Source organism: Cannabis sativa, chromosome 1 (assembly GCF_029168945.1).
Source record: "Cannabis sativa cultivar Pink pepper isolate KNU-18-1 chromosome 1, ASM2916894v1, whole genome shotgun sequence".
NCBI lineage: Eukaryota > Viridiplantae > Streptophyta > Magnoliopsida > Rosales > Cannabaceae > Cannabis > Cannabis sativa.
Window position 1 is genome coordinate 21,287,532 of NC_083601.1, and position 143,635 is coordinate 21,431,166.

General features: G+C 33.8%; 14 protein-coding genes across 19 annotated transcripts; 5 read left to right on the forward strand and 9 right to left on the reverse strand.

Moving 5' to 3' along the window:
• Positions 1-24,451: 24,451 nt before the first annotated feature.
• On the reverse strand, positions 24,452-27,684 carry LOC133031871 (uncharacterized). Its single transcript, XM_061105623.1, has 5 exons — positions 26,380-27,684; positions 25,388-26,267; positions 25,048-25,276; positions 24,857-24,922; positions 24,452-24,704 (listed from the first exon to the last, which is right to left on the reverse strand). The coding sequence occupies exons 2-3, from the start codon at positions 25,939-25,941 to the stop codon at positions 25,213-25,215; spliced, it is 618 nt and encodes a 205-aa protein (XP_060961606.1). The 5' UTR covers positions 25,942-26,267; positions 26,380-27,684; the 3' UTR covers positions 24,452-24,704; positions 24,857-24,922; positions 25,048-25,212.
• A 15,369-nt stretch (positions 27,685-43,053) lies between these two features.
• Positions 43,054-45,153, forward strand: LOC115705405 (sm-like protein LSM1B). 2 transcript variants are annotated; one of them, XM_030632740.2, is made up of 5 exons: positions 43,054-43,422; positions 44,005-44,073; positions 44,160-44,275; positions 44,370-44,432; positions 44,569-45,153. In XM_030632740.2, exons 1-5 carry the CDS (start codon positions 43,308-43,310, stop codon positions 44,644-44,646), a joined length of 441 nt encoding a protein of 146 aa, XP_030488600.2. In that variant the 5' UTR covers positions 43,054-43,307; the 3' UTR covers positions 44,647-45,153. The 2 variants fall into 2 exon arrangements, with proteins under 2 accessions (XP_030488600.2, XP_060961609.1); XM_061105626.1 differs by lacking the exon at positions 43,054-43,422 and having other exon boundaries at positions 43,772-44,073.
• An 84-nt stretch (positions 45,154-45,237) lies between these two features.
• Positions 45,238-46,557, reverse strand: LOC115705403 (uncharacterized). The gene is made up of 3 exons (XM_030632738.2): positions 46,300-46,557; positions 45,894-46,015; positions 45,238-45,798 (listed from the first exon to the last, which is right to left on the reverse strand). Exons 1-3 carry the CDS (start codon positions 46,424-46,426, stop codon positions 45,475-45,477), a joined length of 573 nt encoding a protein of 190 aa, XP_030488598.2. The 5' UTR covers positions 46,427-46,557; the 3' UTR covers positions 45,238-45,474.
• Positions 46,558-50,690: 4,133 nt separating this feature from the next.
• On the reverse strand, positions 50,691-52,247 carry LOC115704780 (uncharacterized). The gene is made up of 3 exons (XM_030631986.2): positions 51,882-52,247; positions 51,412-51,533; positions 50,691-51,291 (listed from the first exon to the last, which is right to left on the reverse strand). The coding sequence occupies exons 1-3, from the start codon at positions 52,003-52,005 to the stop codon at positions 50,968-50,970; spliced, it is 570 nt and encodes a 189-aa protein (XP_030487846.2). The 5' UTR covers positions 52,006-52,247; the 3' UTR covers positions 50,691-50,967.
• A 641-nt stretch (positions 52,248-52,888) lies between these two features.
• LOC115705402 (uncharacterized) lies at positions 52,889-55,628 on the reverse strand. 3 transcript variants are annotated; one of them, XM_061105639.1, is made up of 7 exons: positions 55,160-55,628; positions 54,923-55,052; positions 54,024-54,185; positions 53,706-53,877; positions 53,509-53,582; positions 53,324-53,417; positions 52,889-53,159 (listed from the first exon to the last, which is right to left on the reverse strand). In XM_061105639.1, the coding sequence occupies exons 1-6, from the start codon at positions 55,243-55,245 to the stop codon at positions 53,337-53,339; spliced, it is 705 nt and encodes a 234-aa protein (XP_060961622.1). In that variant the 5' UTR covers positions 55,246-55,628; the 3' UTR covers positions 52,889-53,159; positions 53,324-53,336. The 3 variants fall into 3 exon arrangements, with proteins under 3 accessions (XP_060961622.1, XP_030488597.1, XP_060961618.1); XM_030632737.2 differs by having other exon boundaries at positions 54,923-55,030; positions 55,160-55,627; XM_061105635.1 differs by having other exon boundaries at positions 52,889-53,417; positions 55,160-55,627.
• A 417-nt stretch (positions 55,629-56,045) lies between these two features.
• On the reverse strand, positions 56,046-59,881 carry LOC115707656 (pollen receptor-like kinase 3). 2 transcript variants are annotated; one of them, XM_030635681.2, is made up of 2 exons: positions 58,198-59,881; positions 56,046-57,212 (listed from the first exon to the last, which is right to left on the reverse strand). In XM_030635681.2, exons 1-2 carry the CDS (start codon positions 59,513-59,515, stop codon positions 56,632-56,634), a joined length of 1,899 nt encoding a protein of 632 aa, XP_030491541.1. In that variant the 5' UTR covers positions 59,516-59,881; the 3' UTR covers positions 56,046-56,631. The 2 variants fall into 2 exon arrangements, with proteins under 2 accessions (XP_030491541.1, XP_030491540.1); XM_030635680.2 differs by having other exon boundaries at positions 56,046-57,215.
• Positions 59,882-60,027: 146 nt separating this feature from the next.
• On the reverse strand, positions 60,028-61,471 carry LOC115707657 (photosystem I chlorophyll a/b-binding protein 6, chloroplastic). 2 transcript variants are annotated; one of them, XM_030635682.2, is made up of 5 exons: positions 61,314-61,471; positions 61,056-61,220; positions 60,922-60,959; positions 60,303-60,817; positions 60,028-60,223 (listed from the first exon to the last, which is right to left on the reverse strand). In XM_030635682.2, exons 1-5 carry the CDS (start codon positions 61,358-61,360, stop codon positions 60,206-60,208), a joined length of 783 nt encoding a protein of 260 aa, XP_030491542.2. In that variant the 5' UTR covers positions 61,361-61,471; the 3' UTR covers positions 60,028-60,205. The 2 variants fall into 2 exon arrangements, with proteins under 2 accessions (XP_030491542.2, XP_060961642.1); XM_061105659.1 differs by having other exon boundaries at positions 60,028-60,817.
• A 4,488-nt stretch (positions 61,472-65,959) lies between these two features.
• Positions 65,960-70,838, forward strand: LOC115705394 (probable polygalacturonase). Its single transcript, XM_030632729.2, has 5 exons — positions 65,960-66,798; positions 67,356-67,476; positions 68,616-68,864; positions 69,089-69,242; positions 70,064-70,838. Exons 1-5 carry the CDS (start codon positions 66,373-66,375, stop codon positions 70,587-70,589), a joined length of 1,476 nt encoding a protein of 491 aa, XP_030488589.2. The 5' UTR covers positions 65,960-66,372; the 3' UTR covers positions 70,590-70,838.
• A 3,349-nt stretch (positions 70,839-74,187) lies between these two features.
• LOC133031145 (uncharacterized) lies at positions 74,188-75,888 on the forward strand. Its single transcript, XM_061104556.1, has 5 exons — positions 74,188-74,332; positions 74,449-74,563; positions 74,871-74,999; positions 75,153-75,369; positions 75,463-75,888. Exons 1-5 carry the CDS (start codon positions 74,188-74,190, stop codon positions 75,886-75,888), a joined length of 1,032 nt encoding a protein of 343 aa, XP_060960539.1.
• Positions 75,889-76,241: 353 nt separating this feature from the next.
• On the reverse strand, positions 76,242-78,319 carry LOC133031896 (uncharacterized). The gene is made up of 2 exons (XM_061105663.1): positions 76,680-78,319; positions 76,242-76,581 (listed from the first exon to the last, which is right to left on the reverse strand). The coding sequence occupies exons 1-2, from the start codon at positions 76,973-76,975 to the stop codon at positions 76,386-76,388; spliced, it is 492 nt and encodes a 163-aa protein (XP_060961646.1). The 5' UTR covers positions 76,976-78,319; the 3' UTR covers positions 76,242-76,385.
• Positions 78,320-78,417: 98 nt separating this feature from the next.
• Positions 78,418-79,148, reverse strand: LOC133031902 (uncharacterized). Its single transcript, XM_061105668.1, has 2 exons — positions 78,870-79,148; positions 78,418-78,790 (listed from the first exon to the last, which is right to left on the reverse strand). Exons 1-2 carry the CDS (start codon positions 78,921-78,923, stop codon positions 78,548-78,550), a joined length of 297 nt encoding a protein of 98 aa, XP_060961651.1. The 5' UTR covers positions 78,924-79,148; the 3' UTR covers positions 78,418-78,547.
• A 1,056-nt stretch (positions 79,149-80,204) lies between these two features.
• On the reverse strand, positions 80,205-81,778 carry LOC133029107 (uncharacterized). The gene is made up of 3 exons (XM_061101588.1): positions 81,182-81,778; positions 81,006-81,074; positions 80,205-80,339 (listed from the first exon to the last, which is right to left on the reverse strand). The coding sequence occupies exons 1-3, from the start codon at positions 81,416-81,418 to the stop codon at positions 80,262-80,264; spliced, it is 384 nt and encodes a 127-aa protein (XP_060957571.1). The 5' UTR covers positions 81,419-81,778; the 3' UTR covers positions 80,205-80,261.
• A 23,489-nt stretch (positions 81,779-105,267) lies between these two features.
• On the forward strand, positions 105,268-107,875 carry LOC133031908 (uncharacterized). Its single transcript, XM_061105676.1, has 5 exons — positions 105,268-105,794; positions 105,892-106,068; positions 106,178-106,869; positions 106,969-107,573; positions 107,653-107,875. The coding sequence occupies exons 1-3, from the start codon at positions 105,540-105,542 to the stop codon at positions 106,742-106,744; spliced, it is 999 nt and encodes a 332-aa protein (XP_060961659.1). The 5' UTR covers positions 105,268-105,539; the 3' UTR covers positions 106,745-106,869; positions 106,969-107,573; positions 107,653-107,875.
• Positions 107,876-127,020: 19,145 nt separating this feature from the next.
• On the forward strand, positions 127,021-129,478 carry LOC115706226 (protein TIFY 10A). The gene is made up of 5 exons (XM_030633804.2): positions 127,021-127,483; positions 128,136-128,283; positions 128,393-128,709; positions 128,802-128,859; positions 129,122-129,478. The coding sequence occupies exons 1-5, from the start codon at positions 127,318-127,320 to the stop codon at positions 129,219-129,221; spliced, it is 789 nt and encodes a 262-aa protein (XP_030489664.2). The 5' UTR covers positions 127,021-127,317; the 3' UTR covers positions 129,222-129,478.
• Positions 129,479-143,635: the final 14,157 nt, after the last annotated feature.

A 143,635-nucleotide genomic window follows, 5' to 3' on the forward strand; every position in this document is an offset into this window, starting at 1 on the left:
AACAGAATGTCATACAATGACATTTTTAATATCTTTTCTTTTTTATTTTTTTTTAATTATTTTGTCTTAAAGTGAAAATTTAATTATTTAATATATATTAAATAATAATATAATATTATTTTAATAATTTTTAGAGTTGCTTATCATTAGAATATTTTAAAACAAAAAGCGCTAAAAATAATGCAAAAAATACATAAAATAAAATATTATATTTTAGGTCATACATTAAAAATACTTAAAGTAGATGCAAAATAAATTCCTTTTTACTTTAATGATTAAAAAATAAAATATAAATATAAATTATTATATAAAAAAAAAAAAGACTTTTCTTCTATTGTTCATTAATATAGAAGGGATGAAGGGTATTTACTTTGTATTAATTTATCAATAATCATTCACCACTTTACTTATTCATAATAAAATTAAATAAAATGTGATGGAAAAACTATATTACTGTAAAAAGTTATATTTTGATGGATATTATTAACAAGACGTATACTATATGAGCACAACTTAGTAGTGTAAAAAATTAAAAAAATTAAAATACTAATTATTCTTTTTTTTGCTAAACAACTATATCATTAAGTTAGGCCATCTCCAATAAGAGATGTAAAGATTTTGTTATATTTGACAAAAAATAATTTTATGATATATTTGCATCAATTTTTAACATTATACTTTAATATACAATTACAAAACTTGATGCAAAATTTAATACTTTTATTAAAAGTATAAAAAAATGGATTTTTTTACACCACATACTAAAATTTTAACTTTTTTACCGTGGGGCAGAATTTTTTTTAAAAATATTGTATTTTTTTTTTCAAAAATAAGTTTTATAATGTGTACTGCGTTAAGTTTTCACGATTATTTTTTAGTTGTTCCACTGTTATTTTAATTGTTTTGTTTTGTTATTTTACGATTATTTTATAAAAAGATAATATTTTTGTAAAAATCCTTAAACAAATAATAACTCTATAATTAGTTTTATTATTATATTATATAAAACAATAAAGAAATAAATATAAAAGATTTATAATATAATGTAATAATTAAATTTAATAATAAAATATAAAAAAATAGTATAAAAATAAATATAAAAGTACTACATTTATTTTGATATAAATTTTACATATTGTCATATTGTGATCTAAATTAGATCAAATTTTACTATATGACAAATTTAAATCACATTTTACAATATTATTGGATTAAATTTTTTACAAGATGAATTATATTTTAGCAATTGATTAACAATTTAAATTTCTAATGGAGATGCTCTATGTTGCTAGAATTGTATAAAGTGAGTGTATAGTAAATCTGAGACCATAGAATTGAGCGTGATATTTAAAAAAAAAACTCACAAAGTTCAATCGAAAAATTTGTGAATAGTAGAAACTGATAAACAATGGCTGAAAGGTTCTAAATGGAAGCTAAAGGTAAAGATAACACTTTTAATTTCTCTAATACCATATTAGAATTATAATATAAGAGTGTATGATAAATTGTATATCTCAAAATCATGAAAGAATCGCTCTTAAATCTAATATACTATATGGCAGCCGATTTTGTGCCCATATGTGCAAAACACGGATTGGAATCCGTTGTACGGCAGGGGGGTCCCACCGTACTTTTAAATGTTTTTTAATTTTTGAAATTTTGGTGGTAACCGGTTGTTGTAGGTGTGGTTACCGGTTGGGAGTTTATTTTTTTAATTAAAAAATAATTAGGTACGAAAAAAGTACAAAATGGTACTGTTTGTGTTAGTTAGAGTACAAAAAGGTACAACAGTCTTCACTGTTCCTGGCAGTTGATGGTACGAAAACACTGTAGGCAGTGGGTCCATGTTGTCGGATTGAGGCTATTTTGGTATTTTCCTTCATTCATAGGATCATATGTATTTGTGGGATGGTAATTAAGTACATTATATCGAGTACCGTGTACATTACTTGTTTCTGCGTGATGTTTAGTAAAATTAGTGTACATAATATCACGTACCGAGTACAAAATTTCACGTATCGAGTACGTTCATTTACGTTTCGTAGTATATTGTTTAGAAATTTTTTTTTAAGTGATGAAATTATTTGTTGTTATACATTGAGTTTTTAGTTGGTGTAATTTTTTAATTGTAAATATTTCGTATATTAAAAATTACCACAAAAATATATTTTTTCACCTTATAAGATTGAGTTTTTTTTCCTAGGCATAATTTAGTTGTTCGTCAATAATAATTTTGAGATTTGGTGAAGATGAGAAAATTACCTTAAACACGCCAAACATAACAAGAAGTATATAAATGTAGAATTTTTGAAGCAATAAGTAGAGTCATAAACGTTAAAACAACAATGGCTAAAAGTAGCTAGTTATAAGAATGACCATAGTAAGACTCTTGTGTGGAGGAAGGCGGTCCCGGGAAATACGCGTTGGAGTGGTCATTGAATGAGTCAGATGTTGGTTGATTGTTTGGAGGTTGTCGCCCCTGAGATCCAGTGTTATGTTGACGATTTGGGCACCGTCGATAATCATGGTCTGATGAGCGACAAATGCGACAATGTCTTGAGTTTCTTGGGATCTGCTCCCTGTTTGGTCCTTCCCTTGTATTTCCCGTACCCTTTGTTCTCACAACTTCGGGGTCTTTAATAATGTTGGGGTTGCTACGATATCTTCCAAGTTGTGGCGTCTCTCCTTCCGGATTGGAATTCAAGTCAAATTCTTCAACAGGCATCAGGCGGAGTGGGGACTAGCTCAAACACGTGGAGCTCTTAAAAAGCTTCAACAGTTGTGTCAGGCAAGTGGAAAAATCCTGGAGGAAGTGGCTTCATGAGCTACACGCTGGAAAGATATATGTATATCAATTCAGTTGTTGTTGTGATTTGGACTGAGGCATGGGCCTTTTGCATTGAGTGAAGCCCAATATATATTAAAATCATAGCTAGTGAATGTTGGTTGGCCGTACATAACGAAAACATGTTCCATTGACATGATAAATGATAAATGCAAAATGGTGGTGGGCTTGTTTATGACTTTTATGTCATTCCTTTTTGGTCTTCCATGTTGAGCTTTTTCTCTTTTGTGATTCACTTTGAGCCACTAGATTTTAACCTTATTTTCTTTTCCTTTTCTTTGCAAGAATACCACTTTTCAAGAATTCTAATATTTTATCATTTTGCTCAAATTTGAAAAATAACACAAAAATTAAAATAAATTAAATATTTCAAACTAAAATAAATTTATTATTAAAACCATGGAATACTTAATTTATATTAATTGCATATGCATAAATAAAGGCTTAAAATGTACAAATTTGAGTTTTAATCACAACCCCCAACCAGCTTATTGCTAGTCTCTAGAAATTTAAGCGAAAGAATAATAATGTCAACATAATATTTTTTAGGTCAAAATTTCTAAAAATGACACAAATATTCAAGCAAAATATTAGTAACAAACCAATAAGAACTATAAAATTACTTTGAATAAATCTAGAGTTGTGAGCGTGTGCACCAAACTTAAACCTTCTTACCGCAAAACCATAGCGCATAAAAACTTTTGAAATAGTATACCAAGTAAAAGTCTCAACTCCATTAGCCTCACAGGTTAAAAATATTTATTCATGGCTAAGGATTTCACTCATGGAGTTAGAAAATGAAAAGTGAGCACTCGGAATGGATAAATCAATTTAGGACAAACATTTGAATAAATATTGAAACGAAGATAGGTTATGAATTATTTAGACAAACCACCATAAGAGTACCACAAACCAGCTTTTCGGGATTTTTTTGAACGAAAATAGACAATCTTTTACATTTATTTTAGGAGCCATAACAAATGAAAAATTAAATGCAAACTTTTTTCTTCTTCATTTTTTCATTTTTTCTTTTCTTTCTTTCTATTTTTTTTTTGAACAAGAGGCAACATATTAGATATAATGATGGAAATGTCGCTCTTTTTTTTTTTTTTTGACTAAGAGGCAACATATAATAGTAGAAATGTTGCTCTTGTATCATTTTTTTTTTTTCAACAAGAAAATAATTACAAAAAGGCTCCCTAATAAGATTTGTCTATAAAAATTATCCCTTAAAGCAAAATCCAATCAAACCCTAGTACCATTTCCAAAATAATTATAACCATTTCTAAGAATCAATAAAAATTCAAAAATTATTTTCTCAAATCTCGCCACTCACAAAAACATAAACACTTAAACTTGGTAGCTTTTCTAAGCAAATATGTGCTAACAACCATCTTACCACAAAGTTTGGCATGTGCTTTGTATAACTCTAGAAAAATTCTAAGTAACAAAGATAGCAAATATTGACTTGAAAATAATATTTTAAAAGAATAAATGAGTAATTTGTGAAAAATTTGACCATGAAAATATTAATATGACAAAATTTAATAAGCATGCTTGAATATGCTCACCACCCCCAACTAAAATCAGACAATGTCCTCATTGTTTAAAGATATATACATGAAATCCATGATGAGAACACTTATGAGAGTGAGCTGATGCAAAATGACATGATATTGATTCTTAGAAAAATAAAACTGAAGGAAGAAATAAACAAACAAAACAAAAGTGAAAACATACCGAAAAATAAAAGAAAGCAAGGAAAGATAGAACCTGATTAGTCTTGGCAAACCAGAGACAAGTCTCCTCAGGTGGGCTTACCAACTCAATATTCTTGACTATCCAGTATCAAAAATGAATTTTCTTTTATCCTGTGTCTCAAAAATAGAAGCATTAGTTACATTTTCAGGAAAAAGAAAATGGTCATTGTCTAAGTCACAGAGGAAATAGTGTAAATGACTAGGTAAAAATAATTTTATAATTTCCTTAACGACTTTGTCTATCACATCAATATGATAGCATTTCTTTTCATCCAGAATTAGGGGAAGAATGGTAGAATGAGAAAAAGCTTCATTTCAGATAGTGGTGATATCATCCTCCTTTACGAATAATGTGGGTACCACATCAGTATGGTAACCCTCATATGTACTCAGTAGAATGGATTCTTCAAAAATTTCATCACTAGAGGTAGAGGTGACACTTACCTCGTCAAAATTGTGAAAGTTGGCACTTGAGATTAGTGCTTTACTCACTGGTGGTGGAGGAAAACCATTAACATGTGAACTTACCAGGTGATCAGAAAATTTGCTCAATTCCTGCTTTATTTGTTTCAACTCAGCAAGTAAGTCTTTCATCATCTCACAATTTTTCACCATAGATGCTTGTAACTCAACAATAGTGTCACTGAGGGAACTATTGTATGGATGTTGGGAGTTATAAGAATACGAAAGATCTTCCTTTTCACAATTCCACTCATATAATGGATTATAGTTGTACTCAGGCTTCCAACTATAATCATCAAGACTATTCTGATAGAAAGAGTTGTAGGATTGTTCTTCCATGTCATCATAAAGATGTGCAAAAGATGGCGTATGTTCACAAGGACGTAGTCGATGAGACTCGTACCAAGCCTTCCACGTTTTGGAACTATCACTCTTATAAAAAGAATAGTATTGGAAAGCTTCCTCCCCGTCACTAAATTCTAGTTCGATAAAATTACTAGTACCTTCAGTAGCACTAGAATTTTCATTTAATGAAGCAAGATATAATGGATACAAATATTCAAATCGGCGATGATCTTCTTCATTCATATTTTTTTTAATTAGTATAAAGTTCAAATATGTAATAATTTAAGGGTATATACATGAGATATGAAATTCCGTATTTTAATATTCCCAGTTTGATTATTTAATTAAATGATTAATTAAATGCGGAATAATAAAACTGGTACTGAAAACAGTTTTCTGTAGTTACAGAATGCAACTCTGTAACTCCGCAGAAACCTTAAAAACAAACAGTGCATAAAAGTAAAAACACACAAGATTTTTGTACGTGGTTTCAACAATCCTTTCAGATTGTTACTAGTCCACGGGGCCACGCCCAGAGATAAGATTCATTAGATCGGTATCAAAAATACAAAGTAATTGACTTATGCATAAATAGACTCCCTCTTATTGTATGCCGCAAGCTTGATGTATTCCACCTACTAACCGAATCTTGATAAAACTCCAAGATCTCGAACTCCCTTCGATCACCTTGAAGAGTGCTTGAATCCTCCCGATTCAAGGCTTAAAGGCTATCTCCCGAAAGCCTATACAACCATCTCCCGAAGGTTGTGTGCTTGTATCCTCCCGATGCAAGACTTCAAAAGCAATCTCCCGAAAGCTTGTAAATACCCTTCTCCCGAAGGTGCACTGATGTTCTTCTTCGTTGTAGACTTGAATACAGACTCAAGACAATACAAACAACAAATAAACAGAGTAAGAGTAGAACGACTCTTCTCTACAAATCAAAGACTCTCTTTTCTAAAGATATGAATGGAATTCAAAGATACAAGAGAGGTACCAAGAGAGGTACTAAACAAAGACACTCTTTCCTTAAGATATGAAAGCAATTCTAAGTGTATGAAAGAGATACAAAACCTAGCAGCTATAAGATGTATTTATAATGAATATACATCTCATAGACAGCTTACATTCGGTCTGAACAAGACCTCAACCCACTAGAAACTTCCCTAAAATAATTCTTCAATCAGTCCAGGAATTTCCGTTTCTGTACCTACAGAATCGTGGGCAGTAACTACAACTTTCCTTTTATAGAAAAGGAAAGTTTAGCTCCGGTTTTCTCTTCAAGAAACCTGATCTAAGAAAATGGGAAACTCAACACAAGATCAGATTACACAGCTGGTTAGATAAAAACGAAATGGGTAACCAAACTTACCATTTTTACCTTTTTTCCAAAAATAGGAAAGCTAGAAAACTTTCCTTTCAAGTTTGAATACACCAAATAGGAAACCATATTAATGTATACCAGCCGAAAATATACAATAAATAATAAAATATTTTTGTCAATTAAATATGCCAAAAATGGAATTAACAATCTCCCCCTTTGGCACTTTGATTGACAAAACATTTTATTATGAGAAAACCTGCATCAAGTGTTAGAAACCAAAGCAAATAGCTTTTTAAAGATACAAGAGTATAAAAAATACTCCCCCTGCATGAAAGCTCTCTAACACATAAAACAAAGAACTTTTTTTGGACGGAAAAGCTTGCAAAGCGAAGAACACAACTTTTTAAATGGAAAAGTGTTAAACCACAAACAACTTTTTAAACGGAAAAGTGTTAAACCACAAACAAGCAACTCCCCCTAAAACCAAGGGTCCAGAGTTGTAACAAAGAGTTCAATGAATCCAAAAAAAATATGACTACTCCCCCTTTTTGTCTATCAAGGAGCCAAAGATAACAAAAACAAACATGAACAAAGTCATAAATTCAAATAAACATTAATAAAAAGCAAAAGATAAAAGATTGAACCACTTATTCATCATCATTGGGTCGGAAGTATTTCATGATGCTGTCCATCTTCCTAAGAAGCAAGGCCTAACTTGTCTCCATTCTTCCCAAACGCAAGTTGAATTCTGCCATTTCTGTAGGAGCAGAAGTGGAAGCAGATCCAGCAGCAGGATCAGTTGTAAGACCAGGGGAAGCAGACCGAGCCTTTCTTTGAGCAACTTTTCCTTGAGGAGGCTTCTCAGGAATTTTGAAAGTGGTTCCAACAGCAGGCATCTCAATTGATTCATTCTCAAGAATCAATTCCTCTTGATCAGATAAAATTTTATAGATTAAGTGAGGAAAAATGAGATTGAGCCTAGGTTTCTTACCCTTTCGAAGAGAGACAATTTGCTCCCAAATCATGTCAGCCAAATCAATTTTAGCACCAATTGAAACTTTATACAAAAAGAAAGCAAGTTCATTTGAAACATTTACCGGATTGGAGCAAAGAAACCAATTGGATAGGGCAAACCTCATGAGAGCAGCATGTTGATAGGTGAGTTGAGACATATGCATGGTGTCGGAGAGTTTAATTTCATTATCACCAGAGAGATAACCGAACACCTTTTGACGATCAAACTCCTCATCAGTTGGCTCAATTCCCATAGGCAAATTGAGAGCCTCAGCAACATCCTTCACAGTAAAGGAATACCAGTGTCCTCTGACAAAAACTTTGCCAAACATGAAAGAGTCCTCATCGAGAAACTCATCAGTGATGTTAGCATAAAATTCCTTCACAATTCTATCCACATACCCATCAAAACCGATCAAGGTATCTACCCATTGTCTTTCTTTCAACATGTTATACACTCCAAAAGGCTTATGAGCAATAACATTACAATTTTTCTCCACAGTAAAATTCCTATTCTCATAGAATTTCATATCTCTAGCATGATCATTATAACAAAAATAATGAGAGTGGGGCTTGAAGTTATCAAGAGAAATACCAGAGGGCCTCTTTCTTTTCTGTGGAAGAATAGGATTTGTAGAGACAATGGGCCTTTTTCCTTTGTCCTTCTTTGGAACAGCAGGAGGGACTGGAACAGATTCTGTAGTGACAGGCTCAGTTTCTGGTTCTTCACTCTCGGATCCAGAATCATCAATAACAGGAAGATCTTTGGGCACAAATTCTTCACTTGAATCGGACAAGCCCTCTGAATCATGATCCTCCTCACTTTCTTCTGGTTCAGAATCTGAGGAAGAGACCGAAGGGGGATTCTCCTTGAGATTTTTGCCCTTTGAAGATGAAGAAACCACCTTTTTCCCTTTGGATGCAATTTTAGGTTTAACCACTTCAAGCTTTTTAGGAGTGGAAACCTTGGACCTAGTTCGAGAACTCACCGTGGGCAAAGTCACCAAAGTTTGGTCGACATTAGGAGCACCATTCGAAGAAGAGGACTTCGACAATGTGTGATCGGATGAATGGGATTCATCATGATCACCCAACCCAGGTGTTGGAGAGGCAATAGGTGAGGCACCAACAAGAGGAGATGAGAAATTTGCCACTGATTTTCGAGCTTGGGTCTTCGATTTCTTGGCAAACTTCGTCGGAGCAGAAGACGAACCAGAAGCTCCAGTTGCTGGTGCAGGCGGCGCAGGCGGAGTCACCGGTGAAGCAGAAGCAGATCCACGAGTGGGCTTCTTGGATGGTTGGGCATTCTTAGTTTTGGCCATTTTTTCTTTGAAACCCTAGAACACAAACCCTCTTACACTTTGAACAATGTTAGACCTTTGAGAAAAAAAAAAGAAGGAGAAGAGAGAGTGGTGATCGTGGGTTTATGGGTAGTTGAGAATATATAACTTTCAATTTTAAATACCCAATTAAAGAAAAAAAACTTAAAAGGAAGGTAACTTCCTTACCTTTGACCCACGTGTGGAGAGGAAAAAGGAAACCAAAAAAGGTTTTTCAAAATTTTGGTCAATGTTTCCTTAAATGGAAAAAGGAAACCTACAATCCCCACAAAATCTAAGAATTTAAAAACTCTTACCAAAACCGAAATTGCCACCAAAAAGGAAACAAAAAAATAATTAATTATTTAATTACAAGTTTCCTATACACACCAAAAAGACCCAATCTCCACAAATAAAGGAAACATTCTAAAATAAATACAATTAAAACATGTTTCCATAAAATGAAAAAATAAAAGAAAAAAATATTTACAAGGATTCGAAAATGAATTCGACAAAGAAAAAAAATATGCCCCCCTTTTTCTTTTATTTTTTCAAGCAATGCCCCCCAAAGAAAAATTGCACATAAAGAACAAGAGAACACACCAAGACACAAAAAGCACTAATCACCACTTAAGAGCAAAAATTGTGTCTAAGAACATGATGAAACATAACAAAAAATAACAAAATTTTTAACAAAGCTCACTTGACAACTCGATCACGAACCTTTTTTTTATTTTTTTTATTATTATTTATTATTTATTTATTTTTTTGAATAAAAGACAGAAAAATAAAATAACCTTGATATTTTTGCAACTAGAATTCACAATGTCCATTTGTCTTTGTCCCTGATGAAAAAATCAAACTCATAAGAATAATCAGAAATTATTTTATCAAACTAATGAAGTAATAGAATGAGGTCATACCGGTTCACAGGAAAAATTGACTCCATCACCAAGAATATTAAAGCACATCAAACAGTATGTAATAGCTTTATAACACCATTTTCGAGAATAAACAAATTTTACCACAAACTGTGTCAAGCATTAGTGTGTGAAAGTGTAAGCAGGGAACATTGCCCAATTTGTCAAAAAGACTTTTTCTGATAAATTGTACCCATAGGAGACGCTGTCACACTACCTCAATGGTAGCCCTTTTCAATGGTAGCGTATCTTCTACATAACTCCTAATTACATAGTTCCAACTTACTCAGAGATGGCTTTCACACATTGAGATAGGTAGCTCTATTCATCCAATGGAGCTTGAACACACAGTTTTTGAACAACATTATTCGAAAATGGTAGCTTACATAACACTGTTTGATGAACCTGAATATTCCTGTGAGGAGTGGACAATTTTCCTGACAAACCTGTATGACATCATAATATTACAACATTAGCAATAAAATAATGACTGAAATTCTTATAAGGTTGAAATTTTCTTCTAGGACAAAGACAAGACATTATGAACTCTAAGACAACTCAAATATCAAGGACTATGAAAAAATAAAAGCATTAAACAGTACAAACCCCTAAGGACTTCCTTAGAGACATAAATCGGACCGAGTCAAGAGCTTTAGTAAAAATATCTGCAATTTGTTTGCTAGTTTCAACATATTCTAAGACAAGAATTTTATTTTCCACAAGCTCTCTAATAAAGTGATGACGAATGTCTATGTGCTTTGTGCGAGAGTGTTGAACAGGATTCTTCGAAATGTTTATAGCACTAGTGTTATCACAAAAGATGGTTAAAGTTTTCAAATCAAACCCATAATCAGCCATCATTTGTTTCATCCATAACAATTGGGTACAACAACTACCCGCAGCAATGTACTCAGCCTCTGCTGTGGACAGAGAGATTGAGTTTTGCTTCTTGCTATGCCATGAAACCAAATTGTTTCCAAGATAGAAACATCCACCACCAGTACTTTTTCTATCATCAGCATTACCTGCCCAATCAGCATCACTAAAGCAAACAAGGTTAGAATTAGTGTCTTTTGAAAACCAAATCCCAAAATCAATAGTGCTATTTACATAGCGAATGATTCTTTTCACAGTAGAAAGATGGGATTCCATGGGATTTGCCTGATAACGTGCACAAACACCAACACTATAACAAATGTCAGGACGACTAGCAGTAAGATAAAGCAAACTTCCTATCATACTTCGATACAAAGTTTGATCTACCTTTACTCCTTGTTCATCTTTGCTTAATTTCAAAGTTGTGCTCATGGGAGTGTTGGTATGTTTGGCTTTCTCAAGACCAAACTTTTTCACCAAGTTCTTTGCATACTTGCTTTGAGGGACAAAAGTTCCCTCATCTGATTGCTTTACTTGAAGACCGAGAAAATAAGTGAGTTCACCTACCATACTCATTTCGAACTCCTTTTGCATTTGGGAAACAAAAACCTGCACTTCAGAGTTAGAGGTAGAGCCAAACACAATATCATCAACATATATTTGAGCAACAATCACATCAGAATTAATGTTTTTGATGAAAAGTGTTTTATCAACATTTCCTCTCTTGTAATCATGAGAAAGCAAGAATTCAGTTAGACGCTCATACCAAGCACGTGGTGCTTGTTTTAGACCATACAATGCCTTGTCTAACTTATAAACATGATTAGGAAAATGTGGATCCTCAAACCCTTTAGGTTGTTCCACATACACTTCTTCTTTTAACAGTCCATTCAAAAAAGCGGATTTGACATCCATTTGATACAATTTAATACCAAGAATGCAAGCTATGGAAAGAAGTAACCTGATCGATTCCAGTCTAGCTACTGGAGCAAATGTTTCATCAAAGTCAATACCCTCAACTTGAGTGTATCCTTGGGCAACCAACCTTGCCTTGTTTTGAATGATAGTGTCAAACTCATCACTCTTATTTTTGAAGATCCACTTGGTTCCAATGATGTTCACAAACGGTGGTCTTGGAATCATTTTCCAGACTTTGTTTCGAACAAACTGATGAAGCTCATCCTGCATAGCTAAAAACCAATCTTCATCCATTAAAGCTTCTTTTACAGATTTAGGTTCTAAAGAAGAAATAAAACATAAAAATTGAATTATATTGGCATATTTTCTTCTTGTAACCATGCTCTCATCCAAGTTTCTGAGGATGAGATCTGAAGGATGATTCTTTTTAACCCTGGAGGATGGTTCCTTCTGTATTGGATCAGTGATTGAATTTAAAGGATACTCGGATTCTTTTGTTGTTGGATTTTCTGTAGCAATGCATTCTCGCACAAGAACCTCGACGATCGCTTCGAAGCTTCGTCAGTTCCTTTTCCTCGACAAAGAGCTTTTCAAGCAAATCTTCAATCTGTTCTTCTGTGGAAAACTCAGAAAAATATTTTAGATCATCAACAACAACATTAGCAGATTCCATAAAAGTTTGGGTTCTCATGTTATACACACGATATGCCCTACTATTTGTGGAATATCCTAAGAAAACACCTTCATCACTTTTGGAATCAAATTTACCAATGTAATCACGATCTCGTAAAATATAACACTTACATCCGAACACATGAAAGTGACTTACATTTGGTTTCTTACATTTCCAGATTTCATATGGTGTTTTGTGAGTACCTGGACGCAAGAATACTCTGTTGATGGTATAGCAAGCAGTGTTAATGGCTTCGGCCCAAAGGCGCTTTGTGAGCTTCTTGTTATTCAACATTACTCTAGCCATTTCTGTTAGAGTACGATTCTTTCTTTCAACCACTCCATTTTGTGGAGGAGTTTTAGGAGCAGAAAATTCATGAGAAATACCGTTAGCTTTACAAAATTAATCATATACGGTTTTTTCAAATTCCTTACCATGATCACTCCTAATCCAAACAATTTTGCCAATGTTACAATCTTTTTCAACTCGTAATTTCAAACACAGAGATTGGAAAGCTTCAAAAGTATCAGATTTTTCTCTCAAAAAATCCACCCATGAGAATCGAGAAAAATCATCAACACAAACAAAAATATACCTTTTACCATTTAAGCTTTCTACCTGGATTGGACCCATTAAGTCCATGTGCAAGAGTTCGAGAACTCTAGAAGTATTCACATCTGGGACACTCTTGTGAGAAATTTTCAGTTGCTTACCTAACTGGCATGGACCACATTTTCCCAATGACGCTTTACCTAATTTAGGTAATCCTCGAACAATCCCTGAAACAGATAATTTTTTCAGATTTTTAAAGTGAATGTGACCAAGTTTTTCATGCCATAGGTCAGTAACATTTTCAATGACAGAATGACAAGTGGCATGCGTAGTGAGTGTATAACAATTATCACTAGATCGCAGCCCTTGTAACACAATTTCATCAAGAATATTGTATACATAGCAATGATTGCTATCAAAGCTCACAGTATAACCCTGATCACAAATCTGACTAATGCTAAGTAGATTAGCTTTTAGTCCTTCAACCAACATGACATTTTTTAGTTTAGGAAGCCCTTCGAACTTGAGAGTTCCCATTCCTATGACTTTACCAGTAAGACCGTTACCAAATGTAACTTCTCCACAGTGCATTGGTCTTATGTTCACAAGAAATTCTTTTTCACCTGTCATGTGTTTGGAACAACCACTATCAAAATACCACATGTTAGAAGCAACAGTTTTAAAACAAGTAGAACCTACCAAGCATTTGTTTTTGACAACCCATTTTTGTTTTTGTAAAACATGTTTATTTCCAATGTAATTAGATTTAAACATGTTATGCATGATTATGCATTTAGGTCGAATGTGACCTTTTACTCCACAAAAATGGCAAATAGGAATGAAACGTCTTCCTTTCCCTTTGAAATTGTCAAACTTACCGTGCTGCTTCTTTTCTGTAACAACAGAGTGCTTTGCTGTCGAGACAGAAACCTGCGAGGTAGAAACAGTTCTTCCAGAAACAAAACTATTAGTGGTATTAGACACAGGTTGATTTGGAACATAACCCAGCCCAGCATGATTGGTTTGGCCAGATTTTTGAATTTTTTTAAAGATGGTGGAACCTGGATTTAACATTTTAACATTCTTTTTAATGTTATCAATTTCCTTGGTTAAAGAAATAATTTTTGACTCTTTTAAAGACAATTCAGATTCACAACATTTGAGTTTATCTTCCAACTCATTAATGTTGTTACACAAAATTTTATTATCTTTAACCAGGGAGCGATTTTCAGCACTAGTTTCCAACCACTTACCAAACATTACCTTGTAGGATTCAACCATGGACTCCTCATCAATTTCTGACTCATCTGATTCTGCTCTGGCTTCGTCCGTGTTGTCATTGATCAGGATATTGTTCAAGCAAATGCTTTTTCCTTTTTCCTGCAAATTTCTTGACAAAATACTTGTTAGGACAACTTTTTCTTTTTCATCCTCACTACTCTCAGAATCATCACTCTAAGTAACATTCAATCCCTTTTTATTTTTCTTTAAGGTATTAGCACATTCGGATTGAGTGTGACCAAAACCTTCACATTCTCTGCATTTAATACCTTTTTTATTGTTAGATGAAAAAGGTTTAGAGGGAATGTTACCAGAAATGTTACCTTTTGGGTTCTTTGAAAAGAACTTTTTATTTCCACCAGATTTCATGAATTTTTGGAAATTTTTTGCCAATAGAACCATTTCATCATCATTTTCATCATCAGAAACAATATTTTCAGAAGCATTAAAGGCAATACCTTTGCTTTTCTCATTCGAGAGATTTTGCTTACTCTTTTTCTTGATTTGTTGATTCAACTCAAAGGTTCTTAAAGATCCCATGAGTTCCTCAACCTTCATCTTGCCAAAATCTTTTGCCTCTTCCATTGCAAGCAATTTTGTATCAAACCTGTCAGGAAGAACTCGAACAATTTTTCGAACCAAGACAGATTCATCTAGTTTTTCTCCCAAGGCAAAAAACTCATTAGAAATATCAGATAATCTTTCATAGAAATCATTTAAAGTTTCAGTATCTGACATTCTCAATTCATCAAATCTAGTTTGTAGCATGGTAAATCGTGATCTCTTTACATCAGCAGTACCTTCAAATTGAATTTGAAGGATTTCCCATGCTTCTTTTGCAGATTCACAAGATGAGATTAATTTAATAAAACCTTCACCAACACCATTAAAAATAGCATGTAAAGCCTTATTATTATAACTGCGATGCTTTTCATCTTCGGTGGTCCAACCGAGTTCGCATTTTACCCGAGTATTACCTTTTTCATCATTTTCAGTAGGTTGAGACCAACCTGTAAGAATAGCTCTCCATGCTTTCTCATCTTGCGATTTGATGAAAGCTCTCATCCTGACCTTCCAATAAGGATAATTCGACTCATTCAATAGAGGAGGTCTAGAGATGGAACTTCCTTTGCAAACAAAGACATCTCACACAAAACAAGTTAAACTAATAACCTCAAGATCTCACTAAGAATTTAGTGACTTGCTCGATACCAATTGAAATTCCGTATTTTAATATTCCTAGTTTGATTATTTAATTAAATGATTAATTAAATGCGGAATAATAAAACTGGTACTGAAAACAGTTTTCTGTAGTTACAGAATGCAACTCTGTAACTCCAGAGAAACCCGTAAAAACAAACGATGCATAAAAGTAAAAACACACAAGATTTTTGTACGTGGTTTCAACAATCCTTTCGCATTGTTACTAGTCCACGGGGCCACGCCCAGAGATAAGATTCATTAGATCGGTATCAAAAATACAAAGTAATTGACTTATGCATAAATAGACTCCCTCTTATTGTATGCCGCAAGCTTGATGTATTCCACCTACTAACCGAATCTTGATAAAACTCCAAGATCTCGAACTCCCTTCGATCACCTTGAAGAGTGCTTGAATCCTCCCGATTCAAGGCTTAAAGGCTATCTCCCGAAAGCCTATACAACCATCTCCCGAAGGTTGTGTGCTTGTATCCTCCCGATGCAAGACTTCAAAAGCAATCTCCCGAAAGCTTGTAAATACCCTTCTCCCGAAGGTGCACTGATGTTCTTCTTCGTTGTAGACTTGAATACAGACTCAAGACAATACAAACAACAAATAAACAGAGTAAGAGTAGAACGACTCTTCTCTACAAATCAAAGACTCTCTTTTCTAAAGATATGAATGGAATTCAAAGATACAAGAGAGGTACCAAGAGAGGTACTAAACAAAGACACTCTTTCCTTAAGATATGAAAGCAATTCTAAGTGTATGAAAGAGATACAAAACTTCCATGCCTATAAGATGTATTTATAATGAATATACATCTCATAGACGGCTTACATTCGGTACGAACAAGACCTCAACCCACTAGAAACTTCCCTAAAATAATTCTTCAATCAGTCCAGAATTTCCGTTTCGTACCTACGAATCGTGCGTAACTACAACTTTCCTTTTATAGAAAAGGAAAGTTTAGCTCCGGTTTTCTCTTCAAGAAACCTGATCTAAGAAAATGGGAAACTCAACACAAGATCAGATTACACAGCTGGTTAGATAAAAACGAAATGGGTAACCAAACTTACCATTTTTACCTTTTTTCCAAAAATAGGAAAGTTAGACAACTTTCCTTTCAAGTTTGAATACACCAAATAGGAAACCATATTAATGTATACCAGCCGAAAATATACAATAAATAATAAAATATTTTTGTCAATTAAATATGCCAAAAATGGAATTAACAAGATATTCCTAGGCCGATTGGGAAGGTTGCCAAGGTACCGCTTCGTCCCACACTTTACTAGAACTCCCCGGGGTTGCTAGAAAGTGTAGAGGGTACTCTACCACAAACCTTTAAAGTCAATCTTTCTTAGACAGAATATTCTCAATTTTACCACTTTTATCATTACACATTTGTTTTCAACACTAATTTTTTTATTTTAATTTTTTTTTAAGAAAGGAAATAAATAAAATAAATAAATAAATCTAAACTAAGAAATTAATTCTAAACTTTAAAAATAATTTACTTAAGAATAAAAAAAAACTAACACAAACTAACGTTTATTTTTTTTTCATTTTTTTTAACTATAATAAATGTATTAAACAAAAAGAAATAAACTAATTTATAATGTGTACAATCTAAACTTTAAAAAAAAAAAATAGAACAAGGTTTTTTTTTTTTTTAAGGAAACAAAAGGAAAAAAACTATATATTCTAAAAAAAACTATGAACAGGATAAAAGATTGGTTTTTTTTTAATATATATTTTTTTTAAAAAAAATAAATAAACAAAGTAACAAATCAATTATAAAAAAAACTACTTTACTAACCTCTTGGAGCGCAGAAACCTCCCCGGCAACGGCGCCAAAAATTGATGTCGCCCAATTAGTTACACTGCGGTCGCGGTAGTAAACGGGCTATATGTCGTATCCACAGGGAGGTAAATTACCACTAAAGATTAGTATAAATAGAAAATGATAGAAATGTGAATGACGTAAAAATAATAAAATGATGAGTGAAAGAGTGTGATCAGATAAAGAGTTTGGTAAGGTAGAAATATAGTTATGCAAATCCTATTCTAATACCGATATTAATTCAAAATACAGTTGTAATTCTACACCATTAATTACAACCGGAAGATATATATGTTATGAGCACAAATTAAATAATCTTGAATAAATTGAATCTCACCTCTAACTTAACAGCTTATCATATTATATATCAAAAATCGACAAAATACCACTATTGGCAGAATGCAGTAAACGACATAAAATATAATAAATATACCAAAATATTAATAGCCTAACTTACATAAGAAAAACATGACTGAACTTATATAAAAGATACTATTAACTTTGGAAGAAAAATTAGAAGATGAAGAACAATTTAATTAAAATGGGATATGGAGATGAAACACAAAAGAATCAATATCAATAATAGAAATGAGAATTACAAAAGCTACACTCTAACCTCACCAATATTTCTAAAATAGTTCACTCATTTTTGTCACTAAAATAAGTAAAATAAAATAATAATAAGAGAGAACAAGATGAAAAAGTGTATTTCTCCTCTAAAATCTGATGCCTTTTACACTCTTATGGACTCTTATTTATAGAGAAACTTTACTCCAAGATCCATATATTTCGTGTATAAAAAAAGGTGGAGAAAGTGGCATGAAAAGTTGATGAAATGGTGTTATAGGCATCAGGCGGAGTGGGGACTAGCTCAAACACGTGGAGCTCTTAAAAAGCTTCAACAGTTGTGTCAGGCAAGTGGAAAAATGCTGGAGGAAGTGGCTTCATGAGCTACACGCTGGAAAGATATATGTATATCAATTCAGTTGTTGTTATGATTTGGACTGAGGCATGGGCCTTTTGCATTGAGTGAAGCCCAAAATATATTAAAATCATAGCTAGTGAATGTTGGTTGGCCGTACATAACGAAAACATGTTCCATTGACATGATAAATGATAAATGAAAGATGGTGGTGGGCTTGTTTATGACTTTTATGTCATTCCTTTTTGGTCTTCCATGTTGGGCTTTTTCTCTTTTGTGATTCACTTTGAGCCACTAGATTTTAACCTTATTTTCTTTTCTTTTTCTTTGCAAGAATACCACTTTTCAAGAATTCCAATATTTTATCATTTTGCTCAAATCTGAAAAATAACACAAAAATTAAAATAAATTAAATATTTCAAACTAAAATAAATTTATTATTAAAACCATGGAATACTTAATTTATATTAATTGCATATGCATAAATAAATGCTTAAAATGTACAAATTTGAGCTTTAATCAATGTGACATATATATATATTTAAAACTCAGCCAAGTACGGTTTTATAATAAAATAATAATTTGAACACTTAAAGTAAATAACAAATCCTTCAAAACCCTAAAGAACCATTTTAAATAATTTTTATTAGTTTGTATTGGAATACTAATTTCCAACAATCAGTTGACATCTGTAGGATGTACTACCTTCTTTAAAAACATAAAAAATACAAATTTAGGGATATTATTATAACACAAACCTTTGAAGTCAATATGAAAGAAAATAATGTTTTAATTTAAATATACATTTTGACTGGGTTAATATCAATAAAACTTAAATTACCTTTGTTTAATTTTTGTCTTTTGTTAATAAAAACTCCTACAGTACGTATGATGTGACATATATATATTTAAAACTCAGCCAAGTACGGTTTTATAATAAAATAATAATTTGAACACTTAAAGTAAATAACAAATCTTTCAAAACCCTAAAGAACGATTTTAAATAATTGTTATTAGTTTGTATTGGAATACTAATTTCCAATAATCAGTTGACATCTGTAGGATGTACTACCTTCTTTAAAAACATAAAAAATACAAATTTAGGGATATTATTATAACACGAACCTTTGAAGTCAATATGAAAGAAAATAATGTTTTAATTTAAATATACATTTTGACTGGGTTAATATCAATAAAACTTAAATTACCTTTGTTTAATTTTTGTCTTTTGTTAATAAAAACTCCTACAGTACGTATGATGTGACATATATATATATTTAAAACTCAGCCAAGTACGGTTTTATAATAGAATAATAATTTGAACACTTAAAGTAAATAACAAATCCTTCAAAACCCTAAGGAACGATTTTAAATAAATGAGGAGGATTTTTTTTTGTATTTTAAAATAATAAATATTTTAGTAATATTTTTCCATCAATCCATATACGGTCAAATCAGTAGGTTGTACTATCTACTTGGCTATATATAGTACTTGTGGATGTGATTGTGTTGTGTAGTCTTTTCAAAAATTAAGAAATAATAATTAATACAAACTGGTACAGCTAAAGATGGGGTGATATAACACCAATATAAATCTGATTTTGTCAATGCATTGAAAACCGTAAGTTCAACATACCCAACCAACTAATAAATTTTCCTTGAAAGACGTAATTTGAACCAACCTAATAACCGGTTTTGTTATGGTTTGGTTGAGTTTGGTTAGAAAAATCAAATATTTAAATAAGTGAAATGTTGTCCCATCCCTAAAATTGTCACATGTAGCAACAAATATGCCCATATTATGTCCAAATAAACATGTGTGGCCAAATGAATAAGAAATTAAATTATGATGTTTACTAATAATCAAAACTCAATTTGTGAGTACTACAAACCAGCTCAGTTAATAATGGGTACGTGTAAGAAATTAGTACAATTTGTGAGAAAAATAATTGTTATTAGTTTGTATTGGAATACTAATTTCAAATAATCAGTTGACATCTGTAGGATGTACTACCTTCTTTAAAAAACATAAAAAATACAAATTTAGGGATATTATTATAACACAAACCTTTGTAGTAAATATGAAAGAAAATAATATTTTAATTTAAATATACATTTTGACTGGGTTAATATCAATAAAACTTAAATTACCTTTGTTTAATTTTTGTCTTTTGTTAATAAAAACTCCTACAGTACATATGATGTGACACATATATATATATATTTAAAACTCAACCAAGTACGGTTTTATAATAAAATAATAATTTGAACACTTAAAGTAAATAACAAATCCTTCAAAACCCTAAAGAACGATTTTAAATAAATGAGGAGGACCTTTTTTGTATTTTAAAATAATAAATATTTTAGTAATATTTTCCCATCAATCCATATACGGTCAAATCAGTAGGTTGTACTATCTACTTGAATAACTTAAAAAAAATAATTACGTAGAAATATGTTATTACTATAAAGATACCTTCATTATTTGTTAATTAATTATGATAAACTATTTTTTAAATGATACATGTATATTTTTTGTGTACCGAAGGGTGCAAAGTTAGTTAATATTTTTTTCATCTCATTTTATTTTTATCTGTTTTTGTCAAATTAAATAGATTATTTAACTTATTCTGCTAATTTTGTTCTTAATAAAAGTGCAGAATTTATTAAAAAGAAAATCAAGTAATATAGTAGTATTATGGAACCAATTAATTATTATTATTATTTTAGTACGTAAATTGATTAATTATCATTATTATTTGATACTGTAAATATACATTGTATTGAGATGAATTTGTACATATACTATAACATCGGGACTCTTATTACATGAGGAAGCAATTTGACCTAAGAATGTAAAAAATGCTGACATTTGCCTCCCGCGTATCATTTTGTTCGAGAGTCTGGCGCACCGTTGTGTCAAATATGATAACACTCATTCCAAAGTGGCCTTGTCGACTCGGGAGGTTGAGGTTCGGTAGGATGACATCTTTGGGTGGCCGTATTGGAAGTAGTTCCGTCCACCCTACTCCACCCATCCGAAACCTTCGTCAACCGTAGTGACTCCGGTACCCCAAAGCTAACTTGACTACATAGTGTGTATTACTGGGCCCGTAAACACCGCAAGTCACAGTGTGAGTAGTACGAATGGTTGAGTGTCACTCTGTACAACCCTAGGTTGAACTGGATTAGGTGAGTTCGTTGGAAGAGTAGTGAGTCCAGTACCCCACATCTAACTTGACTACATACTGTGTGTCACCAGGCCCGTAAACACCGCAAGTCACAGTGTGAGTAGTACGAATGGTTGAGTGTCACTCTGTACAACCCTAGGTCGAACTGGATTCGGTGAGTTCGTTGGGAGAGTAGTGAGTCCGGTACCCCAAAGCTAACTTCACTACATACTGTGTGTCACCGGGCCCGTAAACACCGCAAGTCACAGTGTGAGTAGTACGAATGGTCGAGTGTCACTCCGTACCACCCTAGGTCGAACTGGATTCGGTGAGTTCGTTAGGAGAGTAGTGACTCTGGTACCCTAAAGATGAGTTGACTACATTCTCTGTGTCAACGGGCCCGTAAACACCGCAAGTCACAGCGTCAGTACTACGAATGGTTGAGTGTCACTCCGGTCAACCCTAGGTTGAACTGGATTCGGTGAGTTCCGCTCAGTAGAACCCTAGCCGGAGAGGATGTTCAGTGAGTTCGTGAGGAGGATAGTGACTCCGGTACACCAATGGTAACCTGAGTACTTACTGTGTGTCACATTAACCAAAAAACACCGCCAGTAATAGTGTGAGTACTATGAACGGTTGACTGCCGCTCAGTAGAACCCTAGCCGGAGATGATGTTCAGTGAGTTCGTGAGGAGGATAGTGACTCCGGTAGACCAATGGTAACCTGAGTACTTACTGTGTGTCACATTAACCAAAAAACACCGCCAGTAATAATGTGAGTACTATGAACGGTTGACTGCCGCTCAGTAGAACCCTAGCCGGAGAGGATGTTCAGTGAGTTCGTGAGGAGGATAGTGACTCCGGTACACCAATGGTAACCTGAGTACTTACTGTGTGTCACATTAACCAAAAAACACCGCCAGTAATAGTGTGAGTACTATGAACGGTTGACTGCCGCTCAGTAGAACCCTAGCCGGAGAGGATGTTCAGTGAGTTCGTGAGGAGGATAGTGATTCCGGTACACCAATGGTAACCTGAGTACTTACTGTGTGTCAGAGATACAGATAGTAATAGGATGTTCATTGTTACCTGTTCGAATATTTTTGAAACAAGGATGACATTGTTACCATAACGAACCCCTCGTGAAAAATTGTAATTTTTAAAAAAATATTCTGACATGTAATTTTCGGCTTCACGATGGAGACAGAGATAGAAACAGGATGTTCACTGTATCAGTCCCACAGAGACAAGTGTATCCCAGTGTAAGGCCATCTCCAATGGGCCTGCATAAACCAAAAAATAGGGTGATATTACACTAAAAGCATGTCCAACCGGACGGCATTTGCAACATCAATTTTGGGTTTGTCTACAGTGTCCCACCATATTTAGGTTGGCACTGTAGACAACACTAAACGTTTTTTTTTTACTTTTTAATAATTATATAATATTAAAAAAAAACTAAATAATTATCAAGAAATATTAATCAAAACTTTTATAAATGTATTTGTTTATATTTTTATATTTTTAAGTGTGCTAAAAATATATTAGGGTGTTTGCAGTGTGGGTAGTGTAGTTTTTAACCTTTTTTTTTAAACCAATCCATACATGCGGTTTTTCCAATTTCTCAAACCGCACTCGCACCGCGAAACTAAAATCGCAGAAATCGCACCGCGAAAATGGGTGCGATGCGGTACAGTTTTTACGATTTGGACTATTACCAATAATTAAAGTATCACAAATACAACAAAACTTGAACAACATTTGTCAAAAATACCATAAGGATTGAAAATAAATATAAAAAAAAATTCAATAAATGTAAATTAAAATATTTAATATTTACTAATATTATTTAATGGATTTAACAAATATTTAGTATTAAAATATTCTTATTATATTAATAAAATAATAGAATAATAAAGAATATAATATTTGGTGTAATTTTTAGTGTTGTGGTTGGAATTGAAAAAAAAAAAATTAGTGTTGAAATATTAGATTTTTGGTGTTAATATGGGACGTACACTGTTCACTCGAGGGACCTTGTCAATTCACACAACACTAAAATATTATTTTAAAAGAAAGGACTGCTTGTGACATGACATGATACGCTTCCCAACGAAACAATCAGCCATGCCCTATTATGTTGTACGAATTAGGTTTCGAAATTGGGGTTTATTTTGGCACCAAGATTGATCAAGTTAAAGGTGAATGTGAGAAAGTTTTAAAAAATATATTCATTTTCCCACCACTAACTCATTTAGAATGTAATTTCCCATATATAAACAGGTGCCCCCTTTCCTTGTGAGTAACACACATTATCTCCACCATAGTTAGAACAAAAAAAAAATTTGTATACCTCACAAATTATAATACATCGAACATGGTGGCTGGTGGTGGAGAAGAATCATGCGGGTTCGATGGGGGTGGTCCGCCTTAGAGAAATTCACTTCAGGGACACCCCATTGCTACTGTGGTGATCTAGCTTATGTTTGGACTTCTAGTAGTAGAGCAAATCCTGGTCGTCGATTCTTCGGATGTCCACACTATGTAAGAGTTTTGTCTTTTTAGATTCAAAAGTACTTCTCATTTATGTTTTCTGTACTTAGGCAGCCATGATAAACTAATAGGGTTATTTTCAACTCAGGAGAACGAAAAGTCGAGGATGTGATTACTTTTGTTGGATCGATAAATCACATGTTAAGAGAAGTACAGATGCTACACCTGGATTGCGAAACCAAATCAAGATTTTGGAAGAAGATAAGAAACGCAATGAGAATGTTATTAGAAAATTAATTTTTATCATTTTTATTTGCCTTTTCATCATTTTCCAACTTATATTGCGTTAAAGATATGAGTTGTCGCAAAATGAGTATGTTTTGTATATCTTATGTTCTCAAAACTAATGTTTAACTTAATTGTGTAGAACTTAATAGATACGTGTGGATGATGACGAAAATTACATTTGGTATGAAGTACCCGCGATCTTTCCTATCAATTCCGAAATCCACGAAAGTCACATTCTTCGACCTATTCTCCTCAAACAAAAGGTCCAACGTCGACAACTGCAAACATATACAATTAGTTAGATTCAATGAAGAATGAGTTCACATCAAACAATGAAACTTTGCAACTTTACCATTTCTTTCGTAGCGTCCACACGATACTTCTCATCCATTGCGGTGTGTAGGGAGTCCAGAAATGAGACAACCTTGGACTTCATATTAACTTCGGCATCAAACCAATGTGGTGCACCTTCTAGAGTCAACACCGGCACAAACATCTACAATTGAATAGAGGAACAATAAAGTCAAAAATAAATTGAAATTACAGACCATATAGATATTCGACACTACAATGACCAATATGCATCGCTAACATATCTCAGTTTTCAAAATTACAATTAAGAACGACCATGTGTATATGATGAAGTACCTTGACGCATTTTTAGAAGTTGTCTTCGTAAAACAGTTTTGACCATTCCCGGTCTTTCGCAATCCTCTTCACATTAAACGAACCGAGAGTTTTTTGCTGCAAAAGCATTGTTCATCTTGTCAAGTAACAGAAATTACAACCAAACTGAAGAATTACAAAATTTAAAATAAGTTGTACAGCAAAGCAATTACCGAGATGCGAGTGGGCATGTACCAAACACGAGGTTGGTCAGCTAATCGACTATCACGTTCGTACTTGTTCATTAGTATAGAAAAACAGTCAATGATCTGCAACAAAATGAAATATGATTTACACATGTACAATAAATGATACATATTTAGTAACTACTTTGACACTTACGAATCCCTCAACTTCTTGCAAGGGTCGCAACGATGCCATGCACCTCCTATCCACTTCAAACTTTTGAAATTTTGCAAGCACATATTTGATTCAATTGTAATCAATGTAACTGTTATTAAAAATTTCTACAAGTATATGATAATGAGAGATACGAAAATAACATTTACTTACCCCGGATCTAATGTGTTGCTAAAAACAAACTTGTAAAACCCATATTGGTTACGGGGGATCGCTTCCTTCGTCTTGAAAGGCCCGACAACAGTTCTGCCCGACTCAATAAATTGCTCGTAGGCCTTATCGTTGAAGTCATCCTCAATTAAAGGCACATTCTCCGAATGTGTCTTCTTTGATTTGACGAGGGCTTTGCCTTTATTCCAGAAAGACGCCACTTCGACTATATCAAAGTCCTCATCGTCGAAGGTCTTATGTGCAGCACCTTCATCTTCAACAGATTTTGTAGCAGATAGTGAAGGCGTACTTACAGATTCCACCACATTTTCCTCGGATAGACCAACAACATTAGTCTTCGAACGGACAGGGGACTTCAACGGGGACTCCTCCACGGCCTGGCTGCACTCTGCCTTCTTCCACACTTCCGCAGCAGCATCCTCCTCCAACTCTCGGTCAATACCACCTACACCTTCTCCTTTGTCCATAAATTTCAAAGAAAATGATCTCAACTGAGACTTTAACTCATTGGAGAAGTACTCCTTCAACTCGTTCATAGAGCTGACAAAGTGGTCACTGCTCTTTCTTCCTTCCGAGTCGGAGTAGTAGTTGGGCAGTATTACGGGATTCGAAGTGAGCGTTATCTGTTAAACATAACAAATTAAACAAATTTAATTTTTCAAACCCAAAATAATTAATATCAACTGAAATCACATTACCACATTATAACCAAAATTCGATGTACCTTGTCGTTGTTGGGACCCCCATTGTCTTTCACAAATTTGTAAGCGGACTTACATTGTTTACTATCCCGAAAATCAACGGGGAGCACTGTTCGGTCGACATATCCAAAGTTCCACTCCACGTGAGTCAAGTACACCAACTGTGACAAACAAACAATGTATTAGGAATACATTCGACTAATAAATTACAATATTATATTATAAACTTAATAAACACATTTACATAAATGAAAGATAACAAAATCAATGTACCTGGAGGAATAAGGTGCAGCCAGACACATTCTTCGTGGCCTTATTTCGGAATCTGAAAATTGAGTTCATCAGATACCTGAACTCGGCAGTTGCCCAGTTCTTGTGGCGAATGTCCCTGGTAACCTTAAGGGAGTGCAAGTACCCCGAAGTGATATCGCAGCCCGTTTTTGGTGCAAGGACTGTACCTATGACCACCAAAGAAAATTTAATCAGAAATAGGCTGTCTGCCTCAACGCACTCCAACAAAGATTTCTCCAACCCTGTCAACGACACGGTGTACTCGACAACGTTCAATATCTCCTACAGATATCGAGTGTCACAATCACCCTCGGTGACTACAGGATCCCCTCCGTCGTCCACCCCATAACATCTCCGAACATCGCGGTAGATAAGTGAATTTTCCTCCCATACAAATCCAGTATGCTACTAGTTGGTTCAACATGTTTGATTAACCAACTCACTAGTCGGGTGTCAATGTATGGTGCATCCTCTCTGATGAATGATCCAAATCCAGCATTTTGGATCACATCTTTCTGCTCCAGGTTCAGGTTCTTGCAAATCCTAATTAAACGGTTGAAGGAGCATCGACCGTACACAGATGCTTCTTCACTTTCAGGAGCAACCTCTTCCTCATCCACCTGCACTTTCTTCCCCTTGCCATCAGCTGCCTTTGGTTTCCTCCCCCTTGTTGGCACTGCCTTCTTAGCGGGAGTAGGGTTAGGGTCATAGCTTCTCCACTCAGACTTCTCCTCGTTGGTGAAACCTTTATATTGCACTTTCAATTTGTCGGTATCCTGTAATATGAGGCAAACTTACATCAACTACAGAGTACATGGAAAGAATCTTAAAGTATGTCAAACAATTACGATGAATTACGGACAATTGACATAAAAAAATTGAGTGACATCAAACCTCTTTCTCAGTTAATCCCTTCTCAGCTACTCGAAGGGCTTTGTAGTTCGCATTGCTACATATGGACATAATTTCAATCAAATATATAATAAAATAAATGTTAAACATCATTCACACGAGTAAACAACTATCCATCATTCAAAACTTAGAAGAAATTTCTCCAAGCAACCGCATTATCGTTCGGCTCGGGAGTGACATCCTTCTTTACGGGTTCATTTCCCCATTTCCTTTTGCGTTTCCCAGCCATGTATGATGAACCTAACCAAATTAAAGATAAACAAATTTAAACGTTAAGGACTACATATTTCAGCAAATACACTATATAAAAAAAAAATAATTGACCAAAACACAATGAAAATCGTGCATTGTAATCACCTAAAATCACATAAAATCAACTTAACCATTTGGCATTGAAAAAATTCAGATTTCAAACACACATTTCATGCTTCTTGCATGTTACACATTAAAGTACATTAAAATGATGTGAAACTCTTTTTAACTAAATGATTTCCAATACTTAAAAATTATACGAAACAAAAAGCATTCCCAGAATTCAGACTTCAAACACACCATGCACATCAGATAAAAACATATGATGTTTGACACACAAAAAAGTTTGCTTCCAAGCAATTGATGAACTACTCCAAAGAATCTACACCTTGCACAACCAAAACAATGAACAAAATAAAACTTAACCAACAACTGCCATACACAATAATGAACAGAACCATATTTGTGAAATAGGTCTAAACGGGCTTATAAAAAAAATTCTCAAACAAGAATTAAATGAGGTAAAATCCAAGTTTTTTTACACACAAAATGGACTGAATTGAACAACAATTACTAAATCCATGAAATTGTAATACTTAATTGGCCATGAATTAAACCTTTTTGGCTAACACTTAAATCATCAAGATCAGAGCCAAGAGGGGTCAATGACATGTACTATGAATATAATCACGGGTTTCCCTCTCTTTGTACGACCAAAGCCAAAAAAAAAAAACTCAACAATGCTTAACCAATCTCGGTACCTTGTACCTCTTAATTCATAATGAACAGAGAACAAAACAAGTTCGAAAACATTTAATATCAGAATTAACAAAACAATGCTTAACTACTAACTGTCATAACCAATTTCAATAAATTCTCCGATAATTGATTTACACAAAAAAAATCAAAACTGTCATATTTTTTATCAATACTGTATCTCATTAACTCATGAATCTTATGTCTAAACAATCAAATTTTTCAAAACGAATTTATGACAATAGGAAAATCCAAACTAAAACTTGTAATTACATTACAACAATCACTCACTACCCAACAGATAACAAAAAAAATCACATTCCATTGTTTCTTTACCTAACTCAACACATGACAACCATCACCATTCCATTGTTTTCCTTACTTTCAAAAAAAAAAAAAAAATTGGGTCAATATAGGGCAGCCGAGGGTAAAACATTTGGGTAAAATAAATACACACCAAAATGACCAAACACGTGAATCCAAAATACTTTCACAATAAAATTACCAAATTACCAAACAAAATTGATTTTCGAAAACAATTATATTTCAGCAACACTGTACATACCAATGTTTACATAGCTTTTCTTTCTTTCATTACATTCTTTTGTTAAAATTGTTTCACTGTATTAGGATTGTTAATCCTTCTGTTCATGATTCAAGAATCATGGCAGTGACAATGGTGAAAACAGAGAATGAAATCCAATCTTCAATAACTGAATATATTGAGTATTATTGCATATATTCAGAGTACAATAGAAGAGTACTTTATATAATGACTACACACCATAACCAAAAAAAATTAAATGCAATCTTCACTAACTGAAAAATAACAACCACTTACAGTGATGAACTAACTCTAACACACTCTGAACAAAGACCCCTAAATACACAGGGTATAAATTAATCCAAAACACTTTCACAATAAAAAAACAAACAAAAAGGGTACACACATGTACCTTCGATTTTCAGAAATCTGAGAATCAAACCTTGTTCACGAAGCAGATTTAATGCATGTACAAAGGATTAAAATTACTCAATAAACCAAAAATGGAACACAAAAACAAAATTAAATGCACATACACGGTTGAAGAACAACACTTCTCTTTACAAAAGTTTAAATCTTTCTTTAACAATGTTAGACAATTTTTCACATCCCCAAACTAAAGAACGAACAAACATGCAAAAGAAGAATAAAATTGCTACATTCGGAGAAACTTACTTGTACACCGAGGTCGGAGACGGAGCCGGAGAACCAGAAAACGAAGTACAGTAACTCCGAACGTACTGCAGTTTCCCCCCCAAACTTTAAAATAATTTTAATCACTACAACAAAATGTGAAGAAGAAGAAGGAACTGTGAAGAAGAAGAAGAAGGAAATGTGAAGAAGAAGACGAAGAAGGCAATGTGAAGAAGAAGAAGAACGAAATGTGCCCTAATAACCCATGAACCCACTATTTAGAGTATTTTCAAAATTGGTAACTGTCACCCGTACATCAAACGTCAAACGTCAAATGTCAATCGGTGTCAGTTTTTAAAAAATTAATTAATTAAAATTAAAAAAAAAAAAACAAACCGGTTACCATTTTCCCCCCTAAATACCCCTACTTTAACCCCAGCCATTAGATCATGCCCCAATTCAATCCAACGGCTACAGTACAATCAGGGATTGTATTCCTTATTTTGGCATAACGGGACCAAATCCTATCCCTATATTATATATGCATTTAGTTTGCACACAAAACTATGGAACTATTCCTAATATAAATTTGTATGAAACAATTAAAATCGTAAAAGTAAAAAATACAACAAAAATCCCAATCAATTACTAAAATTCATATTTTAGTAAAATGTATATAAATACACATTTTTAAAAAAATAAAATGTATATTTTACTAGAAGTCTCTTTTCTTTCTTCTTTTCCTTTTGTTTTGAAAGAGCCTCTCTTATCTTAACTTTTTTATTTTTAGAAGTGTCAACTAATGATATGAAATTATGTGACTTTAAAATGTTCCCAAAAGGAAAATAAGAAATAATGTGAGGAGAAGTGCACTTGGAGTTGGAGTGGTGTTTATTTGTGATTGAAATTAAGATGGTAAATCGGTTGGAGTTGGAGTTGGAGTGGTGTTTAATTGTTAACTCATTTATTGGTTTGGTTGAGTTAACCCTCTTTTTTAACGCATATATATTGCATATACATTTATGAAAGCATATGTAAAAAATGAAATAATAAAAAATTTAATTTTTAATGAAAAAAATAAAAGTAAAGAAAAGCTAAAAAGAACAGAGAAAATAAAATTATACATAGTGTGATCTAGTTATTTTTCTTCTCTTTCAAGGTTTTTTTTTTTTTTACAAACTTCCCATGAGCAACCCAACACGTTAATAGAGAGAATGGTCATCTACTACTCTCTCATAGCTATCTTCCTTATCCCTTCTTTCTTTTCTTCCTATTTCTTTTCAGAGTTGGTGGTTGTGTAAGTGTCTTTGGGGTTTGGTTGTGTCGTTGACTTCCCTTGGTATTGTGTGTTTGTGTCTAATTCTGCCCTGGGTCTTAGGTTCTCTGCCCTTTTCTTTGGTTTATTTTTCATTTGTTTCCTTCTTGTTGTCGTGGTTGTGGGGTATCCCTGGTTTGTGGGGTAGGGGTTGGTAAGGGTGTGAGGGAGTTGGTGAGGTTGGTTGTTTGGTGGCTTGTCTTTCATTGTTTGCTTTCAATGGCTTTAGTTAATGCCACCAACATTTCTACTAATGGAAGGTGTTATTCCTTTGAGGAAGCTTCAGTCAAGATCAGTCCGTGTGCCTCTTCTCAGCAAGCTTTATCCACCTTTTGTCTTCTTGGGAAAGTTGTGGCCCCAATGGTAATTAATGAGGCCACTATCATTGACTTTGTGGAAAAGGTTTGGAAGTTTAATGTGACTGTTGTAGCTTTGAATGATGGTGCTAACAACCATAACTGTTTTGAGTTAGGTTTTTTAAGCACTGAAAATCGCTCATGGGCACTTGAACGTGGTCCTTGGTGTATACGTGGATACACTTTTATCTTGAAAGCTTGGGCACCTAAGAAGGAACATTTTGACATGTTTGAAAATGTTAGAATTTGGTTACACATTTTTAATCTCCCGAGAGACTATTTCTCCATTGATAATGGTAAAATCTTGGGGACTAAAGCCGGTTCAGTGATTAAGGTCGATTTAGACAAAGGCAATCCGGCCCTATGGAGCAAGTCTCTCAGAGTTTTGATTAACCTCAATGTTAACCTACCCTTGTTTTCAGGTTGTTATTTTGATCTGGAATCGGGCATCCAAAGGTGGGTTCAATTCAAGTATGAGAGATTGGGGATCTTTTGTTATAACTGTGGCAAGTTAGGTCATCAAAGAAGAGGTTGTCACCTTGCTTCTCCAGTTACGGTTTCAAGCCTGAAGGGGGTTCCTTTCCCTTTGTTTGGGCCATGGCTGTCTATGGATTCTTCTTACCTGGATGTCTTTTCGGGTGCAAAGTCCTTCAATCCAGCTTCGTCGTCGTCGGCACAGGTGGCTTCTGGTTCGGTTCGTGGGGGAAGTCGACCGTTGGCCTTGGTCTCTGGTGCGAAGGGAGCGGTTCGACGGACCCCTGTTTCTCGGTTAGCGAGTCGCACAGTGATGGCGGCGGGTCGGAGCTCGCTGGGCGAGGGGAAGGCTCGATACAAGATGTGGGTTCCCAAAGCTGGCTCTGCCTCGTGCATGCCAGAATTTGCCATTACGGGTAATATGGCTTCTGGTCGTACTCTGCGTGATGGAAAGTCGACTGAAATGTTGCCTTTTATTAATTCAAAATCAGTTGACCTAAGGAAGATGAGTGGGAAAGAGAAAGACTTTCTAAAGGGAGCTATTGGGCCGGCTTTCTCTTCTATTGGGACGGGTTCAAAAGTGGATCATTTTAGAGATGGAGCTTTTTCTGGTGGGCCTATTAATAGGTGCAATGAGTCCATTTTAGCTCTTAATGGAGCCGAGCCCACTATGGAGAACCAAAAATCACCTTTGCCTTTGCTAAAGGCTCAGAGGCCGTGTATTACCTATGGGCCGGGTGGGCTCCCTGATTTTAAAAATAATATTAATTTTGCTAGTTGTGAAACACCAAACAAGACCATTTCCATTGAGAGTTCTACTTGTGGCCAAGAAGTTAATTTTCATAATGATGAAACTCTTGCCTTATCCTATTTTTTTCAAGCTCAAGAAACGCTTCTTCATGACCTCAAGAAGTTTGGAAACCTGGACTTATATGAGATTAAAACCATAGGTGGTGACATTGGGGTCCCTACTCCTTCGGAGGTTAATGAAAGAACCACTCCTTTCAAAAAGAGAAAGTTTGACGGGGCGTCGGCGTCTCTTTGTTCTCGGCCATGGAAGATCCCTCGCCACCATCCAGGGGTTGTCAGGGACTTTCCCTGGGACTCAGACGTCAAGGCTATTGCTACTAATGATGTGGAGGAGGAGCCAACGGAGGATGCCTCCTTATCCAACAGTGACTTCTTGGGATCGGATGAGTGGTGCTCAAAAGGAAAAAATGTGATCTCAGCTAGGCCGATGGTCGGTACTTTTGTGGTTGATGATTCTGGATCATTTGGGTCTGCCCATTCTCATACCCCTGTGGAGGAGGCTCCTACTCCTCCACAGGAGCCATGAGAGGAATCGCTTGGAACTGTAGAGGGTTAGGGCAGACCTCTACAGTTCGGGAGTTGAAGTCCCTGATTCGGTTGCGCTCCCCAGATTTCATCTTTCTGACCGAACTCAAAGTAGATGCTACTTCTTTGGTACGTACACTTCACTCGCTACATTTTTACTTTCATATTGCTGTTCCAGCTATTGGTAGTGCGGGAGGTATTATTTTGGCCTGGAAAATAGGGTTTGAGTTTGAATGTATTGCCTACTCCCAAAATCATATTTCGGGTATTGTCTATTCGGATCCCCCAGCTCATCCATGGCTTCTGTCATGTGTTTATGGTCCCCCTTACTTCCATGCTAAGAAATCCTTTTGGGAGAGCTGTATGAAAATAGGGGACAGATTTGGTGGTCCTTGGCTCATATTGGGTGATACGAACTTTGTCCTGAGTGAATATGAACGAGTTGGATCTAAAGGAAGAGACCAATTCATTCCGGTTATTTCCAGCTTGGTGAATTCCAGGGGTCTGGTCAATATGGCTATCCAGGGAGACTGTCTGACCTGGGATAACCACCGCTCCGGATCCAACCATGTCAAATCGGCCCTGGATAAAGGGCTTGCGAATGGAGCGTGGATTAGTCTTTTCCCAAAGGCGGCTCTCTGCTCTTACCAGACCTCAAATTCAGATCACCGTCCTCTGTGCCTACTCTCTGGGGGTTTGGAGGACAAAATCCGAAGGAGTTTTAAGTTTGAGGAAGCCTGGACTAGGGACGAAAGGAGTCGGCTAGTGGTGGACTCCGCTTGGAAGTCGGTTAGTTACAACTGGGCACCGGCCCGGATCTTCAAGAAAATTGGGGCTACTAGAGTCGCTCTCTTACACTGGAACAGGTCCCAATTTGGAAAAATTGACACTATGATTCGTGATCTGGAAAGGAGACTGGATCATATTCAAAAGCTCCCGGTGGGCTCTAGAGATTGGGAGACTGAAAGAAATCTCAGGAGCTCTCTTAATGAGGCCCGTGTTCGGAAGGACCTAACTGGAAGCAAAGGGCCAGGGTCTCTTGGCTGAAAGAAGGTGATAAGTGTTCTAAGTTCTTCTTTCTTTCTGCCTCTATCAGAGGGAGAAGGAATGCCATTGAGTGCATTCTCAACAAAAACAATATGTGGATCAATAAGAGATTGGATATAGGCAATGAATTCATGGAATTTTTCCAAGGAATTTTCACGGGGTTGGAAACTAACATTGAGATGAATTGCACTGACTTAATCCACGATAGACTTTCTTTGGAAGACCATTCTGAGCTCATTAGACAACCCTCTCGCGAGGAAATTAAGGCCACTCTGTTTTCCATGAGTAATAACAAAGCCCCGGGACCAGATGGAATGTCTGTATTGTTCTTCAAACACTATTGGGGATCTGTTGAGAATGATTTCTATGAAGCGGTCTTGGATTTCTTCCATTCAGGACGTATGCATAAAGGTGTTAATGCTACCAATATTGTCCTTATCCCTAAGGTTCAGAACCCGAAGAGACCAAGCCAGTATCGTCCAATCTCTCTCTGCAATGTGGTTTACAAGGTAATATCCAAGATTATTGCTAACAGAATCAAACCAGTGTTACCTAAACTCATCTGCCCTACTCAAGCAGCTTTTGTTCCTGGGAGGAATATCCAAGATAATAATGTGATTGCCCAGGAAATTATTCACTCATTTAATAGGAAGAGAGGAAGAGAAGGTCTGTTTGCTATTAAGATTGACCTTATGAAAGCCTATGATAAGATGAGTTGGAGATTTATTGATCATGTTATAGACTGTTTTGGGGTGCCATCGGAATTTCGGAATTGGGTTTCTCAGTGTATATCTACCACCACTCTCAACATTTGCATTAATGGAGGCCAATTTGGAAAGATTATCCCCTCGCGTGGTCTTCGCCAAGGGGACCCCCTTTCTCCCTACCTCTTTATTTGGGCGGCGGACATATTATCTAGGCTTCTGGAAGATGCCCAAGCTAAGAAATCTATTAGTGGCATCAGGCTGAGTAGGGGAGGCCCTTTGATATCTCATATTTTCTTCGCTGATGACCTCATTCTGGTTGGTAAAGCCAATCTTGAGGAGGCCAAAGGATACTGGGATTGTCTTGAGAAGTTTTGCTCCTGGTCTGGTCAGAAGGTGAATAAAATGAAGACTTCCATTTTCTTGAGTAAGAATACCCCCAATAACATGAAGCAAGGGATCAAGGCTATGCTGGGTATTGGATCTCCGGAAGGAAATGTCAGGTATTTAGGCCTCCCTCTTTTCAGATCGAGACAAAAGGATGCTGATTTTAACTTCATACTAGATAACCTGACTTCAAAATTACACGGTTGGAAAGCTAAGACTCTTTCAAAAGCGGGAAGAGCGACGCTTATCAAATCCGTAGGCCTTTCTCTACCTATGTATGCAATGCAAACTACTAAGCTTTCCAACCGTCTAGCTACGAAGATTGACAGTTTGGTCCGTGACTTCTGGTGGGGCTCTGAGAAGGGTAATCATGGGCTATACCTGAAAGCTTGGGACAAACTGTGCCTCCCCAAGTCTTTAGGGGGGCTGGGGTTCCGGAAATCAAAAGAAATGAACCAGGCTTTCCTGGCTAAATGGGGGTGGAACCTTCTGACAGGAAACCAATCCTTATGTTGTCGGATTTTGGAAGCCAAATATCTTAAGGGCCGACACTTTTTGGACTGTAAGCCGAAAGCTTCGGACTCGTGGTTTTGGAAGAATGTGACTAAAGCAAGATCTATTATTCGCAAAGGGGCCTGTAAGCGAATAAAGGATGGCAAGGATACTAAGGTTTGGCATGACCCTTGGATAGGCCATTTGAAAGGCTTTTTACCCCGGCCAAGAGGCCCCTTACTGAAGGAGGATTTAAGAGTCGCTGATCTCCTGCTACCGGATGGGGGTTGGGATATCCAAAAGCTTAACAGCTTATTTGATAATGAGATTATTTCGGCTATCTTGAAAGAAGGTAGTCCTTCAGGCATAGGAGAGAACAATTGGTGCTGGACCTTAGAATCTAATGGCTACTTTTCTAGCAAATCAGTCTATAGGGCCCAAGCTGCAGATCGCGCGAGTTCTTGTGAGGTTGCCCCAGCCTTATGGAACAAACTGTGGAATAGTAAAATCCCTGAGCGGCTCAAGGTTCTTTGGTGGTGTATCCTCTCTAAGGCTCTCCCTGTCCGTGAGATCATAGCAAGAAAATTTCCTATTGAGGATGACAGATGCCCGTTGTGTGGAGCAACAATCGAAACCATGGAGCATCTTTTCCTGTCTTGTGACTTTGCCTCCCGTTTATGGAGGTCAACCCCTTGGGGTATCTATTAGAATGTGGGATTGGGTCAAGTTTTTATGGGACCTAAAAAGCAAAGGCGTTAATGCTGACGAGGCTTTCCTGTATGCTTCAATAATAATTGATAAGATTTGGCAAACGCGGAATGATAAGGTACACAACAATAGCTCTGTTGATATTTTTAAATGCATTGACTCTATCCGTTTTTCCTTTGCAGATCACCAAGCTTACTTACTCCCTTGCCCCAAGTTGTGACCGTCCGATGTTTGGTGTCCTCCCCCTCAGGATTGGTTGAAGTTGAACTGTGACATCAGAGTAGGAATGGATAGCATGTGTGCAGCTGTGGTTGCAAGGGATCATGTTGGCAAGGTGATCGAGGTGACTACTTCTAAGTTGGAGTTTGCTGATGCTCTCTGCGGGGAAGCTGCGGCGTGCTGCTTGGCCTTAGAGGCGGCTAGGACTCTTGGTTTCCATTATATTATTGTTGAGAGTGATTCGAGGGTAGTGATCAACGCCCTCAATGGGAAAGATTCCCCTTGGGAGCTTGAGAACTACGTCTCCTTTTGTAATAGAATTGCTCCCTCCTTTATCGGTTGTAGTTATGAACATGTGAGTAGACTTTGTAATTTTGCGGCCCATAATGTGGCCAAGTGGGCTTTTTCCCTTCAGAGGTTTGGTACTTTGCTGCCGACCTCCTTGCCCGACTATATTTTCTGTAATGACCGACAGGTCTAACTGTTTTATGCTTATATATTGCACGCTTTTCTTCAAAAAAAAAAAAAAAAGTGATCTAGTTATTTTTCTTCTCTTTCAAGTTTTTTTTTTTTTTTGACAGAAAGTTTAAATATAATATAATTTCTTTATAAAATAAAAATATGATTTATGTTATAAATATTAATAATTATGTGGATGTCCAAATCTTTTATTTATTACCATTAATTGTAATCAACATTCATCTTTTTCTTAGTTTCCCTTTTCCTTAGTTTCTTAATATCTCACTCTTGTATTTGTATAAATAGGGGTTCACCCCATTGGAATAAACAACTCAGAAATTCTCATTCACTTTCTCTTTCTCTCTTCATCTTCTTCTTCTTTCTTCTCATCTACTTTATATTATTTTATATTATTTTATATTATTTCATAACACGTTATCAGCACGAGTCTCTGCCCAAGCTTCAAGCATGAATCTCTGCCTAAGACCCAATGTAAGTATTTTGTTAAAGTTCTTGAATTATTTCAAAGTCACGATACACTAAATATATATTTATATATATACTCATCTGACTGAAACAATTTCAAGAATCATTTGGTTTCCTTTTTCTTTTTTATCTATATATCTATATATTATATATGTATGTATATGTTTTTATATATTTATTATTAATTTCATATATATATATTATGTTCTTACCATTCATAATATTTACAATATATGTGTGCCTATGATATGATAGAGAAAATCTATATAAATTATACATATATCCAAAAGATTATGTATTATCGATAAAATATTGCATATATCCTAAAGATTATGCATCATCGATAAAATATTGCATATATCCTAAAGATTATGCATCATCGATAAAATATTGCATATATCCTGAAGATTATGCATCATCGATAAAATATTGCATATATCCTGAAGATTATGCATCATCGATAAAAAAAAATTGTATATATCCTGAAGATTATGCATCCTCGATAAAATATTGCATATATCTTGATGATTATGCGTCCTCAATAAAATCTTGCATATATTCTGAAGATTATGCAAACGTAATATTCATTATATAGTTGATGGATATATAATGAAAGAGATGAATACATATTTATATATATGTTCTTGTATTCTTTGAGGACAATGAAAAGTAATCTAATATCGATATAGATTTTGACAAACATTTCCTGAAGTAAATGTTTTATATTTGTCAAAAAAAAATGATTGTATTTATGTAAATACAACTAAAGAATCATTAAAAATGATTATTATTGATGCAATTTTATAGTGGGTTTTGAATACCTAAAAAGAATGTTAAGAAAATTGCATTGAAACATCAAAGTATAAGAATAACAATGAGCATGACTAATGTTATTTAAATACATGAGACATGTATTTATTGTTCATCATTCCCTGCAGAGAATGATACGAATTGAATTCAATTACTTTTAAAGGTTACTCGTATTAGTCATGTTATTATACATTGTTATTACTTGCAATGTTGGAAATTATTGAATCTGACATATATTAAAGATTAAATTTTGCATACATCTTGGAGACTATGTAAAAATTGCATTCATATATTCTTTGAAATATTGTTAAAGAAATTGCTGAGTAATTTCTTTTTATATATGAACAAGTAATAAATTTTTAAGAAATTTATAATAATGTTCTACTTGTTCAACGTCATTCCCCGAAGTGAATGTAATGATTTTAAATAATCAATGACATTGTTTGCTACTCAAATATTTCCAGAAGAAATTGGAAACAACCAAAAGATGAACTACCACACACAATCAAAGTGCATAAAATCTATATATCATGTGTGGAATTGAATAATAGTAGTCGCGTACCTGTAGTACGGACACACTTATAATCAAGATAAAAGTATACTTGATTATTTAATAGAATGTGAATTGTACAAACTTATTGTACATTTAGAATATTTAAATATCATTACCTAAAGAGAATGAATAGGCATGAAATTCTATTTCAAAGAATATAGATTTCACATATATTGGTAATGCCAGAAGCAAATTAATATATACATATTTTATTATTTCTTAAAATCAATAGTTTCAAACTATTGTTGGTACAGAATATGTATATATAGTTACTATTTAATTCAGTTTGCATATTCCCAAAAGTGGATATATAATTTACTAATATTCGTTAGTGATTTAATATAATCAAAGTGATAAAGAATCACAAAATGATTATTTGAAAAGCTTCCTGAAGAAGTCTTACATACAATTGCTACTTGGAGTAGTAAAATATATTTGTACGTACCTGATGTATAACTTTTATCTAGTTATGAAAGTAATAAGAAATAGCTTATTGTATGTACTGGTTGTACATTTAAATATATAATATACCAAGTCATGATAATTAGACTGATGAATAGTCTATTAATAAATTAGACGACTTGTTAAAAAGATACCAGGAAAAATGAATGATATATTATGGTTATATCTATTTAACCATTACAATAACATGATGAAGTTGTCATGTATCTTTAAATTATACACATCATTGAATTGATGATAGTGATTCCTGAAGAAATATAAAGTTTGATAAACATAATAGTGACTCCTGAAGAGTGTATATGTTTTGGAGAATAATATAATTATATTATTCGTGTATATAAAAATGAAACTTGTAATGATTATGTTGTAATGAATTTACATTACCTTTTGAAAGTTTCATTGAAATACAAATTATAGTGAACTTGAAGTTCATGAATTGAATTTTTTGACATGATCAATCATATGCAATAAATTGTCAAAGAATTTGACTAAATTTTGTTGAAGAACCAGAAGATTCTTCTCATTGTTAATTTATAAGGCTCAAAAGAAGAATGTGCATATATTTGCACATAGAAAATATTTAAATTATATTTCTTTAACAGTCTTAAGCCATTATTAGATTTTTATTGCATAGTTTCTTATCGATGTGATAAGATTATATGATCATGCATTTACAAAATGTGTAATTTATGTATTTCTAATTATACACGTATGACTCATTCTTAGAAATGAATTAAGTTCATAAGTATTGAACTTGAAACTGAAGTTATTGAACCTGAAGTTCAATGTCATATAATATATATGAGTTTAAATAGATATTGATTCATTGTGATATATTGAAATCCCTACAGGTGTATTAATATTATTAGATATCACAATTTCTTAAAATTCTCTCGATCAGGGGGAGAGAAGCAGTTGGGATCGATGATAATTTTTGAAAAATGATCCTTGCACAAAGTTATAAGAACGATATAGTTCAAAATGATATATACCAACTGCAAATCAATATTACTCAAAGTTGAGATAGAATGAGTTGAAAACGCCTGAAGCGTAAATGAACAATATAGAAATTATTAGTAAATGTTCATTTGATTTGCCCTGAAGTTGTTAAATCTAGAGGTACTCATGGAGATACCTTAATGTTATAAAGCATTAAAATGATAACCGTGATGAAAACGGTACTCGAAAAGACTCCCAAGAGAAGTTAGACATAACACATTTGATCATAATTGAATCCCTGAAGTGATTCTATATAGGTACCTATAAATGATAAACATATTTGAAAAATATGTAATTTAAAGAGATCTCTATAAGTTATGTCAATATGGGAGGAAATTATCATTTATTAAAAATTTTGTCGACAATAAATATTGAATGTTTGCATATGCAATAAACTAACATGAGATAGCAAGGATCATGGTATTAGATTTGTCGAGAATCATCGACATACATTTTGATTTTTGGCCAAAATATTATGACGCAATCCAGGCAAATTTACTCACATAAAGTGAAGTAAGACCTGTAGGGTGTGCAAATAAATATTTCTAATGAGAAATTTGCATATATGTATTTGTACATAATGAATTGTTGTACAAAGTTTGCATAGACATGAGATTGATTGAAGTAAGGCTTAAATATTGAGAAAATATAATCATGATTTGATTATAGCCTGGAATATATTTTATGAGGATTTATAAGCGTCACATAAATGTTGCAACAAAAGGTTATTTATTTGGAGCTCCTAATATAGTGAGAATGTGAAATAAGCCTTATCTAAAAATTCTAGAAGAATTTAATACATGTCTTAAGTGATATAAATTCAAAGTCGCGCGCACTATATGACAAAGATCTTTGTATGAAATAAAGACATGTAAGTAAATTATTATTTGAAAAATACCTATGGTTGTCTATGCAATATAAATACGTAAATTATACGTTGTGATAGACTCTTTAAGAGTTTTTGATTAATTGAAGAACAAACTTTTATTTCTTTTGTATTTCGAGAAATATTAATGTATAAAGTTTGTTCATTAGTATTGAAGTCCTGAAGTACTTCATATGTATTAAGAATTATAGATATATGATCATTTGATATGGAAATTAAGATCATAAAACAAGATGGAATAAATATATGGTCTTGGAGTACCATCATTGTCACAAATGAAAATTTGTAGTACCATTAATGTGTTATGTTCATATCTACTTAAAATTTTAAATTTTCGTATGAACAAAGTTGTGTACACACATGAATGATACAATTAGTTGGATAAAGACTAATGTTCCACGAACCCCTCATCTATAATTTAGAAGTCCATGCATACTCTGGAAGAGTTATAAAAAAATATATGATCAAAGATTGTATATGGTGATATTTTAAAAGTGATAACAATAATCTTATGAGATCTATTATCACCAAAAGAATTATGGATCATATGTGCATGAGGGGGAGACATATTCATGTTGCACTCTTTTTCCCTTAGCTTAGGTTTTGTCCCAATGGGTTTTCCTGGCAAGGTTTTTAACGAGGCAACTTGCAAATAATTATGAATATGAAATATATATTGTACTCTTTTCCCTAGCTCAGATTTTATCCCACTGGGTTTTTCTGGCAAGGTTTTTAACGAGGCAACTATAAATCATGTTAACATACTTGCATTTTATGAAGCAAGTAGAGAATGTGTGTGAGTGAGAACATTGACATAGCATATTCGGGAAACATATGGATTGCACTCAATAAAGAAGTATCTACCCAAGCAATTCTCTATGGATAATACTGCTTGCATCGTTCAACTAAAAGGAGGTACATTGAAGGAGATAGAGTTAGAACACATTTCACGAAATTCTTCTTTATACGCTTCAAGAAAATGCATATTGGTGTTCAGCATATTCAATCAAGTGTCAATCTTACAAACTTATTCACAAAGTTATTACCAACATCAACATTTGAGAAGACGGCAGACAAGATCGAAATTCGTCGATTAGAAGATCTCCACAAATGCCTAAATAAGGGGGAGGGAGTTAGTTTACACTATACTCTTTTTCCTTTGACCAAGTTTTCAGCAAGATTTTTAATAAGGCAGCTATTATGGACATCCAAGGGGGAGTGTTATAAATATTAATAATTATGTGAATGTCCAAATCTTTTATTTATTACCATTAATTGTAATCAACATTCATCTTTTTCTTAGTTTCCCTTTTCCTTAGTTTCTTAATATCTCACTCTTGTATTTGTATAAATAGGGGTTCACCCCATTGGAATAAACAACTCAGAAATTCTCATTCACTTTCTCTTTCTCTCTTCATCTTCTTCTTCTTTCTTCTCATCTACTTTATATTATTTTATATTATTTTATATTATTTCATAACAATTTAAAAATATTGGTCGATTTAATTCAGCGGTTTAATTTTATTTTTAACCGATCCAATATATAAATTTGACGAGTTATATTTTTATGAAGTTTTTCAACTGTTTAGTTAGAACAGCTTATTCGAGTTAACAGTTTACGAAAATTTATATACTAAATCAAACCAAACAAATCCTAAATATTCTTCACATAAAAATAAACTTGAGAAATAATAAGTACAAAAGCAACCCAAAAATAAACCACACGTTATTCCCCATATTAACCCTGCATTCCCTACTTTCTTTCTCTTTGTCTTTACAAAAAGTCAAAGGGATGGCAAAGTGGGACCCAATGCTTCCATTTAGGTTCTTACAAATGTCATCGTCACACAACACACTCAGAAAGAGTTGAGGATTTTACATCATTATTGTACATTCTACATTTTTATTTGGTACATTTTTTAAATGAAAAATGCAATAAATATATTTTGTTGAGCAAATAACAAGTCTCAATCTTTCTTTCAAAAAAAAAAATAAATAACAAGTCTCAATCTGAGTCTTTGCTTTCATATTTCATTTTTTTTCTTCTTTCTGTGGATTGTAGTAAAATTTGTGTTAGAGAGAAAAGCCGGCAAATGCTTATGCCATTGGAGGTGGTTTTGGATGGTTTTTGGTGGCTTTTTTCAGTACCTAAATAGAAAGATTATAGCTCCATCCATGTCTTTGGCTGCCTCCGACGACATTTTCCTTTCCACTTCACTCGCAAGCTATCTTGATAGTACTCTCTCTCTCTCTCTCTCTCTCTCTCTCTCTCTCTCTCTCTCTCTCTCTCTCTCTCTCTCCAGTTATTTGCCCATGTTATTGATCTGTGTGTTAGATGAGAGGTTTAGAACTACAAACAATGCAAAAGGGTATTTTTTTTCAAAAACAGAAACTAAAAGTAATACGTTTTAATTAATTAATTTTTTTGGTACAATTGCTTTAAGGATGGTTTATTTAGATGTTAGATTTAAAATGAACTAGTTAAACCAATTAAGGGATAGGATGAAGCTATGCCACTTGTTGGTTGATTATTACAAAATCTTTGATTTGGTGTTTCTGAACTGATTTGAGTGTCAAAATTTGAGTCTTTTGTTTTTTACGTTGCCCAGTTGTGGAAATGGATTTAGGAGAATGGGAATGGAGTTAGTGGCAGGGCTTTTTTGGTGTTTGCATTTTGTTTTTGGGGCCTCAAATACAAACACCAAAACAATCAAAATGACAACATTAGAAGAGTACCTAGAGTTGTATGTGAACAGTGAACTAGTAGATCTTAGTGTTTTAGTTTTGCTTTATGACAATACTGTTCTACTTCTTGCAGAGAAACTTCTTGTGTTGTTGAGAGATGGGAGAAAGCTTTTGGGTTTACTGAGATCTTTTGATCAGTTTGGTAATGTATTCATCCCACATTGTCATGCTTTCTTTTGTTATTCTTTACTTATTTGCTGATTTTGCAGTTTTCTTCTTCATGGACAGCTAATGTAATTCTTGAAGGTGCTTGTGAACGAGCTATTGTGGGTGATATTTACTGTGATATCCCATTAGGTCTATATGTAATTCGAGGTGAAAATGTGGTGTTGATTGGAGAGCTGGTATGGGCAATTTATCTTTCTTTCTTACTTTTTTTTAATCAGTTTTAGAAACTTTTAAACCTTGTCAATAGTTAAGTTAGTATCCTATTCACAGGACTTGGATAGGGAGGAGCTTCCTCCACATATGACTCAGGTCTCAGAAGAAGAGATAAAAAGGGTAAGATTCACTGTACATTTAAGCTTGAATGTCCCATTGATATTCATGGAATGTGCTCTTTTAGAATATGAGCAGTCTTTCTTGCTACTTTTGTTTTCAAACTCTTAAGTGCAATATTTTGTTTCTCCTCAATCAGGCTCAGAAAGTAGAAAAGGATGCTAGTGATCTTAAGGGTACCATGAGAAAGAGAATGGAGTTTCTTGATTTTGATTAATTCTATTATGGGTAACTATTGTATTTTTCATACATGGGTGAAATGGTCAGTGAGAGTCTGAGACTAAGCAGATCAATTTCACTTCAAGAGGAGGGGTTTCAGAACAAAGCTGCAACAGCATTGGGGACTCGATTTACAGATGATGGGGAAAAGTATGCAAATTTTGTACCTCTTGGAGGCAATTTGTGGTGTCTATTTCCTCTATTGCATGTTATTTTTTACTTGATACATGCCATTCATGTAATTGGGTCTAAATGCTCTGTTTTATTTCTTTTTCTTTCTGTTTGTATTGTTTGAATTGTCCAGCTTACCTTGATGGGGTTGTGGGATGGTTTTATTTCTGGCACTCAACCCAGAGTTGTTATGGGAACTTAAATTTTACTACTATGTAGCCAGATCTTTTACGCCAGACTCAGATACCAACCCATTTATGTTTTGTGATCTGGGTTTTATTTCCACGGAGATGACAAGCTTCTGAAATGGATGGTTCCCTCTTTGGGTTTAGAATTGTTTTCGTTTGCAAGTTATGAACTGCCCTCGTCTCCTAATTAAAGTACAGTAAACAAATATATTAACTTCAAGTAATGATTGTCACCAAGGAATGCAACGCATCAAACTCTAATACAACTTTCTTAACATTTCAATCAATAATTCACTTGTCACAACAATTGAGCAATATGTATATTGTATATTTTATATTGGTACAATAGTTCAGATAGGTTTTATTCCTCTTGGGACATACCACCAAGGAAGCATAGCGTAGCATCACCCAATGCAACCCAACAAAGAGAGGTGCTGGTGCATTCTTCAATGAAGAAAAACTTCAGCTCATTCAGGAAAGGTAAGCAAAGAAATGAGAGGCTCACTCTTGGGAAAGCGCGCCACAAGCTCGGAACGTTTGGCTAGCTCAAAATCATCAAACTGGAAGGCAGGTGCGCAGGTGCAGCCCACGAGAGAGTAGTGGCTCTCCCCATCTCTTGTAGCAGCTTTGAGCAGAGTTCCATCTGTACCAATGCTAAAGTCTTTAGTTGGAAATGCACCAAACCACACATTAGGAGGCACTGTACACTGAGGTTGCTGATTATCTCCAATCAAATCTGGTCCAAGGCAAGTTAATTTGACCTCTCCATCTTCCTCATTCATTTCCACTATCTGAAACCAAATCATCATGGGTGTTAAAGAAGTTCATAGTCTCTAAATGCTTAGATGCATAAGTTATGGAGAAGCAAGTATGCCACTTTACTAACCGTAATAGGCTCTCCCAAGTAGAAATGCCAAGTTTCTGCACATGGGATTCGATGAAGTTTTGACACATTCCCAGATGGTAATAAGAAGTAAATGCATGAGTTCACAGCCCGTTCTACCTTATCTATTAATAGACATTAAGATACTATCCATAACACATTCATAGTTCATACTACTAAGAAAACTGAAGACCAACAAATAAGACAAATGGATTATGTGATTGTCAATAACATTAATAAACTATCGAATAAAAAACTATACGTAACAAAAACACAACTTAAAGCAGAATCATAAGAATCAATTTTATAAAAATAAATGAAAACCAACATAAGAAATTGTGGAAATAAATTCAAAACGATTTAGTTAGATGGTAAAGATGAATACAAGAAAGAGAGAAGAGTGACTAACATTGGGGTGGGAGTTGAGACTTTGAGAGCATAACAGAATTGTCTCTGAAAGTTTCGAAGTAGAATCCACCTTCTTCTGGGTGTGGAGCCAGATTCAATTTGGCCATAATTTGTGAAGCAGTAGCCATCGATATTCTCTCTAATTTCTAGGAATGAAAATATTCTGTCACTAATATTATGCCTACCTAACACACCCTCTCTTCTTTCTGTCTTTTTTTTTTTTTCTTTTTGAAAATTGACTTCATCAAGTTAACGTCCAAGCCTGCAAGGAAGAAATCCACGTGTTAACGCTATATATCCTAATCCACGTGGCTTCACTACAGTACCCTTGTATAATTGAAAAAGAAACTTTTTTTTAGTGCTAGTATTGACCTGTCAAGATATGCTAGTGGAAGCATCTCTAATTCATGTGTCAAGATATAGACTATGAAGGATTATAAAATATTATGTATTACATAAAAATTACAAAATAATTAGAGAAGAACAAGAACAAAAACACTTAATAACACACAATGAAATCTTTTTCCTAATAATCATATAAACCTTAGGGAAATTTTAGATATGCTCTTAAAATTTGTGAAGCTTCATACATTTAATCTAGTGTCTAAAAATAAATATATCCTCGGATTTTTATGTTTCAACATTATATTGTAACTAGTATGTTTTCAACTTGTCTGCTAAGTGAATAATATAACTTTAATTTATTAATAAGATTTTCACACTTATATAAACATGAATAAAGTGTTTAACTGTTATCAATGTTAAATTGCATTTAATGATCACCAATACAAAGGATTTATTTATTCATACATTTGTAATTTTATATTTGTCTTTTATAATTTAACGAATTTACACTAAATTATTTATGATTTAAAATTATATTATAAAAATCACACATTCCATTTAAGACTAATTTTAACAGCATAACAATAAATAGTCTTAAAAGCTATTCAAATCTAGTCTTATCTATGCTAACATTTTGGTACATTCAAAATCTTATTAGATAATTTCCTAATGAAAAATTTCGACAATAATTCAGTCATCAAGATTCATTATTTTTTAATTACAAAACTCAAAAAATATACCAAAAATCTTAATTAAAATCTATTATATATACAGTATACTCGAAACTACGATAGAGATGATGATTAATACTTTATATACGGACTTTCAAATTCTAAGAAAGAGAATCTTTCGAAGACAACGTTGTATTAAACTTTAACAACAAAACTTTTCAAATTGTATTTCTGAAAATTTATTACTTTACGATCAAAAGTGTTATTATATATTTTATTACATATAAAAGAAACTTAATTATTTAAAATATATTTTATATTTCTCACCTATCCATTATAATCGTTTTTTGATAACCTTAATGTCATAATCATGCAAAAATTCTTTTGAAAAAAATAGAAAGCTCATGCAAACTTTTTTTTTTCTTTTTAAGAAATTCACTATATATGATGGTAGTTGATAAAACTATATATTCCAAAATCTCAATCAAAAGCACATCAAATTAAAAGTACATTAGGAACACATCTAAAAGCAATTAAACATATGGAACTCCCACACTAGGCTTCCTTTTATTGTACGTCGTTATCGTTTGTATGGGTTCGATTCAAATAGAGTTTTCAATACCACTCTCAATTGCTTTTATTATTTCCTTGAAGTTTTCTTCGAAACTAAAATCAAATGTAAATGCCCGCTAGATTTTTAATGCTCGCTTGCAACTGGTTTGGAAGAAAACTGGTAACCGATATATATATATTTATTTTATATGTACGTTTTATGTACGTTTTTCACATGCCACATTTTTAATTCTTTGTGTATTAATGTGTTATTATGATTTACAGTTGCTTGCTATAGCTGCAGCTAAAAATATCGTTGGATGGTGTATTATCTCACTGTTTGATCGTAAAGTAATAAATTTTTAGAAATACATTTATAACATACATAGATAACACCTTAGGTATTTTTAAACCATGTGGGACTTTAAGTTTATATTTGTAGTAGTTTATTTCTAAAAATATGAAAATGACACAAAATTTTAAAAATACAATGAAAAAATATTGATATCACCTAAATTTTTTTGTGTTTTTCTTTATATTTATACAGAGATAATATACTCGTGCACATGAATTAGAGATTCTTAAACTTAAACTGGATGAAAAATTAGTTTAAATGGATGATTTATCATTTTTTTTCTATAATTAATTAAACTCTAATTATTTTTAATGAATAATCATTGTTAAAATAACACATGAAAAAATTGAAGAACACTAATTACAAATAAAATCTAAAAACTTTTAAAGGCAATAACGAGGATGAACTAAAATTTTAAACAAGGAATAAACATTGGAAGCTCAATGATATTCAAACAAAAAATTTCTATTTTTTTTCCTGCAAAGTATATAAAAATTCTAAAATTTTAATAAAGAATATATATAATATGGTAGGCTAGATAGAAAATGCGTGTTAAGAATGTGGAAGTGTGAAGTAAGTAAGATAGAGTAAGTGTATAAGATGTATGGATTTCTAACTACAAATTAATTAATTATCATATTTTTTACTACAAGCCGCAAAAATAAACATATTTGTAGTTTCTAAAGCTAAAAGTGTCACAAATATAAACTTAAGAGTATATCTAATAAAGTATTAAATTGGTAAAATATTGCTATATTTTAATACTTTTCAACAAAAGACTATGCAATGGTTGTTGTATATTGTGTCAAATTTGACCAATGATATAAAACATTTATAATGGAGTGCTAAAAAGGGAAATTTGATTTTTTATGCTTACATATGGTTAAAATTTTTTTACGGAATATGAATGAAGGATTGAAGCATCTGACCGGGCTCTGGAGATGAATACCGAAAGAGCTTACCGGATGCACCATCGACCTCAGATAGCTGGACCGGGCGGTGGAAGAACTAAAAAGAAAAAACGTAGTAGCCTAACCGAAGTTTTTATTCCAGCCAACTATATAGAGTTGAAAATAGAGTGGAAAACTACGCTTCAAAATCAAGAATTTTTTTTTCTAAACAAATAATAACTAATATTTGTAGGATATGACAACTTTTATGATATCCCTGAAATACTCCTATTTACATCACCCCCATTTACACCATCGGACCACCCATCGGGCCACCCATCGGACCCATCGGACCACCATCGGATCAGATCTGTTATCATTTTTTTTTTTTTTATGTTTTTGTACATACAAAAGTAGCATCAGGTGACCATCGGACCCCATCGAACTACCAATTTTTTTTTTCTTTTTTTATGTTTTTGTACTAAAAAAAAGTATGGGGAAATTTGAGAGGGGTATTTTTGGGTTTTAAATAAAGTGGTCATATATTTTCAATGGTGATATGTATTAGTTTAGAAATAAAATATTAGGTATATGTAATTATAGAAAATCAAATTTTCCGCTAAAAAAGTAGTATATTATTATATTTTGGTCGTTTTAAAAAATACTACTGTTATTTTAAAAAGTATAAAAATATTCCTAAAATATTTGGCGTTTGGTAACTCTTTCGTTTTTAAATTTTTTAATCACAAAAATAAAAATTTTTATTTTTATTTTTTAATTTTTTTTAAAAAAATAAAAATATATTCTATAACTACTTTTGTTTTTTTTAATTTTAAAAACAAAAACTCAAAGTGTAAATTTTATTTTATTTTCATTTGTGAATTTTATTTAAGTCGGATCCAATCCAAAATATTAATTAAAAAAAATGTTTACAAAAATTTTGAAACTTATTTTTTTTTTTTGTTTTTAAAATTTAGATTCTTAATTAAAAAATTGAAAAATAAAAAATAATTTTATAAAACATGATTTAGAAAAATATTTTTACTTTTTCAATTTTAAAAACAAAAAATTAATTAAAAATGTATTACTAAACGCGCCCTTAATAATCAATAATTTTACATTTGATTATCTCGTGTAGAGGCACGAGGAGAAGTAGTAGTGCAGCAAGAAAATTCAGCATGGAAAAGAGGAAGTGAATGATGGGCTGGATTGGTGGCAATTGGTACACTAGGACATATTGACATCAATAAAGATCTCCATTAAAAAATCATCATCATCTTTATTAAGACCCAATATTTGAGGCTGATGATGAGGAGGAAGATGGAAGCTTAGAAGCTAGAGCTACAGATTGATACCAAGTCATTAATATTGTTGCATGACAAGTAAGCAGGTGAAGTACTACCTCCCTCCTTGAATGGTTTCTAAGTAGACAACGATTAATTTTAGAACATGAAAAATCAATTAATTATGATGATATTGCTCACTCTAAAACTAGTACTACTAGCGCTTCTCTTCAGCACAGCATTAGCTCTCACCAAAGGAAAAGATGTACTGTGGACGACACTACAAAATAATGCAATTGTTGGCAAGAAATCCTCTTCGTTTTCTCTTAAGACAAGTGATGAATCAGTACAACGCATCAAACTTTAATACAACTTTCTTAACTTTTCAATCAATAATTCACTTGCCACAACAATTGAGCAATATGTATATTGTATATTTTATATTGGTACAATAGTTCAGATAGGTTTTATTCCTCTTGGGACATACCACCAAGGAAGCATAGCGTAGCATCACCCAATGCAACCCAACAAAGAGAGGTGCTGGTGCATTCTTCAATGAAGAAAAACTTCAGCTCATTCAGGAAAGGTAAGCAAAGAAATGAGAGGCTCACTCTTGGGAAAGCACGCCACAAGCTTGGAACGTTTGGCGAGCTCAAAATCATCAAACTGGAAGGCAGGTGCGCAGGTGCAGCCCACGAGAGAGTAGTGGCTCTCCCCATCTCTTGTAGCAGCTTTGAGCAGAGTTCCATCTGTACCAATATTAAAGTCTTTAGTTGGAAATGCACCAAACCACACATTAGGAGGCACTGTATACTGAGGTTGCTGATTATCTCCAATCAAATCTGGTCCAAGGCAAGTTAATTTGACCTCTCCATCTTCCTCATTCATCTCCACTATCTGAAACCAAATCATCATGGGTGTTAAAGAAGATCAGAGTTTTCTCATGAAGGAGTTCTCTTTCAAATCAAATGCTTAGATGTATAAATTATGGAGAAGCAAGTATGCCACTTTACTTACCGTAATAGGCTCTCCCAAGTAGAAATGCCAAGTTTCTGCACATGGGATTCGATGAAGGTTTGACACATTCCCAGATGGCAATAAGAAGTAAATGCATGAATTCACAGCCCGCTCTACCTTATCTATTAATACATTATTAAGATTAGTATCAATTCACAAGTTCATACTACTAAGAAAACAGAAGACTAACAAATGAGATATCAATTTAACATTCTGGTCTTAGAAAACAAAACATTAAACTTAATAAGATAAGAATCAGATTATGGCAAAAAGGAGTATATGATTCTCCAATGTAAGTCAATAACATTAAACATTTGACAAGAAAAAATAAAAAAAAAACCCAATCTAAGGCAGATCATATGAATAAATTTTTTAAAAAAATAAATAAAAACCCAGATAAGATATTGTGGGAATAAAATCAAAACGATCTAGTTAGATGGTAAAGATGAATATAAGAAAGAGTGACTAACATTGGGGTGGGAGTTGAGACTTTGAGAGCATAACAGAGTTGTCTCTTAAAGTTTCGAAGTAGAATCCACCCTCTGGATGTGGATTGAGATTCAATTTCGCCACAATTTGTGAAGCAGTAGCCATCGGTATTCTCTATTAATCTCTATCACTCGCTCAAATTTTCACCCTCCCCTCGTCTACCTAACACACCTTTCTATTCTCCTGTTAAAAATTTATTATATATTATATTATTTGGAAAGTATAGTATAATAAATGGCATAGGCTGGCTGCTCAACTAGAACATAACTCATGGAGTATGACAGAGTACAGTCGTGGTAGACTTTTTCTTTGGTCAATCAACATTAGGCTGTCAAACCCCAACTTTTTTTTTTTTTTTTTTTTTTTGAGATAAATAAAATAGCACACTTTCATAACCCAATTTGAGATAAAGGTAACAACAATTTTTATTTAGAGTGGATAGCAATGGGAACTATATATATGACTTTGGTAGTTTGTTTTGTGGTGAAAAACGAAAATAGGTAATTAACTGTGGTAGAACAAAAATGAAGAGATATGCCAAAGGGTCATGGAGGGTCAAATCCATTTATAAACGGACCGGATTTGAACTGAATTTAAATTTTTGACATGATGAATAAATAAGTCGGTTTACTTAAATTTTAAGCGACATCAACACAAATTGTCCCAACCCTAAACATTTTTTTTTTAAGTAGTGACAAATAAACCAAATAATATCACATTGATTAAAGGACTATACATTCCATAAGAACAAAAGAAAGTATCTAAATCATGTGATTGCCTTGTACATAAAACACTGGATTTCTTTGGTAATTGGGTACGCGATTATTTTATCATGTCACTGAAATTGATAATTTCATGCATTCTTTTCAACTTCTATTTTAGATTTCTTGAAGAAAAAAAAAACTAATCCTTAGATCGATGTTAGTTTTCTATTTGATGGTCATTCGTTGCTAAGCTTTTCCGAGCTAGTATTCTCTAATTTATCTCATTAAGCAAACATTAATTTTTGCATAAAAAAAATTAAGAGCAAACATTGACTGGAAGTCCTAATGAATGCTTCCATATATATGCTTGATTAGGACAATGGAGCAAGCAACACGATGACCTTATGTGGTTGAAATTTTTCCTCATCCAACTTTTTTTCTCCCCAAGTAATATTTGTTGGTGTAATAAAACTCACTTTTTCTCATCAATGTGACTTTACAACCCAAAGATTATTGAAAGAGAAAAGCCACTAACACAACATGTAAGCCCGTACTCTGACAAAAAGAAATAAAAAAACATGTAAGCCAATACGGTTAAAGAAAACTGAAAATTTATAAAGAATGGTGTTAAGATTGCCAACATTCCCCTTCATGCATAATTTGTCCAACACAATTCACACTCAATAAGATAAGAACTTTCTGATCATGAAAATGCTCACTTTTGTCCACAACTCAAGCCCGAAAAACTCCCTTCATAAATCCTTGCAAAGAACTCCCCATCCCAGCTCCAACGGTTTCAGCCAAGTATTTTGCCTGCAAAATTTCAACATAGGGCTTTTATGGATTACAACTTCTAAAAGGCAGCATAGTTAGTGAGTAAACATTATAGTTTTTGTGTATAGACCTCTTGCATGGTTTTCTTGAAATCAAAGGCATCTTTGACACGACCATTCAAGAAAGCCCAAGTATCACGAAAATCTGTCAGAATCAGCAAACTGTCAAATTAGTATATTGCAGAGGAGTGGAACTAACCAATCCGAAACTAATGTATAGGCCAACAGAACAAGGTATCCAAGAGGACCTTGTGAAAATCACACATACCAGTGGAACTATCAGTAAGCATGTAGATCTCAGTTGTCGAGTATATTCCTCCAAGAACAGTGCGCTTTACATACCAATCAATATCAGAGGCCTCATCACCAGCGGCATGCCAGATTTCATCGACAAGCATAGCTCGCTGCTTAAAACTCGTTGGAACATTCATTGGTTGTGCCTATACAAGAAATCTTAAAAAATAAATTTTGTGCCTATCATATTAGTCTCTTTTTTCTTTTTCTTTTTCTGGTGTGTGTGTAGAGTATCATTAATTTATTGAATGAACACCACAACACTAAAAGAAGATCATAAGCAAGGTGATACCTGGATACTAAGAGCCTGAGGCCATTTTGTTATGTATGGAGCTTGCATTTCCAAGCGAATTCTAACAAGCTTGGAGATACGCTCACTAGGTATCAAACTTTTCAAGTCCTCTCCGGAGTCAATTCTATCAATAAGTCTTTGTAAACAATCATCCATGAAAAACTGTAAGAAATAGATGAAATGATATTCAAATTAGTAATGTGGGGAAAATAACACAAGATAAAACTTACAGCAAGCAAGACTACACAATACCGAAAAATGTTCTGTTAAAATTAAGCTTTCAATACATTAGTTCAAAATTGCATGACTAAATAGATGGAAAATAGTATGTATCACTGACTTCCCAATAAAAACACCCATAATTCAGTCTTTATCTTTCATTCTAATTAGCAAAAAGACTCTCTAGTCATTTTTCTTTCTATTTCGCCTCAGCAAGGTTCTGAGAAGACCTTAAAGTTAATAATAGATAATATACACAGGTACTTTGAAGTTGTAGTTTATAATCACAGATAATTAAAAGCGTATTTCAGCATTAGAAGACGAACAAAACTCTCGTAAAATCTAACATTATAGTAAATAGCTAACATAAGAGTACGTATAGCTATAACATTTTACTAGATAACTGTAATAATAGTATGTAATTTATGTACAGAGAAAACAGAAGAGAAATAATCATAATACTAGTATAACACGGATGGGTCATAATTAATCAAATTATATACAAATATAACGAATAGTTAGTGCCTAAACATAACTACCAAGAAAAATTCTTACAACTAAGGGAAAAAGTGAATTCAACCAGTAAAGTAACACAAAATGAAATTTGGCAAATGGGATGCGTGGATGCTATACAATATACATACATACATACACAAATAAATAATTATAAATAGTAATACCTCCACTAGAGCAGCCTCTTTCCTGGGAAGTGACCCAATTATAGCGGGAGACACACCGGCGTCTCTGGCACCTGCAACCATTGCAGCTTCGGTCCACCCCAACTTAAGCTGCACCAACTCATCCCAAACGCTACAATTAAAAATTCACCCCCAATTTTGACTTTACATATACAAGATCCCATTTCCAAATTCGAAAATGCATAATAATAATAATAAATGAATAAAAGAATTACGGACCACATGGAAAAGGGAAGCACGAAGCACCCTAGCTTGCTCCTCTTGGTAATCCGGTATCGGGTTCTGGCTGCGATGGTGGGAAGCATCCTGAGCAGACCAATCCGAAGAAGAGGAGGTGGAGGAAGCTGAATCTGAAGAGTTAGTGTTTTGAAACTTATGGTGATGGTGGTGTTGGTGTTGATTAGGGGTTTGATTGGGGAACGATAGAGAATCTACGGAGGAGAAACAACGAAAGGGAGGGAATCGATAACGGGAGGTGCCATTGCCGGAAGCAGAAGAAGCGAGAAGTAATCGCTTGGCTGCCGTACGATACATTAAAACGACGTCGGTTAGAGAAGTGGAATGAGATGTGAAGTGTGCAGTAGTGAGGTTTTGGAAAGAAAAAGATGATTAATAGGATCCTTGGTAATTATAAGGCGTTTCCTCCACGTAGCCTAGTTTCTGTGCTTCCACTTGTACTCTCATTTGGCCGCAGGCCAAGTCTAATATACCGTGATCAATTTATGATGTCCCCAAAAAAATATTAATGCATATACTATTTTTTTAAAAAAAAATTGCTGCATTAATTTTTCTGTTTTTTTTTTTTTTTTGAAAGACATTAATTTTTCTGTTAGTTTTTATGCAAATTGCTATAAGAATTTTAATTACAATTTAAATTACTTTGTCAGTTGTTATAGAGTTTTTTTTATGTAAAATTTTGTAAAAAAAAAATAATAAAAAAAAAAAACTCTAAAAAATTTTTCATGATACTAGATTATGTTGCAAAATGTTTTTTTTTTTTTTTGAATGGAATATGTTGCAAAATAGTTGTTGTATTGGAATAATATTGAAGGCATGTTCTCCAAATAAACAATTTGACATTCCTTGGAAATTCAAGAGATCAAAGGTTTTTCCACCAAATTAAGAGGGTGGAGTTAGAAGAAGAAGATAGGTCTATCTCATGAAGAAACAACCACATAACATGACTTATTACAAATACATATAGATTCTACCAAACTTATGATAGGCTGTGAATTACAGTAATTATTGTTTGAATTAGTTATCTTGCCCACTTGACCAATTAACCATATGTAAAATTAATTCCAAAATGAAAAAACAAAAATTCAAGCTTTACAATTTTGAAGAAAGGTCCACACTCCACAAAATCCCAACCTACAAAAATTAACTATACATCTAGCTACTAATTAAATAGTTAAAATTATTTCCCCTCTCTCCAATTGAAAATCTTGAAAATGATAACCAATAAGATTCCACAGCCTCAACACCAATTGGGTCAGCCATAGCTTCAATTACCTAACTTATATAATAAACAAGAATCATGTACTTTCTTTCAAAAAAAAAAAAAATCAAAATTCAAAACTATATATGCACAATAAAAAGAAAGAAAAAAAATGTTCATCATCATCATTATGATCACATGGATAATGCATACCATAGAAATGAACAACTAGATCTTCTTTGATCATTGAAGATCAAACTTGTACTTCTTCTATCCTTCTAATGGCTTCTTTCATATCAATTCGTTCTTGTGGATTACTCTCTACACAATCAGCTCCAACATGAAGGAGTTCAATCATTTGGTTAACCGCATTGGAATTAGCAGCATTCCCAGAAGCGATTTCCGGGTCAAGCAACTCTGTCTCCCTCTCCACAGTCTTGTCTGCCGAAGAAACCCACTGAACGATGTCAATTCCGCCTTTGCCTTTGTTGAGATACTGAGAAGGGAATTTCCCAGTAAGGATTTCGAGAATGAGAATGCCGAGGCAGTATACATCGGTCTTTTGTGAGACTCTCTGGTACTTGACGTAGTCTGGGGTTTTGTAGGCGAACATGGATTGAGCTGCGTTGGTGGGACTCATCAAGGGGTGAAACGCATAGTCGCTTAGGACTGGTTCGTGGTCGTGGTTCAAAAGGACATTGCTGGACTTGAGATTCCCATGGGGAAGGTCGTAGTTTGAAAACTCTGTATACAGAAATCCCATTCCCCTTGCGATTCCTTGGATTATCTTTAGACGAGTTGGCCAGTTGAGCTCTGCATGACTGGTTCCCCGGTCTCCTAAATTTTATAAATTGTTAGTAAATTATGATTACTCTAATTAACTTTCACACGACACACCAACACCACTTTGATTTTGCCTATATTTTAAGGAGTTCAAAACACAATAGTTATAGTGATTTTTAATATCATTATGAAACTTTCATATGATATTGAGTTTGCACTACTCATTTAGTATTATTTTGTTTAATTTCAATATTCTTACTAGTTATTTTAATATCAAAATTATATATTTTAGTTTAATAAATCATATTGATTGTCTAGTTGTCTTTTTTTTCTATAAGATATTGGATCAGGGATGTTTCCTTAATCTCGATAATAAACTTGTAATATTAGCTAACAATGATATTTAAATATTACAAGTTTGTTATTAAATTTTGATGAGCCATTTTAATCACACACAAAAAATCAGAAGAGTGTTATGAGATTAAAACCCATGACCTTAGACATTATGTCATCTACCTCAACCAACTAAACTATGAATATTTGTTGTTTATAATACACTTAAATTTTAGTTAAATAAAAGTTTAATAATTTTTTTTATTTTTTTATTTTGGTTTCTCGAAAAGTGTGGGCCCTAGGTGCGTGCCTAGCCCGCCTATGCCTAAAGCCAACCCTGTATATAGATTAGTTTCTTATACTTTCGGATGGATGAAGAATATTGAAATACTTTTCATATTCTATTTAAGATTCTTAATTTTTGTAATTCATGTTAAATTGTTGGATATTGTTATATAAGGGAATCATTTTTTTATAATATTTTTTCAATTTTTATAATTTGTGATAATTTAGTAGTTGCTCCAATCATTTCTATTTCACTTATGTAAATTTGGATTATGATTTAAATTTTTTGATTGATTGCTATGTGAGCAATTTTTAAGTGTAAAAATTAAAAAACCTTAATTGAATATTCATTACTCCGAAAATCTTTGGAGTAATGATTATGTGAAATAATATGATATTATGTGAAGATATCTCTTACCATGCATAACGTATAAGAGGCTGCCTTTAGGAATGTACTCGGAGACTAACAATTTCTCTTCTCTCCGGTAATGGTAAGCCAACGGAGTCAATATATTCCGGTGGCGGAGTCCACCGAACCGCCTCATCTCGGCATCAAACCCGTCTCTTCCTAATCTATTCATCTCCCTCATCCGCTTCACCGCCACAGACAGCCCGAACGACATGACAGCCTTATAGGCCGACCCTAACCCGCCATTACCAAGAACCTCCGCCGCGGCTTTCATCAAGTCAGATAACCCGAAAGTGCCCTTTTCGTCGTTCACCATTATCAAATCAGTCATGGACCCGCTCTTCCCGTGTTGCGAATCTCCACCATCACCACCACCACCACCACCACTAGCAGATCTCTTGGAATCGCTGCCCTTTTGGGTGGATGAATCCAAATTCCTTCGGTTAGAGCTGGGCACGTGAACTTCGACCACGTCGTCCGTGGTTTCCCTCCCTAGCTGACTAAAATCGTCTTCAATATTGTTCTTTGAGCTAAGCAGAGCATATATTAAGACAATGACCATTGCAGCCACGACTCCGCCGACGACTAATTTGTTGTCATTTGAGTAATTTTCGGTAGCTGGCAGAGCCGGCGATTGGGTTGGTACCGTGGAGCAAACTGTGTCCAATGGTTTACCGCAAAGACCATTATTTCCAGCGAAAGCACTAGCATTGTAAGAGGAAAAGATGGCCGGGATTTCACCCTCGAGCTTGTTATTGGATAAGTCAAGTGAATTAATGCTCTGTTTAAAGACAGGAATCGAGCCTGTGAATTGGTTGTTCTCCAAATGAAGTTCTATGAGATGAGTTAATTGTCCAAGAGATTCCGGCACGTTTCCGGTGAATTGATTCTCGTTAAGCCAAACTTTCTTAAGCGAATTTAAATGGGAGAAGAAATCAGAAGGAATATCACCGGAAAAAGCATTCCCGCTAAGTAACAGAGATTTCAAAACTCCAAGCTTGCTGAACTCCGGTATTGGACCGGAGAAGTTATTATTCATGAAACTAATTGTTCTAAGGCCCGAAATCTGATTCAAGGCATCAATATCGATTTTCCCAGAAAGACCCATGTTAGTGAGATGGAGACCGGTAATGATTCCGTCAAAACACATTACCCCTGCCCACCGAGACGAACAAGGGGAAGAGTTAGGAACCCATGAAGCGAGAGCATTGGTTTGTGTAAAGGAGTTTTTGAGTTTGAGAAGGGAATCACCTTCAGAAAGTGAATGGGAGAAAGGAATGAAATAGAAAAGAGGAATGAGGAAGAGGAGAGAAGGAACAGCGGCCATTGATGAGCTGAGCCGGTAATGGTGACACAGCTCGAGATAGAAACGGAGCCGCTGTTCGTAGATAATGCTTGGTGGTGAGTATGTTTTGGTGATTTTTGCTTAGACTGTTTTTGTTGGATAATCGAAATGTGTGTCATTTTTGGTGAAAGAGGAATGTGATTGAGGAGTCTTGGCTTTGAGAAAAGGGAGTTGGTCAGGAAACTACCCTCAATTTCATGCCTTATTCTAATAATAGATTTCTTTTGATAAGTACTCTAATAATAGATTTTGGAAAGAGAAAGACATTAGATTCTTGGGTTGATAACTCTCGTTGACCAATTCAACCTCATTAGAGACCTTTCCTTTTATTAACAATGTGTCTCAATCTCCTTCAATTCTGCAACTCATTTTATCAAATCTCAAGCTCAGATGAAAGCCTCTTCTTTTGGTGTCCAAACTATAATTAAGATCCTTAAAAAGAACCAATAAAAAAACAAATATGCAAGGCTTGAAGAAAAGGGTGAAGCCAAGACTCAAGACTAAGGCATTGTCTTAGATGCTTCGGTATTTAGTATTTACAATTACAATTTACTCTGTAATCTGTATGCTTTGATTGAGAGAAAAAAAAAATGATTAAAAGTTAAAAATTACATACATACAACTTAACTTAGGCAAAAACACTGAGTTTTCTTCTATGATTCAACATGCCATCTACTGTGAAGTGAAAGCCTGCCCAAAAGAATAGTTATTAATTTTAGAACAACACAAACACTAAATACAAGCCAAAACAATAGTTAACGATTGTTACCGAAAATATGTTGCAGTGACCAGGATCAGCAATGTGAGCCATCAAATTGTCAATGGGATCTTTACCAGTATAAATAGCTTGGAACCAAAAACCCACAAAAGCCAGCATGGCAAGACGCCCATTCTTGATCTCTTTGGTTCTCAAAACCATGACAGGCTCCGGAGACCCTCTTCCCCACATAAACGGGTCAAACCAAAGCCCACCCGGGTACCCAACATCGGGCTTTGGGTTCTTCTTGTGGGGCATTTTGGGCTCAATATCAACGCAGCCTGGGTTGAGCATGTCAGCCCATCTTCGACCCTCAACCCAGCCCATTAGTACTAATTGAACCACAAACAAAGTGGTTTGGTCCGCAAAATATTCTCTGGCTCCAGCTTCGTACCATGAGAAGTCTTTGATGAATCCTAATCTTTCAAACCACTCAGGGATAAGGATTCCAGACACACCCAGCATTGCCCACCTGGCGTGCATCAGTTCAGCTTGTGCGAACCATTTTAGTAGTTCTGGATCAGACCCTGCAAATTAAACCAATTTCACCACTATTTTTCTATCAAAAAATTAAATAAAATTATGGGGAAATTTTCACTCAAATTTACGGTTGAGAAGAATATATGAGTACCTAATCCAAGTGGGTCAAAGCCAAAGTCCCCAGGAAGGCTTTACAAAAAAAATAACAAAATTAAAGAAAAAAGTGAGAATTATGGCAAATGTGATAAATTTTTTTGAATATGTTATAAGGAGAAACTTGGTGACCTTCCATCGAGCCATTCAGGAGGTGAGCTACCAGGGAACCATAATGGCCTATCTGGAGGAAGTGGTTCACAAACACTCGATACTCCTTTTGTTGCATTAACCCTAGTTGTCCCTAACAACGATTTGGAAGTGATTTTTGGTGAGGAAATTTTCAATGGAGTTCCCCTGTTTCCAAACAGAAAGTAAATATGGTAAAGATTATAGAGAAGTGTACTTGAAAAAGTGAGACAAAGTTAGTGTTGTGTAGAAAAATGTGACCTTTTTGAGACGATTGAGAGAGCAGTAGAAGCTATTGCCAGGGCCATGTTCTTAAGCAATAATGATTATTGAGGATTTGAACTTCGAACTTTGAAGGAAGATTGGATAATTCATGATAGGGTGTGTGTAGTGTAGTAAGGTAACGTGTACGTGGCACAACTTGTGGAATGAAAGGAGAAGAACCGTTGGGTTTCTGATTGGGCCAACGGCCCAAATCTTTGCTGCCTATTACATTGATTTTGGGCCCAACTCAACTTCTCATGTAAAAAAGTTAGATCCATTGATTCAAATACTATATTTTTGCTGCCTATTACATTATTAACGTTATTTTTGTAAAAACTTACCTAATATAGTATATTCCTAAAAAAATCCCTATATTTTTTCTTAATTGTTTATATATAAAATTCTCTCTTCAGTTTTAATTGCAACATGATTTATTTAATTAAGTTTCCCAATGATTCATATTGTATGAACTACTTGGAAAATGATTGGCTTCACTTAGAAATGAAAACCACAGTGGTTATATTAAATAAGTGAACTATGATGGAAAATGTGGAGATGGAGTTGGATTTGGTCGTAGAATATTTTAAATTTTATTTGAATAAGTGAAATTGAGTTAGTTGGGTTATATATGTAGGTAGCTAATCCACTGCTTTCTTTCAAATTAATGATAAGATTGGAGATGGAGATGGTAACCTCTCACCAGTCACCACTCTCCCCCACTTCTCTAATTTGATGTTTCAATAGTTTTACTATTATGTCACCTTTCTTCACCAAACATCACACGTATATCCTAATTAATAATTCTAATCAAAATTAACTATTTAAAGATAATCAAACCCTTATCTTCAGATATGACCATCTAGGTCAACGTTTATTTAAGCAACTATAATCAATGACTATTCAGCAAAAGTAAAAAAATAAAAGTCTACCAATGACTAAGGATAAGTAGCACAATCCATCAAAACCAACACACATACAATTTGAAATCTCTTGATTTTTTTTTTTTATATATATATACATATAAAAGAAAGAAAGAAAAATAAGAGGTTTTCATCCATGGAAAGCAAAATAAATTAATATGATTATGTTGGAATTTAATGGTCTAACATGAGAAAGGATACCTTAGTTGGAGTAGTTCCTATTCAATTATACATATTCTTAGTTTTGGAATAAAATAGACAACTCACCCGTAAAAGCATTATTCAAATCAAGAATCAAATCAAAGTATTATGTATTTTTTTTCTTATATCAAAATATATTATTATTGTTTGGGTGATTTTTTTTAAATGCTTAATTATTAAAAAAAAATGCTAACCTCAATTTTTTTTTGGTAGTTTTTTAGGGTAAATATCATTTTGGACTCTGTGTTTTGTAAAAGTTATCAATTGGACCCTCTATTTTGTTGAATGACAAAATAGACCCTATATTTTCCAAAATAGTAAAAATAAGATGTTGAACTCAATTTTCAACAATTTTATTTTTTTAATATAACTAACTTTAAGACAATTTCTAACACGAATAGATATAGAAAATATAATTATTTTTGCCATAATATCTTTAGATCAGATTATTATTAAGTTTTATTTTGACAAAAAATTAGTTCAGGGTCCTATTTGTACAATTTTAAAAAATATAGGGTCTATTTTGTCATTTAACAAAACAGAGAGTCTAATTGGTAACTTTTACAAAACACATGGTCCAAAATAGTATTTACCCTTTGTGTGGGCGGGAGGAGGAATCTTTTGAACACTTATTTCTTACCTGTGATGTGGCTTACCATGCCTGGAGATCTTCTCCTTGGGTATTTATCCAATTTGTGACACTGGTATCCGTACGTGGAATTGAGTCAAATTCATTTGGGACCTTAAACACAAGGGGATTGCGGCGGAGGAGGTTTTCCTGTATGCATCTCTGGTGGTTGATACAATCTGGCGCACCTGAAACGACAAGGTACATAATAACATTATAGTAGGCGGGAGGAGGAACCTTTTGAACACTTATTTCTTACCTGTGATGTGGCTTACCATGCCTGGAGATCTTCTCCTTGGGTATTTATCCAATTTGTGACACTGGTATCCGTACGTGGAATTGAGTCAAATTCATTTGGGACCTTAAACACAAGGGGATTGCGGCGGAGGAGGTTTTCCTGTATGCATCTCTGGTGGTTGATACAATCTGGCGCACCTGAAACGACAAGGTACATAATAACATTATAGTAGACGTGAAGAAGTGTATTGACTCTATTCGATTCTCTTTTGCATATCTACATGCTACTATTTTTCCTACCCCTATTTCTTCCCTGAAGGAGAGCTGGTCTCCCCCCCCCCCCCCCCTCAAGATTGGATCAAACAGAATTGCGATGTTAAAGTGGGGCTTGATAGCATATGTACATCGGTTGTAGCCAGAAACCATCTTGGTAAGGTTGTTTGGGTTCAAACGGCTAGAGTTGTTTTTTCTGATGTGATGTGTGGGGAAGCGGCGGCCTGCTGTTTGGCCATTTCTGCAGTGTTGGATGTAGAAGCCAAGTTTGTTATTGTGGAGAGCGACTCGAGGGTAGTTATCAATGCTCTTATAATGGGAAAGAGACTCATTAAGCTATTGAAAACTATGTCTCTTTTTGTAATAGCTACTCTCATTTATTTACTAGTTATATTTTCTCGAATATTAGCCGGACATGTAATTTTGCTGCTCATAATGTAGCTAAGTGAGCGTTTACCCACAAAAAATTAGAGTTATTCCGATATCTACTATTCCAATTAACATATTGACCGCGAGGTCTATTTTTCTATTAATCAAACTCAAAGTACGCTTTATTTTAAAAAAAAACACACTCAAGAACTCAGATCAATGATAACAATTTGCAACAAACACAGTTCGAATTAATGAAATATAAACAAAATGGATCAAAAATAAAAAACAATTTGAATTGTACGTTCAATGCAGTAGTAGAGAAACCTTTGCTACTGGATTTAATTTACAAAAAAAACTTACTCTTTAATGGTGAAAACACTAACTCGAACTACTTACAAGACTATATACTCTCATTATATTTAATTCTCACAGTTGAGTTAACCATCAATACACTTCTATAATTGTAGTAAGAACTAAGTAATTTTGAATCTAAGAGATTTATATAGATATCTTAAGATGTGGTGAGAAGGAATGTGAAAATAGAAAATAACTAACTTGACGTCTTATTAACCTTATTGCATTAACTAATTGTTCAATTCGAGTGGTCAAATCACACAACATATAATAATAATAATAATAATAATAATAATAATAATAATAATAATAATAATAATAACATTTTTATTAGTATTGTAGTAGGAATGAAAAATAAAATAATGTTAAAATTAGTTATAATTCAAAATAATTTAGTTTGGAGTTTGTCTTACTAGATAAACCTAACGTAAATAGTCCAAGAGCTAATACTTTGAAATAATAGTAATATTTCACTTAAAATTATGTGCCTATTAAATTATATAACTATTAAGTTACTTTTGGATTAAAAAACAAAACATATATTTTTTAAATTTTTAGAATAAAAAAAATTACAACGAAGGTTTATTGATTTTCTAACCAACCAAATAAAATATGTTACTTTGCTAATAAAAACAGAACAAATGAAATATGTTTTTCTTGTTTAGTCAAAATGTTAATTTATATTTTTTTATGTTAATTACGATTTTTGCTCTTTAAATTTTAATATATATTAAATCTTACTTTTAAAATTTTCAATGTCATTAAAAACTTTCTCCAAATTTTTGGATTATTGGATTATATAAATTCTATTCAATTTTACTAGTAGACGATTAACTTGGACAAAAATTCTATTAAAGTTAGAGTTTACGATATCATGTCAAAGTTTCAAGAGTATAATTTAATACTAGATAATCATTACGTTAGACGACTATTAGTAGAATTGAATTAGTTCTTGAATTCAATAATTTTAATAATTTAATTAGGAGAAACTTTTTATGATTTAAAAGTTTGGAGATTGTAATTTAATACATGTAAAATTTTGAAGGATGGAAATTCTAATTCTATTTAGTTATAAATATACAAGTCATTAATTTTTCTTTTTGCTTTTGATTCTCATATGAATTAAAATTCTTGCTTTAAAAAACAAATTACATAAATTGTTAGTTTTTGTAAAGTTTTCACATTTTACATTCAAAGTTTTTTTTTAATTTTTTTTTTATTTTTACATTTTAAAATATATACTTTTTTTTTGTATTTTTATGAATTTCCACATATAACAACTCGCATAGTAATTTAAATCGCAACTAAAATCTACATAACAACCCACATAGAAATTATCGGAACAACCACCAAAGCAACCTAAATCATAAATTTTTTTAAAAAAATTAAAAAATAGTATGTGATGTATTCTATAAAAATACAATAAAATCAAATGAAAGTGAGAAAAGCAATATCAAAATAACCAAACAAATTATATATAAATAATAAAAAATTAACAACAAAATAAGGAGAGTACAACATAAAAAAAAATATTTAAAGACTTTATTTTATGTAAATAAAATTTTAAAAACCTTACAAATATTTAAAATTCTATATTTTTTTTTGAAATAATCTCCAAAAAAAAAAAAAATCAAAATCAATTTTTTTCATGTAAAGGTGGCATAACATATGACAAAGGTCATGAAATTTTGATGGGACCCGCTATGACTAACCACTGTTAATCCATCCGAGTCTCTAAACAAAAAAATCTTGGCCAAGTCTCAATCTTGATTAGAGAAGAGAAGAGCCTTCCCTTTAAAAACACTCAAATTTTCAGTAAGAATCTAAACTCTACCACACTCTGATCATTAACACCTCACCCACCAATTTTACGAAACTATTACTATTTCTTAACAATTCCCATCAATCTTTTCTATTTGCAAACAAAAAAATTGGATCCCCAGATCCCATATTCTCAATATCTTACTCACCCAGATCGTAAATCACCATTTTTCTTGTCTTGTCAAGCATCGACTGACCCCATTAAGTTTCTCAGGACGGAATCCGTTTTCAAACTTTCGGTCTTTTCATCATGGTAGAGACCGTACCTGCAGGGCGGTTCCACCACCAGAGGTTGGACATCCGACGATGGATTCCGGCGTTCGTATCCTCGCATAGGACCCTCTTCACTACACTCTGGGTCTTCGTTTTTTTGTCACTTTTCGTTTGGCAGAGGAATTTGATTGATGGGTTTTCGTTATTCGGACGAACCGTGACGAAACCCATGCCTAAGCTTCGACCGGTGGCATTCAATTTGACGGATTTTGGGGCTGTGGGTGATGGGGTTACTGTGAACACTGAGGCCTTTGAGAGGGCTGTTTTGGCTATTTCTAAGCTTGGCAAGAAAGGAGGAGGCCAGCTTAATGTGCCGCCTGGTCGGTGGCTTACTGCCCCTTTTAATCTAACTAGTCATATGACTCTTTTCCTTGCCGAAGATGCTGAAATACTTGGAATTCAGGTGAGTTCTTGTTCTTGTATTTAAATGTTTTTCTTTATTTTAGTAAAGTTTGCCTTTTTTGGGGGGCAATGTTATGCAAATGCCCCTAGTGATTATTAGTAGCATTTACCATGTTCGCGCTATTGTTGGCTAATGTTGCTTTGTAAAACTCTCTGATAACATATCGGTTTAGCTTTTTTCAAACAAACATGTAGTTCTAGCTTTGTTAAACACTTTGAGAATATTTAAGTTATAATGCTTGCTATAATACAGTTGTGAAACTGTTGTTGAATAGAAAATATTACCAAATAACGAAAAATTATGTATAGTTTTATATGTGTTAGTGGAACTGCTCATATAGTAGTGTAAGTAATGGGATTCACTCTTTGTGCAAAATGACTGAAAGTGTGAAGTTTCAATACACAAGTTTCATTATGCTGAAGTTTCCAATTGTACATCTTTTTTCGTTCCAGTTGATGAGATTTCTATCTCTTTCTCTTATTCTTTTTTTCCTGATCAATACACATTGTTAGAGTTGGTACTGATGTTACAAGTGTTCTCTCGTATTATATGTGAAGGATGAGAAGTATTGGCCACTTATGCCTCCACTGCCTTCATATGGGTATGGGAGAGAGCACCCTGGGCCTCGATATGGGAGTTTGATTCATGGCCAAAATCTTAAAGACCTTGTTATTACAGGTAACATATATTTCTCTTTTTTGGGGCATACAGTTTTTTACTTCTGGACTTCTAGTACCTTTTTAAGCAAAAAAGGAAAAAGAAAGAAAAGGCTTGTAGTACCAAAAATGAGTTACATAGTAAGCTGATCGTATGAACATTGATTTGATGAGAAGTTCATCACTTCCAACATAGTAAGCTGATCATATTATATTTTGTAAGCATATTTCATATATGTTTGACATCAGATTTTGGCATTCTATTTGAGTTTGTGGATAGAGGTAACCTATTTGTTTGGTTGTGGAGTGTCGCAAATACTTGCATCCATTGAACCATCATTTCTTTTTCTTTAGCCTAATGAAAGCCGAATAAATATTTTCTGAAAATGAAATTATGGTCTTTTACCAGTTTCCTCACTCCACCCCTACTCATAAGTCTTAGTAGCAAGAAGTAGGGAAAAGCTGTCATCTTGCATTTGACTATCATGTATCAGGCATTGATTAATTTCTTATATATGTTATACCCTTTATTAGGAAGGTAGGCAAATATTTTTCTGTAAACACTTTTATTAGGAAGGTAGGCAAATATTTTTCTGTAAACACTTTTATTAGGAAGGTAGGCAAATTCAGCGTACTGAAAAAAAAACCCCTTTATTATTGCTCTGAAATATAAAAATGCAAGATAAGATGGGAAAATTCATCCACCAAAACAGCCCCCTGGCAGAAAGCAAAAATTACAGTAAAAAAACTGTGAAATATAAAATGAACTTCTTATCATTGTGCAGCCATAATACCAGATACTCAGCTTGAAATTATTCCACCCGCCGCCTCTCTACCTTCTTTTCTCTATTCTCAAAAATCCTTCCATTTTGTTCCAGCTATTATACCCCAAAAAAAAGACAGCTGCTGAAACAAGTTGCCTTTAATCTGAAGCAACCATACTTCCAAACACTGAACTGAAATGCACCAAAATAACCTGAACTCCTTCGGACTGTATACCAAATGTGCAATGAAATTGAACAGCACTGAGAAGTATGATCCACCAACTCGACATATTAATTCTTAAAAATTAAGTTTGCCATTTTCCTGTTCCCTATATGTGTCTTTAAATCTTTGATTTATGAAATTTTCTGATTTTGGCTTATATTCATTGACCAACAGGGCATAACGGTACCATAAATGGGCAGGGTCAAACATGGTGGAAGAAGTATCGCCAAAAGCTGCTCAACCACACTAGGGGACCACTTGTACAGATCATGTGGTCAAGTGATATTGTAATTACTAATATAACATTGCGTGATTCTCCATTTTGGACACTTCATCCTTATGACTGCAAAAATGTAACCATTAGAAATGTTACTATTTTGGCCCCGGTATATGAAGCTCCAAACACTGATGGGATTGATCCTGGTAAGCTGGCTTCTGCTTCTTAATTCAGTTTCATGTAACATAAGCTTAGCATTAGTCCTATCGCCAGTGGTATTATACAAGCACTCAAAAGTCAAAACTTCTTCATTCCTCTGTTTGGGATGATATTACCAAATACACTTATAGTAATGTTACAGTGGTATGTCTATCTAATGTATCTATTGACTATTGCGTATTAATTAGCTCCAAATTTGCATGGCAAACAGATTCTTGTGAGGATATGGTAATTGAGGATTGTTATATTAGCGTTGGAGATGATGCAATTGCTATAAAGAGCGGCTGGGATCAATATGGAATTTCTTATGGACGGCCTTCAAGGAACATACTCATCAGGAATCTTGTTGTTCGCTCCATGGTCAGGTCAGTTTTATATTTTCCCTTGTCCTGTCTCTGTCCAAATGCTGTTACACTGAGGGAAAATGTCATAAAATGACTTGTACTTTTTCTTCTCCTAACGAAATCCACGGTATGTTAAGAAACATAGGCGAACTCCCTTAAATTTGATTTTCCTTATTACAGATTGACTGATCTTTTCATTCAATCTAATCCCCAAAAAGAAATGTCTGCCTTAGTGGTTTAAATGAGATTTTACTGTTTTTCGGTAGCCGATAGCTGTTTAAAATTAATATATCACTCGTTAGATCATTTTAATTCTAAAAAATATTGTTTGAGAACTAGTAATAGGTCAATGCTAAATTGAATACAAGTATAATCTACCCTTCAATAAGAGCAATTATTTTAATGAGATCTTGGGAAGTCAAATTACAAGCTTCTTATAAGTAAAAAAACAATCATGAAATACCAAGTTATTTTAGGCCAATATATATGATGAAACTCTTGTTTTTCCCTTTTCACTTATTAAAGAATTTTTAAGTAAACATATGACTTCTTCATTTTAACTTGTAATGCATGTTCTATATTCTTTTTTTAGCAATTTTTTTATTTCTTGACTAGAACATTGCCACGCCTTCTCCTTGGATGTCTTTTAGGTCAAGTCTCTTGAAGCCAATATTTATCTTTAATTAAATGCAGTTTGGGCCATGTTTTACATCCCCTAATACACGAAATGTTTCACTATAAGAGAAGTTTGAACTTTGAACTAAAAAAATTGGTGGATTAATCCAACTTTCATATTTATAACAAGAGAATAACTTGAATCCGTTTTGGCAACAATGCAACAGTGCTGGCGTATCAATAGGCAGTGAGATGTCTGGTGGGGTTTCAAATGTGACAGTGGAGAATCTCCTCGTGTGGAGCTCAAGGCGCGCTGTCCGCATCAAAACAGCTCCAGGAAGAGGTGGATATGTCCGCCACATAACCTACCGCAACCTAACATTCGACAATGTTCGCGTGGGAATTGTTATAAAGACAGACTACAACGAACACCCCGACGACAACTACGATCGGAAAGCTTTCCCAATTCTCGAGGACATAAGCTTCACAGGTGTCCACGGACAGGGTGTTCGAGTTCCTGTGCGTATCCATGGAAGCTCAGAAATTCCAGTGAGAAATGTGACTTTCCGGGATATGTCAGTGGGACTGACCTACAAGAAGAAGCATATTTTCCAGTGTGCCTTTGTGTACGGGCGAGTAATAGGAACCGTCTTCCCTGCCCCTTGTGAGAATCTCGATAGGTACGATGAGCAAGAACGGTTGGTTAAGCGCTCTGCCTCCCAGAACTTGACAGACATAGATTATGATTTTTGACATGACACAGAGCCTTAAGACAAAGCACAACATGAGCATTTGGCAACGTTACGGAATGTAGTTTAGATGTATTGTTCCTCTTCTTTTTTTTTGTTTTTTATAAAATTAAAAAATGATGTACATAGGGTAAATATTCCTGTTGATTATTACGCTTCCTTTTTTCTACTCACACAATGTACTGTTTTGTTTTCATTTTCCACATCAATTTTCATCTCCAGAATAGATAATGAGCATGAATAATTCATCTTATTTTTATGTTTTGGCCACATAAATTGAAATAATAGGGGACCATTTCCCAAACTAGTCAATGCATACAGAGCAGAGTGTGCAGTTAATATTACATATGTACTACTATTTTAAGAGTTAGATGTGAGCAATATTAGCAAGCAAAGCAGGCCATGATTGGTTGAGTGTGGCCTTGGAATGGACGTGAAACATTAAATCTTGTTAGGACCACATCAATCTTATGTTGTCATCACCACTTTAATTGTATGTTATATCATTCCCCACCTCGTACAATGCAAGTTGCATTACCCATCCCATGAAATAGTTACAAATCATTTTCGTTTGCATTTGTTTTATTCTTTAAGAAAAAACAAAATGTGCATAATTTGTATATGGTTGGTTTGTGTAGAATGTGTCACTCTATAACCAAATGCTCAAAACTATTATGAAGGATAAAAATATTTTTTTCATTAAATGCCTGAAATACGAAAAATATAGGTGCAAAACATTTGTGAAATTGTAGAAACGAAACCAAAAATTGATGTAAATGGGTCAATTCAATATTTTTACAATGAGCCAAGTTGCAAAAAGAGGTCATACAGAATGAAGGAAAAAAAATATAAGAACAAAACGAAGAATGAAAAGAACCCAAATTAAAACAGGAAAATGATGACTGCAAATTGCAATTAGATCAAAAATACTTTGAACGATGTTCGGTCAAAACACCACTCACTCATCTTTGTTTTGGTTTTTGTTTTTATTATTTTTGTACATTTTGGCTAATTAGTTAAGATAATATTAAAAAATACTATTGGTGTATAACACCCTCCTAACTTAGGACCCTAATTGAAATCCCTATGACCCTATTTTTTTTCTTCTGAATATTTGATCTCATTTTATGGTCTTGTGATTTTTATGATATTTAATCTACTTAAATTAATATATAAAATATTTCTTTTTGTGTAATATTTTTTGGAACAAGCAAAATTAAACAGTTTAGATCATTATATTTTCACCATTCAAAAATATTTTTAAAAAAAATTATAAAATTATCGAAGAAGTATTGCAATTTCCAACTTTATCCAAAATACTAAAAACACACCTAGATTTTTCAATATACATATTCATCTATTTTTGTATTTCAATCACAAATCACTCATAGAAAGAGAATCTTCATTGGAAAAAAAAAACATATAATAACTATAGATAGACATTTTATTTTACTTTTGTAGTCTTTTAATTATCATCGTTACTACTTTAATCAATGATTCTATGAGTAAGTGTATATATCTTGCTAAAAAAGTAGGCCCTTAACAATAACTAGAAAAAAATTCTCATGAAAATTAATGTCTAATTGCTAAACGTGAATAATTTAACATAACTGGTTGAATTATAAGAAGAACTATTCTTTTATATATAAATATGAGATTTTTTCTATTATAAACTTAAAATGTAATAAATTTACATTTATGACCCTAAAAAAGGAAATAAACAAAAATAGAAACTATAAAGTTGTTAATTACAAAAATGCCGGCCAAGCAAAACGGAACACCATCTTCTTCGTGACCCAGCCGCACCCTTCTTCGTGACCCAGCGATCCAACCCCAACAACCCAATCTCAACCATCTTTCTTCCAAAACCAGCAAAATCAAAATCTAAAAAAATGTAGAACTCCTAGGAAACAAGCTGAATCCCGAAAATCCAAAATCAAAAACGAAAAGGAAAAAAAAAAAACCAGGAAACCTCCATTGATGTACAAAAAAACTCAAAAACAACAATCATTGAACAAAGAAATCGCGATCAGAGGAGAAGAACCGAGTAGAAGGAGAGCTGGAAATCAAAGAAACTCACCCATGATTGAATCAGAAGGAGAATTGAAGGTAAACAAATTTTTTCAGGAACGTGAAAACATCTTTTAGTGTAGATGAATAGTAATTTGATATTAATTGATGAAAACCGGATTAAATTGAAATAATAATGAAATATTGATGAAGCTGAGAAAAAAACAACAACGGTTTGCATGAAAATAAACATTAACGCATATAAATAATTGCTACAGTGTTTTATTCTGAAAACTGTTGTTTACAAGTTGTTTTACAGTGGAATAATAGTTGTTTGGGATCTACAAACTAGAAAATATGAATCTATTGTTATTAATTACTGATTGCTTTTAAAATAGTTGTTTGATAGTTGATTTAAGCTATATAAATAGTCGACAAATTTGAAAGTGTTAGATGCATAAGTTATTCCGGAAAGAGTTGTTTATTGGTTGTTTTGACAGATTAAAATAGTTGTTTGCAACTACAAAAACTGAACCAAGTAAATAATTTACATTATTTCAGGAAACAGAACCATTACAAATATTGGTGCAGAGCAATGGGCATTGGGATGACAACAAAAACTATGTTGATTATGAATCAAGTGGAGAATTAATTTCGACCAAGTGCACTTTTGAGGAACTAATGAGAATAATGATGGAAGAACTCCAATGCAACCATGAATCAACACAACTACAACTGAAATATCAACTGAAGGAAGGAGGCCAACCACTACAAATCAAGGATGACAAAAGTCTGTTGTTCTACATAAAGCTATTAACGAAGGAGGTTGATTTCACAAGGTACCCATTGTGTGTGAACAAAACCAGTAACACGGCACCACCTAACCAAACAATGGTGTGAAACAATATGATCATGGAATCGTATGAGAACAACGCGGCACAGGAAGACTTGCAGCAACCTGGAAACAACACGGCAACAACTTCCAAGCAACAACTATCTGCGCAGACGATGGGATCTGGTGAAGTTGATACATTTTTCCTAGAAACGAATAGCAGTGTCATCGAATCAACCATACAACAACCGAGAAAACAACGAGAGAAAAAACTACGGCGGTAGATGAAGATTTTGACTTCACCGACTATGCAAAGCTTGTGGTAACGAGAAATGGTACAGCAACTAGAAAACAACCAGGAAGAAGAAGAGGAAGTGGACAACACAGAAATGATGATCATCAATGACAAACGACATGAAACAATAGAGAAGGGGCAAATTTACAAGGACAAAGAAACATTGATAAGTACACTATGCTACTTTGCAATCAAGAAGACATTTCAATACAAAGTAGTGAAATCTTGCACAAAAGAATACAACATAGTGTGTTTGGACACAAACTGCAAATGGAGTTTAAAGGCTACAAAAAATGGAAACACAGAAACATTTATAATAAGGAGCTACGAAGAAGAACACACATGTGCAGTTACAATAAGATTTGGAGATCAACGACAAGCTACATCAAAGTTGATAGCAGATTTTGTAAAACCAAAATTCTTGAACACGAAAACAAAGTGCGGCCCCGAGACATAAAGACAGAAATGAAAGACAAATACGGAGTAAAGATGAATTACATGAAAGCATGGCGTAGTAAAGAGCGAGCACAAACCCAGCTACATGGAAATGCTAAAGAGTCGTACAATCTCTTGCCAAGATACCTGTACATGCTACAGAAAACAAATCCAGGTAAAAAAAATTTAAAAATTTTACTTTGAAAATATTTGTGAAAAAACAGTTGTTTTTGCGTTGTTATTTCGTTGAGTACATGTTGTTTGACAAAATCCTGTTTGATTAAAATTCAGGAACATTAATAGACATAGAGAAAGATGATGATGACGAGTTTCAAATATGCATTTGTTGCATTGAATGTCGCTATAAAAGGTTGGCCAAACTGCAAACCAATCATCGTGGTAGACGGTACATTCCTAAAGGCCGCGTATGGAGGCACGTTGCTCACTGCCAACACACAAGATGCAGAATCGAAAATTTTTCCACTAGCATACTGCATAGTTGATTCTGAGAACGATAAATCGTGGGAGTGGTTCTTAAAAAAAATAAAAGAAGCATTCGGGGTTCGAGAATGTCAATGCCTAATATCAGACAGACATGAAAGCATCATCAAAGCAACTAGGAAAGTGTTCCCTGAAATAACACATGGCTACTGCATCTTCCACCTCTTGTCGAACCTCAAAACAAAATTCAAGAAAAATGCAAAGCATTTCAGAGTGCCATTCTTTGCAGCTGCAAAAGCTTACACAGAAATGGAGTTTGAATTCCATATGAGGGAGCTAGACAACTTGGATAAGCGCATAAGACCGTACCTGGAGAAAATTGGCCATGAAAAATGGTCAAGGTATCATTCGAGAAAACAACGGTGAAAACTAATAAGAAGGATAAAATTAATGATATGTTCACATATTTAGAGCGTTGTATTTGCGTTGTTTTTGCGTTGCGTTTGAGTTTTTTTTCAAAAGTAGAACTATGACAGAAACTGTCCAAATTATAGGTACTCTACCATGACATCAAACATAGCTGAGGCACTGAACTCAGCAAATTTAGCAGCAAGGGAAACACCAGTGACAACATTAATGGAGTGCTTGAGGGCACAAATGCAAGAGTGGACATACAATAATAGAAAGGAGGCACAAAAATGCACAACAAGGCTGACACCATCATCTGAGAAAAAACTCATAGGGAACTATGTACGATCATTGCGACTAACGGTAAGTTCGGATTATCGTTCGCATAAAGTAAAATAAAAACGCTTGTTTTTGCATAGTTTTTTGGTTGTTTTAAAGTTGGTTTAAAACATGCAGGTGAAACCAGCAAACCAGAACCTGTTTGAGGTGATAGATGAAGACAGAACAAGAATAGTAAACTTGAAGGAGAAGACGTGCACATGCAATAGATTTCAAAAAGATGAAATGCCATGTAACCATGCAGTCGCCGTCATGAAGGACTTGAACATAAACACATACAACTACTGTGCACAATACTACACATCAAAAGCATGGCTGCAAACATATGAAGAAACAGTATACCCAGTTGGAAACGTAAGAGAATGGGAACTTCCAGAATTTTTTGAAGAAATCATAGTGTTGCCTCCAAAGGAGAGAATCAAGTCTGGAAGGCCGAGGAAAAGAAGAATGGCAGCAGCTTGGGAAACAAAGAAACAAAACAAGTGTGGCAAGTGTGGACAAAAGGGACATAACAAAAAGACACTGAGAAGAATTACGGCATAGAAGTGGAAACAACTACACATCAACCAAAAAACAACTATATTAAAACATTTAGAAAACACATACTGCATATTACGATTGGTTGTTACATACATTTTTTTATTGTGATTTTTTATGTGGAGAGATATTGATAATAGGGAATTGGTATTATTATCATTAATATACAAAAGAACATCAAATATTATAGTTAAATAATTAAATGAGTGGAAGAAGGTTGAAATTAATAAGAAGGAAAAATAAACTACATAAAGTGATTACAAATGCAATTTAGTTGTTTGTCAGATGGTTGTAATAAGGTTGTTAATAGTATGCTGTCATGACTAAGAGTAAATATAAAGATTAAAAATCCAAAAATATGAACAAATTAAAAACCAATTCCAATTAAGAAAAAAACATGATAGAAACAACAACTTGTCTATGATTATGAACATAATCTGGTAATAGAAAAAACAAAAGCTACATAAAAAAAAGTAGTATTTCCAACAACAACCAATAGATAACTAAGACAAATTCTTCTTTGGACCCTTTGGAGGAGCCTCATCTTCACTATCAATAAATTCCACTTCTTTCATGCAAGCATACTTATAGAACAACACAGCAAGCCTATCACGGTGTTTCTCAACATCAAATATGGGAGGAATCGGTTTCATATCAATAAAGTATTCGGCGAATGATGCAACGAAACAACCACAGTCACTGCAAAACAACCAAAAAACAACGAGAAAAACTTAAAAAAGGAAAATAACATTACAAATTTTAAAAACATTTGAAAATAAAAAATAAAAACAACTTACTTCGAGGTTTGTTGAGGCAAACCATCAACCTTAACAACTTCGAAAGGGTCTAAACAAACCGGTTTGTTTTCCTTTTTGAACTCATCAAACAAAGCAAAAAAGTGGGGCAACAACACCGCAAATGGCTGACAAGCTTTGATAGCAGCACTATCTTTCATAGCAGTCGACAAGGAGTTGTACATGTACATACGCCTTTCCTCAATATTCAATCGACCAAGAATCCAATGTGATCCAGTCTCCATATGGATGATAAAGAAAACATGATCGCACAAATGCCAAGGGGAACCACATAACATTTTTCTACCTCTTATATAATCAGCAATGGCATGCTGGGCAGTTATCAAAGAAAGATTTTTTTCTGTGCAATAAATTTTTCATACAAAGCATGAATGGTTTTGAAGAATAAGCAATCGGTGGTTGTGAACTTAACCTTTGGCTCCTTTGCATACTTTCCTTTTTTACGTAGATAGTAAAAAATGATGTCCAGATGCTAAACAATAAAAAATGAGAAATGTTCGAAAATCAGAAAATGAATTATATTTCAACAACTAAAAAACAACCAACAAACAACCTGAATAAAACTATAGACTGAAATTTTTGAAAAAAATCAAAAGAAAAAATAATTTAACTTACAGAATTAGTCAAACATTGGCCATGATATGCAAGCTTGTGGAACCACATCTTGGTTGCAACATCTTCCACGCCAAAACGAAAAGGGGGAACAATCTTATCCTTACCCTTCAAGTAAACCTTCTCCTTGTCATGCCTAACATTTAAAAAAAAAAAATAATAAAACATAAATAGTAAAGTAAAAAACAAAAAATACAAAAACACAACAAAAATGCTGAAAATAAACACTTACGGATCTTTCTTCGATCGACGTCCTTCACCAAGCCACAAGTCAAAATCAATATCGTCTTTATGTTCTACATCTTCACCAATCTTATCATCGAGAGGACACAACCCAGCCACATACTTAACAACTCCATAACCAGAACCATCTTTAGAACTAGAAATGGAAGAGTCATACTCCATAAACGGAGACGTCAGCGCTATGGGTTTCTTAGATTTCCTCTTGTCAACAAGAGGAGTTTCTTCAACGGGAATTGGGTCATCTTCAAGTTCAATGTTAGAATCAACATTGAGACCTGTTGCACCCATCTAATATATTTTTTCCACAAAAATGAAAGAAAATAGACAGTGTTAAACACAAAAAGTATGAAGAAACTAAAAAACAACCAAAAAAAAAAATATACCTCAAAACAAACAAGACGACGATCCGTAACCTCAGCATTTTCAGAAACTGAAATCTGTTTACAAGGATCACCACCAATTCCATCTGAAGACATCTGTTTATATATGGTATTAAAAAGGAATTAGAGCATGGTTAAAAAATAACAACCTTTACACAACCAAAAAACAACACAAAAGCAAAATTACCATAATCTCAACTGCTTTTACACCGGACTGAACAGTAGCCTCAACATCTATTTGAGTAGGGCCGTCATTGAAATCAACGAAATTCTTGATACAGAAAATAAAGGAAAAAGAAAATGGAAAAAAGTGAAGTTATTTTTTGTGAAAGACTTCAACAACTAAAAAAAAACTACATAACAACTTAAAAACAAAATAAAAACAACAAGTAAAATAAGAAGACCAACAATAAATTGCGAACAACATAATCTACAAACACAGCCATATAAATAACATAATAAATACAAATAAATAGTCTGAAAAATAGTTGCAAATTTCTGAAAAATAAAACATAACAAGAGACATAACAATAACATAGAATTACAAGAGCACTACCTAAAACGGACTTACAACAAAATAAACCACACAAAGTAACTAAAACCTAGTTACATTGTCTACTTATCTACCTTCTCCTCACTATCAGTGGATTCATCATCACTGCCATTATCATTTTTTTCTTTTGAGTCAGAATCTTCATCGGCTTGACCATCCTTCTCTTCACCTTCACTACCCTCCCCTTCTTCATCACCCATAACATTCTCTTCTTCATTTTCACCAGTTTCTTCAGATTCATTTAAATCAAAATCTGCTTCATCACCACCTCCATCATCATCATTGGAAGAGTCACTGCCTTTTTCCTATATTGAAATTACAAATTAAATTAGTATAAAACAACTTAAAAAAAACCGAAAAACAACTATTGAAAAACTAAAATACCTTGGCATAGGAATCGGCAAAAACAGTAGAAAATTGTGTCTGCATTGAAGCCATCTGAGCACCAAAAGAAACAAACTGTGCAGACACAAACTCTTTCAACTCAACCAAATCAGATGAAATCTTCTGTTGGGAAGTATGCAACGAATCGATCTTGACCTCCAACCCATGAAATTTCTCAGAAAAGGCATCAAGCTTGACAGAAATGTCACTCTGAGCAACAGTTGGCTCTTCGGGAAGAGGAAGACTCTTGTAAGAGTTGTAGTCGGTGTCGAACTTGAAACTGCTTCGGTCAAAGCTTTGAACTCACCAGCCGTGGGCCTCATATTTGAAAGTTGCAGCTGATCAAAAAACACCAAAATTAAAATTTCAATTATGAAGATTATTAATAATGAAAAACAACACAAAAACAACTACTGAAAAACCAAATTACAACAAACAGATATACCTTATCTTTGGAAACATCAAAGATAGTAGTCTTCAAAACTTTGAAAGTAGGTTGACTATTGCATGTCCACTGAGTGATCCTTGGAATACGAGAGCTTTCCTTTTGGCAGTACTTACCTTTCATGTACTTACAACACTCGTAGAACCAAACTTGAAGAACATGAGGACAACCAATCAAAGTGTAAAAAACACTCGGCCTCTTTCCCGAACTCCTTGCCTTCCTAACACCCTCAACCTAACTATCAAGCTTACCCTTCAATGAGGAAATAGTCAATTCAAAAGAACTCCGGCCCCAAGCAAATTCATTGTACCTCCCACTATCTACAACATCTAAAATAGACTTGGGTACATTTTTATGCTTAGTGCCACTAAGCAAGAACCACTCCACGAAATACAAAACGCCAACTTCACAAAGCATCCTCATCGAATCACCCCACCTCTTGGTGGTAAAACATTCCTAACGATTCCTTAGTGATAGAGGACGAAGTTGGCCAATATCTTTCACAAAGACTATTAACCTCTTGCTTAAAATCTAAGACACTACAGTCACCTTCACAGTCTAACCCAGTAATCAATGCAAATTCCTCAATGCTAAACCTAAGCCTAACACCGCGTATCATTACCCACAACTCAGCATCATTAGGTTGCTGAACCTCCCGGAGCAACAACCCATGAAACACTTGGGGTTGAACTTTGAAATCGGGAAGGTTAAGGAAATGACCAAAATAGGTTTTTGAAAACATTTCAAGCTGTACATCTGAAAGACAAGACTTAATGTTCTCTATCACCTGGAAAGTAGCAGTGGAAAAGGCTTTCGCAATAAATAGATTCTTCTGGTCATAAATATAATCTCATTCCTGTATCAATATAAACAAAATAAATCAGGACAAAAACAAAAAAAAACTAAAAAAAAAACAGAAAACAAATAATAAAAATAATTTTTTTTTTTTAAAAAAAGGACACCTTAGGGGGATTTTTCTTTGGTAGGTCAAATCCTTCAACCTTCACTGAGGTCCTAGCATGGACCTGCAAAAAAAAAGAAATACAAAAGCAACAATTCTTAGATACAATAACAATGAATATATAAAAATGTAGTAACCAAATTACAGCCAATAAAAAACCTAAAAACAACGTTTATGAAACCCTTACAGTATGATAAATGTAAGAGATAAACAACTTTCAAAAAAATACAGTAACAACACTGTCACAACTTAAAAAAAAATAACTAAAATATTAACAACACTGTACAAGCTCGTTGTTATGAAATTTCGAAAATGGTAGTCGATAATAGTAGTGTGACAAACAACCGAGAAAAAACTGACAATAAACATATAAAAAACTAAAGAATAAACAACACTGAAAGATCTTGTTGCAATTGAAATTAGTAAAATGCTTCTCAATACCAATAGTGTGTAAAACAACCGAAAACAAATTCACAATAAACATATAACCAACCAATGGGGAAAAGCAATTCAAAACTGTAACAAAATACGAATTGAACTGGGCAATTTTTCAACAACCAAACAACAACTGAATAAAAACAACAAAACAACATCAACCACAATACATGACAGAAATACATAAAGAACACCAAAAAAACATAAAAACATCCTAAAAACACCTAAACCAGTGACCTAAAAAGCTCATGTAAAAATTAACACAATAAAATGAAACCAAGCAAATTTAAATTACCTTTGATTCAACTTTGGGCTTTTGGTCCTCACCATGCACTTCATCCTCAAAATCAGAATCTGAGGAAACCTAGAACAAAAAATGGGGAAAACTTTAAATCATCAAATGTAACACCACAAATAAAACAACCAGAAAAAAACTAAAGAAAAATTTAAAAACAACAAAGAGAAACTTACATCGCGTGCAGACTTGGAAATTTTTGCTCTCTTAGTCTTAGGAGCATCGGCTTTAACAGGAGGGGCTCTTTTCTTAGTGCCCGATGTCTCTGGAACATCAGCCACTAAATTTTTAGCAATTTTTTTTAACCCCATCTTAGGTTCGACTTTGGAAGTAACAGTTGGAGCCTTCTTCGATTTTTTAGAAACTTTCTTCGCCGGAGATGGTGATTTCGAACCACTTCTAGTGGTTGCCATTTATATAGAGAAAATATAGTGGAGGATGACAATGTAGGTTGAGGAAAACGTGGGTGAGGGCTTGGAGAAGGTGATCGTGGGAAGAAGAAATTGGTTAGGGCTTGATAATGGTGATCGTGGGAAGCTCGGTTTGAAGAGTGGAAGAATCAGATAAATGAAAAATTCAAAAAAAAAAAAAATAAGAAAGGAGTTATGAGGTGGCGTGCGTGTACGTGTGTAAGGAAGAAGGGAAAAGGTAAAATTGTAATTATTAAACTTTTTGAAAAGTAAAATTGAAAAATGTAAAAGTTAAAAAAGTTTAAAAAACCGTGTATGGATAAAAATGTAAAAAAGGTGTCAATTTTGACATGAGGTGTAAAAATCTCTATAAATATATATATATATTTATATGGATGCACTTTTAATGGGTATTATCCATGAATGGGTAATATTAAAAAATTTTGAGTTTTTATGATTAATTTAGAAAAATTTCTCATTTTTACATTATATGGGTTGAGATTGGTCCATCAGCTGAAAATAATAATAATAAAAAAATGGCAAAAAAGTGATAAAAAAAAAAAGTTGAATTCGACTTAAATATTTTACATCTAAACATATTTTTTATGTAGTGTAAAAAAAAGGTATTTTTTGATATTTTTTTTTTAATTAAGTAGCTAAATTAAGCATAGAAATTTAAATTTCTCTTTTATTATTCGCTATCGGACTAATATTTAATGGTTTAATATTTTTAAAATTAATATTTATAATTAAATTTGTTTATTACCCATTAATGAGTATTACCCATTAAGAATCATTTCATACATGTATTTAAATTTTAATATATATATATATATATATATGGGTATACTCTTAATGTGTATTATCCATATATGGGTATTTTATTCTTGACCATTGGATCAAATATCTAATGGTTGATATTTATAATCATTAATTAAATATTAAAAAATTAATATTTCCTATTTTGTTATTCTCTATATTCCTAAAATAGATAAAACTATTAATAGAAATAAAAAATTGATAAAAGGAATTATTATTTAAAAAATAAAACACACTAAAAAAACTAACAAACTATTTTTTTTAATAAAAATTATTTTAAAGATTAAAAAGAAAAATGTATATATTTATCCTTTTATAAAATTTCTTCAAACTAGAATTCTAAATTGCATTACTGAAAACAAAAAAAAAAAAATAATAATTTTAAGCTTTAAACTGTAATACATATAAAATGTATAAAAAATTTTCTAAACCTAAAATCTTTAATTTTATAATAATTAACAATTATTTTTATGTTTTTATTTTTTAAAAAAATACTTGAGCTTACCAAAATCTATAAGAACAAAACCAATGAAGAAAATTTTAACAAAAAAAAAAAATAAAGGAACAAAAAAGTGTCATAAACATTATTGAATAATGGCAATTGCCAATACAAGAATTTCAGCACGAAAAAATTATATTTGACCCCTAGACAAGATTATCATCTTCCAATCCTAAAAATATAAATATTGAACAATAGTACCTCTTTAGTTATTCTAGGAGAATGATGCATGGTAATATTAAAAAAAAATCATTGGATAATAATAATATTTCTCTAACAATGATAGCCTAAGTAAGAACTAAGAAGTATTGTAGCGTTTTATTTTTAAGAGTATGAATAATATTAAGACAACTGGATTCCACAATCAAGCTCTAATTCTCCTAATAAAAAAACACATTAATATACATGTAAATGATTTTTAGTTTTACAATAATAAATTATTAATAGACTCACAGTTTTTAATTAATTTTTAAAAATAATTTATAATTTTTTTTTTCAAACTATTAGTTGTCATTATTATTTCCAATTTTATAAAAAATAAATATAATTTTTTTTAAAAAAAAATAATTGTTAGAAACTTGCCATAAAAGGTTATTAGATTGTTAACTTATTGATTTTTTTAGTTCCCAATGGGTATTACCCATTAAAAAGTGTTCCATATATATACATATATGAGAATTTTTCAATAATATACGTCATTTATAAATTAATTACAATAATAACATTACCTAAAATAATTGAAACAATTAACGTGACACCTCAGCCTAAATAACCATAACAATAAATTAAAGATGCCTGAAAAAAATCATGTCCAAACCATTTTAATCAAATAAATAAATAAAAAAATTTAAACCTGATAAAAATTAGCCCTGTTCTCCCATATCAATCCTTATTGGTATCATTAGTAACTATGGTATTTTTTCCTTTATATATATCAAAACTATTCCAGAAATTAATAAATTATAAGTAAAAAAAATCACATAATATTTTAATTAAATTTGTAGACATCTAAGTTATCAATTAAATATTTTAAAGTTACAATATGATAATAGGCTATATAAAAAGACTACTATGTAAACATCATATATGAAAATAGTTTATTTCAATATGTCAAAATAAACTAATAAGTTTATATGGCATATACGAGTATAGACATATATTATATGTGAAATAAATTTATGAGCAAGAAGTTTCATCATATTTAAATCTTTGACAAGTACATATATTGTTACTATATAAGACATATTACAATCATGTGTTTTGTATACAACTAGATTTGATATCTCAACTTGAAAAAAAAAAAATAGACTAATTAGTTTGTTATTTTATAGACACACATTGTGTTTGAAACAAAAAAAAAAATTGTTGTTCCAATATACACGAAAAATAGACTAATAAGTTTCTTGGTTTATATCATTATGTTTCATTATAGTTTACTCTGTATTACAAAAATAAAATATTGCTCCCCAACAAATGATAAATAGTAAGTTTATTAATATATGTAATTGTAGGCTATATGAAATGAAATGAATTGTTGTTCCAATATACAAAAATAAAAATAAAATTTGTTTCAATATGTCAAAATAAACTAATAGATTTATTAACATAACTAATAGTATGTTTTATGTATTAATTACTTAGTATGATTTATGCTTCTTATGTATATCAGTTTTGTAAACCAATATCATGAATATATTCAATATTTAGTTTGAAAATAAAAAGAAAATTACAATATGTATTAATTACTTAGTATGATCTGTTGGATAAATTCCCATACTATTGTCCCATAAATAAAGTTACAAGGAAAATAAATTAGACCTCTTTATAAAGCCTCAACAGACCATTATAACTCATAGAGTTGTCGGTTCTGTTTTCCTAGGCTTAGGTCTTTTATTTCTTTACAATAAAAGGAAGCAAACAATATATATCAAGACTCTAACAAACTCTCAGCTATTCAAGGAAAAATATCTCAACAGAATATAGTTATTTCTCAGTTCAAACAACACAGCCAGCAACAACAAAAATATTATAAATAAGTGGTTCAACCTTCCACTTTGTACAACACAATCATTTCGGCCAGCAGAGGGAAAAAAAAGGGCAGCAGCTGTGATTTTCTCTTGTAACCCACCTCAGAAACAAGGGAGAAAAATATAGAGAGTTAGTGAGAGATATTGTAAGAAAACAAAGAGAAATAAAGAGAAGAGAAAGAGATTACCTGCTGTGATTTATAGCATGGAATCTCCATGAACTTGTAACCGGTTTTGACAATCATAGTGAAGAATCAAGCGTCTTTGAGGAAAGCTTGACGGAGATGTACTCTTGATTTCAAGGGGAACTCCGAGATCAAACTTTGTTGTGTTCTCCTTTATTTTTCTGTAGTGTTTTCGGGTTTTCTTTTCTATAACCAACAAAGATCATTTTAGATCTTTGTTGTTACTAGTGTTTCGAGTTTCTCTTTGTGTTGCAGGTTTTGAAAGAAAACTAGTTACAGCCATGAAAGCTACAACCATAGCTTGAAGAAAAGGGTGTCTCGGCTGGGTTTTATATCTGCAGCAAGAAGGTTGAAGGGAAGGAGAAGAGGAAGCTCGGCTGGGTTGTTGTTGCTGCAGCAAGGAGAAAGAAAGGAAGAAGGTGTTTTCGGCTGGGCTGTAGAAGAAGGAGGTGAAGAAGCTTTACTAGGGTTTTGCTTGCTGTTCAAAGAAAAGAGAAGAAGGAGAGAAGAGGAGTGTGTTGGGCGGCTGCATTTGTTTGAAGAAGGAAATAAGTGTGCTAGGGTTTTCTAGGAAAAGAAAAGAAAGCTTTTATATTAAATAAAGGCATCAGATTTTTGAAAAGATAAAATCTGATATTCAAAGGGGCATATTCGGTTTTGTGAAAGCATATTCCCTTTGGATCCGCACCAAATTAAAAAGACAAATTTACCCCTCAAATCTGAACGTTGGGTGTTGGGTGTAGGGGGCATCTCGGGAATGCTAGCTATTTCCTACAGTGGTATCAGAGCTCGGGGAAGCAAGAAGATTCAACAACACCTGGAAACAACGTCAAGAAACAAGAAAGATCATCAAAATATTTAAGAAGCAAAATCTGAAATTATCAAGAAAAGGAAAACTCTAACCTAAACTTTGTCTTGTTACATTCTTACTTTTATTATCTTGTTATAACAATTAAACATGAGTAATATTAGAGTGGATGTTGACAAGTTTGATGGATCGGGGGACTATAGGATTTGGAGGAAGAAGATTAGAGCTCTTCTTGCTCATAACAAATTACTTAGGATTCTTAGTGAACCCATAGAATGGCCAGAAAATACTTCTAAATGTACACAAGAAGAACTTCTTGAAACTGCTACTGGTTTAATCATTTTTAACTTGTCTGATGCTATTATCAGGTTAGTTGATAAAGAAGATACACCAGCAAAAATATGGAAAAAGCTTGAAGATCAGTTTCAAAAGAAATCTTTAATCAACAAGATTTTTCTTAAAGAAAGGATATTTGGTTTCAAGATGAGCACTAGCAAGACTCTTGATGAAAACCTAGATGAATTTCTAAGGTTACATATTGAATTGGCTAATTCTGGTGAAAATGAGGCTTTAAGTGATGAGAACCAAGCCATCATCATCTTAAACTCATTACCCGAATCCTACAAAGAAGTGAAGAATGCCATTAAATATGGTAGGACAGAAATTACTTTAGAAGAAGTAATTTCAGCCTTGAAGTCAAAAGACTTGGAGATCAAGAATGAGAAGCATGGAGGTTCTAATGGAGAAGTAAACTTCAGTAGAGGGAGACCCAATCAAAGAAAACATGGACACTACAAAAGTAAAAGTCACAGTAGAGATCACCACAAAGGAAAGAGTCACAACAAGGGAAGATCAAACTCAAAAGAACCAACTGATCCTACGGGATGCTACAACTGTGGCAAGCCAGGGCATTTTAAGAGAGATTGTTATTTTCTAAACAAAGGCAAACCAAATAAATATAAAGGACAGGGAGAAAATTCTAACTCTAAACCTAATTTTCATAAAAATAACCAAGCTAATTATGGTGATGGTTATGAGAGTGTTGATAGTGGTGAAGTATACATTGCTGCATCATCTTTTAAAGATGATTGGATTTTAGATTCAGGTTGTACTTTTCATATGACTAATGACAAGAGTTATATGTTTGATTATAGGGAATCAAAGGAGGAAAAGTAATCCTTGGAAACAATCAGACTCGTGAGATTAAAGGCTCGGGATCTATCAGATTTAAAATGTATGATGGGATAGTAAGAACCCTAACAGCAGTGAGGTATGTGCCTAATCTTTCTAGAAATTTAATTTCTATTAGTGTGCTTGATGATTTGGGTGTTGTGAGTAAGGTAGAGGCAGGTCATATGAAGCTTAGTAGAGGAGCATTAACAATCATGAAAGGAATAAAAAATGGTGGACTTTACTACCTACAAGGCTCTCCTATTTCAAGCTGTAACATTACAACTCACAACGACAAAGAAGAAGAGACAGCTACTCTATGGCACAGAAGATTAGGGCATATAAGTGAGCGAGGCTTGCATCTCATGAGTGAGCAACAACTGTTGGGTAAGGATAAAGTGAGTAAACTAGACTTTTGTGAACATTGCATACTTGGAAAGCATCACAGATTAAAGTTCACAGCAGGTACTCACAACTCTAAAAGAATACTTGAGTATGTACATTCTGATTTATGGGGTCCAGAAAAAATCAGCACTCATGGTGGTTGTTCTTATTTCTTATCTATAGTAGATGATTATTCTAGGAAAGTATGGATATATCTACTTAAGAATAAAAATGATGCTTTTACAAAATTCAAACATTGGAAATTATTGGTTGAGAACTTAACTAATGAAAAGCTGAAAACTATAAGAACTGATAATGATTTGGAATTTTGTAACAATGAATTTGACCTCTATTGTAAAGAAAATGGCTTGCAGCGACATAGAACAGTGAGGATTACACCTCAGCAAAACGGGGTGGCTGAAAGAATGAACCGCACCATACTAAACAAAGTAAGGTGTATGCTACTTCAGTCAGGATTATCTCAAGGGTTTTGGGGAGAAGCTGCCTTGACAGCAGTTCAACTAATAAATAGAAGCCCATCAAGAGCAACTGAAGGTAAAACTCCCGAGGAGAAATGGTCAGGTAAACCTCCAAACCTTTCTCATGTGAAAGTTTTTGGATGTGCAGCTTATGCACATCAAAGCATAGGAAAACTTGAACCTAGGGCTTTAAAGTGTGTTTTCTTAGGGTACCCCGAAGGGGTAAAAGGGTATAGACTTTGGGTAAAGGAAAAAGGGGGATTTAAAACTATGAATAGTAGAGATGTTATATTCCAAGAAAATATTTTTCCTTGTTTACCTAATGAAAAGTCTAGTGCAGGAATGGAAGATACTAACCCTGCAGGTACAAACCTAGAAGTTAAAACCAGTTCTAATCAGGTGGAACAAAATGAAGACACACCGGGAATGGTTCAGGTGGAACCTAACCAAAGCTAGCAGCCCATGAACAATGGTCAAGGGGGAAGAACTGATGCTCAACAAGAGATCAGGGATGAAGACACCGAAGAGGACCTTACAAACTATCAGTTGACAAGGGACAGATCTAAGAGGACTCCGAAGCCTAATCAGAAATTCAGCTACAACATTTGGAGTGAAAAATTGGCTTATGCTCTTCTAACAGATTTGGAAATGGATGATATGGAACCCAAGACTTATAATGAGGCAGTAAATGGAAAGAATTCTAAGGAGTGGAATAAGGCCATGGATGATGAGATGGGATCTCTCAAGAAGAATAAGACTTGGGTTGTGGTACCAAAACCCGAGGGTAAAAGTATTGTGTCTTGTAAGTGGTTGTTCAAGCACAAGGAAGGAAGATCTAAAGATGAGCCTATAAGGTTCAAGGCTAGGCTAGTGGCTAAAGGTTTCACACAAAAGGAGGTATTGACTTCAATGAGATTTTCTCTCCGGTGGTGAAGTATAAAACGATTAGAGTGGTCCTAAGCTTAACTACTTAGTTTGACATGGAGATAGATCAGATGGATGTTACCACTGCCTTTCTCCATGGGGAACTGGAAGAAGAAATATACATGACCCAACCAGAAGGGTATGTAGAGAAGGGAAAACCTAACCATGTTTGTAAACTGGTTAAGTCCTTGTATGGACTCAAGCAATCCCCTAGGCAGTGGAATAAAAGGTTTGACACCTTTATGATGAAACAAGGTTTCTCAAGGAGTTACTATGATGCATGTTTCTATCACAAAGGAACTGACATCAACACGGTCATCTACTTGTTACTTTATGTAGATGACATGCTTATCATAAGCAAGGAAAGATCTCAAGTGGATGAGATGAAGAAGCAACTCAAGGCTGAGTTTGAGATGAAAGACTTGGGGATAGCATCTAAGATACTGGGTATCACTATAAAGAGGGACAGAAAGTTGGGCAAGTTATTCTTGACACAAGAGGACTACATTCAAAAGATTATAGAGAAGTTTTCAATGAAAGATTCAAAGAAAACTTCTCAGCCAATAACTAGCCAGTACACTTTGACAAAGGAACAATGTCCTAAGACTGAAGCAGAGAAGGAAGCAATGAGTAAAGTGCCTTACTCAAGTGCTGTTGGGACTATTATGTACTTAATGGTTTGTACAAGGCCAGATCTGGCCTTTGCCATAAGTACCTTGAGCAAATACATGGCAAACCCAGGAAAGATTCATTGGCTTGCAATGAAATGGGTTTTCAGGTACCTAGTAGGAACACCTAAGGTTGGACTAATCTACAAGCAACAGAAGTTCAGCACCAACATAGAAGGATACAGCGATGCCGACTATGCCGGGGACAGAGACAGCAGAAAGTCTACTTCATCTTACATGTTCCTACTTGGAGGAAACTGTGTGAGTTGGAAAGCCCAACTCCAACCTGTGGTTGCACTTTCAACAACAGAATCGGAGTACATATCAACCACAGAAGCTATTAAAGAAGCCATATGGATGAAAGGACTTTTGACAGAGATCAAGTTACTTAAAGAGGTTCCTAGAGTGTACTCAGACAGTCAAAGCTGTGTACACTTATGTAGGAACCCTGTGTTCCATGACCGAACTAAACATATAGAGATTAAATACCACTTTATAAGGGACAAGGTGACTCAAGGTGAAATACAAGTGGAAAAAGTTCCTACTGAGGAGAACCCAGCAGATATGGGAACTAAGGTGGTCACTCTCAACAAGTTCAAACATTGTATGAACCTGTTGGGAGTTGACACAGGATGGTAAATGGACACATATTCAAGCAATGACCCTCAAAGACAGCAACAAGTAAATAAAGCAAAGGCAGAAAATTTTTTTGGACTGCTCGTATGGAAATTTAGGTGGAATTTGTTGGATAAATTCCCATACTATTGTCCCATAAATAAAGTTACAAGGAAAATAAATTAGACCTCTTTATAAAGCCTCAACAGACCATTATAACTCATAGAGTTGTCGGTTCTGTTTTCCTAGGCTTAGGTCTTTTATTTCTTTACAATAAAAGGAAGCAAACAATATATATCAAGACTCTAACAAACTCTCAGCTATTCAAGGAAAAATATCTCAACAGAATATAGTTATTTCTCAGTTCAAACAACACAGCCAGCAACAACAAAAACATTATAAATAAGTGGTTCAACCTTCCACTTTGTACAACACAATCATTTCGGCCAGCAGAGGGAAAAAAAAGGGCAGCAGCTGTGATTTTCTCTTGTAACCCACCTCAGAAACAAGAGAGCAAAATATAGAGAGTTAGTGAGAGATATTGTAAGAAAACAAAGAGAAATAAAGAGAAGAGAAAGAGATTACCTGCTGTGATTTGTAGCATGGAATCTCCATGAACTTGTAACCGGTTTTGACAATCATAGTGAAGAATCAAGCGTCTTTGAGGGAAGCTTGACGGAGATGTACTCTTGATTTCAAGGGGAACTCCGAGATCAAACTTTGTTGTGTTCTCCTTTATTTTTCTGTAGTGTTTTCGGGTTTTCTTTTCTATAACCAACAAAGATCATTTTAGATCTTTGTTGTTACTAGTGTTTCGGGTTTCTCTTTGTGTTGCAGGTTTTGAAAGAAAACTAGTTACAGCCATGAAAGCTACAACCATAGCTTGAAGAAAAGGGTGTCTCGGCTGGGTTTTATATCTGCAGCAAGAAGGTTGAAGGGAAGGAGAAGAGGAAGCTTGGCTGGGTTGTTGTTGCTGCAGCAAGGAGAAAGAAAGGAAGAAGGTGTTTTCGGCTGGGCTGTAGAAGAAGGAGGTGAAGAAGCTTTGCTAGGGTTTTGCTTGCTGTTCAAAGAAAAGAGAAGAAGGAGAGAAGAGGAGTGTGTTGGGCGGCTGCATTTGTTTGAAGAAGGAAATAAGTGTGCTAGGGTTTTCTAGGAAAAGAAAAGAAAGCTTTTATATTAAATAAAGGCATCAGATTTTTGAAAAGATAAAATCTGATATTCAAAGGGGCATATTCGGTTTTGGGAAAGCATATTCCCTTTGGATCCGCACCAAATTAAAAAGACGAATTTACCCCTCAAATCTGCACGTTGGGTGTTGGGTGTAGGGGGCATCTCGGGAATGCTAGCTATTTCCTACATGATCTATGCTTAATATGTATATCAGTTTTGTAAACCAATATCATGAATATATTCAATATTTAGTTTGAAAATAAAAAGAAAATTATAAATACCATTAATAATTGTAAACATATCAGTTTTAAAAAATGTTATTAATGGTGAACATCTAACACTTGATATGAAAGCAATAAAAAATATTGAAATTTTAAGGCATGCTATTATCAACTAATCAATTACTTTAAGAGTATTCTTAATATCTTAAAAACTAATATCAAGTAATAATAAAAAATAATGTTTGCAAATTATTAAGGTTATATTAACAAAATTATATTATTCTAAAAACTTTAGTAATTATTATTTTTATTTTGTATACTATTTAGTTTGTATATTAATGTATTTTAAAATATATTTAGTTCACAATATTATCAATATTATATCTTTATATATTAAAAGTGCCTATCTAACGACATTTCTTCGTTTAACAGAATATACTTAAAAAATAGAAGAATATTCTGTTAAATTTAACGATTACGTTTGATCTCCCGTTAATAAATAAACCCAATAATTAAACCCAAAAAATTAAACAATCTTTTAAATATTAATAATCTCTTTTTAAATTAAAAAAATCATCTTACCCCCATCTCTCTCTCTAACAAACCTATCTTGGGAGAATATTAATAATTTTTTTTATTTATCTTTTAAAAAAGTGTAATATAGATAAAATGTCTAGAAAAGATAATATAAATGTGAGACTGTATATGAGTATTTACCTTATATGTTTGTGCTTATTTTTAGTTTTATTTTTAATTTTACCACCGAGAGGAGAAGGTTGAAAAATATTAGAATATGAAAATATTATTGAAACTTATTAGTAATTTGCAAAGAATGTGAAAGTCTATAAATATATAGTTGTGTAGCTATTATTAAATATGAAATGAGATAATAGAACTTTTTTCAATTAGAAGATTAATGTACATTTTACTATTAATAACATACATTATTATAACACAACTATGTTTTACTTACTAAATATACTGACACATATTTTATTTTTATAAAACAAATTGTTCAAATAATTATACTATTTTAATTATTAATTAAAATAAAAAACTAAAATATTAAATAAAACTAACACTACGTGGCTTGGCACGTAACAATCACCTAGTATATATATGAGATATATGAAATGTTATAACATGACCAATAAAAAGAATTAAAGACCAATAAAAGTGAGATAAATTAAGAGAGAGAAGGAATTTACTCTCGTGTGTGTTATAACGTGAAATTCAATACCTTAGTCTACGTTATTTATATATATATTTTTTGAAATTACGTTATATATCTTAAAGTATAATGACTAACGATATTTTTATAAATTAGATCATAATTTAGTGTGTAGATGTAATTTTCCCTATATATTTATATATTTGATGTCTTTTTTTTCTTCTGAATATTTGATCTCATTTTAAGGTCTTGTGATTTTTATGATATATTTAACCTACTTAAATTAATATATCAAATATTTCTTTTTATGTAATATTTTTTGGAACAAGCAAAATTAAACAGTTTAGATTATTATATTTCCACCATTCAAAATTATTTAAAAAAATTAAAAAATTATCAAAGAAGTATTGCAATTTCCAACTTTATCCAAAATACTAAAAACACACTTAAATTTTTCAATATACATACTCATATATTTTTGTATTACAATCACAAATCACTCATAGAAAAAGAATTTTCATTGGAAAAAAAAAACAAACATATAATAACAATAGATAGACATTTTATTTTACTTTTATAGTCTTTTTATTATCATTGTTACTACTTTAATCAATGATTCTATGAACTAGAAAGTATGAAAGGAAGTCACAAATGCCTTATTTACATATAAGAGTAAGTGTATATATATTGCTAAAAAAAGTAGGTCCTTAACAATATAACTCAGAAAAAAAATTCTCATGAAAATTAATGTCTAATTACTAAACGTGAATCATTTTTTTTTTAATAAAAATCAAAAACTTTATTAATTAAGAATTTCGTTCAAAACAATAAAACGTGCTTCGGCAGAACAATCCTCTAATTAAAGCACACAACCTGTAGAGAAACAAGAGTCTTTTACCAAACAATGAGCCAACTTGTATGCAGATCGTTTAACAAAACACAACTCAATATATGAAAAAACTAAAAGCAAATTACAGACATCTTGAAAAAGTAAACCAAATTGAGAAATCATATAAAATTACTTTGATAGCTTTGACACAGACTAAGCTATCAGTTTCCAAAATAACGTGGTCCCATGGATGATGTGCAATCCAACTTAAAGCTTCTTTGATGCCTATTATTTCTGTAATTTTAGGTTGAACACTCCCAATCTTTCCCTTAGTGAAAGCTTCTAGCATATTACCATGATGATCCCGAGCTACGCAACCCACACCAAACCGACCCTCCTGATCAAACAAAGCCCCATCAACATTAACTTGTAACATAAGTGCATACCAATGCTCAGAATGTCGCACCCCTTCATTCAAAGGAGACAAAGAAAGACCCTTTCTGCCTTGAGCACATTTATACTGATCAAGCATGTTTTTCGCTGATGCAACAATATTTGATGCAACCCAACTCTTTTGTTGCCAAACAAAATCATTCCGTGCACGCCAAATAGCCCAACTCACCACAGCCGCTTCCTCCATCTCACTAACACGTCCCATAACAGCAGTATAGCCAACTGCTAAATGTTGGTGAGCCGCCCCCAACATCCACCGAGCTGCGATTCCAGGCAGCAGTAGCAAACTCACACTCCACCAAGGCGTGATACACAGTTTTTGAAGCAACATTGCACAAAGGACAAGCAACATGAACAGGGACATGACGTTTTTGAAGCTAAAAACACGTTGGAAGGACACCCGATGCAGCTCTCCATAAGAAGTTATTGACCTTTGGAGGAACATTCAACAACCATAAAGTCTTCCAAAAACCTGTATTGTCATCCACACTTCAAGCTCCTTTTGTTTCCTGCAAGAACTTATAGGCACTTTTAATTGAATACTGGCTACAAGAAGTTATTGACCTTTGGAGGAACATTCAACAACCATAAAGTCTTCCAAAAACCTGTATTGTCATCCACACTTCAAGCTCCTTTTGTTTCCTGCAAGAACTTATAGGCACTTTTAATTGAATACTGGCTACAAGACTCAAACTTCCAACTTCAACCATCTCTAACAGTAGAGTCACTAAGTTGAATGCTAAATATCAAGTCTTGGTCAAGAGCCACAAAGAGATCTCTTACTACATCTTCATCCTAGGCCCGAGTATCCATCTGAAATAGGCAACTAACAATATTTTTTATATATAAAAAAATATCACTGAATATAGTATTTATCTAATTATCAAAACTTTATTATTAAATTATGATTTAGTAAGGGAAATTTGATTTTTTTATGCTTACATATACTTAAAAAAATTTCCCTAAACTCATAATATTTGATATTTGTGGAATATGACACATTTTATAATATCCCTAAAATACCCCCTATTTACGTCAACCCCCTCTCTCTTCTTCTCTCTTTTATTTCACTACACTGTCGAGCCATCGGGCCCCATCGGGCCCACCATCGTTCCCACTATCGAGCCCATCGGGCTATATAAAAAATTCTATTTTTTTACACAAGCATCGGGCCCACCATCGTGCCCACTATCGGGCCCATCGGGCCATATCAAATTCTATTTTTTTACATAGGCATCGGGCCCACCATCGGACCCATCGGGCCTTTGTCTTCCTCAATTTTCGTGTGATATCATCTGACCGTGTCGGGCCTGCATCGGGCTGCATCCGACCCGACGAAATCAAACCTCAAACACAGATTTTGCCCAAATCACATCCGACGAAAAAAAAAGATCTGAAGGCTTGCCTTCGATATCTCCGTTCGAAGCTCAGTGGTAGAGGGTTGGAGTCGGGTCTCACGGTGGTCAGTGGTTTAGGTACGCGGTGATTTGGTGCTCGGTGGTGGTGATTTGGTGATTTAGTGAGGGTGAGATGATGAGAGAACAACGAGAGAGATAGAGGAAGAGAGAGAGTTGAGGTTTGAAAAATGAGAGGAGTATTTTTGGGTCTAATGTAAAGTGGTCATATTTTTTTAATTTTGAAATGCATAAGTTTAGGAAAATAATTTTTTAGTAACTATTGAGTATAATATAAATACCCACAAATTACTCACATATAAACATTAACGTGGGAGTTATAAGATAAATCATTAATTTAATATTTTTCTCATCATGTTTCTATTATGTCATTACATTTCTTTTCATCGATCTTATTATATCATATAATTCTATAAGGACTCGTTTGGTAGGCAGCATACATGTCGAATTATATTAAATAACAAGTAATATTATATTTAAATAAAATATTATAGTTGTATTAATTATTACAGCCATAAATTTTAATACAATATGGATCGTATTATTTAAGTCATCCGTAATAGCTTTTATTATAATATTTACAAATATTCTGGGGTCGGAGACCCCTACCCTGGTCTCGGTCCCGAACTCCGGACCTGGACCCAGACCCAAGGCTGACCCTGGGAATATATAGGCCAAAGGCTATTTAAATTTTGAGGTCCTCACTCTTAGAAATATATATATTATAAAAGAAAAAAAAAAAAAAAAAAAAAAAAAAAAGAGTGTTGTGGGACTAGAACCCTACCATTGTTTAATGTGTCATGCACTCCGACCAAGCTGTGAATATTTTTTGTTTACAATACATTTAATTTTACTTAAATAAAAACCTAATAATACCTTTTATTTTTTATATTGGGCCCTCATAAAGTGTAGGCCTGGACTGGCCTTGAATTCTCGGACCTGACCCTAGACACGACCCCAAAGCCTGAACCCAAACCAAAACCCCTGACTCAGCGTTGAACCCGAACCCCAACTTGGACCCGTAGAGGCGTCTCAAGGTGTTGAGAGGCTTAAGGGAATAAACAATATTTTTTTTTTACTTCGCCATATTTAAACGAGACCTTTTTTACAAAAATTAAAATAAATTTATTTAAATTTTGACACAATATCAATTTTAACTCTTTTATCTCCATATAACAAATAAGTTTTCTCACCTCGTTAGTTAACATAAAGTACTATTTGATTATAAGAACATCTCTATTGAAGTGATATATTTTAGCACTTTTGAAAAAAAAAATACTATGTAAAAAAATTTGTCAATTTTTTTCTAATCTATGTTAACAATTATATAAATTTAAGATGACAGATAATAATTAATGAATATATTTTTTATTTAAGTTATAATATTGTCATTAACTTCCTAAGTTATAATATTTTCGTTAGTTATTGTTTTAAAAAATATTTGATTTATTTATTATTATCGTGATAATTTTTTTTTTCAATTTATACTTAAAAATACTACTGTAATACCCGGAATTAAGAAAAAGGATTAGCAAAGCCCTAATTAGATAATTATGAGTTAATTGAGGAATTATATTATTATATAGTTCAATATATGTGAAATTATATGAAATTTAAAATGTTAAAGACCCCGTTGGTGAGCTAGGGGCATTTTGGTAATTATGACCCGAGAAGGGTAAATTGTTGAGATTAATTTAATTACGTGCTTAATAGAACTATATTATTATATAGTATGCATGTGTTGTCTTTTCAGGTGTGTTCTGACAGGTTGGCGCGGTATAGTCACAACCGGGTGTTTCGGGCCGAACCGGGTTCGGGCCCGAAATTCATTTGGGATTGAAATAATTGGCATTCTTATTATTGATGAATAATCTGAAATTATATTGGATTTATGTGTGAATAAAATGGCTAAATTGCCCATGTGAGTGAATATGTATGTTTTAAGCCCTAAGGGCAAAATGGTCATTTGACCATAAGTGATTTACTTGAACCAAATTGATTTTAGACAGTAAATGAAAGAAATTCTGGGTTCTTTCTCTTTGTCTCACCCGACCCCTCTCTCTCTTTTTCACTCAAAACCCTCTTTGCATTCAACTTGGATTTTGGAAGGAAAATCTTGGTTTTGGCTTGATTTGGAGCTAGAGTTTGGAGGAAGATTATTGCTCTTGCTTTGGTGTGAATTGAGGTAGTTTTTACAGATTTTCTAATTGAGTTTCTTCTTGAATTTTATGGTGGTAAAAGCATGTCTTGAGTTGTGTTCTTCTTGTGATTGCATGTTCTTAGATGTTATTGTGATGTTGATGAATTGAGTGTGTGATTGCATGATTTGGTTGAGAATTTTATTGTTGAGCATGGATTTTGATTATAGGTTATTTTCCAGAGTGGATTCATGTGTTTTTGGGATATTTTCATGGCTGAAATTGGGTTGAGTTGTTGGAAGTGAACTCTTGTTCAAGAGCTTGGTTTTGCCATGGTTGTGCATGAATTTTGTGATTTTTTTTATGCAATCAAAATTCTGGGATTTAGATGCATTTGAGTTGTGATTTTTGAGCCTTAATATGCGTTTTTACCCATTGTTTGGTTGGGGTTCGAAATCTAAGAAAAGTTGGCATGTTTAGGCCTTAAAAATGGAGTTTTGGGGTGTTCTGAACCCAGTCGTCGCGACGGGATTTTTGGCCGTCGCGACTGGGTTTGGCAGTGAGAAATTTTGTTTTTCTCAATTTTGTTTTGGCCATAACTTTTGACTCGGGACTCCGTTTGGGATGTTCTTTATATCGTTGGAAAGCTCGTTCCGAGCTCTATTTGATTATCTATGTTTTGAATGCCATGTTTATATTTTTGAAAGTGAAATTGGGGATTAACCCTATTTGTGAAATCCCAGATTGTGTGACTAGGATTGCCGGCACCTGATCAGGAGCACCCAGGGGTTTGGAATCTCTGTTATTGCGGGACAACAGGTAAGACAGTAGTTTGCACGTAGAGTATGCGCGGTGGCACTTATGTTGAATGTGATATATGTGAGTAATTGCAACCAGGATTAGGGTTATTACCCTAACATGAGCGGTTTAATAGCCTAGGGTTATTACCCTAGTGATATATGTTGTGTAATACTATGCCATGTCGGATATATCTATATATTGGAATTATGAATTATGCGCTTAAGGCATAATTAAACTAGACTCGGTAAGCTAGTACCTTGAGTTTAATTTTAATGCGGTCTAGGGTTATTACCCTAGAATATTATGAGTCCAGTGAAAGCATGAGTCAGGGTTGATACTCTTAGTAAATGTCATCTAAGTATATAGAAATGTATTATATGCGTGATTACATAGTATGCAAGTTAGGGTTATTACCCTAAGATTATATATGTTGTAGTAAACATTGAATACACGCATGTATGTTAGAAGTTATGTGTTTAAGACATAACTGGGTTAGACCTGGTATATATCACCAGGATAAATCACCGAAAGAACGTAATACATGGATTACGTATATACATGAATAGGGTTATGCGAGCAAGGCATAACCAGGTTAGGCTCGGTAAATAGAACCGAGGTAAACCCTACTGAGGCCTTATTGTATATAGACGTGTGAGAGCAACACGTAGGTCTACGCCACGTAGACATAAATAGGCATGTGAGCGTAACATGCAGGTCTATAGCAAATAGACAAATAGTGCGGTGACACTAATAATTATGTGTTACATATTGAGATTAAGGGTTATGTGTCAAGGCATAATCAAGTTGGACTCGGTATCTAGAACCGAGATGAACTATTCTAAGGCCTTATTGTAATTAGACGTGTGAGAGTAACACGTAGGTCTACGCCACGTAGATATATATAGATGTGTGAGCGCAACACATAGGCCTACGCCACGTAGACATAAATAGGCATGTGAGTGTGACATGCAGGTCTGTGACACACAGACATATATGAATGGCATTACTGTTTAAATAGCATGATGAGCATATTATATTTGTTATGATTTATACTGTCTTGCTGGGCTTGGCTCACGGGTGCTCTACTGTGCAGGAAAGGGTAAGTCAGTGGCTGATCAACCATGAGTTTGAGGAGCAAGACGAAGAATGTACATGTTCAAGCCATATCAGACCAAGCGGGTTAAGGGTTATCAGTGATGAACTTTTTGAATTCTATTTTGCCGTTTAGGTCCGCTAGAAAGAAATGACTTGTAATAACGTTTGTAAATATTTTTGGGATCCCAATTATTTTAAAAGTTTAAATATATTACAAGTTTATTTTCATTCTGTTTAATATAAAAGTTTAAATTCTGCGCTATTTTGATTAGTAATTCCGATTAGGGGATTAGAGTTTCATAAGTATTTTGGGTAGCGTTCCTGATTATTTAGGGCGTTACAACTACTATATACTATATATTAGAGTTGTTGACCGAGGTTTTCGGCAACCGATAAAATATTATAAGATTATAGAGCTGTAAGAAATTTAGAGAATGATTTTTACGTGGTTCGGGCGTTAATGAGCCTTAGTCCACGAGTCTATATTATTTATGGATGTCTTTAATACAAAGAATGTATTTGGTGAGTGTTTCACCCTTATAAATACAGAGAATGTTCTTGGTGAGTATTTACTCTTTTTGCTCTTATGCAACCCAAGATTCTCGACCCCATTTAATGAGCTTTGATGGGGTATTTATAGTGTTTTTGGTGGGGTGATCCCCAGAATTATTGTACAAGTGTATCTGTAAGTATCCATAAAGTTGGGCATTCCCAATGAATATACCATGAGTAATGCATGGTCAAATCCCTAGGTGCTGTAGGGCTTTTATGTGGAATGTCCTTATTGTCTTTTGACTGATGTGACTCTTCACAGTGTAGCCGTCGATAGACTTAAATGATCATTACTTCGTAGCTGCGGATTGGGGGTTGTGCCGTCAGACTTTATTGCGTGTAGCAGTCCCAACACGCTTCCTCCCATGCGGCATTAAATGCGACTTGATTGCTCAGGGGAAGTCTGACACCTCACGGAGATGCCTTAGTGTTACTTGGGCTTCCGGGAGCGTATGGGGCTCCCTGTGTCTTCTCCGGGAGGCATGTCCCGGATGCTGCCTTATTACATAAAGACTTAGCAAATAGTTTGAATGCTAAGTTGTTTGATCCACGTGTCCTTGTCTGGTTGGTCCACGTATATTGGACAAAATCAGGGACAACAAGAGTAATTTTTTTAAAAAAATAGTACTAAATATAATATTTACTCTTTATCAAATATATATGTCCAAAATATATATATTATTGTTTTTGGTAATTCATTTTTATTTTTATTTTTTGAGAAAACAATCACAACACCTCTTTACACAGTAAAAAAAATATATATATATAAAAATATTATGCTCTTATTTTAAATCAATAAATAAAAAAAATAACCCTTAAAACCTCAACAAATTTAAAGAATTAATAACTATATGCATAATTATATATGTAACAGAATTAAAAAAAAAAAAAGTAACAATGGTGAGGATGAAATCCAAGACCCCAACATCAATATTCATTTTAAGTTCCAACTAACTACTTGAGCTATAATATTTTCATGCAATATCTTAAACTAAAATTTATAGGGTAAATACTATTTTAAACCTTGTATTTTGTAAAGGTTATCGATTGGACTCTGTGTTTTGTTAAATGACAAAATAAACCTTGTATTTTTCAAAAAAGTAAAAATAGTTACATGAGCTTAATTTTTGACAACTTTTTTTTAATATAACCAACTTGAAGATAATTCCTAATACGAACAGATACAGAAAATGTAAACAATTTTGTCATAGCACTTCTAGATCGAATTATAATTAAATTTTACTTTGACAAAAAATCAATTCAGGGTCCTATTTGTACTATTTTAGAAAATACAAGGTCTATTTTGTCATTTAACAAAACAGAAGGTCCAATTAATATATTTTACAAAACACATGGTCCAAAATATTATTTACCCTATAATATTATATTTCGTTTACACATATACATAATATTAATAATATAAATTTTAAGTTTTTGGGGCCTATAAAATTGTGGGCTAGGGGCTTAAGTCTCGGTTGCACCACGTCTTTAACGTTCCCGCTTCAAGCCTCCATTGGGCCCTTACACCCACGGAATGAATGGCTCTTATACACGAGTACGTCACTCTGGTTGCTTCATGGACTAACGACTGGTCCCACGGACCAATCCAAGTGTTTCCAGCATGCTTTGTCCTCACTTGCACGCTTCATGGGAAGTTTTCCCAGGAGGTCACCCATCCTGAAATTGCTCCAGGCCAAGCACGCTAACTGTGGAGTTCTTTCGTAATGGGCTACTGAAAAACAAGATACACCTTGTTGATATAGGTAGTACCAATCAATCCATTTAAGCTCTCTTCAACTATGCAGTCACATACCTACACAGTCTCAGAATCATCACACTTGACCTTCCCCAGGCGATGTGGGATTGCACAGCTTACCCGGTGTTTCCCCTTACGGATCACGGGACTACTGACTGTCACAATCACCCCCCTTACGGGGTTCGACGTCCTCGTCGACCACACTTCCGGCTGGGTCAAGGCTCTGATACCATTTGTAACGTCCTCGCTTCAAGCCTCCATTGGGCCCTTACACCCACGGAATGAATGGCTCTTATACACGAGTACGTCACTCTGGCTGCTTCATGGACTAACGACTGGTCCCACGGACCAATCCAAGTGTTTCGAGCATGCTTTGTCCTCACTCGCACGCTTCATGGGGAAATTTCCCAGGAGGTCACCCATCCTGAAATTGCTCCAGGCCAAGCACGCTTAACTGTGGAGTTCTTTCGTGATGGGTTACTGAAAAACAAGACGCACCTTGTTGATATAGGTAGTACCAATCAATCCGTTTAAGCTCTCTTCAACTGTGCAGTCCCATACCTACACAGTCTCAGAATCATCACACTTGACCTTCCCCAGGCGATGTGGGATTGCACAGCTTACCCGGTGTTTTCCCTTACGGATCACGGGACTACTGACTGTCACAACGTCATATTACTACCCGACTCCGGCCTCAGACCCAGCCCCATATTTGGACTTGGCCCTAGACCCGAACCCAGATCCCAAAACATATTCAGATTCGGACCCCAAACTTCAGACCTGGACCTCGACATAGACCCGATCGAACACGAACTGAAGACCTGTACCTGGACCCCGACTTGGCCTCGACCTCGAACCCGACTCTAGACCGGACCTAAATGGAATCAGAGTTGTGGTCAAATTTATAGTACATAATATAATTTCACACAAACTATTAATATAAACTAATACCAAACATATTATATTAAATAATATTAATATAAACAACACAGTAGAAGCATTGTTTATTGTAAATATCAAAGACCATAATTAAAGCAAGCTAACGTGATGGCAAAACCAGAGACGAATTTAAAAGCATTTCATCCGCACTAATAATGTTTACATGGGCAGCCATAACCATTGTGGCAAGCAGCACTAAAATTATTAATCATGACAATATATTAATTAGTCTGTCTATGATATACACTATTAAATATATAAAATATTATGACACGTTTAGTTTACCTTAGTTTCTAAGATTCCTATTGGATTAGTATAACATGCATGCATATATAGAGATGCATATATACATATATAAAATTAATTGCATATGCATGTGATTAGATACATATTACTTGGTGGTTGTCCAAGTTTTTGGATTCAAGTTTCAAACTTGTAGTCTCTATAATTGTGTACTATTCTCTATTGTTCTCTTCATCCTAACTCATTCACCAAACACAATTATTTGGGTCCACAAAAATTTTGGTACATATATAATAATATCTGTCATCTGATACCTTCATAATAAAATCTTCATCTCATAATACTGTATAGAAAACAAAAAATTGTGCTCCACAAATTAAATAGTTATTTTCTTACACTTATAATTTGTAAAACATTATCTTCTTTAATTACATTATTTCAGACATCTAACACATTATTTTGCCTGAACTAGAAACAATGCTATTTTTCAAAAATAGATATATTTATAGACACATCCTATATCAATTTATTCTTTCAATTTATATATCAATTATTTTCACCAAATACTTAAAACAAAACCTATATTATTATGATGTGAAAGGTAGGCGAGATAAAGTTGTTGGTGAATTTGTTAGTTCCATCTCAAATGGATACACATGGTCTATATTTTTCAGCTTATATATAATAATATTATTCAATAAGAGTTCCATTAAGGGTATGAAGATGTAATACTTTATGCATACTATTTTGATCAAACACTTATGATTCACGTGAAAACACTAGTATAACATCAAGCTAACAACTTAGGTGGTCCATATATATGAGATATATTTCACTGCAAATTTAAAACATCAATATTACTTCTAACTGAATTTAATGATAACCTTAGATAGGAAGAAATAATTCATAATAAGCCCTTACCTTATCTACACTACACTACACTACACTACGCTTATCTAATGAGACATGGCATGTGACAATACTAATTTGGCAAGGGAAATTTCATTTTTTGCCCTTAATAATATATCTCATATCAAATTTTATACCCCTTACTAATTTATACAAAACAATTCCACTATTTTCAAATTCTACCCAAAATACCCCTTACATTTAATTTTCCCACTCTCTCTTTCCCTCTCTCTCTGTCTTTCCCACTCTCTCTCCGACTTTTCCTCTTCGTCCCTGCCCAAAAACAAAACAACCGAACAACCAAATCGAACCCGACGACGACGACCACGCATACGCCGAACCCAACAACCCTCTTCTTCCCACTCGATTTTTCCCTCTCTCTCTCTATCTATCTCGGTCTTGAATTCGACCCGTGCTCGTGGAAACCACCACGAACAGTCGCCAACACAGGCCATCGCCAGTACCCGTGCTCGTCGAAACCCAACACAGGCCATCGCCACCACAACCACGGACCGTCGCCACCACCACAAAGCTCAGTCAAAGGTAAGTTTTTCTTTTTCAAAAAAAAATTAATTTTTTAATAGATTTGGATGTGAAATATTGCATGTTGTTGAAATTAGTGGAATTTTTGTATATTTTGTGCTCTTTCTTGTGGTAGGTTGTATATGTTGGATATGTTTCAATGGTGTTTGTGTGTTTTTACATCGTTATCGATGAAATGTCGATAGGATATCGATAGGATATCGATATATATAGGTTTCTGTTTATGTGTTTGAACATTGTTGTCGACAGGTTGTCGACATAATGTCGACAATTTGTCGATGGTTTACCTTTGTTTGATGTTATGTAGTTTTGCCATGTGATGTCGACAATTTGTCGACTATTTGTCGATAGTTTGTCGATAATAAGTTGTAGTTGATTCTTTTGGTAGTTTGCTGTTAGAATGTCGACAATTTGTCGACAGTATGTCGATAGGTTGTCGATAATAAGTTGTAGTTGATTATTGTGGTAGTTTACTGTAGAATGTCGACATTTTGTCGACAGTATGTCGATAGGGAAGTTAGAGTTGATTCTGTTGGTAGTTAATTGGTACAATGTCGACGATTTGTCGACTGTATGTCGATTGTATGTCGACCAGTTATGAATGTTTGATAATGTCGACAGAATGTCGACATGATGTCGATGTTATGTCGACATTTCTTAACTTTTTTGACATTTAAATTTGTTTGGTCTTTGATTTTTCAGATGGCTCCCAGACTCATTATTCCAGCACCCGAGCATTTCACTGGCCGCGTCACATATAGGGGCACTGGAATTTTTGCAAAAATCAAAGCTCGGTTTGAGGAGTTCAACCTTAATAACACGGCGAAGGAAAGCCGTTTCGGGAGCTTCTGGAATGCCGTACCACTGACATTCTCCTCGGTGTTATTTCACCAGCTGATGCTCCACAAAATGAAAGTGGATGCTCAGGAGGAGTTGAGGATGAGGTTTTATGTTGGTCGGAAGGAGGTCCGATTCGGGGTGCTGGAGTTTGCACTCATTACGGGTTTGGACTTCTCCTCGGGGCCAACAGGATAGGAGAAGGCTGCGCAGGTCGCGCGCTCGGGGTCAGACCGATTGATCAACAAATATTTCAACCGGTCTGATAGTGTGAAGACAGAAGCACTCCAACTTCAGTTCACAAACTGCCAGAACCCGGAAGACTTGTACAAGCTCGGCTTGTGCTTGTTTGTGGAGTCAGTGCTTCTGGGCCGCGAGGCCAACGCGCTGATCACGCCTCACATACTTAGATATGTGGAAGACCTCGAGTTCTTCTTCCGGATTCCTTGGGGGAAGCACTCATTCGCCAGACTCATGCACTCGCTTCAGAAAGACATGTTGAAACAGAAGGCCAACTACGAGAAGAAGCTGAGTTCGGATGTTCAGCACGAGTGCAAATACACAGCATATGGCTTCGCACCTGCAGTCCAATATTGGGCGTACGAGGCCATTTTGGAGGTTGGCAAGAGGTATGGCACGAACCACGGGATTCGGTTCCCCAGGATGCTTAGCTGGACGAGCAAAGGCGATATTGGGAAGAAAGACGTCAGCGCATTATTTTCTAGACGGGTATGATTTTCACTTATGTTCTGAATAATTATTTAACATAAATGCTTGTAATAAATGCTAAATGGTTTTATTTTGATATTTTTTAAACCATAAACAGAATCTGGAAGTGGTGAAGGGGCTACTTCCACGGACAGAGGAGGAGGCATTTGTGAGGACAATATCTTACGATGGTGTGGAGAACCTGGTTGATGATGTTGTGGATGACACAGAGGCTGAGGCAGGTAGTCAGGTACCAGAGACTCAGGTCCCAGACACTCAGGAAAGAGACACTCAGGTACCAATTTCTGGAACTTTTTTTTATGTCTTTATTTTTTATTATTTTTTTTATATAGTGGAGGGTATATCGTATGCTTACCGTATTTTTTTGATATATATTTTTTCAGGCCACTGGTTCAGAACCTCAGCCCAGTGCACCATCTGCATCAGGCGTTCGGGGTGCCGAGTACACTGATTTAGTGGCTCGGTTGGATAGGATCGAGGCTGACACTCAGGGTCTGTATGCTGCTCATGTCGAGCTGAAGAAGGCATACGAGACCAGCCATGTAGAGCTGAAGGGTGGTCAGAACGTAATTATGGAGCAGCTCAGACACATATTGGCCATGTTGAATCGTCCGCCAACGACAGCTTCAGCACCGGAGGCCCCAGCAGATCCATCTACCCCACCACCAGCTGCTTCACCCCCAGTAGAAGAGGATGAGGTCTTCCCCGACGATTACGATCCTTATGAGGGAGCTCCAGCGACTCCGATCGAGGCACAACCTCTTATCCATGTACATGACACCGAGTCGCAGGGTGAGATTCTGTCCATAGAGGCACAACCTGCAGTGGTTAAGAGTCGGAAGAGGAAGAGAAAGCCTCCTGTATGGTTCGGTGACTATACGGAGATGAAGAGGAGACATAGGCCATCTTCGACTTTTGATCCACAGGAGCCACGGATGAGAAATTGTTAACCACTTTCCGAAAGTGGTGTGTTGGACTCATTCCGAACCACCGACTTCGGGATTTGAGAAGTGGTGATTACGGTCCAGGATTCTTTTGGATAATGCTCACACCAAAGGAATGGCTTACAGATGACGTAAGTAAAGTATTTTATAATATTACTTCACTTTTCAACTTTATGTACAATGCAATTAATATATTTTTTTGTGTAACTGACATTTCCCTTTATATGCAGCATATAGATGCAGCAATGCATATGCTGAGGAGGCGACGCACCGACTATCCACTGACATTTCCTTAGAAGGGTATCATTCTCTTCACATTCGTGACCGCCATGATCAGCAGTGCATGGACGAGCCACAAGGGTCCGAGGAAAAACTTTAAATGGGAGGATTATATCCTGGACTACTGCACAGGGGCTCATAAGGTATTGTTTTAGTAAGATTTTAAATGTCAATTGTTTGGGAAGATTATTATGGTTTGTTAATTGTTTCGTTGTTCTCTGTAATTACAGTCCCAAGTCTTTGAGAGATGGAGGGGTAACGAGTTTATTTACTTCGTTCTGAACCTTCCCACGGCAAGGCACTGGGTCACAGTTGAAGTCGACATAGAGCTGTGGAAAATTAATGTCTACGACTGTGATTCCAGCGTCTGTCATTGGACCGCCATGGAACCCATCATGAAGGATTGGGCAGAACTGCTGCCCTCGCTAATCCTTGCAACCGGGGAATTTCCACATAACAACCAGATCATGGCGTTAGCTAACGGTGACATCACGGTGCTTCCAAAAATGCACGCGACTCGAGCCACTCACGACTTAGTTCCGAAGTCAGCAACCAGGTACATAGCGATAAAAAAGTACTATAGTATTGAAATATGTTTTACGTTAGACTGACTTTACATTTTATTTTGCATTTAGTGGTGATTGTGGTGTGTATTGCATTGAGTATGTGGAGCATCTCATGATGCAGCGTGGATTGACCGATGTGACGCCAGACCGGATAGCCATGTTTCGTCAACGGTGGTGTGTCGATTTATTTTACCAAAATGTCGGCTGATTATATGTGTAATTATTGGGACATTGTATATTTTGTGTAATTAACATTACAGTTATGTATATATAGATTTTCTTTTCGTTCAAATTTTGATAATTATACGTGGTTTCAAATATAAAATATCAACATTATTCAACAAAAATAACTATTAAACCTAAAAATAATTAAAATATTTGAAAAATATTCAACCTCAACAAAAATAACTATGACAAAATATGCATCATTACAATATATCAAATTTCCCAACGAATACGTACAAGACGCCTCAGATGCGGGCTTTGCATGTTGCTCTGTTGTGGCCTGAACTGTCACAGCGGCTGCAGTTTCGTGGTACAGAACCTTTTTTATCACCAGACGGGAAACGGTTCTCCCGTCTTCTTCCAGCGTTGCTTTTTCTTGGACGACCTACAGGCTTCTTTTCCACAGGTACCCCAACTTTCATATTCTTGATGTGTTCTGGGAGAACCCAATCATCCTCGTCACCAGCAAGATTGATGGTATCATCGTAAATCTTCCTCCACGTTTCTTTTGAATAATAAGGTGAGCAAAGCGTGTACACACTTGTGTTCGTTTTCAATGCCGCGGCACATGCATGAAGGCAAGGGAGTTTCAATAACGTGAACACGCCGCAGGTGCATGTTCTTTCAACTAGATTCACATCACCACCTCTTTCACCGTTAGGTCCCCTACCAACGTTATACAAATTGGCTCCATTTCGTTGGACGCGCCTGTACCTTGCATTTTCATGAATTTTTGCCAAGTTTTTTTCGAAGAGCGTGGCCAAAGGGGTGGCACATTTGTCAGCATTTTCGAGGCGATCAGCGAACCACGATTGGAGTGTGAACCTGATAAATTCAACCAAAGTAGTTATTGGATATTTCCTGAATTCTTCTGTGACACTATTGAAGCTTTCAGCAGCGTTGCTCGTCATGATGTTGTATCTATCGCCCAAACAATAAGGGTGAGCCCACTTCTCAAACCCTATACTCTCCACATATGCAGCAATGGCCGGATTCATCTTTCTAAGCTTCTCGAACTCTCTATCGCATTCAGTCTTCGACCATGCGTAAGCAACATTATATATTTGGTTGTGAAAAGCATCAGTCTTGAATTTGGCGTTCACGTTCATAACAATGTGGTGATAGCATGCACAGTGGACTGCTTCGGGAAAAACGAGTTCAACAGCATGATCAATGCTTTGATGCCTATCTGACACAAACAATAAGTTCTCAACCACGCCAATTGCTACCCTCAACTTCTGTAAGAAATACGTCCAGGAGTCGTTATTCTCACTGTCAACGATACCATAAGCAATCGGCAACAATTGGTTGTTCGCATCGTATGCCACAGCAACTAACATTATACCGCCGTACTTCGTCTTCAAGAAGGTGCCATCGATACTCAAAACAGGACGACAAAAAGAAAAGCCCCTTCTACATGCACCGAGTGATATAAAACAGTACTTGAACCGCTCATCCTCTAAGTACAAGTCAGTAATGGTACCTGGATTCTTCTGTTCCAGCATGTACAAGTACCCAGGAAGCTTCATGTATGAAAACTCAGGCGTACCCCTAGCATACGTAAGTCCCATCTCCCTGCACCTCCACGCCTTCACATAACTCATACTGATACCGTAGTTGTCAAACATGTCCCTCTGTATGTCTTTAGCCTTGTACTTAGTTCCGTCTTGGGTGTACTTCCCCTTAATAAGGTGGCCAACTACCCATGGTGCTGCTTGACGGTGATCTGAACGTCTCGCATTCAAGTTACATGTGTGTTCATTGTGAAATACAGTGACCTCAAAGTTGTCAGAATGCATCTTCTTCCTCCCCTCAATCTCCATTTACAATCTGGAGCCTTGCATGTAACGTACAACACATCAGGGGATGACTTCTTCACCATCCACTCGAAATTGTTATTAAGGGCAAACCTACCCACAACTTGTCTCAGTTCTTCCTTGTTTTCATAAAAATTACCAAGCTCTATCACCCCTGCTTCCTTACTTTGTAAACAAGTAGTTAGCTCATGATTTTCCATTATATCTTCCTTTGTCCACATGGGAGCTTTGAACTTGGTACAAACTTCGAAAGAGGAGAACGTTGAGAACGTTGCATGACGAGCATGTTCTTCGCCGCCTGGTCGACTACTGCTAGTTCCAGGTGTAGTGCGATTTTCACTACGAGGTTGTCGTTCTCGCTGTGTACCTTGGTTACTCGGTACACACTCTAACCTCAACAATGGTCCCGCTACGGGTTCATCGACTGCTAAATCATGCTCATCGTCCATATTCAAATCTACAATAGGATCATTATTGTAGAAGGGTGTATCGAACTCTTCAAACTGATGAAATCCTGTCGCTTCTTGTTCTTGCCCTACATTGGTCGGAACATCAAAATTGGTCGGAACCTCTAAATTGGCCGGAACCTCCTCATTCACACCAATCCCAACATCTGTTTCGGGAACGCAAGACCCTACCACACTCCGAGGGAGAGGATTAGTAGGCGGCGTAGGCTCCGAATTCCCAACTTTTCTCACCTTGGTCACGAATAATGGCATAAACTCTGTATTTGACATTGTTGCCCTCATCTCTAAAAACGTTCTCAGTTGGCGTTCTCTCTTAATAACCTCTGGCGCAACCATTTTTCCCTTCATGTACAGGGAACAAATCTCCAACTTTAAATCATACGCTACCGGATCAACTTCCAACTCTTCATATAAAATTTGTCGCAGTTCTTGTAGGGTTGTCTCGGTTGTAACTGTCAACGTCAAGCTGCTATTTGCTTTGTAGATCCAATTATAATTCTCACATAACCAAACACCATCGTACGATACAACAAGGAACACTTTGTCTCCTGCAATTGCAAACCAAAAAAACAAGGTGAGTAAAGGAAAAAACACCCAAAAAAAATAAAAATCGACATCCCATCGATATCAATAGACATAATGTCGAGAAGCACAACATCAGAAATTAGGGCACTGAATGTCGACATTGTGTCGACATATTATCGACATACAATCGACAACAACAACAACCATGCTCGTCATCGACATAATATCGACATACCATCGACATTCAATCGACAATTAAAAACGGTTGCACATTTAATGTTAATAAATTTTACCTACGTTCCCAACAACCCTTCCCAACTGAAACGTTGCATGTCAGACACGTGTCCTATCGACAACATATCGACATGAAGTCGACATGTCGTCGACAAATGTGTTAGCAGTGACACTTAATTGGCATGTTGTCGACATGATGTCGACATAGTATCGACATTCAGTCGACAAATACGCCATTTCATGCGTTTTCCCTGTACAGTTACGCATTTAATGACCATTAAATTTTCATACATTCCCAACATTTTTACTGCTCTATAAAAGCAAAGGGAAATCTTATTCATAAGTGCTCTTGTATTCTACCTATCTCTTACTCTTAAAAATTTCTCTTATTCTCTTAAGTTTGAAATATGGCCCCAAGAAAGAACGGCAAATTCCCCATCCTAACTCCTAAAGAGCTGAAGCAGGAGCCTGATGTTGGCATAATTACTCCTGCAATGCAGAAAGTTTTGGACGCCGCTCGAGCTTTCGAAAGAGAACGAAATGGTAACGAGTTCAGGTTCATGCAACTTGAAAGAGAATTTTGCAAAACTGGTGTATGGCCGGCTCCACCACACAGGTTCCCAGAAGGATGCCGTCGTTGCAAACTGGGCATCTTCAACGGTAAACCGGTGAAGCCTGGAACATTATGCAAGTATTGCAAGGCTCACCCACAAGCCAAAGAATTTAAAAAAAAATAATTTCTTATGTTATGGTTTGTGGTGAGTTTTATTTAATGTTTGTTTTTTTTTATGAACTTTTATTTTCTGTTTTTTTTTTTTATGTTTTTTTATGTTATTTTTAATGAACTTTATTTTATGTTAATGTTATGTTATGTTTATGTTTTATTCACGGTATTTTTCCATTGCATCGATATTTTGTCGACATGATGTCGACAAAAAATCGACAACTTCTTAAAAAAAGAAAAATGCTTGTTGTCGACAGAATGTCGACAAAAATGTCGACAAAATGTCGACAAATAGTTAATACCATGTTGGTTGCATGATGTCGACAACATGTCGACATAATGTCGACATAACGTCGATAATGGTCGTCACTGACCTTTCCTTTGTAATCATCGACAAACCATCGACATATCATCGACATATCATCGATAACACTGGAAAACCCAGAAATCGACTGAAAACCAGATCTGCCAGATCTCAACAATTTCAGACCAAAAAACAGCAGTTCCAACAATAAACACACGTATAACAATTTTAAACTACATAAAGTCAAACAAAATGCTTAAAATACAACTTACCCATTATAATGGTGTAAGATTCTTGAGTGATGTTGTATTGTGCTTCGGTTTTCCACCAACACCCACCGAGAAAACAACCATTCAACAGCAAATAAAGAGAGTGGGACGGATAGAGGGAAATTTTTTCATAAATTTTTCAATTTTTTTCTAGAGAGAGAGAGTGGTGCACGAGAGAGAGGGAAGAGGGAAGAGAGAGAGAGAGAAATACCACTTTCAGATTTTAGCTTTTTTTTTTTTTTTTAAAAAAAAAAGGGTAAAATGGGATGTTCATGTAATTAATGGACTAAATTTGTACAAATTAAGGAAGGGTATAAATTTTGATATGGCTTGTATTATTAGGGTCAAAAATTGAAATTTCCCTTTGGCAACTAGTGTTTTTCAACGCCTTTGGCTTGATATATAATTAGTAAGTAGTGTTATACCTTTTTTTAGACGTATATATTTTTATTTTTACATTTTAAAGTAATTTTTTTTTTTCATTTTTACGAAATTTCACACAAAAAATTTTCAACCTAAATCACAACCAAAATTCGTATAGCAACTCACTAAAAAATCACAAGAGAAATTACCGGGGCAACCCAAACCATAAATTTAAAAAAATAAATAAATAAAAAATAGTATATGGTCGTGATTTTTCTTTTTCATAAGCAGCAAATGAAACGAGGCCAATTATATTACACATGTAATCAACAATTCTTATCTGAGTAGGTTTGAATATTTTGGTCAGGTTTGACTCGGACCCGCCCAACCCACTCAGACTCAACTCGGTCAACCCATTTGTTTGGGAAAACCTATTTTCTATGAGCGGTCAGATCCAGCCCGACCAACTCTTTTGTGCGAGTTTGGGTTGGACCCGTACCCGCCTACAAACTTGGGTGGCTTTTTTTTTTATCCAACAGCCCAATTATTATTTTTTATGATTTAAAATATTTAAATAATGTATTTTTTATATAAGATTTTTGTAAAAATTATATGTATGTATATGTATAACAATGAAACTAAAAACTAAAATATAAATATGATTTTTTATATTATTTTGTTTCTTATATATTTTATTTATTAAATTGGAGATAAAAAAATTAAGGTTATGTATCTATGTGTATACTATATTAGTGTATAATCATTATTTTATAAATGCTTATGTCTTATATGAACATTAAATGTATAAATACTTTTTTAATTTAAATATTTTTATAAATATGGATATAATATGTATGGATTATAGTGGACAATAACTAGTACAGTATGTATTAATGGACTATGAAGTATGGACTTTGAATTTTTAGTCACAATTTATTTTAACATTTTTCGTTTTTATAGTTTAACGAATGATTTGTTTAATCATTGGATTTATGTCCCTACTTTGGATTTGAAATATTTTTTTTATTGAATGGGTGAAAAAAAAAGTTGAGCGAGTTAATCGGGTTAACCCGTTGATTCGGCCAACTCGATCAACCGAACCCGCGGACACGCAAACCCGGGAGCTCGAAACCCGTGAACTTAAATCCTTTGAATGGGTAGGTTCGAGTTCCATTTTTAGACCTGAAACCCGTGAACCTGAAATCTAGTCACCCGCCCAATGTTAAGCCCTACCCGATGGATGACACCTACACTTCCAAGACCCAAAATCAACTCACGGGCCCATTTGTTAGACCTAAACAAAGGAATGGGCCAGCCCATAAGCAAAGTCGGACTACGACTCTAGGTCAGCTATAACCATGTCTCGATAAAGTCAGACATCTTTGTTCCTGGAAGGATGACTCTCGTTAGAGAGGGAGAGACTCAGAGAAACACAACTGGATACCCTTAAGGGTATTCCTGAAGGAGTAGTCGAAGAGGTATCCGGATGCAGTCCTACGTGGCACCCCTTTGATACCAGATCCCACACAATGAGGAGTTTATCCTTGTGTTAAACTTGGGAAAGGCGCACATCGCAAAAACAACATACATTTTGTCCAACGTCCACTACTTTGACATTTGTTGTAAGGGATCGGTGGCACATGGCCACCTGTCAATATCAAACAATACTATGTTATACGTTTGACAGTCACCCCTCAATTGGGCCTCATATACCCAGCCCAAAGTCAATATTATAATATATTTTACTCCATCTATGAGCTTATTTTCATGTACAAAACCCTAATCGGTCTGGGTTCACCTGAGAACCCAGTTTTAGCCTATAAGATAGGGTGTTATCCCTTCATATAAAGGGTTACAAATTTTGGCTAGAAACTCTGCAAAAATTTGGTAAGCACTCTTGTGCAAAATACTCCATAGCCGAAAAGAGTAATAATATTGACTCGTGGACTAAGGCGCATTAATGCTCCAACCTCATAAAAATCATTTTCTTCTTTATTTATTAAAAAAAATTTCTTAGCTTAATCTATTATTAATTTGATTTTTAAAAATCTCTGTAAATATTTTAGTGCTTTTATTGACAGCTGAGGAAAGTATTATACATTGTTATCATCTAAAACATTGGTTACAACTAGAAACTTGGTATTCAAGCCAAACGCTCATCAAGATCGTGACGATGCTATTGATGACGACCTAAATTGTCCCCTCTGGTGGACACTCAGACAGGCGTCGCAGGGGATGGTGAAGCGTCAGAAGTAGCTACTTGTCTACCTCGAAAAGGCCAACACCAAGAAAAATACGTTGAAGAGACTCCCATCAACCCAGATGAATAAGAAGGCTAAGATGAGGGCCCAAAGGATGACTACGACAAAAGCCCTAATAAAGATTATGAGGAGTATTATGAGGAAGACCCAGAGGTGGTGAGATTAAGGCAAGTAGTTGCAGACCAACAGAGGAAGATGGCGGAGTAAGAAGAAGCAACATGCCAGATACAAGCTACTCTCTTACAGTTTCAAAACATGGCAGCAAAAGGGAACCTTAACGTCGAAAACCCACAAGTGAGAAAGTTTAACCATCCTAGGGTTGGACCCTCTAATTCAAAAAATGACAAGGGGAAGGCCAAAATGGCATAGCCCCAGAAGAAGAAATATCGACCAAGGCTTGCATATGACGCTCCTAAGGACGACAAAAATAAAGTCAACCCACTTGTGCAGAAAGAAAGGGTCGTCCATGGCCAAGGGCTAGACCTTTTAATCGATCTGCATACCAGAGCTTAGTGGAACGATAGGCACAGTGCTTAGGTACCAGAGCCTAACATTGGGGGAAGGAAAAACCACCCCCAATATTTCTATTCACTAGATCCCAAAGATAGCATGTCAATGACCAAGGCTCTTGGATTTTCCCATTAACACTCAAATCTCGGGCATTTGAAGTATTCATCTGATTCAAAAGTTTAGTTGAAAATCAATTCAACTTACCAATAAAGGTTGTCCAAGCGGATGAAGGAGGTGAATATAGACCATTTGAAAGATTTCTCAATGACCAAGGCATCAAATTTTAGGTTGTCTTGTCCACACACACACACATGAGCAAAATGGAAGAGTGGAAAAGAAGCATAGACATGTCACTGAAACCGGTTTAACTTTGCTTGCTCATTCTGGACTTGACATGACTTATTAGTGGCATGCATTCCAATGTGCTGTCTATTCTATTAACAGAATGCCAACTTCTGTCATTGGCAACATTAGCCCTTATGAGTGTCTGTTCTTGCAGCAACCTGACTACAAAATTCAAAAGCCATTTGGATGCTCTTGTTTTCCTCACTTAAGGCCTTATTCTCTTCATAAAATGGAGTACAGATCAGAGGAGTGTATCTTTCTTCGATACTCTCTGTAAAGCCCGCTTAGTTAATTTGGAAATTAGCAGTTGTTTATGATTAATTATGAAATTATTTATAGCTATTTAAATAATTTATTATACTGTTATTTATGTTATTCAGTAGCATGCATATTTTGTAATTCCGGTGCCCGGTATTTTGGAACTCGGCGTTTGGCTCAGTAGAAATCACAACTTAGTATGTTAGTAGTTTGGGGACGGGTTTTAGACATTGGAAATGTCGGGAATGGCCGGGAATTTAGAATTTCCCAAAAATACCCCTTTAGTATGATTTATGTGATTTTATGGTGGAGGGGCAAAATGGTCTTTTTGCCCCATTAGTGTTTTGTCTTTTAGTGACTTTTTATTTGAAAATTTAAATGTTTAAGTGTTTAATTGTTGGCTGAATAAAATGGGATTTTATAGCTTTTATTTCATTTTTTCCCAAACTTAGAAAAATTACATTTTCTCAAAGAAAACTCTCTCAACTCTCTCTCTCTCTCTTTTCGGCCATTTGGGGCAGCAAGAAGGGTGATTTTTCCTCTTCAATTTCAAGTAATTTTCAGCTAGTTAGAGTGTCTCTAATCAAGGTAATTCTTGTCTAGCTTTTTCTAATTTGTTTTCTTGAGATTTTTATGAAAATTGATGAAATGCATGCTTGATTATTTGTTGTTGTTGCTGCTGAAATCTGGTTGTTGTTTCTGTGTTTAAGCTTGTTAGATTAGGGTTGTTTAAGTGATTTTGAAAGCATGTTAGATAGGTTGTGCAAAGCTTTAAGTTTCTATGCAAAAGTTATGATTTTTGAAGAAATGTTGTGTAATCTGTTACTATGTTGTTGCTGTTGTTCTTGCTTGTTTTCAGAAGCTTATTCATGCTTATTTAAGTAGAATTAACCAGGTTTTATTGCATGTTTGTGGGAATTGCTCAAGTTTGAGTTTAGAACTCAAAGCTTGAGCTTTAATGGCAAGTTGTGTATCTGTGAATTCTGGGTTAGTTTGATGCCTTAGATTTGTTCTTTGGGGTATTTAGAGCAGGTCTGGAAGGTTTGGAACCAATTGGGTTTGATTTGGTTGAATTAGGAATTTTTGAAAAAATTCCTGCGAGGAACTGGAATTCCGGTTGTGCAACCGGAATTCCGGATGAGGGTTCAGTAATTCCCGAACGGAATTAGGTTGGGCAACCGGTCTGCCGGTTGGGGAATTTTCAAAACCCGTGTTTTTCCTCGTTTTTATGTTTTACGGGGTATTGCCATGCTTTTTATCGATAGGGAAACTTTTAGTTCCTAGTTTAAGTCCCCGGGAAGTGATTTAGTGTGTCACTTATAGCGTTGTGATTTTTATGGTTTAGGAGCCGATCCGTCCGTCAGCTCGGCTTCGATTCCGGTCGGGTTGACGGCACACTTGAAATCGGAATCCGAGGTAAGATTAGTATAACGGTATGCATATGTAGATTACATGTTTAGCGTGCATGTAGGAAGCTGCTAGATTACATTAGTTATGTATATAGGCTTCGAACCATCCAACCTGTCACGTCGGTACGAGTTTGGAGTATGACCGGCGGCCGGAGTATGACCGGTTTGACCGATCAGCCGACACTTGGTTGGTGGTTCCGTGCTATTGACGTATCTCGTCGGTACGAGTGGAGTATGACCGGCGGCGGAGTATGACCGGTTCGACCGATCGGGAGGATATAGTAACACGTCGGTACGGTGGAGTATGACCGGCGGCGGAGTATGACCGGTTCGACCGATCAGGTTGTTACGTGTCAATAGTACCGTCCCTATGAACGTTCAGAACTCAGTACCATGTTGGACATGGCAGTAGTGGCTCAGTACCATGTTGGACATGGCAGTAGCGGGACTCAGTATCGTGTTGGACACGGCAGTTAGAATTATGTATGAGTATTATTATGCTTTTCTTACTGAGTCTGTCGACTCACAGTTCTACGTTTATGTGTAGGTAAAGGCAAGGCTAAAGCTGATGGACCGTGAGCGAGCTTATGAGATTGTACATGTCGGGGCGTTTAGGCCTGGAGCGTACGATCCTCGGGACAGCAAGGCTGATTTTTGTAACCGGTCGTTAGACGACCTTTAATTTTTGTAACAGTTAAACAGTTAAAACTTTTTGTAAATAATTTTATAATCGGGATCCCGAGTCTTTTGTAATATTGTTTTATAAGTTTAATTAAAAAGCAAAATTTTAATTAATCACGTTTTTCCATAAACCTCGTTGATTAGCAACGAGCTGCACAGTACGTTTAAAAATCACGTAATACGCCTAAGTTAGTTAGGGTGTTACACTCTCCCAAACATAAAGGCTATTTGTGTGAAAATAAAGATGGTAGGATCTTTGTGGCTCGAAATGTGGTGTTCAATGAATCTCATTTTCCTGCATTTCACACCAACAACACAACACAGGTAAATTCCAATGCTTCTCTCTTTTCCTATTGCTTAAATTTTTACTCAATCTGAACAGTATTTACCTCACACTAATATTCCATCTGTTGCTGTCATTGAGCACAATGATTCTGTTCAATCATCTACTGCTCCCTTGACCTCAGATAATTCCTCCAGTGGACACACTACACCATTACACCAGACCCTGTCACCCTCAAATGCTGCTAGTATTTCCACTGGTTCATCATCTGTTCCATCTTATCCTAGCAGTGCTTCCTCTGTATCTCATCACACTGCCTCACCTGACCCTATACAAAGTATGCCTCCTTCAACTGCTGCACCTCAAAGGACACATTCCATGACAACAAGATCTTAACATGGCATCTATAAACCCAAGGCATACATGGCAACAAAGCATAAATTTCTCGAATCTCTTCTCCCTCGAGAACCTAAGTCTCTTAAATCTGCTCTTTATGATCCTGCTTAGAATGCAGCTATGCATAAGGAAGTTACTGCTCTTAAGAAAAATCGTACATGGACACTTGTACCTTATCAACCTCATATGCATCTCGTAGATAATAAATGGGTTCATCGAATCAAATTGAACTCAAATGGCAGTGTGGACATGTTCAAATCTCGACTAGTTGCCAAGGGTTATCAAAAAGCACCAGAGATAGATTATGCTGAAACTTTCAGCCCTGTTAGAATGGTGCTAACTCTTGCTATTTCATTTCAATGGGAAGCCAAGCAATTAGATGTCTCTAATGCTTTTCTCAATGGTGTACTGGAAGAGACAGTCTATATGCTACAACCAAGAGGCTTTGAAGACCCAAATAAACTAGATCATGTTTTTCATTTACACAAAGCCATCTATGGCCTTAAACAAGCCCCTCGGGCTAGGAATGACAAACTAAAGACTACTCTAATTAATTGGGGATTCACTGCATCAAGAGCAGATTCGTCTCTGTTTGTCTATGGCTCAGGACAAAGCTTGATAATCTTTTTAGTATATGTGGATGATATACCCATTACTGGACCTAATACTACTCTCATTACCAAATTAATATCTGATCTTAACCACTGCTTTGAACTAAAAGATCTTGGTGCTATTTATTATTTCCTTGGTGTTGAAGTTCACATGACCAAAGAAGGAATATATTTGTCTCAAAGCAAATATATATCAAATTTGCTTGTCAAGGTTCATCTTGAAGGAGCCAAACTTTGTTCGAATCGCACTAGCAGTGCACATAAACTTTCTCTATATGAAGGGATATCTTTTGAGGATCAAACCTTATACAGAAGTGCCTTACTTGCTTTACAATATTTGACTCTTACCAAGCCTGATGTGGCCTTCATTATCAACAAACTATCACAATTTATTCTTGCTCCAACTAGTGTGCATTGGGAAGCATGTAAGCGTTTACTCAGATACTTAAAAGGGACAATAAATGAGGGATTATTACTCAAACTAGCCTCTAGACTCTCTTTGCAAGTTTACTTCGATGCTAATTGGGCAAGTTCACTTGATGACAGGCGCTCTACTGGTGGTTATGCAGTCTTTTTTGGACCAAATTTAATCTCTTGGTCTGCTAAAAAGCAGTAGGTGGTTGCTTGATCATCCACAGATTTTGAGTTTAGGGCTCTGGCCAATGCTGCAGCAGAGATCAAATGGCTTCTTTCTCTACTTTCTGAGTTGCATATTACACCTTAAGATGTTCTAATTATTTGGGTTGATAATCAAGGTGCAGCTGCTCTTGCAACCAGTCTTATTTTTCATGCCATATGCAAACATATAGAGATTGACTTACACTTTGTCCGTGAACAAATAATGAGGAAAGAAATCTCAGTTCGACATATTCCAAGTGTTAATCAGGTTGCTGACATTCTCACAAAGTCTCTACCTAAGGAACGATTTCATTATCTTGAAGGTAAACTCAAAGTGATTTGTATACATTTTCCTTTGAGGGGGAATGATAACCAATAAACACGTGTTAGTTTTATTGGTTAGCTTAATTTGTTATTTCAGTTGATTTCTTGTAACAGAATCTGTTATTATAGAATTCATTTGCCTTGTACAAATTTTACTATAAATAAAGTGTTCCTCCTCAATTTTAAGCAAGCTAGCATTCTTGGTTCTGAGGCTTTTCTCTCTTTCACTCTCTCTCTCTCTCTCTCTCTCTCTCTCTCTCTCTCTCTCTCTCTCTCTCTCTCTCTCTCTCTTATTCATTATTTACACTCTATTTTAGAGTTTTTAGAAGTACATTATTATCAGCATGATAGGGGCTCAATTGTGTATTCTCTTACTCTATCAAGGTCATATAATAATAAAATGATATTCATCGATACTTCTTTGTGTATGCCTCTATGTTATCTATGTGATGCATGTTTGTTGCTTTTGTTAGGCTATTAAATGTCATTTACTTATGTATTTATTTATGGATTGTATGAGATTTATCATTAGAATGACTTATATTGTGTTTATCATACTTGTAGTTACACTCGACATGTGAAATAGCCTGCCCATGACATTGTAAACGTCATGAAAATAGTTATTTAATTTGCTATTGAATCCCATTAATGTTGCTTTTTTATTTTTGGCAACAAGAGATACTATTTGTATCTAATAATAATGCATGTACAAATTTGGCCTAAGGAGATTTATCCAGACGTGGGTCAGGGTGTGATTGACCAATTGAGGATGTCTTTTCAAAAAAGAAATTGACTAGTCTGCCCATACAAGTACCAGGGCCACAAGTATGTACCAGAGCCCCAGAAAGTTCTACCTAGTGTACTGTACTTTTGGGATTAATACAGATCAAAGGGATCCTCACCTCCCTAAGAAAACGTGGGTAAGAAAACCCATCTAATACTTTTTTAATGGGTATTATTGAATAGGTCAAAGACTTGAATATCAGTAGTAGATGCCTCTGAAGGTTAATCCCAAAGCGAAATTAATTGACAATTCAGCAAAAACGGTCGCGTTTGGTCGTTTACACCATTCGATAGGGGCAAGTTTTGTAAATTATGTGGAAAATGAAGGGTTTTTCTTAAAGAAAAAGCAAGAAGAAAAGATCAACCTAAAGATCACGTGGCCTAAAACAAAGCAATCAATGAATAACGTTAATGGGCCCACCCGTGAACTCACAATAATAAAATTTTATATTTTTTTAAAAAAAGAAAAATAAAACTTGGGATTCAAAAATCCAAATCCACACTTGCACTCATAGATGTGGGACCCAACCTCATACGTTACTTATATTACATTATTTTAAAAGGAAAAAAAAAAAAACAAAGGGTGGGCGCCACCACGTTAGTATCACGAGGAAATTACTATCTCTCCCTGATTATCCGATGGGATTGTGACACGTGTCTTTATTCGATGTTTTGTGTTTGCATGTCCACTTGTGCACTACCATAACCAGTTAACCACTTCTCTTTGTTTCCGCGTTTCCCACGCGTATTTCTAACCTCTCCTCCACACCTCTATTCTATCTCATCTCATCTCTCTCATTTTTCTTTTTATTATTATTTTAATTAATAATTATATAAAAATAAAAATAGTTATTAGATTTTCTCTTAATAATTCTTCCTTGTTATCGTTTGAAATGATTTTTGTGCTCCCTTTTTTCACACATTACTATTATACGAAAATTGAAAATTTTTGCAATACAGCTGTAATATGAATCTTCACGTGTGTCGATTTTAGTAGGTGATATTAAATTATTTCAAACTTTCCAATGAATTACCCACTCAATTGTTCTTTTAAATCCTATTCCTCTACCAAAATTCTAATTTAAAATATTTTTTCAGAGAATTTAGTATGTATTAGATATGAGAAAATAATAAAAAGATTGGTAAATCTACTCTACTATTTAAATAGATGAAAAATAAAAGGATGAACAAATAAAAGTGTATCCTAATAATGGTCGAATTGGAGCATATGTGTTTGTGTTTTATGATTAAGTGAATGTCCCTTGATAAGCTGCAACTGACATTTTTATTAATTAATAATTAATAAATATAGAAATCAAAACGAGTGTGGCCCCCACTTAGGTTGCATTGGTAAACTGCGGAGGTCGGTATGTAGATGAATCAATACGGCGCATAACGCCGTCATCACCGAAGTCGACTGTGTATGGGCCCACCAGCCCATTGCCAACTGACACAGAATCCCAAACCTTTATACACAAGTTTTCCTGAAATTACGATTATACCCTTGCATGTATTAAACTTAAACTAGGTCAAGTCTGACAAGAGGGATTAGGGCGTGGTGGACCAATCGTAAAGAAAAGTCTAGACCTACAAAAATAGTCGACCAAGTTAATGTTTTTTCAATTAATCTATCTTTTCAGGAATTTCAGAAAAAAAATAAATTACTACTGTTAAGTGTTCATAATACTCCTTTTTTTTTTCTCCTCGTGAATGTATTATTTGATGGTTAATTAAGATTTTTATTCTTTAAATTTTTTAAATTTTATTATGTATTAAATTATGTTTTTTGAATTTTTTTAACGGTTAAAAATAAAATATTTAGATTTAAAAAATTTTATCTAATTTTATTATTTTAATAATTCTTTATATACAAAATTATACTTTTGATATCTATCAAATCATAATTCTTGAACTTTAATATATACTAAATCATTCCTCTTATTTTTTTTACCATAAAAATTCTTAAATTTTAGTTCAATAAATTATTTTATTTGGTGTCTTTACACAGTTACGGTAATGTAGATATGGATCAGACTAAAATTAAATCAAGCTGACTATAGCAATGTGAATTAGTGGAGCCAGGAGTCACGTCAGGGGTTTGAGTTCAATAACTGGAGAAACACGTTAGAAATTGGATTGGATAGGAAACTATTGTACCAAACGATACTAAGAGAAATAATGAAAGAGATATCATTGCATTATTGGAAAATATTGGCATAATGGTGTGAAAGGTGTTATGATATTTAATTAGAAGAAGTGCTGAATCGAGTTTAAACATGTCGTTTCATTGTGGACAGTTCAGTTCAATGATATCAGGTTGAGGATCAATACAACTTGTCCCCAAAATTACAACTTCACCTAACGCGCCAAAACAATTTAACATCTCCAAATAAGTGTGATGCAAATTTAGTACAAATGTTATATTAAATTTGGCACTAACGTATTTTTTATAGCCATAAATAATACATAATTTTATTATTTATTTTTATATTATTTTATCAATATATTTAAGTTATAACATTAATTGTGAATTATTTGTATATTTTTTTATTATTTTTTATACTTTCAATAAAAATATTATATTTTGTTTTATTATAGCAATGTTAGTCTAAATATTGAGCAACTTTGGCCATGGCACCCCTTATTTTTTAAGGCTCAATTTTCACACTCATTTTTGTTGGGTTTTTCTTATAAAACATTATTTTGACTTTTATGATCATTTTCGTTATTATGTAAAAACTTAAGAGGATGTTGTTATTAAATATTTTAGGTGTGATCAAGGTGGTGAGTATACTTTAAATAAATTTATTAATTCACTTGCTTTTGATGGCACTGTGTATCAAATTTCTTGTACTAATACGCCTGAACATGGATGAAAGAAAGCATAAGCACATTGTTGAAACTACTCGCTCTCTTTTGTTGTCATCTTTTGTTCCTAGTCAGTTTCGGGGGTAGTTCTAACTGCAATTTACCTAATTAATATGATTTCGTCTTCTGTCATTTTAGGTTTGTCTCTTTTTAGGAAACTATATGGTTGTATTCCTGTTTATTCTTCTTTAAGAGTCTTTGATTTTACTTGTTTTGTGCTTCATCCTAGTGTAGAGCGTGCAAAGTTGTCATCACACTCTGCACTTTGTGTATTTCTTAGTTATGGAGAAGGGAAAAAGGGATATTATTGTTTTGATCCAGTTTCTCAAAAATTGATATCTCGTCATGTTGTTTTTCTTGAGCATATATCTTTCTTTACTATTCCTGACACTCCTCATAATTTGACAAAATCAGATCTTATTCACATTGGCCCATTCTCTGAGTCTGAGTCTGAATTATCCATTACTCTTACAGTTCTTTTTTCCTCTTCATTACTCTTGCATGCATTATGTTGAAAGGTCTCGAGAATTAGACACTGGTACTTTGCAACCTAAAATCACTCCTCCATCAGATATTGGTACTTCGCAGCCTGAAATCGCCCATCCCCTCCTTCTGTAACTGTTCCAAATCTTCCTGAGATTGTGGACCCTCCTCCTCGCTATCCACTAGGGTTGTACATCGGTCGGTTTGGGCAGTTTATCCTATATATTTTCTAACCCAATCTAAAGTTTGGGGTGCTAAAATTTAAGTGCAACCCGCCCAATTTAAAATAAAAAAATCTGTAAACTGACCAACGATTTGGGCGGTTAACCTGCCCAAACCGGCCAAACTTTTTTTTTTAGTTTCAAAGTCAAAATCAATAAAAATTAAAAAGATAAATTAAAAATATTACATTTCACCAAAGTACAACACAATATATATGACTTTAAAACTAACAATTAAGTATATAACTTTATACTATTATATATTTAATCATTTATGTTATATATAATAAAAACTAAAAAGTTAAAAAAAATTAAAATTCAAAATTGGGTTGGTCGGTTTAATTGGGCGGGCTGGACCTATTTTCAATCCAATTAACAGATTGAGCGGTTTGTAATTTTTTCGGGTTATTTCGATTTGTAATTTTTATCGGGTTTTTCGGTTTCGTTTGGGCGGATTACAAATTTTTTGTACAACCCTACTATCCATAGCGCATTTGTAAGTCTACTCGCCAATTAAATTTTATACTCTTCTTATTTTACTTTATTTTTAGCATCTATTCATTGTCTTTCTGGGCCTTTATCTTATAAAGAGGAAGTTATTGACCCCCTTTGGCAGCGTGCTATGAATGAGGAACTCTTTGCTTTGCAAAAGACTCATACTTGGGATTTAGTACTTTTACCTCCTTGTAAGCATGTTACTGGTTCTCGTTGGAGGTATAAAATCAAGACCAAGTCTTATGGATCTATTGAACGGTACAAGGCTTGATTAGTGGCTAAGAATTTTTCATAACAATATGGTATGGACTTTGAGGAGACTTTTGCTCCTGTTGCAAAAATAACTATTGTTCGTACTCTTATAGCAGTGGCATCAGTTCATTAATGGACTATATATCTCAAATAGATGTTAAGAATGTCTTTCCAAATGGTGACTTACATGAGGAAGTACATAATTCCTCCTCCTGGTGTTTCTCATAAGTAAGGCGAGGTTTGCAAGCTAAAAAAAATCTTGTATAGTCTTAAACAAGCTCCCCGAGCATGGTTTCAAAAGTTCTCTACTATTATTTTGTTTCTTAGATTTGTTTCAAGTGATCATGATTCAACTTTATTTGTCAAGTGCACATCTGCAGGTCGTATTCTACTTTCCTTATATGTTGATGATATGATTATTACATGGGATGATTTACAGGGAATTGAAATATTAAAGTCAAAATTAGCTTCTCAGTATTTGGGTCTCTGTGTTTATTTTTTGGGTATTGAAGTTGCCTTCTGTCCATAAGGCTATCTTTTCTCTCAATCAAAGTACACTACTGATATTGTTGAGTGTGCTCGTCTTATTGATACTAGAGTTGTTGACACTTTCTCCGAGTTGAATGTTTAGTATTCTCCTTTCGATGGATCTCCTTTGGAAGATCCTACTTTGTATCGTAGCATCGTTGGCAGTATGGTTTATCTCCCTATTACTCATCTAGACATTGCATATGTTGTTTATATTTCCCAAATATCTAGGCTGACCTCGTCATCGTGTTCGAAAGAGAGAGTAAGAGTCTCCCTGACACTGGATTCAACGAAGTCCATCACTTCTTTGCCTTTTGTAGACGCCATAAATAGCCACTGACCAAACGAACAAGGACTAGCAGTGTATTACCAAAGCAAACACAGGGAATGCAACACTCCCAAGATCTCTCAAGGAGGATTAATATAAAAAGAGAAAACAAGGTTACCATACACTTAGCTAACACTGTATGGGGAGCATTTTCAAATTTTTTCTTTGTTACAATTGTGCTCCAATACACAGTAATATTTTATGATGCAAATTATAACAAAAATTAAAATAACATTATTGATTATCAATAAATTAAATATTTAATCTTTTAAAAAATAGATTAAATATTTAAAAAAATTGCTAATAGATATTACTATTGTCTAGCGATTAATATTATATTGATATTGTTGTAATTAAATATGAGCTCCTGTATAACTTATTTTTTCATTAAAAAAAAAAATACTCATATTTGTAATAATAAAATAATCCATAACAACAAAAGTGTGTGAGTAATTCTAGAAAAGAAGCTTGTCTTGAAGAGCCATATTTTCACGAGGAATTTTGTGTGCAATCACATGGATGGACGATATATATATACCATCTCTCCAAACTGTACTTTTCCCTAATTTAATTATTAAGATTTGAATACTAAAAGTGAGATTTTTTTAATAGACCCACCCGGGGGGACAAAAGCTGTGAATCTAATAGAATCAAAGGACCAATATCGAAATTAACAGAGTTAAAATGTGGCCGTTAAGTAACCCCAAATTTGCAAAGAACACGTGTTGAAAATACCAAACGGAGGAGAACGACAGGTTAAAATATTAATATACAGAAGAACTGGGAAACTGCACAGAACCACGCCTTGAAAGGAAAAATAAAACCACATATATTCCTCGTGCTTTAACTCGAGCCCCCCAATTAAAATAATCAATTTCATTAAATTATTATTCATTTTTTAAATAAATAAATAAAATATAATATAAAGTTTCTGAAAGAGAGAGAGAGAGAGAGAGAGAGAGAGCGAGTTGTATACGTACACATATACAATATATATATAATAGATGTCGAAGGGGTTGAAAATGGAGGTATATTAAGACCAGATATAGATGCAGAGTTTTCTTCAAGCACCAACATCCATAAAACTTTTTTAATTAAGGGATTCAATTCTTCACTCAAGTCTTTTCAGTTTTCTTTTTTATCTCGGAAAATATGTCGGTCTCATCAGAAAACACAGAGGTTTCCGCCCACAAATCCGCTAGGTTTTCTGAAAAGCCCAGTTTCTCTCAGAAGTGTAGTATGTTGAGTCAGTATCTGAAAGAGAAGGGTAGCTTTGGAGATCTAAGCTTGGGGATGGCACGCACAATTGAACCAAACGGTAACTGTTGATTTTTTTTTCTTTTATAATTTCTACCTTTCTTCTTTGAGTTGGTAAAGCATAATTTCGTATTGGTTTGTCTGTTTTCTTTTTTTCCGGTTATGATGAGGATAGACTAATTTTGGGTTTGAATCTTATACGGATTTTTTTGCTAGTTTTAGTATTAAATTGGAATTATTATATGAAACTTTAATGATGATAATCAGCTAGATTGTGTAATAGGTAGTAGGAACAGGAAAAGATTTTTTTTTCTCTTTTTCTAAATTAAAATTGACTAATTTAGGAAGAGCATAATTATCCGGAAATGTGGATTTTTCATTTTTTTGGTTATTTAGTATTAAAATTAAGCAATTTTATTTATTATTTGTTCTTATCTTGCATGTCCCCGAAATTCTCTGATCAAATTGACAAATTCCACTTTGGTTGTTTGATATCTGTAGAACTCTCCTAGTTTTCCTGCTAAGTACTCTTAAGTCTTAATTGACTTTCTTTTGGGTGTACTATTGATAGAACTCGCTTTTGGGCTATCTTTTTTCTGGTTTCTGTTAGAGACCCATCTTAGATTTGATTAACATGTGATTAAAAATTCACTTGCGACATGTTGTAGACATTACAAGATCTGATATATGTTGTTGATTGTTCTATTTTACAGGGGCAACAATGAATTTTTTTCCAGCTATGGAAAGCCAAACATACACAGCAGCATCACGAGACCTCAAGTTCATGAATTTGTTTCCTCAACAAGCTGGTTTTAGTTCCCCTCGTCCTGAGCGAGAAGCCCCCAAGATGGCAGATTATAGGTACGCCTGGTTGTTTGCTGAGTCAATAACTTAAAGCTTTTAGTGTATTGAAACTTAAACATTTGATATAACTTTAGACTGATTAATGCTTTGTTCGATATGATAACAGTCTGAACAAGCCTGCCACAGGAGAGCTTGAAAGATCCCAAATGACTATCTTTTATGGTGGACAAGTGATTGTCTTGAATGACTTTCCAGCGGATAAGGCAAAAGAATTGATGCTTTTGGCTAGCCAGGAGAGCTCCCACAACCTCACTGCCCAGGCCTCTAACCAGGCAAAGAGCAACAACGCCTTCCCATTTAACATGACAAAGAATCCATTTGATTCTGGTGTTTCGGTTCCTCCAAGTCCGACTGTTGTTCCTAACTTCGTCGGTAAAGCAATTCAGGAATCTGTTCAGCCGACCCCAAGTCCGAATGTTTGCGGTAAACTTCTTGAGCTTGATTAGTGTTTTTGCCCATCTTTACAAATGCAATTGAATTTGTTTGCTAATTGATTCTTTGCTCTTCTATTGCAGATCTACCAATTGCTAGGAAAGCTTCACTTCACCGATTCTTGGAGAAGAGAAAGGATAGGTAGGCATCAAAACATAATCTGCAAAATATATATTTTTCTTTCTATTAGAATTAGGATTAAAGAACTACAGAGACAAGAGTGAATTGTTAGGCTTCATTAGCTACTCGCAACCAATTTTTTCATTAATAATAATAGCATCATGGTGGGGCTTTGTACCATAATATTTATGACCAAAAATGGAAGTAGTTCTTTTCTTGATTGGCCTTTTGTGTTTATGTTTGGTTCATGGGATTAACCATTTGTTTGCTTTTTTGTTAACAGAATCAATGCCAGAGCACCATACCAAATCCCAGAATTAGCTGCATCAAAGTCAACTGAAGGCAACTCATGGCTAGGCTTGGCTGCACAGAGAACACAGTAGTTTGATCTCATATATTATATGAAATATTAGGCTTTTCATAATTTAAGCCTTCTATCTTTCCGATTTTGCTGGGTTTAGGTCTACTGCTATTTTTCTCAGTTCTGTTTTATTTTCATTAATATAATAATTAATATATTTTTTGAACCATCTGGCTCTGGTGGACTGGAGCCTGGTTTTAGATCTAAGTATCTAACTCTTGTTTAATCTTAGATTCTGTAATTAAATTATAAATCAAAAGATTTTAGTTACTACTGGTAGATTTGAGTGCTTTCAATTTATTCTATGACTGTTATTCTTTATGAATGATTGTATTGTATTGTATCCCCTGACTGGATGAAAGAGATGAACAAGTAATCACATATTTTATGCTTGCCTTCTTTGAATTTGAACAAGATATAGGTTTTGAGTTGTTTACTGATCTTTAAATTTTCTTCTTTATTTTATTTTTGGTACTTTGGGTGAGAAATTATTTGGAGTGCCTTGAACACTACCTTTTGATTCCTGCCATTATTTTATGCTTCTAATAGGGAACAAAACGAATGTATTTTCTTTTGATAATATTGAAAATAAATAAATTGTTTTTTTATAACTCGTATCTTTCAATAAAGGTACCAAAATTATTAGATAATAGTGAAAATACTTTCCAACCACTCCCACCATCATTTGACAAATTAAAACATGGGGAATGGTATGAACAAAGGGTGTTTCTTTCTTCCATAAAATCCCAAATTTGTCACTTTCAATTATTGATTTGTAGTTCATGTTTTCAAAATAAAGAACTCTGCAAATTTTTTATTCTCCATTATAAAAATGAAACTAACTTGACCATTCCTTCGTTTGGATCAACCATGGACCATCAAACACCTCCTCAATGTTTTATTTAATAAATTATAAGATTTATATTTATTAATGTCAAATATGCACGCGGACTGATTATTTGAACACCGAATAGTTATTATTATTAATGACATGTGAACAAAACATATTATTATTATTATTATTATTATTATTATTATTAATGACATGTACGACTTTTATTTCTTCATTTTTTAGGTCACTTATTGATTAGTTTAGGGCATCTTAAAATATAGCACGCACAGTTGATTATTACTAAAAATTAATAGGAATGGCAGACACTAAAAAAGTCCACACACTCCACATGCATCACAAGTCAATAGGCCAGGAAAATTAGGTGTACTAGTTTTTTTTTTTAGAAGATTGGTGTAACATTTTATATTAAATTTAATCACGTTATTCACGTATATTTGTAAACCTCGAGATAATGTTTCTTTTCTTTTTTTTTAATTTAAGAACAAAAAATAAATAAATGGCCCAACAAGTAACAACCAGTAGTGGATGGTGTAAATAAATGTTAATGAATTGAATCAATTGGTCACATGGTAAGTTGTATGTGGTAGGGTCGAGCTTTTGTTTTGAGTTTTGACCATTTCTTTTCTTTCTTTCTTCTCTTTTCGTAATAGTATCTTTTTAATTTTGTTAATATTATAGAACATGTGTGTTTTAGCCTTTTAGAACGCGTTTGCTTGTAGATATATATTATATCTCAAAAAAAAAGACCAATATAAAATATAAATTTGTATTGTTAAAGGCTAATTCTATGGTAGGCTAGGGTGTATTTAATTAATACCAACCCAACTATTAGTGACTATTTAGAGCATAGATTTTGTATTAATTAACGTCAAATGTACGTTACTTTAACACCAAATTTGTCACTCACATAATAATATAGTATTTTAGATATTTTTGGATAAATTTTTATATTTTTTTTTGTACTATTTCATCTAAAGTAGATCATATTTTGTACCTAGCCTTAAGGCACCTAATTCTCTCTCATTAAGTAGGTGCGTGGTTTTGCTATATTTTTTTTCTTTAGAGAGAAAACATATTATTTAAGATAAATCAACTATTACAAAAAAAAATTTGAAATCTTGGATAAGCATTCGTCTAAATATACTCTCCTATAATAATAACAGAAGTAGCCAGTGCATGGACAACATCATCCCCATACTGCAAAATGGCATTACAAGAACCACCACCAACATTGGCTGTTAAAAAATCAACATCCAAAATAATAGAATTTAAACTAACAATTCAATGAGTATTATTCACCCCGCCCACAACCACAATTGAATCATAATTAATACTAACAAGATTAAATTCAAAATAGTGTGCCAACATTAGCCCCATCCTGATAGCAAGAAGTTTCGCCACATTAACACTAAAGTCTCCCAAGAGTCTCACTACCCATGTCAACCAAAAAAATCCATCATCACCTCGAATCACCCCTAACCCCAAAAACCCCCTATCAGGTATCACCGATGCATTTGTGGCCACGAGAAACATCCAGCAAGCGGCGTAAACCACTGCACAATTCGACAAACTATCGACGCTAAAGAAGAACATTCCATCAAGAGTCCACGCCGATGGTGCTCGTGAAATTCCATCAATTGGTTTTCGGCAAGCTCTGGAACAACATTAATTTTTTATTGAGTACCACAAAACAACATTGAATTTTTATCATACCACAACCACCACATCACCATCATTACAAACTCAAAGCTCTCCCAAAATAACTCTTCAGAAAGGAAAATCAAAACCTTTTGTAGCAAACCCTAGCCACATCGACATAACAATGGCCAAACCCTAGGTGAACCCACGTAGGATGTGGAATAAAATAAAATAGCATTGCATGTTCCAGAGTTTCAGCAACTAGTTCTTCACATATCGAGCACAAAGTCAAAACTTGAACCTTTCAGGACATAAGTTGTGTTGCTACTGGTAAGGCTGAATAAAATATTCGCCACATAAAGACCTTAACTTTAGGTGGCACACCAAGGTTCCAAATCCCATTCTACCATCGTACCAATTTAGTTGAATTACCTATTCTCTCTTGAGAAAAAATGGAATCTATAACACCCTACTATATTAGACACGTTATTGTATTATTCTAAGCATTAATGCACTCCTTTGCTAATTAAAGAATTTTTTAAAAAACGTGAATAATTAAAACTTTCATAAATAAACTAAAACTTATATAAATATATTTTTAATACATATTTTGGGATCCCGATTTAAAAGCTACAAAAGTCGTCACTTAGTCACCCTCAAAATAAAGCCTAGCTCTCTCGAAGATCTGATCACTCTAGGTCTAACCACCTCGATATGTATAATCTTCATCTAGTCTGAGCTCATTGTAGTTCAGTCTTTACTTTGTCTTTACCTACACATGTAAATAATATATGTGAGCCGACAAATTCGGTAAAACAAGTATAAACATAGCATAAATATAAACTATATTATAATCAGGCGCCCATACACCCAATTACAATCCTATCCCGCGTTCTACACGTACTAGGTCTGGAATATTCGTACGACAAAGCTTAATATATATATATATCTATTGATATCTCAGTGCAACTCTGTGTATACCTCGCCAATATCCTCCAAAATTCACAGACTAATCTTGCTTAACAAACTAGGAATGGGAAGAATTACAAAGGTACAAGTGATAACTAGTCCATTAAGGAAAGTACACCTTTGCCAAAACCTGATGAGAGGAGGTGGTTGTACAAAAAGGTACAATAGGTATGAGTAGTGGAGATATCACCATATTGCTAGTACGAGTTGACACTAGACCAACGCAACCTCCACTACTCCCCCTGGCACACTGATCCACAATGTACCATGAGGACATTGTCCCTCAAATTCTAGTACTACTCGTATTTCAGAGCCAATAGAGTTTACTTGGAAGTATAAATACATCATTTGAATTCTTGTGAAGGCGGTTGGAAAATATCACTTCTAAGAGAGTTTCGATATTAAATAGAACATTATTCTTTACTCCATTGTCGCGTAAATGTGTCCAAATCTTCTTTAAATATTTCATCTTAAGTTCTAAATATTTAATCTTCTGACTTAAATTTAGTTGACGAGTTTTTACCATCAAGATATAATAATATATGTTAGGAAATGTATGATTGAAATGAATATGAAAATTAAATTTTATCCTCCATTGACAATTAAACTTTATTTATCTCTCTTTTTTCTATTCATTTACGATTGTTTTTTCTTCCAATTTTGTTGGTTGAGCTCAATCAATCTTTTTTTTTTTTTTTTGGATATCTTTGATGTTGAAGATAAAAGGGTTTAATATATGAAATTTCAGATCACTCAATTAAACAGGTTTTATTTTTCTCAGCATTATGGAGTTTACGTGCGAGGTTGCTGGTGTGAGATTTAGTGTTACATTTTATTTTATGGAGATGTATATTGGTAATCTATTGCTAAAATATAAGGCCCGCTTGACACATCTTTTAGAAAAGTTAAAAGTTACTTTTTGAAAAACTGTGATAAAAATGTGTTTGGTAAACAGTTAAAAAACAGTTTTTTGAAAAAAATTTAGAGAAGCTACAACTAAAAGCTAAAACTGCTCAAATCCAACTTTTAGAAAAAGATGTTTTGATTAAAAGACTATATTAAATGTTTTTTTTTGTACTAAAACCATATTTACTTATTTATTATATATTAAAAAATAAAAAATAAAAATAAACTAATAATACTAAAATAAATAATTATTAAATCTATTATTTTCTTTTAAAAAATAATTTATATTTTATTTTAATATTAACAAACAACACTAACCTAGAATTTTTCTTATATACTTGAGTTTCTAATTTTTTTACATTTGATAAAACATAATAAAAAAAATACTATAAATTATTTTTATCAAATGCATATAAATTTATATTTGAAAAAAAAATTAAAAATATATAAAAAGTAAAATATTATATAAAATAAGTTTTGACATATTTGTTATTATAGTATATTAGATTGTAACATTATCATTATTATTATAATAAATCTTAGCAACTCACAGTTCTTTGAAATTTATAATTTACCAAATACTCAGCTCAGTTTTTTTCCACAGTTTTGCTACAGCTATTTTTTCTCATGACACAACTACAGCTGCTTTTTCCCACAACACAAATGTGCTAAACTGTCCCATAGTCTATCTTGTTAAAATTTATTCTAATGGTGTGTAAAAAGTTAATCCAAATTTATCATATAGCAAAAATTAATCAAAATTTTAATTACAATATAACATGATATAAAATTTTCATCCCAATAAATGTACTATTTTAATATTTTATTATTAAATTTAATTATTACATTAAATTATAAACTATGTATATTTATTTTTATTATTTTATATAATAAAATTATTATTTTTTATATTCTTAATATAAATATTTAGTTGCCATTTAGTAACACTTTTTTAATCAGTTTTCTGTTTTTAAAATTGAAAAAGTGAAAATATTTTTCAAAAACATGTTCTATAAAACTGTTTTTGCTTTTCAATTTTTTTAATTGAGAATCAAAATTTTAAAAACAAAAAAAAATCACTTTCAATATTTTTTTAAACAGTTTTTTTTTTTTTTCTTAATCAATATCTTGGACTTCGATCAGACCCAAACCCAAATTCCCCCACGGCCCTGGCGCTGAACCCGGCCTCTGACTTGGACCCAAATCCGACTCCGGACTTAAACCTGACATAAATAAAATCAAAAAATTAAAATGAAAATGAACTTTACAAAACACATTTTTGCTTTCTGTTTTTTAAATCTACAAACAAAAGTGGTTACATAACGTATTTTTATTTTTCAAAAGCAAAATTTTTAAAAACAAAAAATATACTTTCATTTTGTGATTAAAAAATTAGAAAATAACACCTTAATTTTTCATCAAATTTTATAATTATGTCTCGCACAATACTACAATTGATACAAATATATTAAAAAGTTAGTTTTTGTGTCAAAGATAACACAAGATGTTGCACCCCAATAATAAACTTTCAATTGAGATTGGGCCTTAGCCCATTAGTCTAATACAAAATTTATAAGTTCTAAAAAAAACAGATTTATATTGGTCATCCTTTCTTTTTGAGAAATTAATAGAGAAACTTACAAAAAAATACTGGAATTTGGGTTAATTTTTACAAAAATACTGTCACACAGAATTTTTTTTCAAAAATACTGTATTTTTATAAAACACAAAGCAAAACAACTCAAAACAACAGTAGAACAACTAAAAAACACCAGTAGAACACCAGTGAAAACTTAACACAGCATACTGCAGTATGAAACTTATAAAAAAACACAGTAAAAAAGTAAAAAATACTGCTTGACAATATTTTTGTAAAAAAATAGCAAAAATTAGTATACCATGTAAATTTCTCAATTAATATTATACATCAAACTTTATGTATGCTATATATATATGGGAAATTTATACCCTCCCATTTTTCTGTCATTTGTCGTTGAGAAAATTACATTATATATTTATTTTATTTTATTTATTTTTATTTTTCATATTCTTTAAACTATACCCACTTTTATAAATGATATTCTCATTAGATCTCTTAAATTAATGTAAAGTATATGCTAAACTTAAATAGAAAGTAAAAATATTTTGGACAGCCTACTTAAAAAGGTGAGTATATTTTAATAAAATATAATATAAGAGTATTTTTAATTAATGGATACAAAAAAAAAAATATTTTTCAATTTATCTCTTTGTCGTTTTTATCCCAAAATTATATTGATCCATCTAATTTACATATTTAAGTGCACCTTTATTCTTATTCTTTTTCTTTTTTTAGATAGTTGTACTCAAATTTCATATATATATATATATATAGATATAAATATATATACTAGTCGAGGAGCACATAACAGAGGCATGTACCGCTCGTTAAAATCTGTGAATTATAATCATATCTCTTACTTTTATCAATTATATTTAAAAAATTATTAAAAATTTATATTTAAACAATGACATAGTATGTTATAGATTCGCTTGTTGAAGGTAAAATCATCCGTTATTGTCCTGTCTAAATATAAGCTCATCTAATTTTTTCCGCTATTATCTATTAATAAACAAAGTTTATTAGAAAAATAAAATAACAACTAACAAAAATTTATAAAAGAAAAACAGAATAGTAACAAAAAGATTATTATCATATGTATAGTTATATAATTTTTTACACTATCATATATTTACTAATAAACAAATAAGAAAAAAAATAAAGATAAAAATAAGTAAGTAAAATTCAATAAAAAAAAATATAGGAGAAAAAAGATGGTAAAAAAATATACAAAGACTTAAAAAAATAGTATTTTAAAAAAATAAACGGATTAAAAAATAAAATAAGATTTTTTAAGAAAAAAGCAAAAAAAAAAATGGCATTTTTCATAAATACTGTATTTTGGGATAAGTTTTATATATATATATATACTGCCACACAACAAATATTACAAAATTACTGCCCTGGCTTTTTTTTTTTTCTTTTACCGAAAATCACTAACGACACCTCCATCTTTCACACATACTGACAAAATTACCACAACACGAGAACACTTGGAAAATAACCATTAATTTCAGCGAGATAAAGTAAAAACAGTGAAATCGACGTCATATAAACACCTAACAGCTTCATCAAGACCAAAAATCAACGAATAAAAAAAGTTAGACACTTAAACCCATCCAAATTCTTTTGAATGCGAAATTAAAAATAATGGTCAAACATAGATCTCGAATTCAATATTAAAAACTATATGTAACTTCTGAAGTTGTATTTATATACATGCGTAATTGAAATAAATGTTGATTAATATACATTATTCCTGAGAAAAAAAATCGATTAGTAATTTGCATTGAATTTTAAAATATCTAACGTTATTTTAGAGTCGTTCTTTGTTAATTACATGTATTTTATTGGAAATTAGGGATATATATAAAAATTGGACACCCAAATAATAGTTGGACCACCGAAACAAAAAGAAGAAACGTCGATGGTTTTTTATACTGTTGTTTTACTATTGTTGTATGTTTGTTAAAATGTTAAATTGTTAAAATACTGTCAAAATATTGCAGGTTATGAAATCTATACCAATTCTCTTGAAGAGTAATGGACGATGAGAAGAAGAAAAAAATTATATCAATTATTAAGCTAGTGGAGAATTCATACTAAAATATTGTAAGTATGAAGAGCTCGTAATCTTTATCGTGCGACCCCACAAAAATAACCGTACAAATTCAGTACTAAGCAAAAGATGGAATATCACCTATTAAAATATTCAACAATGTGTGCCTCTTCTTTTACTTACAACTGAAGATCAAAGAAACTGATTTCACCACATATCCATGATGCATCAACACACTAAACAACAGCACAACAACTACTCCAACACCAATGTTCACATAAAAAATAATACGAGATCAACAAAATGTGGGATGCTTGAGAATAACGCGCCAACAACCGAATCATACCCACTGGAACAACTAGCATAGAAAGAAGGAGATCAAAACAGAAGAAGGTGACTACAACCAATTCAACATAGTTGACTATACAAATTTTGTTGTTCAAGAAATGGTAGAAAATTGGAAAACAACAGTAAAAAATAGATCCAAAGGTTGACATCAACAACGCAAAGCTCATAACAGATAAATTCCACCCTGAAGTTGAAAAAGGACAGGTATACAAAGACAAAGAAACACTCAAGAGGGTACTAAGCTACCATGCAATCAAAAATAACTTCCAATTCAAGGTATGGAGGTCGTGCTCTCAATAATACAGTCTGAAGTGTGTTTATGAAAGATGTAATTGGTCTCTACGAGCATTAAAAAATAGGCCAACAAATACATTCATAATCAGGAGGTTCTCAAACATCCACATTCGCCCAATAAATGTTAGATGAAGATCAAAGGCAAGCAACAACAAAATTTGTAGAAGAATGCATGAAACTTAAGTTTCTAAACAAAAAGACAAAAGCAACACCATTAGATATAAAAGGAGAATTGAAACACAGACACAAAATTAAGATGAACTACACGAAAGCTTGGAGAAGTAAATAGCATGTTGAAAATGACTTAAGAGGAAATGCTAATGAATCATACAACGTGATACCAAGTTTCTTGCACATGGTGTAAAAAATAACTGTGGATCAGTTGTGGATTTGAAAACAGCAAAAGACAATAGTTTGCTATTTGATTTTATAGCTTTGGATGCTTCGACAAAAGGGTGGAAAACATATAGGCTGATAATAGTGGTCGACGGTACATTCCTGAAAGCAGCTTACGAAGGAAACATTGACGTGTTGCTTATGTGTTGCTTATTCCAAAAATGATAAATGTTGGAAATGGCCTTTAACAAAAAATAAAAGAAGCATATGGTGTGACAGAAAAATTGTGTGTAATGTCATACAGAAACGAGAGCCTGATCAAAGCAGCAAGAGAAATATACACACAAATTACACACACATACTATGGATATCACCTGCTGAACAACCTTAAAACAACCTTTAAAACACATGTTGCTAAGTACAACTAGCCATTCTTTAGAGCAGTGAAAGCGTGCACAGAAAGACAATTTGAGTACCACATGGCAGAACTATATGGCTTGGACAAACGCATAAGACCGTACTTGAAAAAATTCAGTTATGAGAAATGGTCAAGGATTCACCGTGAAAAATAAGAGATATTCCACCATGACATCAAACATAGTAAAATCACTAAACTCGACAAATTTAGCAGCAAGGGAGCTTCCAATTACAATATTATTGGAATGCTTGAGATCATTAGTGCAACAATGGATACATAGTAACAGGACAAAAGTACAAAACACATTTACTATAGTGACACCGCCTGGAGGACAAATACTTCTGAAAAAGCTACACATACTCATTGAACCTAGAGGTGAGATTTAGATTATGCAATTTGAATTGTTAAACAAAATTATTCTAGAGCTATCCTGGTTTTTCTAGCATTTTTTTAGAGTTGTCCCACTATTGTTCTCTATGTATAATTAATGTTGGTTTCAAATAACACAGGTAAAATCAACCACTGATTATTTGTTTGAGGTAACCAGAATAAAGGAATCATGGACAAAAGACCTCAAATAGAGAACATGCACGTGCAACATGTTCCAAATCGATGAAATGCCCTGTGGACATGTTGTGGTTGTATTGAAGGAGATGAACATGGACACATACAAGTACTGCTCACATTACTACACAAAGAAAAATTGGTTAGCAACTTATGAAGGAACAGTGTACCCAATAAGATACCAAAGTGAGTGAGATGCACCACAAAATGTGAAAAGACGTAATAGTCTTGCCTCACATTGAAAGGGTCTAATCTAGAAGACCATAAAAAAAGAGGATGGAAGCTGGCTTGAAAAAGAAACAACATAACAAGTGCAACAAATATGGGGAGCTAGGGCACAACAAGAGAACATGCAGTAGAAGACATAAAAAATAAAGAGAACAAGAACAACTTAAGAACAGCAGTGGAACAATGGTGGGAAAACAAAAAGTACATTTGAGCATAGAATACTAAAGAAAAGAATTTGCATATGAGTTTCATTATTATTCTATTACTATTAAAAGGGATGCCAATGATTTATTTACGTACTTTGTAGAATTTTTAAACTACTTGGATACTACATGGAATTGAGATATGAATGATATGATAAATTGTGATTGGTTTTTTTTTTTTATTAAATGATACTGTCAATGTTTAAAAATTGAGTAGATTAAGGATGTTGAAGAACATCATAAATTGATATGGGTAAACAACGGTAAAATAACCTTAAAACAATCATAAAACAATGACAAAAAAAAAATAAGAAACAAAAATATATAAAATTAAGCGTAAATAATCTAACAGAAACATGATTTAACATGAAGTACAAGAAAATAGAAATAACAATACTAGAGAAATAGGATAAAAGACAACAAACATCTATAATCAAATATGAGAAACAAGATAAGTCATAGGCTGATGAGACTCGCAGTGCATCAGTTTCAACTCGAGTGATTGGAAAATTTAACTGGGCAACCCAGTTGAGGCCATGAAAGAGGGCCTTAGCTTCCATTTCGTCCGATCTAAAACATCCTTGGACTGGTTTAGAAAAAATAGCAATCACTTGACCTTCATGATTCCGAACAATTGTACCAACTCCAAAAACCTTCGTGACTGTGTCAACGACATCATCAACATTAAGCTTAAGGCCATGGAGATCAGTTGATTTCCACGGGATACCATCCATCGATCAAGAAATATAGATTGGAGTTGAGATTTGTGCAGGTTGAGGTTTAGAAAGATTATTGGCTTTGTGATAATTATCCAAATATTGACTCATGGATGTCATCAGATGTGCCTTTTATTAAGGACATGGCAACTCAAATGATGTCTAAGTTTCAAAAATATTGGAAAGAGATTCATGGGCTTATGTGTGTGGCGGTTGTTTTAGACCCGAGATACAAGTTTATGTTGCTCGAATACTATTTCCCTGTAATCTATGGAGATGAGCAATATGTAACTCAAATTACAAATATTCGTGAGCTTTGTTGCGAGTTACTGGAGGAGTATGGGTCTAAGTTTCCTGATTTGAGAGAGAGAAGGGTTCAGGTAGACAATGTATCATCTTCTTCGACACGGCGAATGGATGCTCTTTCTAACTTTGACAGATATGTTAGAGCTTCCTATCGAGTAGAAAATATGAAGTCTGAACTAGATTTATATTTGGAGGAGAACTTGGTACCTAGGACTGAAGAGTCATTTGATATATGCAATTATTGGAAGGTGACGGGCCTCAAATACCCTTTGTTGAGTATGATTGCTAAGGATGTGTTTGCTGTGCCTGTTAGCACTGTTGCATCAGAATCTTCATTCAGCACTGGTGGTAGACACGTGAGTCCTCATCGATCGAGACTTCATCATTCTACATTAGAAGCATTAGTATGCACACAGAATTGGTTGATGACTGACAAAAAAGGTAAATATCATTAAATAAATAATTATATATATTTGTGTATATGTTTCATAATTAGTATTGATTTTGTTTTTTTTTTTACAGTAACAATAAATGATGAAGATGTTGATGTTGATCCAACAATGGTAACTAGTTCAGTTTTCGTAATTTATCAAAAAAAATTATCAATTTTTATTATTAATATTTTTCTTTGTTTTTTTTTTCAGGAGCCTTACGTTGTTGATCTTGATGATTAGAATATATGTTGTTTTATTGTTAGTTTTTATTATTAATGTACTTTGTTATTAGTAATATGAATGTAATTGATATTTCAACTCAAATTATAATTAGGAAATTTGTTTAGAACTTTATTTTTTGGGTATTGTTTAATTTTAATATGAACATCTTTAGAAATTTATTTTTAAGTATGTCTTTATGAATCCAAGAGATGTTTGTTTGTTTGTTTTGTTTGAAAAGTAATATATAAATAATATTATATATGTGACATAGTGTGAGATGAAGAATCTGTGTCACATATTTCAATCTCAACTTTTGAATATTACCATTTAAAAATAAAATCATGATTTGATCCAATAATTAAAGATAAATTAACAAAATATATGCTATAGCCTATAGTGAATTTTGTTGCATGCAATGCATTACTAAATATCTATATAAAGCCAACATATTCTTTTTTTCCATCGATTTATATGGTGAAAAGTAATTTTTAAATTTACTCGGTTAGTAAAAAAAGTTTATTAAGGAATATAAAAAAAAAAAAATAATAAGAGAATATATATTTTTATTAAAAAAAAACTCTTAATGTTAAATTTGATAAATTTTAAAATAATTATAAAATATAATTAAATACTTTAATTGATTCAATAAATTTTCTTATAAAATTTTAGGAAAATATTTTTTTCTTAACTTATAAAGTCACTTATAATATAAAATTTGAAGAAGTATAAAAAAAAAAAAAAAAAAAATCGGGTCAAACCCGACCCAATTGGGTCGGGTCGGGTCAGACCCAATTAATTGTTTAAGGTAATCGGGGCGGGGCGGGGCGGGGCAAAAGCTTGTCGGGGCGGGGCGGGTCAGAAGCGGGGCGGGGCAGACCCGCCCCATTTGCCATTCCTAGCCTTAGCCCATTAGTCTAATACAAAATTTATAAGTTCTAAAAAAAACAGATTTATATTGGTCATCCTTTCTTTTTGAGAAATTAATAGAGAAACTTACAAAAATACTGGAATTTGGGTTAATTTTTACAAAAATACTGTCACATAGATTTTTTTTTCAAAAATACTGTATTTTTATAAAACACAAAGCAAAACAACTCAAAACAACAGTAGAACAACTAAAAAACACCAGTAGAACACCAGTGAAAACTTAACACAGCATACTGCAGTATGAAACTTATAAAAAAACACAGTAAAAAAGTAAAAAATACTGCTTGACAATATTTTTGTAAAAAAATAGCAAAAATTAGTATACCATGTAAATTTCTCAATTAATATTATACATCAAACTTTATGTATGCTATATATATATGGGAAATTTATACCCTCCCATTTTTCTGTCATTTGTCGTTGAGAAAATTACATTATATATTTATTTTATTTTATTTATTTTTATTTTTCATATTCTTTAAACTATACACACTTTTATAAATGATATTCTCATTAGATCTCTTAAATTAATGTAAAGTATATGCTAAACTTAAATAGAAAGTAAAAATATTTTGGACAACCTACTTAAAAAGGTGAGTATATTTTAATAAAATATAATATAAGAGTATTTTTAATTAATGGATACAAAAAAAAAAATATTTTTCAATTTATCTCTGTCGTTTTTATCCCAAAATTATATTGATCCATCTAATTTACATATTTAAGTGCACCTTTATTCTTATTCTTTTTCTTTTTTTAGATAGTTGTACTCAAATTTCATATATATATATGAATATATATACTAGTCGAGGAGCACATAACAGAGGCATGTACCGCTCGTTAAAATCTGTGAATTATAATCATATCTCTTACTTTTATCAATTATATTTAAAAAATTATTAAAAATTTATATTTAAACAATGACATAGTATGTTATAGATTCGCTTGTTGAAGGTAAAATCATCCGTTATCGTCCTGTCTAAATATAAGCTCATCTAATTTTTTCCGCTATTATCTATTAATAAACAAAGTTTATTAGAAAAATAAAATAACAACTAACAAAAATTTATAAAAGAAAAACAGAATAGTAACAAAAAGATTATTATCATATGTATAGTTATATAATTTTTTACACTATCATATATTTACTAATAAACAAATAAGAAAAAAAATAAAGATAAAAATAAGTAAGTAAAATTCAATAAAAAAAAATATAGGAGAAAAAAGATGGTAAAAAAATATACAAAGACTTAAAAAAATGGTATTTTAAAAAAATAAACGGATTAAAAAATAAAATGAGATTTTTTAAGAAAAAAGCAAAAAAAAATGGCATTTTATATATATATATATATATATATATACTGCCACACAACAAATATTACAAAATTACTGCCCTGGCTTTTTTTTTTTTCTTT

Bases quoted from the DNA above. Each gene is read 5' to 3' on its own strand.
- LOC133031871 (XM_061105623.1), bottom strand. From the start codon at position 25,941: ATGAACGAGTTGAAGGAGTACTTCTCCAATGAGTTAAAGTCTCAGTTG. The intron at 25,277-25,387 runs GTAAGTAAATGT...AAATTTCAAAAG, and splicing joins AGCAACACATTAGATCCGGG to TTTGAAGTGGATAGGAGGTG.
- LOC115705405 (XM_061105626.1), top strand. From the start codon at position 43,818: ATGGGAATGGAGTTAGTGGCAGGGCTTTTTTGGTGTTTGCATTTTGTT. The intron at 44,276-44,369 runs GTATGGGCAATT...TCCTATTCACAG, and splicing joins TGGTGTTGATTGGAGAGCTG to GACTTGGATAGGGAGGAGCT. The intron at 44,433-44,568 runs GTAAGATTCACT...CTCCTCAATCAG, and splicing joins CAGAAGAAGAGATAAAAAGG to GCTCAGAAAGTAGAAAAGGA.
- LOC115705403 (XM_030632738.2), bottom strand. From the start codon at position 46,426: ATGGCTACTGCTTCACAAATTATGGCCAAATTGAATCTGGCTCCACAC. The intron at 46,016-46,299 runs GTTAGTCACTCT...GTCTATTAATAG, and splicing joins GTCTCAACTCCCACCCCAAT to ATAAGGTAGAACGGGCTGTG. The intron at 45,799-45,893 runs GTTAGTAAAGTG...ATTTGGTTTCAG, and splicing joins ACTTGGGAGAGCCTATTACG to ATAGTGGAAATGAATGAGGA.
- LOC115704780 (XM_030631986.2), bottom strand. From the start codon at position 52,005: ATGGCTACTGCTTCACAAATTGTGGCGAAATTGAATCTCAATCCACAT. The intron at 51,534-51,881 runs GTTAGTCACTCT...ATGTATTAATAG, and splicing joins GTCTCAACTCCCACCCCAAT to ATAAGGTAGAGCGGGCTGTG. The intron at 51,292-51,411 runs GTAAGTAAAGTG...ATTTGGTTTCAG, and splicing joins ACTTGGGAGAGCCTATTACG to ATAGTGGAGATGAATGAGGA.
- LOC115705402 (XM_030632737.2), bottom strand. From the start codon at position 55,474: ATGTATCGTACGGCAGCCAAGCGATTACTTCTCGCTTCTTCTGCTTCC. The intron at 54,186-54,922 runs GTATTACTATTT...TATTTCTTACAG, and splicing joins AAGAGGCTGCTCTAGTGGAG to TTTTTCATGGATGATTGTTT. The intron at 53,583-53,705 runs GTATGTGTGATT...TGATTCTGACAG, and splicing joins GCTTACTGATAGTTCCACTG to ATTTTCGTGATACTTGGGCT.
- LOC115707656 (XM_030635680.2), bottom strand. From the start codon at position 59,515: ATGGCCGCTGTTCCTTCTCTCCTCTTCCTCATTCCTCTTTTCTATTTC. The intron at 57,216-58,197 runs GTAAGAGATATC...TATAAAATTTAG, and splicing joins CCTCTTATACGTTATGCATG to GAGACCGGGGAACCAGTCAT.
- LOC115707657 (XM_061105659.1), bottom strand. From the start codon at position 61,360: ATGGCCCTGGCAATAGCTTCTACTGCTCTCTCAATCGTCTCAAAAAG. The intron at 60,960-61,055 runs GTCACCAAGTTT...TTTTTTGTAAAG, and splicing joins CCTGAATGGCTCGATGGAAG to CCTTCCTGGGGACTTTGGCT. The intron at 60,818-60,921 runs GTACTCATATAT...TTTAATTTGCAG, and splicing joins CTTTGACCCACTTGGATTAG to GGTCTGATCCAGAACTACTA.
- LOC115705394 (XM_030632729.2), top strand. From the start codon at position 66,373: ATGGTAGAGACCGTACCTGCAGGGCGGTTCCACCACCAGAGGTTGGAC. The intron at 68,865-69,088 runs GTAAGCTGGCTT...CATGGCAAACAG, and splicing joins CACTGATGGGATTGATCCTG to ATTCTTGTGAGGATATGGTA. The intron at 69,243-70,063 runs GTCAGTTTTATA...ACAATGCAACAG, and splicing joins GTTGTTCGCTCCATGGTCAG to TGCTGGCGTATCAATAGGCA.
- LOC133031145 (XM_061104556.1), top strand. From the start codon at position 74,188: ATGAAAGACAAATACGGAGTAAAGATGAATTACATGAAAGCATGGCGT. The intron at 74,333-74,448 runs GTAAAAAAAATT...ATTAAAATTCAG, and splicing joins GCTACAGAAAACAAATCCAG to GAACATTAATAGACATAGAG. The intron at 75,000-75,152 runs GTATCATTCGAG...TCCAAATTATAG, and splicing joins GGCCATGAAAAATGGTCAAG to GTACTCTACCATGACATCAA.
- LOC133031896 (XM_061105663.1), bottom strand. From the start codon at position 76,975: ATGTTATGTGGTTCCCCTTGGCATTTGTGCGATCATGTTTTCTTTATC. The intron at 76,582-76,679 runs GTAAGTTGTTTT...GTTGTTTTGCAG, and splicing joins TTGCCTCAACAAACCTCGAA to TGACTGTGGTTGTTTCGTTG.
- LOC133031902 (XM_061105668.1), bottom strand. From the start codon at position 78,923: ATGGCTTCAATGCAGACACAATTTTCTACTGTTTTTGCCGATTCCTAT. The intron at 78,791-78,869 runs GTATTTTAGTTT...ATTTCAATATAG, and splicing joins TTGCCGATTCCTATGCCAAG to GAAAAAGGCAGTGACTCTTC.
- LOC133029107 (XM_061101588.1), bottom strand. From the start codon at position 81,418: ATGGCAACCACTAGAAGTGGTTCGAAATCACCATCTCCGGCGAAGAAA. The intron at 81,075-81,181 runs GTAAGTTTCTCT...TTTTTGTTCTAG, and splicing joins TTTCCAAGTCTGCACGCGAT to GTTTCCTCAGATTCTGATTT. The intron at 80,340-81,005 runs GTAATTTAAATT...TTTTTTTTGCAG, and splicing joins AGCCCAAAGTTGAATCAAAG to GTCCATGCTAGGACCTCAGT.
- LOC133031908 (XM_061105676.1), top strand. From the start codon at position 105,540: ATGCACTCGCTTCAGAAAGACATGTTGAAACAGAAGGCCAACTACGAG. The intron at 105,795-105,891 runs GTATGATTTTCA...AACCATAAACAG, and splicing joins GCGCATTATTTTCTAGACGG to AATCTGGAAGTGGTGAAGGG. The intron at 106,069-106,177 runs GTACCAATTTCT...ATATTTTTTCAG, and splicing joins CTCAGGAAAGAGACACTCAG to GCCACTGGTTCAGAACCTCA.
- LOC115706226 (XM_030633804.2), top strand. From the start codon at position 127,318: ATGTCGGTCTCATCAGAAAACACAGAGGTTTCCGCCCACAAATCCGCT. The intron at 128,710-128,801 runs GTAAACTTCTTG...CTTCTATTGCAG, and splicing joins CCCAAGTCCGAATGTTTGCG to ATCTACCAATTGCTAGGAAA. The intron at 128,860-129,121 runs GTAGGCATCAAA...TTTTGTTAACAG, and splicing joins TTGGAGAAGAGAAAGGATAG to AATCAATGCCAGAGCACCAT.